General features: G+C 38.9%; 4 protein-coding genes and 2 pseudogenes across 8 annotated transcripts; 4 read left to right on the top strand and 2 right to left on the bottom strand.

Annotated features, from left to right (window-relative positions):
- Positions 1 to 14,543: 14,543 nt before the first annotated feature.
- MAPK1IP1L (mitogen-activated protein kinase 1 interacting protein 1 like) lies at positions 14,544 to 29,291 on the bottom strand. Of its 2 annotated transcripts, none has more exons than XM_084877577.1 (4): positions 29,270 to 29,291; positions 20,728 to 20,749; positions 19,379 to 20,074; positions 14,544 to 18,013 (listed from the first exon to the last, which is right to left on the bottom strand). In XM_084877577.1, exons 2-4 carry the CDS (start codon positions 20,743 to 20,745, stop codon positions 18,002 to 18,004), a joined length of 726 nt encoding a protein of 241 aa, XP_084733703.1. In that variant the 5' UTR covers positions 20,746 to 20,749; positions 29,270 to 29,291; the 3' UTR covers positions 14,544 to 18,001. The 2 variants fall into 2 exon arrangements, with proteins under 2 accessions (XP_084733703.1, XP_084733702.1); XM_084877576.1 differs by lacking the exon at positions 29,270 to 29,291 and adding an exon at positions 28,873 to 29,086.
- Positions 29,292 to 29,976: 685 nt separating this feature from the next.
- Positions 29,977 to 60,302, bottom strand: SOCS4 (suppressor of cytokine signaling 4). The gene is made up of 3 exons (XM_084877533.1): positions 60,020 to 60,302; positions 35,464 to 38,004; positions 29,977 to 35,263 (listed from the first exon to the last, which is right to left on the bottom strand). The coding sequence occupies exon 2, from the start codon at positions 37,910 to 37,912 to the stop codon at positions 36,590 to 36,592; it is 1,323 nt and encodes a 440-aa protein (XP_084733659.1). The 5' UTR covers positions 37,913 to 38,004; positions 60,020 to 60,302; the 3' UTR covers positions 29,977 to 35,263; positions 35,464 to 36,589.
- Positions 42,071 to 42,692, top strand: LOC311631493 (ubiquitin-conjugating enzyme E2 L3-like; the record flags this gene model as incomplete). The annotated part of the gene is made up of 1 exon (XM_084901660.1): positions 42,071 to 42,692. The coding sequence occupies one exon, from the start codon at positions 42,071 to 42,073 to the stop codon at positions 42,533 to 42,535; it is 465 nt and encodes a 154-aa protein (XP_084757786.1). The 3' UTR covers positions 42,536 to 42,692.
- A 50-nt stretch (positions 60,303 to 60,352) lies between the features above and the next one.
- On the top strand, positions 60,353 to 119,235 carry WDHD1 (WD repeat and HMG-box DNA binding protein 1). Of its 2 annotated transcripts, none has more exons than XM_084877443.1 (26): positions 60,353 to 60,467; positions 60,695 to 60,787; positions 73,224 to 73,335; positions 74,771 to 74,922; positions 75,804 to 75,915; positions 76,092 to 76,142; positions 77,538 to 77,633; positions 81,994 to 82,086; positions 82,843 to 82,949; positions 83,654 to 83,795; positions 85,449 to 85,656; positions 88,567 to 88,754; positions 90,058 to 90,242; positions 90,871 to 91,112; positions 93,655 to 93,792; positions 95,282 to 95,438; positions 98,921 to 99,035; positions 99,679 to 99,810; positions 103,369 to 103,595; positions 103,695 to 103,813; positions 105,160 to 105,216; positions 106,011 to 106,054; positions 106,453 to 106,620; positions 108,923 to 109,053; positions 113,882 to 114,020; positions 118,512 to 119,235. In XM_084877443.1, exons 2-26 carry the CDS (start codon positions 60,711 to 60,713, stop codon positions 118,710 to 118,712), a joined length of 3,393 nt encoding a protein of 1,130 aa, XP_084733569.1. In that variant the 5' UTR covers positions 60,353 to 60,467; positions 60,695 to 60,710; the 3' UTR covers positions 118,713 to 119,235. The 2 variants fall into 2 exon arrangements, with proteins under 2 accessions (XP_084733569.1, XP_084733570.1); XM_084877444.1 differs by having other exon boundaries at positions 93,661 to 93,792.
- Positions 96,805 to 98,887, top strand: LOC311611803 (large ribosomal subunit protein eL20-like; annotated as a pseudogene). Its single transcript has 2 exons — positions 96,805 to 96,864; positions 97,410 to 98,887. The product of its transcript is annotated as a large ribosomal subunit protein eL20-like (transcript).
- An 18,538-nt stretch (positions 119,236 to 137,773) lies between the features above and the next one.
- On the top strand, positions 137,774 to 138,619 carry LOC311620284 (keratin, type I cytoskeletal 18-like; annotated as a pseudogene). The gene has a single exon. The product of its transcript is annotated as a keratin, type I cytoskeletal 18-like (transcript).
- The last annotated feature ends 5,560 nt before the right edge of the window (positions 138,620 to 144,179 follow it).

The raw sequence follows: 144,179 nt of genomic DNA on the forward strand, positions 1-144,179 counted from the left end.
ACTCCCCCGGCCCTTGTCTCCCAAAGCCACACGGACAGGCAGCCTCTGCTTTTCACCGCCTGTTCCTGGGACTCTAATAAACAATTTCTTATTAAGTGCTGCATCTCCTCCCAAAGGAACCCAATCAAGATCGAAAGTCAGAGTCCACACTGAGGACTACATCATAGGAGAAACCATTATTATGGCACAAAAGCCAAGTTCAGTAAATCTTGGTAACCATTTAAAACAGTAAAATTATTCTTTTCAACACTTAACCTGGGGGCCTCTATAAAATTTAATATTTTCTCCACAATGCAACTTACGGATTTAATTAGAAGTTTTGTTTGCTTCTCCAAGTGAGAAGGATTTTTGCAAGATGATTTGGTTGGTCAAAACCTGTTACTCAAGCTAGCCAATGATCTCTAGGTGGAGGGATTTGGGTTAATTTATATTTTCTTCCTTTCCTTTTTTTACGTGTGTGTGTGTGTGTGTGTGTGTGTGTGTGTGTGTGTGGGTGGTTCATTAGGTGATTCACCAGAAGAACCCACGAGAGTCATCAGCAGGTTATACACTTACGGAGATTTATTACAGCAAAGGGTACATAGCAAAGACAGTAGGAAAAGATAAGCGTTTACGGGGACCAGACAGGTTCAGCACAGGCTTCCAATGCCATTCATTGTCTGAGGCTACAGTGGGTACTCCTCTCGCCCTTCACTACGGGGACATGTGTGGAATGTGTTTGCACGGGGAAGCCTGTTTGAGTCTCAGAGTCCAAGGCTTTTATGGGGAGCTGGTCACGTAGGGATATGTTGCTATGCAACGACTTATGACAAACAAACTCAGGACCCTCATAATGAAACCAGGTGCACATGGTCGATCTTGATGTTTGTGCAAAGCAACCTGCCAAGCAGGTAGAGCCATTGCTCCGTGTTTAGAACCAACCTATCCATCACTAACAGAAAGAACACTCTAGAGACCGCATTCCCAGCACTGGCCCAGGGTTAACCCTGGGTCCCTTGGAGACATGTAAGGAGTAAGCAACCAGATATGCTGTGTTAACTCTTTCCTCTCAGTCTGCGTTTTCTAAGATGCCCATAACGAACCTGTATTACTTTTATAATCAGAAAAGTGACCGTTAATAGAAAGTCACCCACCGTTAACGAGTTTCTTTTCTTTTATTTTTATTTTTTGGCAATTTGATGACTCTGCTTTGTGATCTCAGTACATTTCCCTGAAATCAGGAGAGCTGCTGAGAGAAGTCAAGTCATCCTCCTCCATGTGTCCGTGATGCCCACAGAGCCTTTTATGGAAAACCTTACAGGCCAGGACAGAGCAAGGGAGACGGAGGAAGGACCACAGCAACAACACCTGTCAACTTCCCTACTTAGAGATGAGGAAGTGGGAACACTGAGCAGCTAAAGGATTTAGCACTCACGGTTCTAAATCTCAAATGTTTTCTATTTAAAATTTCTCTCAGGCCAAAACCGGTTTGGCTCAGTGGATAGAGCGTCGGTCTGCGGACTGAGAGGTCCCAGGTTCAATCCCCGTCAAGGGCATGCACCTTGGTTGCGGGCACATCCCCGGTGGGGAGTGTGCAGGAGGCAGCTGATCGATGTTCTCTCTCATTGATGTTTCTGACTCTCTATCCCTCTCTCTTCCTCTCTGTAAAAAAATCAATAAAATATATTTTAAAAATAAATAAATAAAATTTATCTCAGAACTCCTGCAGTGGAATAAGACAGTGTCTGCTTTGTTGCTTCTGGTTGTCTTTGTGTGGGCAGAACAGGAAGAGCCGGGACTCGGGGAGCTGCCTGAACCAGCTGTGCATGGTCCCGTCTGCTTTGGTCTCGGCCATAGGCTGCCCGCCCTTCCCCAGGCTCTGTGTCCAGAGCACTGCCCAGGCCATTGGGGTCCATGGTCCAGTTTGAACCCAGAGATGAGTTTCATCTTCACTAACATTTCCTCTTCACGAACTCTCTTGTAAGTTGGGGGAAGGGGTGACAGTCCCCAAAGGAATGCAGTTTCCTCAGAAGCCTCCTGACATCAAGTTATACAGTGGTTATAATTGTGGGTAGTGAAATGAAATGACTCCAGGCTTGATTGGCTTGGCATCTCACTGGCTTGTGTGATTTGATTACCTAATGGAAATAATAGTACCTCTGTCATAAAGTTATTGAGGGTATGAAAGGATGTAATAATTATTTAATTTTGTTTATTGATTTGAAAGAGAGAAACATTGTTCTGTTGTTCCACTTGCATATGCATCCATTGGTTGATTCCTGTATGTGCCCTGATTGGGGATCAAACCGGCAACCTTGGTGTATCAGGATGATGCTTTAACAAACCGAGCTCCCTGGTCAGGGTGGTAGTAATAATTCTTAATTAGCATAGAGTTTGGCATATTAAAAGTGTTCAATAAATATTAGCTATTATTTTTTAAATAGGTACTCTATTCATTTCAGAAAACTATTTTCTGATCTTTCAAAAAAGTTTTATTGAGGTAATTGACATATAATATGCACTATATATGTTTAAATATACATTGTCATAAGTTTTGACATGTACATATCTGTAAAACCATCAACATGGTCAAGTTAATGAACATCTGCATAACCCCCAAGGTTTCCTTATATCCTTTTGTAATACTTTTCCCTGTCCTCAGACTATTTGTCTATACATATTAGCTTACACTTCCCAGAATATTGTAAATTGAATCATATTTTGACATTTACCCGTGTTGCTGGGTGTATCAATTGTTCAATAGACTTACTACAATTGGGTTATCCATTCACATACTAATGGACATTTTGGTTGTTTATGGTGTTGAAGTATTAGACATAAAAATTCTATGAAGATATGTGTACAAATATTTGTATAGACATATACTTACATTTGTCTTAAAGTACAATGGGTGGGTTATAAGTATGTATCTGTTTAAGTTTTTAAGAAACTGCCCATTTGTTTTCCAAGCATTCATACTATTTTGCATTCCCACCAATAGTGTGTAGGGGTCCAGATGTTCCACATCCTCGACAGTGGGAATACCCTCAGGTAGCCTTGCCGTGCAAATGGAGTTATTCAGACAAAGAGTTCCTGTAGTTAAACACACGAGGGACATATTGGGTTTCTTTACAGTAAGACTGGTGATTGCTTTGTACGCTGGTGGTACTGTCCCACCAGTAGGTTGTCATATGTAGTCTCCTCAAACTTACTGACCATGGGACTCTTTATGTGAAGTGCATCTCCAGCAATTAGTGTTCTACAGAATATGTCTTGGGAAATGCAGTCTTGGGGGTTGCTGTGCAAGGGCTGGGAAATGTAGATGTTACCATAGCAGCCATACACCAAGCAGTTGATCTGAAATCCCCTTGTGTTCCATTTAAGGGATAAACATTCTGCTTTTCTTCGTTAGAAAGAAAACTATGCCAAGAGGCCAGACAGGGAAATTGAAGATACTCAGGGTGTGAGCTGACCAAATTATTCAGTCAAGGGTTTCTCTAATTTCCCTTTTGGAGTAAATAGAGGAGTGAGACCCCAACCCCCAACCAGCACAGTGGGAACAATTTTCCACAAATGGCTCATAGATTGATTCATAATCAGGTGCTTTCAAAAAAATTAAGATTATAAAAAGGGGGCTTTCCTCTTCCACCAGGCTGGGAACATGAGACCTCAAGGAACCCAGATCTCCTTGCCAAGGATCGCCCTGATATGGTTACCTGGAGGGCCAAGTGATTCTATAGACTTGCAAGTGAGATTATTGGAGCCAGTGGGAGGGCAGCTAGCGTAATCTAGTAAACAAAGCAGAGTAGAGCTGATCATACGTTTTCTACCCTATTGCATTCCTTTAAAAACAACAACACGTGTTTATTGATTTCAGAGAGAAAAGAGAGAGGGAGAGAGAGAGATACATCAATGATGAGAGAGAATCACAAATTGGCTGCCTCCTGCATACCCTGTACTGGTGATCAAGCCTGCAAGCCAGACATATGCCCTGACCAGGAATTGAACCGTGACCTCCTAGTTCTTGGGTTGACGCTCAACCACTAAGCCACGTCAGCCGGGCCCCTATTGCATTCCTTTTCACATCTTCTGACTCGACGCCATCAGCAGGTAGGCACGTACCTGCCCGCATTCCTGGCCCATTCCTTCCTGAGCACAAGGGAAGCCTTTTTCTTGCTCCTCTGGCATCCTCTTCCTGGCACCCTACCCCAAGTTGTCCCCTGCCTAAATCCTGCTCGTCCCTCAGATAGCAGCACACATGTTTTCCTGGTGAACTTTATCCAACTCCGACACACTAGGTTAAACTTCCCCCCATCACTTCTCGTACGTGTAATTAAAACTATTTAATGATTGTCTCTTCCACTAGCACGTGAGCTGCATGAGGGCAGAAAAAGTTCCCTCCCGGACTACCAGCACAAGGCACAGAGTAAGTAGGTGGGCCCTAAGTAAATGTGGAATGGTTCAAAAATCTAGGTGCTGGCCATTTAATTCAGGGCTGTTCTGTCTCCCTTTGTCCTAAGTCAGAGTCTTCCCAGTTCCCTTTGTCCAAGGTTCAGATCCTCATTCCAAGACACGCCTCTATTATCTATCCCCTCCCCCCCACCCACCCCGCCCCGGATCAGAAGAGCTGACATCCTGTATACAGGCTAGTCTCTCAGGTAATCTGGAGCAAGGAGCCCGGGAAAAGCAGCACTCTCCTTCTAAATATGAGGTTTTGGGGGGGAAGAAGGGGTGGTGGAAGGCAACGTGGGTCAATGGGGTCAAATACATGGCAACAGAAGGACGCTAGGTTTCCAGTGGTGAGCACACCATAGGGTATACAGATGTCGGAATTAGGATGTTGTACACCTGAAAGGTATATAATGTTACTAGGGTACCTCAATACATATAATTACTTTCGGTGAGGTTTTCAAAGTGTGTAGCGGGTCTGAGACTCTGTAATGAATAGCTCGTGTGTACTCGCAAAGCCCAGCAAGAATGACGGCGGCGTCGCTGCGGGCAGCCACGAAGCGGGTCATGTTCACAGGTATGCGCTGCTGACGTCCTTGGGCACGGCTCGTGGAAAGCTGCTCCGGGTGCGGGCGTTCTCTGGAATGCTGGGAGCGGGGCTAGTCAGAGGCAGTGAAGTTACACTCAGCTGCTCCAGTCCGTTCCTTGCCTGCCTCTCATCTCTCCCCCAAACCCATGCACACTCCCAGGCCTGGAGCCTGTGATGTCCTTCTTAGCCCATCTCCAAAGGCAATTGCTTTCACACGGGGTGTGGATGTGATTAGGAAAATATGCTAGAGTCCGAAGAGCTGGCGGGGAGGGCAGCCTCCCTCTGGTACACTCTGGGGAGACGGGACTTTTTCTAGTGTGAGGTACTTCGAGGCCCTGATGCAGACCTGCGTCGTAAAGCGGGGAGAACAGGCTCTGCCTTTGACAAAGCACAGTTGTACCCTTGATTGAAGCTGTTGCGTGTGGGGCCCAGATGCGGCGGGGGCCAGATATGGCGGGGATCTCTCTTTTCTGCATCCAGCACAGAAAGAGAGACGAACGAACCGGTTCTAAGTGGAGGCAGTTAGGATTGAGAAATAGTAGAAAGAAAGAAGACTCAGAAATAGATTTAAAGCTGGGAGCTGGCTGGGCAGCCATTCTCTCTGATGGAGAGTCCATGCAGCACATTTATTTTATACCCCCAATACCAGGAAGTATCACCAAAACTTAGGATCAAAGGAGCTTATTTGCATTCTTGAGTAAGCCCTAGCATTCCTAGTGCATGACTGGATTTACATATCTAGACGCGCCCATGCAGACCTGGGCTGATATGAAGGCCAAGCTGACGTGTCCAGCCTCATTGGGAAGCATGCTCCCAGGGCGTGGCTCTGCCTATCGCCCTGAGTTCAGCTGACGATAATTAAAGAAGTGCCCATGTGCCTTCCCGGGCAGCCCTCTACAATTGTGAGAACCTAATGAGATAATGTAATTACATCCTTTAGGGCATTTTATGGCACGTCCTTAGTGCTCAGACTATGGTGTTTAGCTATTAGGTGCTCCTCGGTTGTTTTCAGAGTAACCTAGCCTCCTGCATCAGCAACCTCACACTGGGTGAAAATGACCTGCTCGTGGCCCTGGTCGGGTGCTCAGTTGGTTAGAGCATTGATTGTCCCATAGGCCAAGGTTGCAAGTTTGGTCCCCAGCCAGGGAACAGATGGGAGTCAACCGAGGAATGCAAGACAGTGGAGCAACAAATCAATGTTTCTCTCTCTCCCTTCTTCACCTCCCCCCCTTTAAATCAATCTATCTATCACCTATCTATCTATCTATCTATCTATATATAATTTTAAATGGCCTGCTCTCTTTTCTCTTTCCTCTGCTAGACTAATACCCTTGTAGTCCCAACACCTAGAAAAGTGCCTTCCAGGTCCCACCAGCTCTCATCTGTTGAGTGCTTATCAATCAATTAAGTGCTTTACATGGATTACTCCATTTAATTCTCAAAACCCTATGAAGCTGAGAATTATCCTTATCTCCATTTTATGGAAGAAGAAATGAGGGCACAAAAAGGTTAAGTTCATGAGAAAGTAGGGTTTCAGTTGTTTGTATGGAAAATAATACAATAATCAATCAATACAAGAATAAACCTTTTTGTGTACTCACAACTGAAAACCTACTTTTGCCCCACGCTCTACCTGGTGAGTGGTAGACCCAGTATTTACACAAAGCTGGTCAGCTCCAGAACCTGTGCTCTTCACCACTGCACCCCCCTAAGCTGCACTCCAATGCCTTTTCCTCCTACCTGGTATCACCGAGGAACATGCCATCCTGTGTCTGTGGGACTCAGTATTCTATGATTCTCCTTGTGCTGGCCCAACACAAAGCCTTACACAATGGAAGGTTTTACAATAGCCTCTGCACGTCTAGCGCTGGGGGTGGCTTGCTGGATTTATGTTGCAATTGCGCTTTTTCACAAAAAAATCTCTTGGAGCCGTTGTCAGGCTTCACACTGGACTCAGTGGCCCTCTGCGCAGACCCTGTATGCTTACCACTGTTTGTTTGCTGAAGCAACCAAGAGCTTCACTGTAGCATGAAGGAAATCACACAGACTCTAGGCACGACTGTTAGATGCCTCAGGATCTGTCACCACTAAGTTAGGCCTTTCTCAGAGAGCCTGGGTGAAACTGGGGTTTCCTTTCCATATTAGGTGCTCAGATGCCATTGGCTTTTAGAAAAACATGTGGCTTATACGTACAAGAGTATTACATGTTTTTGGAGTTAAATAAATACCATGAATACTCATGTATAGCCACCCCCCTCAACAGAATATTATCAAACTGTACCAAGTCCTCTAGGTCCCCCTCCCCCATTGCATCCCTCCTCCAGTCCCTGTTGAGCAATGCAATATGCTTTTATTATATGAGAGTTATGAATAGAGAGTGATGATTTTTGGATAAATAAGTCAGGTGTGATTCCTTAGTCCTTGTTATGAAAGGTGCTAAAAGCAAATGCATATTCAAATTTAGGGTATTTTGAGGTTTCACTGTCTATTCAAACTCATGTTTTCAGTGAGCTGTTTCGGATTCTAACTTCACAAACCCTGCAGCATAACGGAGTACCGAGAACAGCTGTGTCACAAAATGTGGTCCATGTGCAAAATGAATTTTTGCCATTTGGGGGACAGGCACTTGCATGGCAACGGCTGTTGGAATGTTAAGCTGACAGGGTGCTACAGATGGTGAGGAGCTGCAGGAGGGAAGAGGGAGTACCCCTTTAAGCCAGCAACAAAGAAGAAGTGTTTCCTAGGACGTGCGAGAAACGAGAAACGGGTGTAACTATGTAAAAGGACTTGGCTGTGGTAGTAGGCATCCTCCTACACAGCCTGGTGAGAACTCGTGTGCAAACTCAATCAGCCTCTAATCCTTAGAGGAGAGCTACAGGTCTTAGTGTTAAAAAACGTGCCCCAACCCAGCCGGCGTGGCTCAGTGATTAAGTGTAGACCAGGAGGTCACAGTCCGATTTCCGGTCAGGGCACAGGCCCGGGCTGCAGTCTCCATCCCCAGTGTGGGGTGTGCAGGCAGCTGATCCATGATTCTCTCTCATCATTGATATTTCTATCCCTCTCTCCCCTCTGAAATCAAATATATATATATATTAAAAGTGCCCCAAACTATTGAGAACTAGTACTTCAACCAATAGGTATTTCTGAAGCGGTTTAACACATTTCTGTCACTTACTCCTGCCACGAATGCACCCATGAAACAATTTCCCTGTCTCCTCCCCACCACCGTTACTGTGATTTAGAAAGTACTGTCTGGAGGAAATAAAACGCAATTCCACCATAGATGTGGTAATGTTTGTATGCAGCAGTTGAAAGAACCCCCCCTTCCTCAACAACAAAAAACCGCTGGAAATAATTTCAATGTTACTCAGTTCATGAGAGGATTAAGTTAGGGGAAAAATTGGAACCTTTAAGGGAAATTGCTTTCAGAACTGGGGGAGAAGAGACACAGGTCACGAGGCAGAAACTGCTGGCGAGATGCCCAGAAAAGTAGGAAACCTTATTCCCCTCTCTCCTTCTCTAAAGAGCTTCGCTATCCCCACAGAAAGCCGGGCTTCCTGTCGGACTGAAATGTGCTCCCTTCTAGCTTTGGGATTTGCTGAGGGCCATGCAGCTGCAATGAAGTGACTTGGATGCAGTGTAAATAATACCCAATAATATGCTGGTGTGTGAATCAAAGTTCAACTTCGAGGCGAAGACATGATTTTCAGGACAAGTTTCTTTTCTCAGGAATTAAGCACAAAAAGATCTTCCCTCGTATTTTTTATTATAGTTAGAACAACCATATAATTTACCCTTCAAACCAGGACACTTTTGAGAATGCATTGTGTGTGCTATTAATAACTACGCCTGAACAACATAAACCGAATCGTTCCAAGCAAACTGGAATATCTGACCACTTACAGTGCAAAGTTGGTGTTCAATAAATGCTCATGTATTATCATGTTGTGTAACTTTCAGCTCTCAAACTTGACAAACTGAAAGAAAAAAAAAGGAACATTTTTATAGATACTATTCAATGTGTGTTCTTTTTGTTATGCTAATACACTAAAGAGACCCATTTGTCTAGGGAAGGAAGAAGGTTCCATTTTCCTGTGGTACTTTGAGCAATATTATCTGTGTTACAGACAATAAATGAGCGCAGGAAGCTAGTCAGTTGTACCAAATCATTGCAGAGCTGTGCTCAGAGCTCACAACTCTGCCCCTCCCATCCCCAGCAATTGTGCTGCTCACAGAATCATGAAGCTTGCCATCTAGAACGTGATGGGATTTCTATTACAGATTCCCCCCAGGTGGAGAGGGGTTGCCAGCTTTCAAATAAGCTGTCTTGTGAAGGTCTTGGCTGGGTAGCTCAGTTGGTTAAGAGCATCATCCTGATACGCCAAGGTGATGGGTTCCATCCCCAGTCAGAGCACCTTTAAGAAGCAACCAGTGAATGTATGAACAAGTGGAACGACAGATCGATGTCTCTCACTCTCCCTTCCTCTCTCTCTCAAATCAATGAAAAAAATCTCGTTTGTAAAGAGGTTTTTCCTAGTTCACATTACTATACTCCTTTTCATACCACTTCTATAAAAAGCTCAACTACAAGTCCTGATCGTTAGTCACGTACTTTGGTCTTTTTTTTGGTAAAGCTTTCTTTGGGTATTCAAGGGATCCAGGTATTAAGCGTAGTACTTGGGATTTTTGTGTGTTACGGTAACTAAGCAACAGTGGAGATGTTTTAATTTAGCATGTCCTGTATTGGCAAGCTTAAAAAAGAAGTCAGGCCATACTTGGCAGAAACTCCCTTGGATTCCCCCACCCTCTATACAGTTTCTGTACATCTTGGCTGCTCATCCACTGCTCACAGAGACCTCTCTGTTTCAGCCACTGGGATAGGCTTGCCCGAGTCTCTCCCCTGCAGGGCAGCTGGACACCCAAGGTCTTCAGTAATTGGCAGGACTGGAACGAACTGGTGGCCTGATCATTCAGTAGCTTTTACTACTCTCACACCCATATCCTACATCTACTCGTAACTGCTACCCCTTGGACATTATTTGCTTTTGCTTAAGAAAATATAACTAAGCCCTTAGTTTAAGAACTCTGCCAAACTACTAAACTGGAAGGACATACATCTCAAAAATAAGCACTAGCTTTTTAAAGTGAATATCCATTAAAATCCATTCAGTGACAAAATGTGTGAGAACGTTTACTACAAAATGTCCAATAAGTGTTAGATGGACATGACCTTCCAGGTGTAATTTTGGAAACAGAACTACAGCACTAAGGCAGCCATGGCAGGAACATAGAATACCGAGAACCCGTTCTTAGGAAAGCAGCACTCTGCAGTGTAGTGGTTATAGCAAAAATTTTGATACCCAATTGCACACAAGGTTCTGTTCCATAACATATGACCTACGTGTTATCTATAGCTTAGCCTTAGTTTCATCATCTGCAAATTGGGGATTAGAATTATCCTTGTCTTAGAGGTTTGTTGGCTTAATCAAGATTGTTCTGGGGTTAGTAGTGTCAACTAGACTTATTTCCGTCTCCTCCTGGAGTGCATCTCAAAGGCAGGAATGTTAAAAATGGATGTAAAGTATACCTAAGGGCTCTCATTATTAGCCACCAGGACATGGAGCTGTAAGAACAAGGACAGTACCTGACGCTCAATTTAACCTGGCCTGAGTTTAACTGGTTTTATCTTAGCACTTTCCCAAAGCTTTGGAACCTCCTCTCTTCAGTGGTGTCTTAAGAGGACAAGTACAAGTCAGGATGTCTGATGGATGAGAGAAGGCAAGGATCTAGACTGGTAATCAAGGAACTGCATAAAAAGGGTATTAGAAGCTTGAGCAGCCGAAACTGGTTTGGCTCAGTGGATAGAGCGTCGGCCTGCGGACTGAGAGGTCCCGAGCCAAGGTTATGTACCTTGGTTGCGGGCACATTCCCAGTAGGGGGTGTGCAGGAGGCAGATGACCGATGATTCTCTCTCATCAATGTTTCTAACTCTCTATCCCTCTCTCTTCCTCTCTGTAAGAAATCAATAAAATATATTAAAAAAAAAAAAAAAAAAAAAAAGCTTGAGCAAAATATAATCTAGTGAAAAAGTCCTAAATATTTATGACTAAAGAGCTGGTGCCATCGTTTATGTAGTATGACCATGGGAATTTACTTAACCTCTATAATGGTTTCTTTTTATTTTAGGGAAAAGAATATTTTTAAAATCTAAGTAAGTTTTAAGGATTGCTAGTCAAAATAACCATTTTAAAATGTCTAACATAAAACATGACAATAGCAAAAAACATTAATTTTCCTCATTTCTTATGTGACATTAACATTTTAAGCATGGCTTAGAATTCTGGATGGCCTAAGATTCTATTATACTTGTGAATCTGTGATTAAGATTTTAGCAAATCTCAACTAGGAGACATCATTATCTATTTTTAAAATTTAAAAGCAGCAACCTTTTGTCTCTCCAAACAACTTATCTCTAAGTGCTATAGAGCAAATGTGTATCCCACCAAATTCATGTTGAAGCACTAACCCACAATGTGATGGGACTGGGAGATGGAGCCTTTGGGAGGTAGTTAGAACAGGTGACGAGAATGGGGCCCTTATGATGGGATTAGTGCCCTTTTGATAGACACCAGAGAGTTTAACAGAAGGCTCCCCCACTTCCCAGCCTCCAGAACTATGAGAAAGAAATTGCTCTTGATTAAGCCACCCAGTCTGATATTTTGTTATGGCAGCCCCAGTTGACTAATACAGTAGGTAAAATAAAGTGGAAGAACAGACCTGGCTAGGTAGCACAGCTGGTTAGAGGGTTGTGCTGATATGTTACGGTGTCGGGTTTGATCCTTGGTCTGTGCACATGAGTTAACCAATAAATGCATAAGTACGTAAGTGAAACAACAAATCAATGTTTCTCTCTAAAACCAATAAAAATAAAGTGGGAGAATGGGATTGCTCTAGAGAAAGCAGGGAGCAGAGAGGAAATGTTTTACCTGCTGGGTCCCCTCCTCAGCTGGAGCCCCAGGTTACCACAAAGCACAGTATAAAAACTAATTGTTTAATGCAACAGCATAAAAACCTGCCCAAATATGAATGATGTCCAAATGCTACAGACACAAACTAGGAGATGGCCCAAATTCTCTTCTGGTATTGAAATTCTATAGTACTGTCTTATTGAAAATAAACAAACATGCTAATAGTTAGGATTCTATATTGCTTTACAGATTTGTTGCAAAAGGGTGCTAAGTTTTAGTATGGCGGTAACAAAAGAAGCTTCTTGGGCCTTGGCTGCTGTGGCTCAGCTGGTTGAAGAGTTGTCCTTTATACCGAAAGGTTGTGGGTTCAATTCCTGATTAGGGCACATACCTAGGTTGTGGGGCACTTATGAAGGCAACCAATGCTCTCTCTCACATCCATGTTTCTTTCTCTCTCCCTCCCTCTCTCTCTAAACCAATAAGCATGTCCTTGGGTGAAGATTAAAAAACAAACACCAAACCTACTTGGGTCAGGTACCTAGGAAAAGCTTATTAAAGCAATGTCATTTCACTTTGGGGGGAAAAACTGTCTTTCCCAAGTGGTCTTATATCTCATAGCTTCTAGGGGATATGAAATAAGACATCAAATGCAATTTAAAAAATTATAGCTGCATTTTGTCCAATTATAAGGCAAAAAGCAAAACTCCCTTTCCAAAGTAGAACATACTACAAATTATTCATTCATTCACAGCCCATTCACACTGGGGTTAAAGAATGGCTAGTAACCCCACACTCCATCCGTGGAAAAGAAATGGCAAACTATACCAAGTTTAACAATGTGATCCTCACTAATGGCATAGCAGTTAGGGAAAGAGCAAAACTGTCTTTCATAAAAGAAAGTGGGGGTGGTGGCAGCCGGAGTAGATAGGGAAGGTCCCCTAACTTTGTATATAAATAACTTGGCTACAAAGAACAGCTGAGGAAATCCTCACAGTGGCACAAGTTGCTAAAAAGAGGGTTTGTGGAGGAAGGGTTGTTCCCAGAGAGCCTATATAAATGCCTCAGTGAATGCAGGTCACAAACACAGGGGTGTCAGGCCCTTTGTCTTTCTTTATGTCAACAAATTTGCAGTCAATTAGGCTCTGGACTTGTTCGGGGAAGCCCAGAATTGGGCCTAAGAATAAAATACATGGAAAAACTGTGAAGCCATGAAAATACTTTTTTTTTTTTTTTTTTTTTTTTTAAGTTTTCAGGTATAATACACAAAAGCAAAAAAGTTTATCTTTAAAAATATCAAATATCACATCCATTGTCTAGTCCTAATTATAATTACTTCTTAAAGCAACATTTGTCTTTGTTTACAAATACAGCAGCAGGTGATAAAACCTAACGTCTCAAACACATTGCTTACAGGTCATAATACAAATGTATATGTCTCAAATCACATTCTACGCAGTTTAACTTAAAATGCATAGACAATTATTGTACATACATTAAATTTGTCATTAAGTCAATGAAAAAAATAATATCAAGAAAAAAAATACAGAAACCCTTTAGAGAGCACAAAGAAACCAAGTTTACTTAATGGCAACAAATCAGTATCTGCTCATCAATGGCAGGCAGTGCAAGTGCCTTCATCCAGGGGAAAGTGAGGAGGAAAAACATCCCATTATTTTGCATGCTTGAAAAGTTATACTGACAAAACCATCATTTTGGAAAACATTAACTTCTTCAAAAGGAAAAAAAAAAAAAAAAGTAGAGCATACGTTGCTCTTTAAAATGCCCCAAGGCTGGTCTATAATTTCCACCAGCAGGAATACCAAAATAGGTTGATGTAGGTTAACTAACGGGCATACTAATGAATTCTGGAATGCCACCCCTAGACTGGGACCCTCAAGGACAGGCATTCGCTTTCATCTCTGTATCTCTGCATCTGGCAAAGCACCTGGATCACAGACATTGAAGTGTCTGTTGGATGAATGCAGTTCTCAGAAATAGTCTACTGCCAGAAGATTGCATTTCTTTAATACTGATCATTTTATTGGCATTTTTGTTTTACTTGGTAGAATTCTGAAAATAAAGTGTCTTCATACTAAATATTGCTTTATTAGGATTATAGTCTTCCCTGAAAGCCGCTCACCACTTTCTATGTATAGCGAAGTACGTCAGCATGATTCATCTGAATTTAGCCTTCTGCTTTTCAAAAACATTAACACTGGAAGGTCTGTGCTCAGGTTTAATTCCCAGGATTTATAGCTGTGGCACTTAAATAAAGCCAGCACTAGATTTTTCAGGGTAAGGAAGGAAGACATGGCACTAATCATTTACAAGTGTAGGCAACTGATTGATAGGCAAACTAGGCACAGTGTTTTATTGAAACTTTGAGAACTATGTTCACCTACACAAAACTTCAAAAGCTGTACATCTGAGTACAATAGGTAGCACTAATTATTTATGAGGTAAAATATGGGCCCAACTGACTTCTTTCCCAGAAAATATTCTAATATTCCATTGCAGTGGAATGACAGACCAAGGCCAAAAATACACCCCTTTTCTTCTCTGTTCTATTACTGTTATCTACTCAAAACAATAAGCAGGAAAGTGGGCTAAGAAGGGAGGAAGCCCTTGGGTAATTAATGTCTGGCTGCTTTTTCCAGCTGAGAGCCATGGACTGCAGTGATCTCACCAGGCACAAGCTCCTGCGAATATACTTTGAACACACCAAGACATGCAGACAGCATCACGGAGCTGAGCCCCCAGAGTGGGCCCAGTGAGCAGCCAACTCAGATGGAAACAGAAGAGACAGAAGTCAGCTCTCATGGGTCCCTGACTGCAGGCGATTTTTCTAAAGAGGAGGAACTGTCTTCCCAGATGTTCAGCTTTACTGGGGCCATGGCTCTGATCAGGGAGCTGGAGGAGAGGGACCATGGGAGAGCTCAAGGAGATTAAAGAGCAAGGGCCAAGGGCCAGGCTGGCTTGAGCTCTCCGAGATGACCGAGCAGCCAGACTATGATTGGGAAGCCTTTGTGAATAAGGCAGACCAAACACTTCTCACCCCTGAGGCAAGAAAGAGCCTCAGTGACTGCAAATATAGATTGCTTGGTTAAAAAAAGAAAAAGTTTTGTCTGTCCCTGCATAACCAATATATAGCTTTAAATAAAACAGGGCTGAGGAGTCAGAGCTGCAAGAAGCCATCCTCAAGCATGAACAGGTGTCAGGCCGAGTCCAGCAAAGACAAGTCAAGATATTAAACTTCTTTGAGGCTCCTTGATTCTTGAAAACTGAATGTGTAGCTATAAGGTCCAAAGTTTAATTTTTCATTGTCATTTTTTAGGTTCAACATTTCAAAGTCTAACATTTGAACTCCAGAAACACTATTCTTAAACACATCTCAGCTATCTCCATCAAATTTATTTTTAAAATTCTTTCTCTTCAAGTCCAAATGCCAGCATATTCTATAGTTCACATTCCCTTCAGACTAACAAGTAGTCTTCTATAAACTCATCTTAGCCTAGCATGACTTATTTTTGAAAGCAAATTATTCTTTTGTAAAAAGAAAGCTTCCTTAGATGCTTCCCCCACTGAAATGTCTGCTTTTCTTAACTACACCCTGAACCTAAAAATACTTTTTGCCCAGAGTACCTTTGAGAATTGAGAACCTCTCCCTCGATTTGAGAAATGATCCTCTGAAGAACTGCAAATATAGAAGCAAATTCTGTTCCCTTTGATTTCCATTAAAAAAATTTTTTTTTTTAAATTCCGTTGAAAAGTTTTGGAAAGCAAAGATTAAAATACAGTATTGTCTAGGGCACAGTGTGGGTCACTAGCAAAGTTAATAAACTTATTGGGAATAGTAATTCCAAAGCTTGTATTCATCATGGTCTTTCAAATCCTTTAACAAAAGATTTTCACCAAAAATAAACGGGCTCCTCAATTAGACTCCCGAACTTGCTACCTCTTCTTCATTTAGTCAAACATCATCCTTTCTAGTATGACATTAATTATCCCATCTTAAGCCAGAGCTGTCAACTTAATCCTAGTACAGGACAACCAAAATAAGCATAAGGAGTGATATATTTGCTGCCACCTCATTTTTCCTCACTTTATGCCTCCAGTTAGCTGACAGGACACTGACTGGATAATTTAAGACAGGGCACTCTAAGGCTACCTGCCTTGTGAATTGGAGGCTACCTTGACAACAGAGTCCCAAAGTGTTGTAAATAGCTGCTACTTGGCCTTGCAGTGAGGTGAAAGATAAAAAGACCATTTGTGCCACTATGTAAGAACTATCTAACAACATTCACCAGTCTGAAAATATCTAAACAAATTAGTTTCAATTCTGTAAGCTTGAATCTATCTTCTACTTTAAAGGGAGGTTTAAACACTGAAATTTTCCTCCCAAAGGTGACCATCTTGGTTTTGTAAAAGGAGGTAGCTATCAAATCATTAAATTGGCAGCATTTGACATTCTCCACATTTTAACTATCAGAAAAACAAACTACTAAGTATTTCTAAGCAAAAACAAGAGTTCTAGCATAAATCTGCTTATATTAATGAAGAAATCAACAATACATTTTCGAAACCCAATGGATATATTAAAAGTTTCAAAATGTTACTTCATGAAAAACATGATCAGTTCTATCCCAAAATTAAGAATCTGATTTAAAAGATAAGGTGCCAAGAAACTACTCAGACTGTTTTGGTGGTTACAAACAACACTTATTTAAGTAATACAATCACACTTCTTTAAACTCAATTGCAGAGATCTACACTTTATTATTTTCACTGTTAAGAGTAAATGGCACTTAATTCAACCTATTTACCTGTCAACAAATACAGAACTGAACTGTTTAGCTTTAAGCACTTTACAAACAGATCCAGGAAACTATGCAAGAGACAATGACATAGCTTAACCAGATTCTGACAGATCGTATTTTGATCAACTTGTACAAAGAGAACAGTCATGCCTGTGTGACTAAGGTTCTTTAAACATAATGGCTACATGTGTTTATAACAGCCCCGAGGGTGTGCCAGTTTTCAGTGTCAGGGAGGAATAAAGGATGTGCTCCTAAAAAACCGAGGAAGAAGGGGCTATAAGGGACTGGGTGGAAGAGTGATTTGTGGGAATACAATTACTTGTCCTTATGAAGCAACTCCTAAGATTGCTTCTACTGTGAGGTTCAAGACAAAGGAGAGAATTATTTCCTTCCTTGAGCTCTTCTCAAAGCAGTATGGACACCTCAAATCTATTCTAAAGCAATAGAGATCACCAATGCTTTAGGAGTATAATTTACATACATGCTTGCCTGCAATAAAAAGAAATTTCCATACAAATGGCAGATTTAAGAGCTGTCTGACCCATTTGGTTAAAAGTAAAACAAATCAGGTGAAATTCAAAACAAAAGCTTTCACTAAAATTTCAAGGATAAAAATTAATATTTCCTAATAAACTCAACATCTGATATTAATTACTGCCAGTTTAAAAATGTATATTGAAAGTATAACCTCAAGAGGACTATGTTTGTTTATTCTATGGATAGAGCAGCACAAGATGTTGAAAGGCATAATTTTTTAAACCATGACAACATTTTTCAAAGTGTGTTCATTTAAGGAAAAAGTGATTATAGAAAAATACTTGAAATAGTTTGCCAATGAGGTTGCAGGTTCTAACAATAATCCACACATCATCTTAGATTTTTAAATTTGTAGTTTCATAGTTTAAACAAATCCAAAATTTGTTTTAAACAAATTCTATCAAAGAGCTATTCAATAAACTTATTTTCACTTTCCATAAAAACTGAGTAAGAATCACATTTGAATGATTTACATTTTTATCTGATTGTATCCATCTGATATATTATACATCCAAGAACAAGAGGCAGATATCTTCTGAGAGGAGCAGTTGTTGTTCTTTCATGAATGCCCTCTAATAGTGAAACCAGCAATTTTTATATATGCATTCATGTGCATACATATGTACTTCAAAAAGCAAAGCGTCATCTCTTCATCCATTAACTTAATGGTAAGACTGCAATAGAAAAAAAAAAAAAAAAAAAAAAAAGTAAACCTCTAGATTTTGTAAATGGAGTTTAACTCCTGGCTATGGCTTAAACTTATTGCTTATTAAATCCAAATAGCAAGCTATCCCACTAATTTTGGCATACAATTTACAAAAATAAATTTTTACAGCGAATATTAGCAAATAGTTAAAATAATGAAAGGAGGCTTTGGAGTTACTTAACTAAGATTTTCTTCCTTTACAGTTGAGGTAGATGTTTAGTTAATCTAGTTGCATATTTGATTTTTTTGTTAAAATAGATTTCCCCCTCCTCAGGGAGCATCCTGACTGTGTTTGAATACTCACTTAGCTTACTTCATGGGAGAAGTGGGCTGTTTCTCTATTTGGTCATATGCCCAAGACAGGCTCCTCGACTAAGATGTCAACAATACTCCAGCTTGGCTGACAGTAGAGTATAAAGCATTACACATACTGACAATTTATAACAGTGGTAGGACCTTGAACTAAATGCTAAGAATCTAACAAAACTTTGGCTAAAAAACACTACAAAAAGTTGTACCAAAGTTTCAGCAATGTTACATATTCACTGCCCTGGATGATCTAAAAATATACCTCTAGTAACCAACCGTTTCTTCCGTCTGCTTGTAACAGAATAGTTTGTGCATAAATGTTATACAAAAATAAATATAATGAGCTCTGGCCAGGTAGCTCAGTTGGTTAGAGCATCATCCCAATGTACCAAGGTTGTGGGTTTGATCCCGGTTCAGGGCACATACAAGAATCAATCAATGAATGTATAAATAAGTGGAACAATAAATTGATGTTTCTCTCTCTCAAAAAAAAAGACTCAATTAAAAATATATGTAATAAAACTATATACCACTGATTCATCATCTAAAAAAAGAAGCTGGACTTATTTTGAAGCTTTTGTTAACAACTACACTACTAAAAGTGAGTACAGATAAAATATAGTATTGAGTGTCAACAACCGGAAAAAAAAGATCTACCTCTGTATCAAGCCAGCAAGGCTGAGATTGCTATTATTAAACTGTGCTTTGGTGAGATACTATATTATTGAGAAATGTTTTTTAAAAGTCTAATGTAATGCATCTCTCACTTTACCTCAAAAATGCCTTTGAGGACCTTTAGAAAATTTTTCTTTTCATTTTTAATACTGGGAATAACATAATTGTGTTTTTATCTTTTTAAATGCTTTACCTGAAATTTGAAATTTACTCTACACATACCTACCCACCATTTTTTAAGAAAGTTTAAAAAGCTTTCTAATCCTCCATCACAAACTGGAGACAAGTAATCTTTTAGTTGTGCGTATGTAACTATTAGTGCACATTGAATAACAAATTAAACACTCACATGGGGGCCACCAGGCATTGGTGGAGCACCAGAAGGTCCTGAAGGCACTTGAAAAGGATTGTTGGGTGTGGAATAGAGTCCTGGTGTGGGATACGATCCTCCAGGGGCAGGATATGGTGCTGGTGGTCCCCAGGCTCCTGGTGGAACAGTGCCCCATGGAACAGGTGGTGCTGCCCCGGGTGCCTGGGGAGGAGGTGGTGTGGGATATGGCCCTGGATATGGCATATTAGGGGTAGGATACTGCCCTCCCATTCCTGGTGCCCAAGGTCCAGAAGACATGGATCCCCATGGACCTAAAGGACCAGCTGGATCGGTGGGAGCACCATATGGTCGCGGAAGCTCTGGAAAGGGCATATTTGGTGTAGGATATGGCCCTGTGGGGCCAGGACCTGGCACAGTTGGGGCTGGATAAGGACCACCAGGAGGGGGGCATGATGGTCCGGAAGGAGGAAAGGGTCCTGGAGGTCCTGGAGGTGGTCCAGTGGGAGGCACAGAGGGATACATTCCTGTTGGCGCTGATCCGAAAGGCACAGTAGACGGTGTTGCACTCGGTGGGAGTCCAGATGGCACAGCAGGTGGAGCGCTTGGGTTATTCCAAGAGGTGGAACCTGGCCAGCTTTGAGGAGGTTGGCTAGGTTTTTTATTGCTCACAGCAGAAGTTTTGGCAGGGGAGTGGTCAGGTAGCGCATCTGCCAACTGCAATACAAAAAAGGCATGTCTTACCGATCTTATTTAGGAATAAGTCACGCCAAACATGATTGTAAGACTCTATAACATCTTCAAAAGCAAAGCTGTTCAGTTTAAAAACAATTCATTTAATACAAAACTTGAGGGGTTATCCTGAATATCAACTTTGCATTGCAAAATTCTCAAAGAAGCTCGTTTTCTAAATACAACTAATTAACACACTATAGATCTGAATTCCACTTTACCTCAAACAAGTTACATACTTTCTCTGAAAGTTAGCTTCCTCAAAAATAGTTTTAGGGTTAATTTGAGGCTTAAATGAGATAATTTATGTAATGCAGTTAACACAGTGCCTGGCATTTAATTTTTAATGAACGCTGGCTATTATTAATAATGAGGTTAAAAGAGAACAGAATAGAATATTTAGAAATTCTTTACTTAAGGATTCATATAGAATTCAAAATATATTTTCAAACGTTATATGTAAGTAAATTAAGGCAAATAACCTATCAAAATCACATACCACCACCATCCCTGATCCACCAAAACCCAAGAATCACAGAAAGCATCTCTTTTAAATGGAAAGAATTATGCCCCACTATTAGGACTATGTTGTTTTCTTAAGAGCTAAAAACTTGTAAAGAATAAGTGCATCAACTTACCGAAAATTCATCAGACATTTTCCTAAAATCAAAAAGAGAGGAAGAAAAAGAAAGGAAGAAGGAATATTTCAAAACCAGTGCTTACTATTTCTTATATATTCTTTAAGGAATTTTCTATGCATATATTACTTTTACTTAAATGGAATCTTATTCATTCATGTAAGGGGTTTTACTTTATATAGGAAACATTTCTGTAACAATTCATACAGCTCTATCAACTTCATCCGTTTTTACTGCCTGCACATCATATGAAAGTGATCCATAATTTAGCTGACACACTCATGTTGGTGATAGTTTAGGTTTGCTTGCATTTTGTGTTTGAGATATAGTGAACATGTCTAAATATATATATTTTTGCTCACTCGTGAGTGAGATCTATCACCAGGAAAAAGTACTTGAAGTAAAATTTCCAGTCAACGGGTAGTTATCTAAATTCCATCTCAAAAGTCTATGCCAATTTTAAAGTCCCTTGCCCATTTACACTGCCTACCTTTCCCTTCTAACTCTTCTTCTTCACTGGATATTAAATTTATAAAAATTGTTTCGATTATAGTAGACTAAAATTGGCATATTACTTTAACTTAGACTTAAGTAGAAAGTAGAGCATCTTTTAAATTTAATATTCATTTATACTTCTTTTTCTGTAAATCTGCTCATGTCCTTAGACCACTTTTATCAATTTATTTAATTTGAAATAAATGAACATTTAATAAAATGCAAGGATCTTTTAAATGTTAGGTCAACAGTGTCCAAGATACAGAACATTTCCCTTACTTGAGAAGGTTTACTCATGCTCCTTTCTAATTAACTCCCCTTCTACCCAGCAATCACTTTCTTAGTTTTTGCTTGTTCTTAGACTTCATATCCTATCTAATGAAGAGGTAATATGCAAACTGACAGTCATTCCAACACACAACATGGCCACTCCCATGTGGTCAAAGATAGCCACCCCCATGTGAACCACCACAAGATGGCTGACAGGAGAGGGCAGTTGGGGGCGATCAGACCTGAAGGGAAGGGGACTTAGGGGTGACCAGGCCGGCAGAGGAGGGCAGTTGGGGGCAACCAGGCCTGCAGGAGAGGGCAGTTAGGGGAGACCAGGCCTGCAGGGGAGGATAGTTGGGAGTGACCAGGCCTTCAAGGGAGGATACTTGGGGCGGGGAGGAGGATGGACCAGGTCGGCAGGGGAGGGCAGTTGGGGGTGACCAGACTGGCAGGGGAGGGCAGTTGAGGGCAACCAGACTGGCAGGGGAGGGCAGTTAGGGGTGACCAAGCTGGCAAGGGAGAGCAGTTAGGGGTGACTGGGCCAGCAGGGAAGGGCTGTTGGGGGGGGGGGGGGGGCCGGGGGAGAGGAAGACCAGGCATGCAGGGGAGGATAGTTAGGGGCAACCAGGCTGGCAGGGGAGGAAAGGGCCCCACTGGGATTGGGCCTAAATGGGCAGTAGGACATTCCTCAAGGGGTACCATATTGGGGAGGGTGCAGGCTAGGCTGAGGGACAGCTCCCTCTCCCCCCCATGCACAAATTTCATGCACCGGGCCTCTAGTAAATAGAGTAAGACTGTATGTAGTCTTTTGCCTTTGATAATTTTACTAAGTAGTATACATCTTTCTTTTAAAAAAAAAAAAAAAGCTTTGTAAGATAATAAGGAAATTAGCTAGCTCTGTCTGCCATACATGAGACAAAAAGAATTTATCCTGAGTTCCTTTTATCTGTAAATCCTTTAAATGGTATATTTAGGCTCTACAAATACTTTTAATTTTGTGTAGTCAAACTTATGAATTTTCAACTACATGCAGCTTCTGTCTTATAAAGGCCTTACCTACTCCAAGTTTAAAAAAAAATGTCACCAGCCCTGGCAGGTGTGGCTCAGTTGATTGGAGCACTGTCTTGTCACTGGAAAGTATTGGATTCAGTCCTAGTTAGGCACATACCTAAGTTGCAGGTTCCATCCCCAGTCAGGTGTGTATGGGAGGCAATGAATTGAGGTATCTCTCTCACATCATTGTTTCTCTCCCCCAACTATCCCCCTAAAATGTCACCTATGCTTTCTTACTGTATTTTTATAATTTAAGTTGTTTAAACTTTTTGTTCTTCCCAACAATAATTATGAAATAATCTATCTTTTCTCAACTTACTTGACAACCTTAACACATTCTACTGTTATTAACAACTAATTAGCCCTGGTCAGGTAGCTCAGTTGATTAGAACATCATCATCCTGGTATTCTAAGGTTGTGGGTTCAATCCCTTGTCAGGGCATATATAAGAATCAACCAATGAATGCATAAATAAGTGGAACAACAAATCAATGCCCTCCCTTCTCTCTCTCTAAAAGCAATCAATTAAAAAAAAACACCTCTAAACCAATATTTATTGGACATCCATGGAACAGGCACCATGCTAAGGGCATAATCTCATTTAACAGCCTCAGAGCCCCACAAATGCAAATTCTATTACCATCCTGTTTACAGCTGAGGAAAAAGAGGCTTAACAAGTTAACTTATTTAAGGTAACTTATTAAAGTAACCAGTAAGAGAAGGGGTTCAAACCCAGGTACAGTCTGATTCCAGAACCAAGCCTCTTTACCAACAGGCCGCCATCATTTCCCACAGGTATTGTGGACTCTATTCTTTTCTACTTATCTGCACCATAAAACCCTATCTTAATTATGGAATCTTTAATTTTTAATACATTTTCATGTCAGTTGCCCTACTATTACTGTCCCTTTTTCCAAAATTTCCTCAATATTTTCATATTTACCTTTCCCTGGTCATTTTGTAAAGAAAAAAATTCTGAAAAGTATGTTGGGTGTTCTGGTTGGAACTGCATTGAATTTACAGATTACTTCAGGGGACACTGATATATTTAAAATATCATATCTTCTCATTGAAGAACAAGGTATGTTTTCTTAGTTTCCATAACTGTCATTTATCATCACTCAGTAGTTTAAAAAAATGTCTCCTACACATTTCTTTATGAGATAAATATCTAACTGGTAAACTTTTTCTTGTGGTTATAAAACTGCCTCTTTTATTTCACTGTATTTTCTAATTGATTGTTCATACATTGGAAAGGCTTTTTAAAATCAGTGTATTACTTTTGTAAGCAGTGAATTATTGAATTATTTTATTCTTTAAAGTTTCTCAGTTAATTACCTGGATTTCCAGATAGAGAATTATGGCATTTGCAAAAAATAATTTTACGTTCTGTTTTCCATATTTATAGCTCTTTTCTTTTTTGCATCAACTAGGACTTAAAACAACAAAGAAATGTTAAATAGTGAGAGTAAGCAAGTAAGTTTTGTCCCCAAATCTCCTGGGACTGCATCTAATGTTTAAGTTAATTCTCATTTTTAGTTTGAGATTAAGTAAATTAATTAATTAATTTTGTTTGGAATTTAAAAGATCTTTTGGCATCTAATAAGTTATCTTATTGTTTCCCTCTGACCCAATCAACAGTTATTTATATATATGTGTGTGTGTATATAGACACACACACACACACACACACACACACACACACACACACGTATTTTGCTTAATACTGAGCCCATCCTTGAGTTCTTAAAGAGTTTTATTAAATATGATTTGGTTATCATAAGAATGATGAAGAAACAGAACATGAGGCCTACTGATTCACAACTGTGATAAATTTGCTTTTTGCTCAGGATACGAAAAAACACACCTTGAATGTATAGCAAATATAGTTATCCATTCATTCCTAAGTTACAGTTTGTTTTATACTAAAAGCCACTTGCACAATAGTAAATTCTTAGGACTAACACCTGAAGAAACTTATCAGCGAATGACAAGTTTAAAGTCCACATAAGACTAACATGCTTTTCAAACAGGTAAGTCTTGCTGAAACAGAAAATGGTTCTGTATCAAAGTTCACATTAATTTTGGAGCAAAGAACTAACAAAGCAACCAATTCCATTTCATATGGTCTTGCTGTTCAGATTTTTAGAATTATTTGTTTCCCTTAGATTTTGAAAAACTTTTATACATAATATAAAGTTAATTAGTCATAGAATTCTATCAAAATGTTATCCCATAAATAGACTCACAATTCTTTCAAAAAAATTTTTTTACTTTCTACTTCTGTATATATTTTTTAAATTAAATTATTATCTGTGTACATATCTTACCATTGCCCCCCCCCCCCCATGTCTTTCAAAATTTTAAATCAAAATCAAATCCTGGAAGGCAGAGGAAGCTCTAGAATCATATCATTAAAATAATGAAGCCCTGACAAAAGGAATTAGAAGTAGGTCACTTTCTGTTCTACATCACTGCACAGGAAAAAGTGACCTGCTCTCCATACATAGAATGAACAGTGTTCATGTTAATTGGAAACATTCCAATGTACATTCTGGAATAATTTCATCATAAAAAGGTAAAAAAACAAAATCAAGCAGGGCATCAGTGTCTCAATATGAGAAATGTTGCAGAAAGTTTAAAAAATTAAATTTTTCTAAACGATTCCAAAACATATGGATTACGCTAATTAAGATGAGGTAAATTCGACCTTAAAATGGCAAAAACAAAAAAGAAAGGCTTATAATCAAGATTTTCATTTTTTCTTCTTCTTGGAATAATCCTAAGCTATTTCCTCCAAAACTCTCACTACCACTATGGCAAGATATCTACATCAACTGAAAAATAATCATTTACATTTATGAGCCGTGAGAATAGTGATTTTAAAATAGAGTATGAAATGTCTTTTAACATACACTAGAAAAGTAAAGCATTTCTGTAATTTCTCTGGCCTTTAGGGTAAAAAAGGTAATTCAATCAAAGGAAGGCTTAAGGAAGTTGAACTCCATAAATTGCTATTGACTACTACACAAGAAATATTTCAAAAGGCCACCAAACTGTGATGGAGAAAACAGTTTGGGACTACTCAGTTATAAAAACTGGACATCAATCCTGGAATTTATTTTAAAGAAGTTGCTTATCTTTTTTTTTTTTTTTTTTAATTGATTTTAGAGAGGAAGGAAGGGGAAAGAGTGGGAGGGAGACAATGGGGGGGGGGGGGGGAGAGAGAGAGAGAGAGAGAGAGAGAGAGAGAGAGAGGGAGAGAGAGAGAGAAACAGACAGACAGACAGACACAGACATTAATCTGTTATCTCCAGCAGGCAAACAGACCATATGGAACCTGCAAACTAGGCATGTGCCCTAACCGGGAACTGAACCCACCACCCTCTGGTGCACCGGAGGATGCTCCAACTAACCAAGCCACACCCACCAGGACTGGACATCAACCCTTTTAACTGAATCTTTTGACAAAGGCAAGCTTAATCAGAGCCCATGTTTTCATCTGCGAAAGTTATAATTTCCACTGCTTCACAGACAATTATAAGTAACATTTAACAATCAATAGTGTTTATTAAAATGCTCTTCCTATCAAGATAAATCAGGACTTTTGGTATGATCTGTTTAGTTGGGGGGGGGGGGGGATGATAATAATATGTTAAATTAAATATATAAATTTTGACTTAAATATATGACAGTTTTTAGTATTAGTTTTTTAGCTATCCTACATTTGGGCAACTGAAGAAGTTGGGAATTTGTAAGTTTTTGATCATTTTAAACTTTTTAAAAACAATTTTAAAAAATCTGCCAAAACCAGTTTGGCTCAGTGGATGGAGTGTCGGCCTTCGGACTGAAAGGACCCAGGTTCGATTCCGGTCAAGGGCATGTACATTGGTTGTGGGCACATCCCTGGTGGGGGGTGTGCAGGAGGCAGCTGGTCAATGTTTCTCTCTCATCGATGTTTCTGGCGCTCTATCCCTCTCCCTTCCTCTCTGTAAAAAAATCAATATATCTTAAAATAATTTCCCCAACAACCTCCTGTTAGCCGTATTGTCTACTTTTATTCAGCTTCTTCTTGGAACACATGTGCTAGGCACTGTATTGTATGAAATGCTTCAGGAGTTCAGTCTGGTGCTTGAACATTACCTGGGGTGCTAAGCACAGGGCACTAAGAGGGTACTTCAAAGAACTGTAATGGAATGAAGGAAGGGAGGACCTGGGGAGGAACTCAGGCAAGCAGTGCCTCTGCAGTCTGAAGAACAATGAATAGGGGATGGTGGGATAGGCTTAGGGAAAGGAGAGCAGTTTGGGCAGAGGCTGAGGCATGTAAGAAAGGATCTGTGGGTAGTGTTAGCAGGTATGATGGGTTGGAATACAGAAAGGGGAGGGATATGAAAGTCTTAGCAGAGGGCCTTTAGACCAAGGTTTGACTGTCTCAGTCTGGGTCAGCTTACTTGAATGAATGAACCGCAGTTTCTTCCGCTGTAAAGAACTGGCTAGTAATGCCAGAGGCTAAATGGGACTCATAAATCAAGTGCCTATAATAGTGGTAGAAAAATACTGAGGGGCAACAGATATATTCTCTTGTCTTCCTTTACACACAGGCATATAGCATATAGGCATATGGCTAAGAGTAAAGGCTACAAGTATGCCTGACTAGAACACAGCTCTTCATTGGCTGGCTCTGAACTGGATGAACTCTCCAAATCTCAGATGTAAAAGGAGACGGGAATAGTATCCACCTTACAGATCTGCAAACAAATCTCTTGGGCACTGGCTGGCATAGAGCAAAAACTCAACAAGTGTTGTTCTCTTTTACAGTCACGACCATCGATCCATTAACGTTTATATCCAGTTCTCAACGCAGAAACCTCTGAAATGGAAAGAGGTGCCTCTCAAGTTTGGCATAAAACTTATTTGGTGGTAAAATCTGACCTGAGGCTATTTACAGTTTCCATTAACAAACACCTATGGCTGCACAAATATTAATTAATGCTGCATTAGGGGATGCTGCCTCAACCCCACTGGGGTGGTGGTGGTGGTGATGGTGTTATGTCTGTGCCCATTACCATGTTTCTAAAATCTACAGGTGAAAATTACAATATTTCTGAACTTCAAAACACACCGGGCCTCAGGATCTCGATGAAACCGGTTTGGCTCAGCGGATAGAGTTTCGGCCTGAGGACTCAAGGGTCCCAGGTTCGATTCTGGTCAAGGGCATGTACCTTGGTTGCAGGCACATCCCCAGTAGGGAGTGTGCAGGAGGCAGCTGATCGATGTTCCTCTCATCGACGTTTCTAACTCTCTATCCCTCTCCCTTTCTCTCTGTAAAAAAAAAAAAAATCAATAAAATTTATATATTTAAGAAAAAGGGTCTCTGTTCCTCCAGGAGAGAGGAAAAGCACGCGGCCAACATCCCAACACTCGCAGCTCAACCTCAAGTTCCTGAGACAAACTCCCTTTGAATGGGAGGGCCCGCGACGCCAGGAGCAAGGAAAAGTTGTTCCTCCTGCGCAACGAACCCTCCGGAACAAAGAACTTCGGGAAGGTTTTTGAAGACAACTCCGCCTCTAATAAGAGTTCAGGCCTTTAAAAACCACCAGGTGTGCGAGTCTTTCTTTAGTAGCAACGCCTTCAAAAAAAATTTCCCCCCCGGTCTGGTGCGTATGGTTTGATGCTCGACATTAGAATTCTTTATATAGTAAAAGCACTCACTACTCCTGGTTTTCAAAACGGAAAATGGTCAGCCATTTGTAAGCTACCATGCCTAGGAAGCGCTCCTAAATAGCAACACCTTACACAACTCCGGGGTTTCCGATGGGCATTTCACAGAACGTATCTGCCAGCAGCGCCTCCAGGGAGCAGGGCCGGGACAGCGTCACACGGCGGGGAGTCTTACACTAGGGTCAGAGATTGCCCCAAGAATTTGTTCGGACCCAGCTCTTCCCTTTTATTAGGAATTAAACGAAAGGGGTGTGGGGGCCCGGGGCGCGCGGTGGCGGCCCCGGGAACAAAGGGAGGGAGACCGGCCGGGGAACCGGAGCGAACCGGCCGCGGAGCGGGTCGCCCGGCCGGCCAGGCGCGGGGGGAAGGGCCGGCCGCTCCCGCCCACCCCGCCCCGTACCGGCCCGGCCTGAGTCAGGCGCGGAGACACCCGAGGGCGCGACCTCCCGTCTCCGACGCCTCCTCCGGGGCCCCGAGGAAGAGCCTGGAAAAACACGCTCAGCCCCGGAAGAGCGCCTCCAGCCGCTCCGCCACGGCGCCGGCCGCCCGCCCGGGCGCGCTCCCTCGCCGCCTCCCCGGCCCCTGTTAGCGCCGAAGCAGCCTCACCCGGCAGATCCGAGCCCGCGGCGAGGTCCGGGAGCAGCGATGGGCCCGAGGAGGCCGAGAGCTGAGGAACCAGGCGCAGCCCGACTGACGGCGGCGGCGACCACGGCACCAGCGGCGGAAGCACCAGCACCGGCGGCAGCGGCAGCACCAACAGCGCGCGGCTCCTCCTGGCGCCGGAACAGGAAGCGCCGGCGCCGCCGCGCGCCCCGCCCCCGCGGGCGCTCCTCCCTCCCCTCGGGCGGGCCCGCGCGCGCCCCCTGCAGGCCGTCGGCGGCGCTGCGGCCCGGCCGGCCCTCTGGCGCGGCTGCTTCTCCCGCGCTCGCTCCCGGGCGAGCGACTCTTCTCTCCCGGGAACGGCTGGAAAGTTCCTCCGGTTCCCGGAGTTCCGAGCACTCACTCAGAGGAAGCGACCGTGGCTGGTGACGTCGGGGCGGCCTGGCGGAAATGCCTAACTTGTTCCCGGAATGGCTCGTGGGCAGGTCTGGATTCCCTGCGCTGGGCGGGTTTTACAGCACCGGAAGCGCGCTCTGTGGCCCCAAGCCCGGGAGCACGAACCTTAATCTGGCCCTAACGGGAGACCTAAAGGAACACGGGAATCTGCCAGTCATGATGCCACAATTACATGTTGTGCAAACTATGTACATATACTTTACATGTAAAAACATGCTTTTTGCATCCTTGTGTAAGCTGTTAAGTGGGTCAACGGATGGACATTTTACTAAAAACTTTTTTTATTTTATTGATTTTAGAGAAACACCAATTTGTTGTCCCACTTATTTATGTATTCATTGGTTGATTTTTTTAAAAATATAATTCCTTGATTTTTTTTTACCGAGAGGAGGGGAGAGTTAGAAACATTGATGAGAGAAACACGGGGATGTGCTCGCAACCAAGGTACATGCCCTTGACCAGAATCGAACCTGGGACCCTTCAGTCCGCAGGCCAATGTTCTATCCACTGAGCCAAACCAGTCTTGGCCATTGGTTGATTTTGTATGTGCACTGAGCAGGGATCCAACCTAAACCTTGGCATAGCTGAAGGATGCTCACTACCTGGCCGGGCCTACTATAAACTTCTTAAATGAACACTTATCTCCAGATATGTGGCACCGCACACAGAATTCTCATACCGATTAACGAACTATAGAGGAACTTCAGATATCTAAGCCTGGGAAGGCAGATTTTTGGATAAGGGAGTGGTCTATAAGAAGAATGATACCATTAGTGTGAACGACCTAACCTGCCCTCATAGGAGGAGTAAAACAGCAGTCTTGTGGAGCCTAAGGAAGCCGGAGGCAATAACAAAGTCCATGAAACGTGTTATCTTTAATCTTTTTTTTTTTTTTTTTTTTTTTTTTTTAATTCATGGTAGGCTCCTACAGACAACTTCTGCTTGGAAACTAAATCGCCATCTAGTTATTTTAGAATTGAACTAACTGCTCACCCAATCCAATCCTTCCATTTCTTTCACAGATGTCAGTCCTACATTATGGTATGAAGATTTCATCTCCTCCAGTTTTGTCCTTCATATTTATTGCTCCACCCCAATAAATCTTACATATTTAATCACACCATGACATCCGATTTTGGAAGACCCAAACTGATACATTACAAACTGAAAGGAATGTATTATAAATTAGAAGATGTGTAAGAATAGATTTTAAAATTTCTTTTTCCGATTCTTAGTTTAATGTATGATGTAAGGACACACACTGTTTTAAAAGCAAAATACAGAGCCTTTGGATTTTATATATGAAGTTTTAATTAAGAAGAAACAAAAATTTATTCAGATCGACTTATTTGAAATTACATCTAAGAAGAAATCTAACTTTAGGATTTGAAATAAAAATGGCAACAGTCTTCTTTTTGGATAAGGGGTGAATCATACAAGCCTGATTGACAAGGGCACTAATAGCTTTGTAAAGTTACTACTTAAACTCTGTATATTCAAATATACATCAAGTTAATACTTGGTTTATACAGAATTTCTCCAATTCTAGCAAAGTTAGCATACTGTAAGTAACCTTGAGTTTTACACTCTCTCAAGTCTGAAAGCTCAGATTTTATTATAACCACTGCAAAATAATTACAGGCATACCTTGGACATATTGCAGGTTCAATTCCAGACTACTGCAATAAAATATCGAAATGAAACAAGGGGGTTCCCAGTCATATAAAAATTATGTTTACACTATATTGTATTAAGTGTACAATAGCATTAGGTCTAAAAAGTATATACCTTAATTTAAAAATACCCTATTGCCAAAAATGCTAACCATCAAACAGAGTTGACAAAGATCACTGGTCACAGATCATAACAAATACAATAATGAAAGTTTGAAATATTGAATTACCAAGTGTGACACAGAGACACGAAATAAGCAAATACTGCTAGAAAAAAGGTGCTGATAGACTTGCTTGATACAGGGCTGTCACCAATCTTCAATTAAAAGATCTCCAAATCTGCAAAATGTAATAAAGTGAAGCGCAATAAAATAAGGTATGCCTGTATCTTTACTTCCTGCAAGTGTAATTAACTTTTAAAATAACTTAGGCAAACATCAATTTTACATAAACCTTATTAATTGCAAGTCTTCATCTAATTGCAGACTCTACACCATCAATTCAAAATGTATTATCTCTATTGTTATATCAAGCCATGAAAACCTATTACAGACTATAAGTGAATGTGAATCTGCGGGGTCCACTAAGGAGATACTTTGAAAACCTACTAACACATTAGCACTTAACAGCTGTACAGAAATTATTTTCAAGTATGCTCCAAGGGTCACTTCTTAACTGAACAATTCAGAAGTCAAGTGACAAGTATTATCTACATTTTATATGCCAGGAAATGAAGACAAAGATTTAGGATTGGGTAACCTATTGAAAAGAAAAACACAACAAAACAAAACCAATTCTGGCTTCATTTGAAATAATATTAATGTGCACCAAATCCCTTTCAATTGGTTTATACCCATTAGAAACCAACGCATATCAAAAGAGTTACCTGCGTGTTGTGCCCAATATCTTAATTTGTTAGAAGAGTAGACAGATTCTTGTAGTGTTGCTCATTTCTAGTAGGTCATTAAAAAAGTAAACCCTTTGTTCTGGCTGGTTTTGCTCAGTGGATAAAGCATCAGCCTGAGAACTGAAGGGTCCCTGGTTCAATTTCCATCAAGAACATATGTCCAGGTTGTGGGCTGGGTCCCCAGTAAGAGATGGCCAATCAATGATCCCCTCATCACTGATGTTTCTATCTCTCTCCCTTTCTCTCTGAAGTCAATAAAAAATATATTTTAAAAAGTAAACCCTTTGTGCTTTCTGTTAATTCTTTAGAAATAAAAATGATTGTAAAACTCATATTAAAATCAAAATTACAAAGATGTTGTTTTTTCAAAGTAGAAACAATTTGTTTGACTTAAAATCTTTTATTCATTTGGGCACTAAATTACCTAACACACAGGATATTTTAAATTTCAGCACTGTTTTCTTTATGTTGTCTCATGGAATCTTTTAAGTACTTTCCTATGAAATTTGGTCTATCAAAAATCAATACATAGCTGACTTGACTAATTATAGCTTAAAATGACAAAATATTTTAAATGAAAACTAAGCATATTATTCATGAGTTAGGTCTCAAAGTTTTGGTTTCATAGGAAGGAAGCTATTATGTGGATCTATAAAATGATCCAAACTCCAGAGACAGGAAGCTGTTAACTGGATTTATTTTAATGGCTTTGGCTCTTGAATAAATGATAATGGTTTGTTCTTCTTATAAAAAGGAACGGAGCCCGGCTGGCGTGGCTCAGCAGTTGAGTGTACACCTGTAAACCGGGAGGTCACTGTTTGATTCCTAGTAGGGGCACATGCCCAGATCGACGGCTTGATCCTGTGTGGGGTGTACAGGAGGCAACTGACCAATGATTCTCTCACATTGATGTTTCTCTCTCTCCCTTCCACTCTAAAATCAATAAAAATATTTTTAAGACTTAAAAAAATGGAATTTATATAATGATGAATCTTAATTGCCACATTTGTTTTACTTTTTAAAGGATTTCTAATTTCTAAGGCATTTTCTATTATTATTTATAATAAGAAGTCAAAACTTTAACTGAAAGCCATTCTTGGACCACAATTTGCTATCAGCTGAAATTCAGGAAAGAACACAGGACTGATCACTAAATCAATAAATCTAGCCGTAGGCTGACTAAAAGCTTCCTTTAATCTTCCTATTAAGTCTTCCTTTAAATTAAACCATTCCCATTATGAATTATTTAAGTGAATGGTACAGGTATAGAAAGGTCACACGATTCTTCATACAAAAATACTCAAGAAACCTAAAAAAATCCATCACCATATTTTCGGAATTATAGTATGAATCAGCTTAAAGCTTAAAAAGGGGAGTGAATTAATGTCCTGAAAAGCTTTGGAGAGAAATAGAAGTCAAGTTTATTTCCTGATTTGTGCAGGATGATTCCCAAAGTGCAGTTAAGTGTGTGGTCCAGACTAGCTATTAGAGATTAAGTAGTTCCCTTTCACTGTCAAGGCTTTTCCCTGAGGTAATGCCTAAATTCTTAAGTTTAATATTTTATCGTTTCTTTTAGCCTCATTCTCTTTTAACAGTAAGCCTACATATTTCCACCATGATGGTTTTTCAATTCTAGAATTTACTTTTTCAATTGTCACAATATCTTAGAGTTACTGCTTAGGTTTGCGTGGGAGCACACTGACCACCAAGAGGCAATAACTCTAAAGACAAAATTTATATATATTGGTGTCTTTCCACATTGTCCCTCTCAGAACTTATTCATTTTACTTACATATTCCATAATTGCATTTTAAAATGAGTTTGTTTCTGAATACTGGATGCTCTTCCAAATATGTCCTCACAAAGTCACTGAGAAAGGGGTTTCCCTTTCTAAATTCAGACCTCTTAAATTAATTTAAAAATTAATTTATGATTACTCTTTTCATTTTCCTTTATGGTAAAGTTTCCTTCCCAAGTATTTATATTTCTACTAGAGGCCTGGTGTACAAATTCATGCACAGGTGGGGTTCCTTAGCCTGACCAATGGGGGAACCGGCGGTGGGGGGAGGGCATGGGAGGTTGGCTGTGGGAGCACACTCACCACCAAGGGGCAGCTTCTGTGTTGAGCATCTGGCCCCTGGTGGTCAGTGCATATCATAGCAACCGGTCAACCAGTCATTCGGCCACTTAGGCTTTTATATATAGGTTTTCCAGGTTTCTTTTTACTGTAGTAAATACCAAAGAAAAATGCAAACCATTTCAGAGTAAATGAGTCTGTTTCCTGCTCTCATTTATTAGATCATTTACTTTGAGGCTATATATATGGCAGTATTTTGAAAATGTTAATAGCTATTAATATCTTGAAATTGAGAAAGCCAAAGAAAATATATTACAACTATATGAAAAGCTACTTAGATTTTGATTTTTATATAAACACCAATTTTTACCATTATAAAAGACAACATAATTATGCTTCATTTTTCTTTATAAAATACCTTTTAACAGAATATTTGTTTTTGTCATTCCTTAGGTTTTTCTGTACTGATAAAAAATTATTTTTAAAGAAAAATATTTAAAATAATTGTTTCATAGAAACAGAAAGTGTCATTATCAAATTCTGATAAAAAATTATAATCATGGGTAGAGTCTTACCATACTATTAATTTTCTTTCACCAAAGATAAGTATTTAGGAAGTGTAATATCAGTAAATAAGATAAGCTTCTCAGTGAACTACAAAAGTGCCACAATAAAGATGAGGTAGTATGAGACTTTTCTTTTGTAAAAGGAAAATAGCATCTTTAGAAGAGATATTTATCCTGATATTGGTGTTGAAAGCCTGAGCCTCATCTGCTAAGAAAGGAGCTATTCTCATAGTTACCCTTCACTGGAACCAAGACAATCTTGAGATCACCGAGAAAAAAAAATGGTAGAAGATAATGGAAGCAGATGTTCTTGGTTTAATTTTGCGGTAATTGCTAAAAATTTATTTTAACACTATTATTGAAAAATGCTATATTAGCAGAACTTCAGGAAATAGAAATGTTACTTCAACATAAAAGCAATGATATTTAAGAAACATTATAACTTGGAAATTTGAGTCAAAATTTTTTCAATCTAGGCAGAAAGTTTCCTATTACAGCTAAACTAGCATCAAGAAATTACTATATGTAAACAGCTCATCAGAAGAAACAATTGTCTAGGAAATTTATTGTTCATTGATTCTTTAAAAAAGAGGGGATAGATAGGATATTACTTCATTTATCTTACATAGGGATAATGGTGTTTCTAAAAATGCTTTCCTGTTCTTGGAATAGTATATTTAAAATATTACACCTGTTGCCTAGTACTGTTCAGTATCGCCTAAGCCAGGGGTCTTCAAACTACGGCCCGCGGGCCACATGCAGCCCCCAGGGGAGTTTGATCCTGCCCGCCAGGTTTTTTGGGCAGTGAGCGCAGCCAAGGTGTTACAGTAGGAATTAGTAGTTCATATAGTCCGGCCCTCCAACTCTCTGAGGGACCGTGATCTGGCCCCCACTTTAAAAAGTTTGAGGACCGCTGGCCTAAGCCATGTAGCTCTCAAAATCTTTTCCTTTTATTGAAGCTACAATAAAGACATGTTAATTCTGAAGATAGGAATAATTATTTGAAACTTGGATTAAAAATAATATTAAGCTTTCTGAATACTAAGCTCTATGATCACTTCTTGAATCTTTATTCAAGTTCATTTAAAAATTATGAAAACTTATTTAGGGACCAATGAAAATGTGTGGCTGTTTATAAACTATAGTATCTCCCCAAGTAACAGACTGAGTTTTTATAAATGAGCTAAGTAGAAGCAACAGTTCATAAGTAAATAAGTAAAAAAACCCACAACTGTTTTAGTACTTTAGTAACTACTAGTTACTAACAGTGTTATCATTATTTTTAAAGCTCTCAGTGAGAAAGGAACAATATTTATGTTTCAGGTTTTAAGGGGGACCTATTAAAGGAATAACAAATGACCATTCCACATTGTAGAAGAATACATTCACCTCCAAAAATGTTATGCTCCATTTGATTCTTACTGATGAGATTAATCAAATTTAGTAATCCCGTTTTAGAGTTAATATTTAAAATACTGTAAAAACACACTGAGTTAGATTTTAAGCTATGTTTTTACCTTTAACATCCCTATTAGTAAATTACAAATCAATTACATTAGTATGGATTGTGAATCACAACACTCAGCTTTACTGAAGAATTTGAAAACAACTCTGGAAAGGGGGATGTGGAAACCATATTTTATGTATAGGAAAGCAAATGGCATAGGTTAACAAAGCATTTTACATGTAGGAAAGGACATAGGATTATTTTTAAAGGAAATAACAAAATACAAATTATTAACCGTGTTTACAAAGTCTACCAGTTTTCAAATATCTCCGGTTCTTAAGCAAATTACAATTAAGAAAAGAAAAAAAGAAATTAAGTAAATACCCTACAGAATAAAAACAAAAACCTTGGTCAAAAATATCCATTAACCCTTAGTGTGTAACCTTAAACAATTAGTGTATTATAAGAAAAATAAACAGATCTGGAAGCAAAATTTAGGGCAGAGGTTTATTTCGGACTCTTAACTGCCCTTATAGAAAAATTCAAAGTAGTATTAAGAAAAATAAGATATCAAATTCCCATGTTCCTACCCTTTACCTAGAATTGTTGTTTTGGTGCATCAATCCTGAGTACTCTAACTTTTGATTTATAGTGATATTCCTTCAGATATAATTTCATAGAAGAAGGAATTGGAAGGGCGTCAATGCCATCGTAAGTTGTACAGTTACAAATAACTGTTCTGCATATATGCTGTAGGGGAAAGGGGAAAGTCCGAATTAAGGGAGTGGATAAAAGTGGTTCAAAGAACATACAGGCACTTGGGTCCTTATAATGTTCTAGGAGCCCAGTAATATCAGGGGAATGGAAGACACAAGGATCATGTGCATCAAAGCTAAAGTTGTGATTCCACTGTTCAATCCTTGCATGAAGGGAACGACTATAGCGTCTGAAACTAACAGAGAATAAATAGTCTTCCTGTGCTGAGTCTCGAAGTAAAAAGGTACCCTCTGGTTTTCCTTCTAGGAGAGCTTCAGCTGCATATTTATCCATAACTCCCCAGTAACATGGATTGTTATTGATCTGAAGGAGGTCTGGTACAAGACAGTGGACATAGTCAATCTGGGTGTGGTACTTAGGAGTTGTTCCCAACTGAAGGATTTCTTCATCCATTTCCCATTTGGGTTTGTTTCTTTTCCTGGAACTTGTGCAAAGTGTTGTAATTTCATCATCTGAATCCATATCACTGTCTTCTATGCTATTATTTGAAACCAGGTTCATCAAAGAGCCAGCCACAGGACCACTACATGAAGCATCGTTGGTGGTTATAACACAGGGCTGAGCATCGGGATGTGAGAAACAGTTCATCTCTTCTTCCATGCTTCTTCTTTGTGTTAGCTGACCATCCCTCAATTCACTCGGAGACAAATCTGTGCTTATCAATTCATCTGGTTTGGGGTTTATAGGAGCAGTGTGTCGTTTAATAAAATGCCACCTAAAGGCTAAATCTGATCGAGGTGGGAAAGGACACTTATCTAACATGAGTTCGCTGATATGAATTTTCCTTTTAGATGGAAGCCCCGAAGAGTGCCGACTACTACAATTCTTTATTGGGAAGCACTGCCCCACGGCATCTTGCAGTTTCTGTTTAAGAGATCGGCCTAAAAACCTATGCCCACAAGAATGATCTAAATCCAACTCGATGGATGAACAGCTGTGCTTTCTTTCTTGGCTCTGTAAAGGAACTTCAGTTTTCTCTATAACATCTACTGTTTCAGCATCTGAAAAATTTTCACTCTTTTTTGACCAAGATAACTTCTTACCACTCCACACATAACCATCCTTTCTGTCAGCACTTCTACTCCGACTAGTTTTGGGCCTGACATCTAAATTTTTACTATTACTTTCACTATTTTCTGCCATTTTAAGAAATTATCCAAAAATTCCAGTGTTATAAATACTGCTTTTTCAATTTTTCTGGCAGGAAGTTTCTTCTGGGCACTTTCTGGATATACCTAAGGGGAGGAAAAAAAATTATTAATCATTGTCTTTCACATTATATAGTTTACATAGTAAGACCCAATTATACCCAAGATGAAAAAGCATAATTAGTACACGAAAAAGATGCCAAGTCTCCTCTATTAGCCAAAACATATGCTCAAAATGGATATAATTTCTAGTGTTGAGGTACATCTTATGCCAATCTCTTTTTAAAACCCTTATATTTTTTATTTCATAGAAAACCAGTCAATAGGTTGTAAGAGACACTGAGAAATCTGTGAGCTGGTGTTTGAAGTCCACTATCCTATATAGTTTTCTTCACTTCCCTCCCCTTGTTTTTATTCCTATTTATTGAAAATGTGAAGTTTTAAGTTATAAAGAACTTATAAAATTATCACCACTGAATAGTACAAATGCCACATAGCATTTTTCAATGCAGTTTTTGTTGTTGTTGTTGTTTTTTTGGGGAGGAGGAAAGTTTCCAATTTTTATTTACAAAAGACAGAAATAATAGCTATCATGTTTCAGATCACTCTGAGACAACCAGTGCTATCAAGTTCCAGCACGCCCCAAAATATTTTTTTTAGCTATTTTTTCTTCCAGGAAATGAAGAATATCCACTGAAGTTTTGAAATGCTAAAAAAACAAAATAAAAAAGAAACGGAGTTAGAAAGGAAAAGAGGGAGGGAAGAAAAGAAAGAGAAGGAAAAAGAAAAAGGAAGAAAGAGGGAGAAAGAAAGAGGAGGAGGAAGTCTGACACCCATTATGATATCCTAGTTTCCTTGGGAATCAGAGGCCCTGGTTTTGAGAAACACTTAAGTCAGAGGAGTCTAAGTATCTTCTTAGAGTAGGATAGTTATTTTCCTTTTCAAAGTTGGACAGGCATATGCCCTTCTATAGAGTTTCTTAATCTATCCTTCTGATGGGGAAGGATTAAATATGTGCTAAAGAAACCTTCTAGCTCAGGCAAGCTCCTAACCACCTTGGCTAAAGGTGAAGTTTTTTGGAGTTGGAGTGGTGGTATTTGGCATCAGCTGAATTTCAGCGTCTACCCACATTTTGGTGCCACAAGCTTTTGGGGAGGAGACATCAGGCCAACTTGAGGCAAAACGAAGTTAATCACCTTGTAATCTGCTTGAAGCCAGAGACTCTATATTCTATGTCAGTTTTTTCTCCAATATCACTACAGAAGCTGGCACACAGTATAAATAGATTGATGATAATGTATTAAAAACCACGAAGTACTATAAACCACCCAATGAAAAAAAAAATCAAAGTACCTGTGGAAATGGGCAATGTTCTATACACCCATTTAGATGATTCATGTTTAATGTTCAGGTAAAGACTTTAACAATGAACAAAACTCCAATAATTCCAATGTAGTTTTGTCAATTGATTTCAATAACTAGTCAACTTCACTATCAATCTAGGCAGTTTTTGGAAAATACAGAATTGGACAAAAATTTGTTATTTCTCTCTCCCTTCCCTCCCTCCCTCCCCCCCCCTCTCTCTTTCTCTCTCTCTCTCTCTCACACACACACACACACACACACACACACACACACACACTTGTATTCTTCTTGATAATTCTGACAAACAAGCAGATACATTTCTATGGGGCAATGCCTTTCCTATGAAATTGGCTAGATATACTAAAATTTACAATGTAAAATATTGAATTTTATTAAGACTAATGCTAATGATTAATCATAGATGAAATTTACTTAATTATTATTAGGTGGAATAAGATTTAAGTCCCGAATTGGGGGGAAGGGTTCTATAATTTCAAATGTTTTGAAATTAAAGTTGAGTTTTGTGACTAAGAAAATCAATCACATTCAACATTTTGATTATGATTAAGTTTCTGATTATGTCAGAGGAACATCAATAATCCCAGCAGTTAAGTAAATGTTTAGAGCCACTTGAATCCTTTTAAGGCAGTTGGGTTTGAAACAAGCATCTGCAGTGGCATATGATTGTTACACGCTTAAAGTGTGATCTGATGACACAGATTTGCTATATAAAGTACTGCATTTCTAAACTGAATAGCATCTAATAATTTACTTATTGTTTTGATTTAGTAAATTCACGGATATATAATCATTTAAAGTCCATAAGGGAAAATATTTAAAATAGAATTTTGAAAGAAACATCACCACTTAACATCACAAACACTAAAATTATACTCAACAGTATGCTTTGGCTAATCATAGACTAAATTCCACTAAACAGAAAAACAACAACAAGCAGAAGCAACAAAGTAATCTGAAGAAAATGAAGTCACTGATTAGAAGAGACACTTCTGTTACTGCCTAGGAGCTTACACTCTAATATATTTTTTAAGATAAATGATAATAAAGGAGAGCCAAAACCGGTTTGGCTCAGTGGATAGAGCGTTAGCTTGCAGACTGAAAGGTCCCAGATTCAATTCCGGTCAAGGGCATGTACCTTGGTTGTGGATACATCCCCGGTAGGGGGTGTGCAAGAGGCAGCTGATCGATGACTCTCTCATCGATGTTTCTAACTCTCTATCCCTCTCTCTTCCTCTCTGTAAAAAATCAATAAAAACAAAAAAAGATAATAAAGGAGGTCCATGAGCGGTAGAAATAAGAGACCAGCACCTGCACAGCCATTAAATTATGATTCAGGGCAAACATACAAACAAAGGAATGATGAGTGATATTTTTTGTTACTATTACATAATTTCAAATTTTAACTCAGCACAAGAATATGGAAATCATATCATTTAAGGTTTGAAATGCTTTTATTTTACTTATTTAAAAAGTACTAAAATAGCAGTTAATTAAATATATGACCATCTCTATTCCACTGGGTGTGAGCTCTATCTTGCCTCCTTGCTACCTCAAAATTGTGTCAGTTCTACATCACAGCTAAGCTCTCTAACCTCTATTCTTTATTTTATTTTATTTTTATTTTAGGAAGGGGGGGGGGGGAACATTAGCCAGTTGCCACCTACATGGGCTCCATCAGGAATATGAACTGCCACTTTTTGGTGTATGGGACCATGCTCCAACCAACTGAGCCACACCAGCCAGGGCTAACCTCTATTCGTAATAACATTTCCCACCTTTACCTACTTAAATTTTTCTGTGCCTTCAAACACAACCAAGTTTTCTATAAAATCTTTTAGTGATTATAATGCTTCTTCTAGTTATAACTGCTGCTTTCCATTACTACATTTCTTAATGAGTAGTATAACTTGATTTACCCTCGAAATGAAAGCAGCTGCCCCGCCCCCTATAAATGAGAAATAAAAACACAAATTCTGTCTTCAATTAAATTGAAAGATATCTACTACAGAACGTGTGAGTAGAGAACAGAGTGGAAAATGGGGAATTAGGTTGAAAATCTGCATGACAGCAATTAGATCTCTATGGTTCTTACTCTGTCACTTAGAGTAGATGAGATATTCGGAGAAACTGAACCAGAGAGGCGGATATCAGGATTTTGGATATCAGACAGTAAGGGCAGAGGGGAGGTTTCGGACTGAAATTAGAATGAAAATTCCTCTTTCCCTTAACAGGGAGAAACAATGGCCACAGAGAAAAGACCTATAGTGCTGCTATCTGGGAATACTCGAATAAAAAGCTAGAAGGCCAGCCAAACCTGCAGTGAACCTCACCAGTTCACAAGCCCCGCCCACTCAGGCGCAGCTTTTCAGGCATTGCTGTGCTTCATTCACTCTAGAATATGAATGCTCACAGGTTATCAGTTTTGAAGAAAGCCTGTAATATAAACAACGGGGACTAAAACATAAGGAACCTGGAGAAGGCAGTAACCATAAAAGGAGCAGAAAATTAAGTTGACTATTTCCAAATGAAAAGAAGGTATTACACCTAAGAATGAATAAGAGAAGGTGCAGGACAATCAGAGAATAAAGGTTTGCAAATTAAAATCACAAATGCAGAAATAAAACACTCAATAGGAAAGTTAGAGGATGAGTTGAGAAAATAAGAAAATAGTGATTAAGACAAGGAAGCTAAGATTAGACGATCAGAAAGTGCAGGGGCCTCAGCTGCCCGCAGTGCACCCTGGGAAAGCAACAGCACCAGACCCAACATGGCAGCCAGCAGGAGGCTGATGAAGGAGCTTGAAGAAATCCGCAAATGTGGGATGAAAAACTTCTGTAACATTCAGGTTGATGAATCTAATTTACTGACTTGGCAAGGGCTTATTGTTCCTGACAACCCTCCGTATGATAAGGGGGCCTTCAAAATCGAAATCAGCTTTCCAGCGGAGTACCCATTCAAACCACCGATGATCACATTTAAAACAAAGATCTATCACCCCAACATCGATGAAAAGGGGCAGGTCTGCCTGCCAGTAATTAGTGCTGAAAACTGGAAGCCAGCAACCAAAACCGACCAAGTAATCCAGTCCCTCATCGCACTGGTAAACGACCCCCAGACCGAACACCCGCTTCGGGCTGACCTAGCTGAAGAATACTCTAAGGACCGAAAAAAATTCTGTAAGAACGCCGAAGAGTTTACAAAGAAATACGGAGAAAAGCGACCTGTGGACTAATATCTGCTGTGACTGGTTGCAGGGAGTGTGAGCAGAGACCCTGAGCGGCGCATTCAGACCCTCTGCCAAGCAGGCCTCTGCGGAACATGGACACGGGCCACCACCTGGCGTTCGCTTGCGGCAGTTACTAACTTCCTACAGTTTTCTCAACCCAAAGTGGTCTAGGTAACCTGTAAAGAAAGGATTAAAACTTATTTAAGATGTTCTAGTTCTGCTTTCTTTGTTTAAAAATCACTTTTAATGTAAAAAAAATTTAGAGGATCAATAGACATTTCATAGAAAATAACAAAATGTAGGGGGGAAATTATCAAAGAAACTGTATTAGAACATAAGCCTCTATAATGAAAGAGCCCATTGAGCACTCAGTAATGCTGGGGGGAAATACACATAAAGTTACATTATTCTAAAATGTTAGAATCCTTAAGGTAAAGAGATAACTAAAGTCTTCCTACCTTATAGCTAACAATACTGTTCTGTATACCTACTTAAAAATTTCGTTGAAGCCAAGGCCGGTTTGGCTCAATGGATAGAGCGTCGGCTTGGGGACTGAAAGGTCCCGGGTTCGATTCCGGTCAAGGGCATGTACCTTGGTTGCGGGCATATCCCCAGTAGGGAGTGTGCAAGAGGCAGCTGATCGATGATGACTCTCTCATCGATGTTTCTAACTCTCTATCTCTCTCCCTTCCTCTCTGTACAAAATCAATAAAATATATTAAAAAAAAAATTCGTTGAAGAGGATAAACCTCAAGATAAGTGTTCTTACCACAGTAAAAGAAAATAATAAGTAAATGACTAAATAAAAGTAGCTTCCACCCCAGTAAAGTCTTCATGAAGGAGAAAAGTCATAGTCAAAGAACTAAATAAAATGGCCTTTGGTTTCTCAAGAGTAACCCTGGCAGCTAGAGACTAGTTTCCAACCTTGAAGAGATAACCAGCCAAACAATCACATATGAGGATAAAATAAAAACATTTCCAGATGTGCAAAGTATCAACAATTTTACCTCATCTTGGATAAAGTGCTCTTCTAAAATTAGGTTGTAAAGTCAAAACAAAGGAAGCAACACAGGACATAAGATATTTAACATAGGAGAGGAAGGTATTCAGAGCTTCTAGAGAGCAAGTCATTCATATATACACACAAGGACAATAAGGCTCCAAGGTGGAAAATCTTAAGTGAAAAAAATAGAATTGACTTCTGGAAAATTCAATTGATAAGCAACAGAAAAAGAATTGGGAAATTACTGATTACAAAAAAATTAAAACATACAAGAAATAAAATAGAATTATCAAACATATGGCTCAACAGTGAATGATATTTATAGTCACCAAAATTGTGATATAACTATAATAAAAGAATGGTAAGAAGAGACTAAAATAGAGGTAAATCCTCATGTATCACAGGAACTCATATAAGATAATGTCTAATGATGAATCAAGAAAGCATAGTATAAACATTTAGAAGCATGAAAGAAATAATCAGAAAAACAGTTAAATAATTTGAAAGTAGATGCCTTTGGGATGGGCAGGATAGAAGTGCAGTGTTTGCAAGCTTATCTAAGCCTTTCAGCTTAATTTAATTTTTAAGCTAGGTGCATATGTCATTTTGATAAAATAAATTTAAAGTAATTTATACTCACTGTGAAAAATCCAAGGTAGACAAAATTGTAAAGAAAAATGTAAAAACTATTCATAATCCTACCATCCAGTAACAATTTTTAACATTTTCAGTATCTGTATCCATGTATATGACAAAAAGTTCTTTTATATTTTATTGATTTTTTACAGAGAGGAAGAGAGAGGGATAGTTAGAAACATCGATGAGAGAGAATCATCGATCAGCTGCCTCTTGCACACCCCCTACTGGGGATGTGCCTGCAACCAAGGTACATGCCCTTGACCGGAATCGAATCTGGGACCTTTCAGTCCGCAGGTGGACGCTCTATCCATTGAGCCAAACCGGTTTCGGCGACAAGGAAGAAGTTCTACAACACGGTGACAGCAGGCATTAAAAATATGGTTTGAGTCCAATTTATTTTATACCTAGCCTTATGACCCTGAAACCTTAGTTTCTTTGTAAAGAAGACGTACTGATGCTATCTATTTCATTGGGCTGCTGGAGAAATAATGTATATAAAGTACTAAGCTCAGATTCTAAATGTGTTATGTATTCAATAAATGTTAACATTTAAAGCATCAAAGCCAATTTTAGACTCATAATGAAGAAATCACAGAATATGTCTCTAGCCCAATGCAAACCATAGTTTATGAGCAAATATAATTTTTAGAAGGACAACTGTTCTTCAAAGTAAAAAAGTCAATATGCCAGATACTGAAACTCAACAGACCATAAAGATACAAAGCAATCTGACTTTTCCTCCCAGATAACTATACATATTTACATGCTAACATTACAGGTTTACTTTGGCAAGGCTTACCAACTTGTATACAATAGGTACCAATCAATCAAGTATCTCTGAATTTTAGGTTAACCATTCTTACTTGTGCTTAGGGCTGCAGGTGTCCATAAAATAAAGTGAAAAATATCATTTCCTTAAATTTTCCACACATTTACCTGAACTTAAAGTTAATGCACAGAAAATCTTTTATCTTTTGCATCTTTTACAGGGTTATTCTTTTGCTGGAAAACTAAGTTCATGTTTCAGAAGTCCTAGTTTTTAAAACTGTTATGGCAAAAAGTGATTTGACAAGACATACATAGCATATCAATATATGGGCCAAAATGTCACTTAATGTTGTAGTTTTCAAAGTATGAATAAAATTTATTTTCAATTTGTATTTCTCTAAAAGTTAGAAACATTAAAATTTATAAATACTGGATATATGGTTTAGAATGTCCCAATCACTCATTGTCAGATGGTGCGCTGTTTCTGAGGTAAGATTTGGAGTTTCAAAAAGCTGAGAACTTGATTTCATCCTCTCCATTTCTTTATTCACTTTTCAGTGTATCACAACTGCTTGCATGTTGCTGAATAGATTTATAGAATATGTAATCTTAAATAAGAGAATCTTTATAATACTTTGTAAATAAACATGATTATGGAATTTTATAACACACAAGGTTTGCTAATTATCTCAGGGCAAAATACGTAAGTTTTGAATTTTTAAGACGAGTTATACAATTTTCTTTTACAAAATGACAAGTGTTCTAAATGTGATGAATTTTACTGGGATAACAGCTTTTAGAAGTTACTTAGCAGATCTATTAAGAAAGAAAGGCTAGCACAAGACTTCGAAGAGGACTCGCTCTAGTGATTGAGGAAGTCCCAGAAACTTCCTGGCCACCTGAACCACACGGCTGTATTGAAAGCACCCGCACCCGAGAGGCTGAGGTAATGCTGGTGGCTTACATCATCATAGGATAAACTTGGACAAGTATCACCCAGGTTACTTTGGGAAAGTTGGTATTCGCCTTAGTTAAAAAGGGACCAGAGCTTCCACCCAACTGTCAACCGTGATACTGGTCAGTGAGCAGAGACAGGTAAATGCTGGCTGTAGCTGCTCCTAACATCGATGGGATGAGATGAGACTTCAAGTTCTGGGGAAGGGAAAGCTCCCAAAGCAGCCTGTCATCCTACAGGCCAAGTTCTCCAGCAGAGGAGCTGAGGAGACGATTAAAGGTGTTGGGGGTGAGGCGGTGGGGAGGTGTATTCTACAATAGTAGCTTGAAGCCACACTGAAGGAAATTCACTAAGTGCTCTTAAAAAAATAAAAAAATAAAAAAGACAGAACAAAACAAAACTGATCACTTCATGGTACAGGAAACATCTTAAAATTACTGAGACAGTAACTGTTTTAAAAAACTTATGCTAAAAAGTTCATTTTAGAAAAACTTTACATGAAGTACCATTTTTATATGGTACAGGAATAATAAATACTTTGAAAGGTACAGATAAATCAAAGATCTTTGTTGGTATCTGCAAAGAGCTTTTTTTTTTTTTAAATTTACATTGGCCTGTGGGTCCTGGATTTGATTCCGTTCAAGGGCACATATCTTGGTTGCAGGCTTGATCCCCAGCCCTGATCAGGGTGTGCAGAAGGCAACCAATCAATGTGTCTCTCACATCAGTATTTCTCTCTCTGTATATCTCTCCCTCTCTCTCTAAAAATCAATGGTGAGGATTAATAAAAAATAAATAAATATGAAAAAAATCACTTGGGAGAAGATTGCTTTGGCTCCTGATTCAATAATTAATTCTTTATGAAGGCAGCTAAGTCACATTTCTCTACAGAGTACACAGTGACATTTTTAAAAAAACATTATTTCTTAATGAGCCAGAGACAAATGTCTAAAATGCAAGTTTATAGAAAAGCCTTTTTTGAAAAAGCAAATTCCCAGATTTAGTAGCCATTTGATCTGTGATTCTAGCACCAACTGTAATGACAGTGATAATAAAATGAACACCTGACATGACCACTGTACTCTAATAAAAAATTTAAACAACATCTAGTAAGTCATATTGAGGCCTGGAAGTAATTTAAATTCAAGATTTCTTTTCTTTTTTAAAAAAATATATTTTATTGATTTTACACAGAGAGGAAATGAGAGGGATAGAGTTAGAAACATCGATGAGAGAGAAACATCGACCAGCTGCCTCTTGCACCGTCCCCCCACTGGGGATGTGCCCGCAACCAAGGTATGTGCCCTTGACCGGATTCGAACCCGGGACCTTTCAGTCCACAAGCCAATGCTCTATCCACTGAGCCAAACCAGTTTTGGCAAAATTCAAAATTTCTATAGAAACCATTTAAAAATCCCATAATTAAAGGTTAAACTTTAGAAAATTCATTTATATTCTCTATGATGTTGGATAAAGGATCATTATTATACATATTAATTCTTCATAGAACTATTAGATTTACAATGGTAATGTACATCTAAGACCAACATTCATGTTAATACTGAGTTAAGCGGAAACTGGTTTGGCTCAGTGAATAGAGCGTCGGCCTGCGGACTGAAAGGTCCCAGGTTTGATTCCGGTCAAGGGCATGTACCTTGGTTGCAGGCACATCCCCAGTAGGGACTGTGCAAGAGGCAGCTGATCAATGATTCTCTCATCAATGTTTCTAACTCTCTATCCCTCTCACTTCCTCTCTGTAAAAAAATCAATAAAATATATATATTAAATAAAAATACTGAGTTAAAATAAATTCAATCCTATAGAGAATCCTATATTACATAAAGAATTCATGATTCTAATAGTAATGCAATCTGGAAACTTTCTTACCAAAACCATGACTGCAAAGTTTACCTGCCATTATGTGCCTCAAATCTCCTTGAAAGCATTCTGATCAGTCTGTGATATTAAATTCTGTGGGTCATAGTTGTTGATAATTGATTATAGTCTGACTAAAGACCTGGTGCACAAAATTCATGCACTCAGAGGGATGGGGGATGGAGGATGGGGGATGGGGGATGGGGAAGGGTGGCCTTCAGCCCAGCCTGTGCCCTCCTGCAGTCTGGGTGACTTTGGGGGATGTCCAACTGATGGCTTAGGCCTGCTCCCAACGAGCCATCAGTCGGACACCCTTAGCACTGCTGTGGAGGCAGGAGAGGCTCCCACCACTGCCACTGTGCTCACCAGCCATGAGTCTGGCTTCCATCTTAGTGGTACTCCCCCCTGTGAGAGTGCACTGACCACCAGGGGGCAGCTCCTGTATTGAGCATCTGTTCCCTGGTCATCAGTGCATGTCAGAACCGGTCATTCTGCTCTTCGGTCAATTTGCATATTAGGCTTTTATATATATATATATATATATATATATATACACACACACACACACACACACACACACACACGCACACATATACACATACACACACACACCAATGGCGTGGTGCATGAAATTCGTGCACATTAAAAGGGGGTTAATTAGAATAAATATTTTAATATTGCTATTTGCCTTTTCTCTATAATAGAAGTGTCAGAGATGAAAGAAAATTAGTAAAATGTACATGAAAATCTTCTTCCTGTCAGAGTCTGGGACATGGCATGGGACCCAGAGTCAAGTACCAGCCCACCTGCGGGGACCTCAAAATTGCACAATACCCATACCCAGCCAGTCCCACCCTCATTGGGTGAGATCCAGACCTGGCTGACCCCAAACCCATCAAACCCAGGTGGGTAGGAGTGCAGCCTCAGTTGCCCTGTCAAGCCCTGCTGCTGCACAGGGGGCATGGCTTAAGTGCATCGGCTTGGCGCCAGGGTGTGGCCTGAGGTCCTCCGTCAAGCCCTGCCAGGCTGGGAGTGCAGTCTGAGATCCTCTGTCAAGCCCCATCAAGTGTGTGTGTGTGTGTGTGTGTGTGTGTGTGTGTGTGTGTTGGGGGGGGGACGGGACGACAGGTTACAGCCTCAGGTCCCCTGATGCTGGGGCAGTGGGTGCACCGTGAGGTCCCCCTTTAAACAACCTGCCAGGCGGGGGATGCAGCCTCAGGTCCCCTAGCCTGGCACCATGGCAGGGGTTGTGGCCTGAAGTCCCCAGCCTGATGCCAGGGTGAGGGACGTGGCCTGAGGTCCCCTGTCAAGCCCCACAGAGTGGATTCTATGGAAACATTTAGATACCACAAGTGGAATAAAGTGGATAGTAAAAAACAAATGAATTTCTTGGAATGATAAAGAAAAAAATATGAAAAATGGGTTTATTTATATGAGAAGATGTCTGAACTAAAAAATTTTTCTAATTACAAAAACACTAAGGTTCATTTTTCAGTATATATTTTAAAGTATAGTTGACCTTTGAACATTGTGGGGATTAGGGGAACTGACCTCCCACAGAGCTGAAAACTTGTGTATAACTTTTGATTTCCCAATAACTTAACTCCTAACAACCTACTGTTGACCAGCAGCCTTATAGATAACATAAATAGTCAACACATTTTGTATGTTATATGTATTACATAATATATATTACTAGTGGCTTGGTACACAAAATTCATGCATAGGGGTGGGGGTGGGGGGTTGTCCCTCAGCCTGGCCTGCACCCACTCCAATCTGGGACCCTTCGTGACTGCTGGTCACCTGCCTCGACCAGCCACTTCGTGCCTGGAGCAGCTGGGTGGCTGCCATCTTTGACCTTCTAATTTGCATATTCCCTCCTGATTGGCTGGTGGGCATAGTGGAATAATGGTTAATTTGCACGTTTCTCTTTTATTAGTGTAGATAATACAAACAAACTCATAGATATTACATAGTATTACTAACACAGAACAAAAAATTAAAAGATGTTAAAAAATGCCTCTTTATTTACATATATAATGATTCATAAAGAAGCAGCAATATGATCGCTTTATGGTAGTCTTGTGTAATTGATACCATTACTTCATGTACCCTAGCCTATACACTAATGAATGAACTGTTATAAAATTTTTATGGCATACAGAATTACAGTCATATTCATAATACAGTATTGGAAACATTGTTATGTATATTTTAAAACCACTTACTTGTGATGATAGGCTGACAAACAGTTTCTCCAATTGTAAGAGTCATGCTGAATAGTAATGTAATTATTGGAAAGCAAGTTATAAAGCAGTTGGAAAACTAACATATTATTAATGTTAAGTATCATTCATCTATGCCTATTTAAGGACAGGCTACCCCCTTCACAATACAAGTTTTGCACATGATGTTCTACACAATGAATATTTAGGTAATGATGATGCACAAAAACGCCTCAAACAATTCTAGCCATACAGTAGAGTTTCATATGCATACACAACAGATCAATTTATTAACTATACAACATGATTATTTATTATTCATTAAGTGGAAGTGGAACATCTTAAAGATCTTCATCCTTGTCTTTAGGTTAAGTAGGTTGAGGACGAGGAAGAGGAGGGGTTGGTCTTGCTATCTCAGGGGTGGCAGACGCAGAAAAAGTGGAGGAGGTGGAAGAGGAGACAAGAGAGGCAGGCACATCAAGTATAAGTTTATGAAAATACATTGTAATTTCTGTCAGATATTTTTGCTTTTTCATTTCTCTGAACATATTTCTATAAGGGACTAAACCTTCTTCCACCATTTGCTTTAGTTTCAATGTCTGTATCACAGAAGTGTCCATCTCATAAAAGAAGTCAAAAGCCACTTTGAATAATCGAAACCCTTTTCTAGATTGTCTAATGTCATTTTGTTTTCTTGTGCTGTTTCTTTTTACGTCTCCTTCCTCATCATCTGGTTCTGGTTTGGAAACACTCATCTCCATCAAGTCATCTTCTATTAATTTCTTTGCTGTGGTGTCTATTAGCTCGGCATTAAAAATATGTTCAGGCAGATATTCTTTCTCCTCAATTATTTTCTTAATGGCCTCTGGGAACTTGTCTGTCTCTTGGTTGGCAGAAGCTGCTTTTCCTGTTATCTTGACATTTATTAAGCCAAATCTCTTTCTAAAACCATCAAACTATTCTTTGCAGGCATGAAGTTCTCTAGCTTTAGATCCTTCATTTTCCTTTTGCTTTAAGATATATGACTTCCCTTTTTCTTGAATCATATTAGAATCTGTAAGTATGTCTTTCTTATTGCAATACTACATAAAATATGCATTTTTCAATACAAGATAAAAAGGTATCTCTCAAAAAGTGCAAGATTTTCATGCTTACTGGTGTAAGCAGCAGCTACAGCTTCACAATTTCATTTCCTTTTTTTTACAATGGTCCTTACATTGGATTCATTTCGTTTGAAATGGTAGGTAACCACAGTTGCAGACCTCAACCTATGACACATATCAAGCAATTCAACTTTTTCTTTTAATGTCATGACTTTTCTCTGCTTCTTTGGAGCACTTCCAAGATCGATAGTGTCATTTCATATGGGTCCATGTTAAGGTTTATGGTATTCAACTAAATATGAAAAAATACCAAGAACCATGAGAGATCAGTTTTTACTGTGATACAGAATTTACTGGAGAGACAAACTTATCACAGTGAGATGATTAGCATCACACAGCCTTTTAAGCAGTTATTCACAACAATTGAGCTTACCACAATAGCAACAGAAAGTGGCTACGAAATTATTACAGTATGTACTGCAGTTAGTTTTATGCAATTATGACTTAATACTGCATCTTTATGTTTCTATTTCTCTCCTTTGTGAATGGCATCATGTATAATCTGTAAATGTTTGTGAATATTTTAATTAATTTTAGCTTTTTATAATACATGTGTATATTTTATGGTAGTATATGTTAAAACAGACTAGTATCTATATATATTTTATGCACTTATGACATCCCTTTTTCTTAATTTTTCGATTTTTGTAGGCTGCGTGGTTCATCTGTGAGTTCTTCCAAATTGTTACAAATCTCCAAAAAATTATCCAATACATTTATATAAAAAAATCCACATGTAAGTAGACCTGTGCAGTTCAAACCTGTGTTGTTCAAGGGTCAACTGTGTCTCCTTTTTTCATGCTACCAGGGCTCATGGGTATTAACTTGAGTTATTTTTGCTTATAAAAATTTTAAGAGGAAGGAGTAAGGGGGAGAGAGAGATAGAAATAGTTATTTGTTGTTCCATGGATTCACTAGTTGCTTCTTGTATGTGCCCTGACAAGGAATCAAACTCACAACTTTGATGTATTGAGATGATACTCTAACAAACTGAACTATCCAGCCAAGGCAGAACTTAATGGGATTTTTTTTTATTTGAAAAGGACTCATTGATTAGTATTACTATGCCCTCCTTCTCCCATTTTCTCACTTACTTTCCTAAAAACAGTTTGCTTTTGTGCAAGGTTCCAAGAGGTCCTTCAGTTAAGAAACCTGCTTAAGAGGACAACCAAAATGGTGGTGGAGTAAGTCGATGCTACATTAACACGTCTCTAGGACAAAACTGGAAGAACAACTATAATACAGAAAAACAATGCTGAATACCAGTTGGAGATAACCCTGATAACCAAGAATGGAAAGAGGAGATCACATAGAGACTGGTGGAAAGTGTGGAGGCACAAATGGGTTGAAGTTCTGGAGGGATATCTCAGCTGTGGGGACTTCCCATTGAGAACTCTGGGGTCTAAACCTTAAGATGGGCTCCCTAGCCCTGAGCACCAGAACTGAGAAAGGTACCCATGTAACATCTGGCTGTGTAAAGCAGCAGGGTTGCTGTCTACCAGTCAGAGTTAGCTTCTTAAAGGGCCAACACACAAAGTTTCATGTGCAGCCACTCACCTTGGACTCCAGCAGAGGGAGAGAAGAATGGACTGGAGCTATGTGAACAGAAGCCAAGGATGGGGGGGTCTAGGGTTAGACACCAGAAGGCAGATACCATGATTTTCTGGGCTGAGTCATTCCTTCATGCTACAGAGGACCTCTTTCTCCAGTGGACCTTTGTTATCTAGGTGGTTTTTGACTGGGAGTAAGGCAGTTGCCCCACCCTATTGGAAAACTCCTTACCCCATCTGTGGAGTTTCTGAGACCCATTGTGAAACTAAGAATAACAATCAGCCAGCAGAAGGAAGCAATTACCCCACACTGTTGGAAAACCTCTCACTCCAACCAGTGGCCAATAGCCTGAGGCTAATCAAAACTGAATACAATCAGACTGCAGGCAGAGGAGGATCTCTGGAGGCTTTGAGTCTTTGCCTGATCTCCTTCTGGGCCCAGGGCTAGGAAAAGCAGACCATAGTGTACATCTTGGTCCCAAAGGCAGCCAGGCCCAGCAGAGGGAGCCACAGATGTGGATTGCCCAGTAGATAAGTGGATAAAACAGCTGTGATACTTCACACCATGGAATACTATGCAGTAAAAAAAAAAAAAAAAAAAAAAAAAAAAAAAATCAGGACCTCTTACCCTTTTGAGACAGCATGGAGAGACCTGGCAAGTATTATGCTAAACAAAACAAGCCAGTCAGAAAAAGACAAGTATCACATGATCTCACTTGTATGTGGAATCTAATGAACAAAATAAACTGTTGAACAAAATAGATCCAGAAACACAGAAGCATGGATCAGACTGTAGAATCTCAGTGGAAAGGCGGAAGTGGGTGGGTAGGTAGAAACCAACCAAAGAACTTGTGTGAATGCATAACCCATGAACACAGATATTAGGATGGTGAAGGCTAAGGCAGGGGACTGGGGAGCAGGCTTATAAGGGGTCAATGGGAGAAAAAAGGGGCCATATGTAATATTTTCAGCAATAAAGATTTTAAAAAACATGAACATTAAAATAATAAAAGGAAACCTGCATAAGCAATGATTTCTGATATTTGACTTACATAATTTTTTTGGGGGGAATAAATTTTGAGGAAATACTTAAATATATTTTATTGATTTTGTACAGAGAGGAAGGGAGAGAGAGTTAGAACATCGATGAGAGAGAGTCATCGATCAGCTGCCTCTTGCACACCCCCTACTGGGGATATGCCCGCAACCAAGGTACATGCCCTTGACCAGAATCGAACCCGGGACCTTTCAGTCCCCAAGCCGACGCTCTATCCATTGAGCCAAACTGGTTTCGGCTTGAGGAAATATTTAACTTGGGCTATTAAAATTAGTGTACATTTCCTGAACATGGGAGCTAAAGATAATGAGAAAAGTATAGTAACCTGTAACTGAAAGAAGTTAATCTAGAGCAGCAATTTTCAACCAGTGTGCCACAAGAATATTTAAAACATGCAATACCTGACTATTTAGTCAGGGGCACTGACCTTTTTAACTTAAGATTGTTAAATTAAAAAAAAAAAGAACAGCCAACACAAGAATAGTATTCAGCGTGAATGAATCAAAATTATGCCTGCCCTGGCAAGGTAGCTCAGTTGGTTAGAGCATCGTCCTGATAAGCCCAAGTTTCAGGTTTGATCCCCAGTCAGGGCACATACAAATATCAATCAATGAATACATAAATGGGTAGAACAAAAAATCGATGTCTCTTTTTCTCTCTAAGAAACAATCAATCAATCAATCAATCAATGCATCAGTAAAAGAGGAAAAACACTATACAGTTGACACTTTAGCAACACATGTTTGAACCGTATGGGTATACTGGTATGTGGGTTTTCCCCCAATACATACATACACTACTGTAAGTGTATTTCTCTTCCTCATGATTTTCTTTATATATTTTTTAATTGATTTTTTTTTTTTTTACAGAGAGGAAGGGAGAGGGATAGAGAGTTAGAAACATGGATAAGAAACATTGACCAGCTGCCTCCTGCACACTCCCTACTAGGGATGTACCTGCAACATTGACCAGAATTGAACTTGGGACCCTTCAGTCCGCAGACTGATGCTCTATCTACTGAGCCAAACCAGTTTTGGCAGCCTCATTATTTTCTTAATATTATTTTCTTTTCTCTAGATTACTTTATTGTAAAAATATATACATACATATAAAATACAAAATACGTGTTAATAGACAGCTTACGGTCAATAGTAGGTTAAGTTTTGGGTGAGTCAAAATATTCATATTCAGATTTTTGACTGACCATGAGGGCAGGGGATTGTGGCTTCTAACTCCCGAATTGTTCAAGGGTCAACTGTAATTCAATTGCACAGTCAACTTAGACATTTTGGCTGGTTTCCTTGCAGTCTATTTTCCCTCTAAGAGCAATTTAGACTAAAGACAAAATTTTAAAGTTTTTAAGCTCCATAAAAAATAATAACCTATAGTTTTTCACTATACTCTATTCAAATGAAGCATGGTACAGGTGAAATAGCATGAGCTACTAAATCATCAAACACAAGCTAAAATTAAGATTTTGTCACCAGTCAATTGATTTTAAAAATCTCATTTAGCTTCAGTATTTCCCTTATAAAGTCTGGATAATGCCAGCTGCCTCATGTTTTTACTGCCAGGATTAAAATGTACAAAAGCAGAATACATTGAGCTTAATGAAAATATTAGCTGCTTTCTATTATTACTCATAACTTTTCAGGTAGAAGCTAATTTCTAAAAATGAAAGGTGGAAAGTAGCAAAATTAAGATTAAAAAAAGAGATGAAACAAAGGTTACTTATATATAAGGCTAGAAAATCTGCACAAAAACATATATAAAGAGGAACAAATAGGACCTTGACTCACCCAGGTCTCGATATGCTAAATCTTGTACCAAAAAATAAGGAGCTTACCCTGATTTTGATGAATAGGATCTGGGCACACCCGAAACTCCTTTTGACCTTAAACTCCCCTTTGGAAGCCAATAATAAATAAATAAATAAATAAACAAACAAGCAAACAAAATAAAAACCAAGGGAATTAAAAAAACAGATGAACAATATTAACTGTTGAATATAATAGAATCAGAGGTATGGAAGGGGAATGGGCTGATGATTCTCAGGGAAAAGAGGAGTGGGGGGTGCGGGAAGAGACTGAACATAAACTGTGCACCTATGGATGAGGACAATGGGGGGTGGGGAAAGGGCAGAGGGTAGGGTAGGAGGGGGGAAAAAATGAGGAACTTTTGTAATATGAACAATAAAGGTTTATTAAAAAAATAAATAAAGAGACATTGTGTCAAAAAAAACCCCAAAAACATAAATAAACAGAGGCAGCCAAATCTAGTTTGGCTCAGTGGATAGAGCTTTGGTCTGCGGACTGAAAGGTCCCAGGTTCGATTCTGAGCATGTTCAATTAAGGGCATGTTCATTGGTTGCGGGCACATCCCTGCTGGGAGGTGTGCAGGAGACAGCTGGTCAATGTTTCTCTCTCATTGATGTTTCTAGCTCTCTATCCCTCTCCCTTCCTCTCTGTAAAAAAATCAATAAAATATATTTTAAAAATAAATAAAAAAGAAAAAGAAAGAAACTGAGGCAAAAGAGACTTCAGCATTTCTGAAATATCACAAGCACTTTATGGTATATTACTTCTGATAATAAACAAGCTTAATAATTTAAAAATTCTAAAAATATTATGGATGTATGTAAGTTCTATAGTTTCTGCAAGCTAACTTAGTAATAGATTTCAACAGAAATAGAAGGAAAACTTCTTTTAAATTATAGATTACTAGAGGTCCAGCCAGCTGATAGAGCCAGGATGGCCCGGGGAGGAGACGTGGGAGGTTGGCAGGGCTGCCCTGCCCCTGATTGGGGTGAGGGGGTAATGGGGGCAGGGCCAGCTGCGGGGGATGGGCCACGGGCCCCCTGGTGGAACTCCAGGTAGCAGGGACAATTTGCATATAAGCCTTTTATTATAAAACGATTCTTTTCGTTGCTTTATAATAATTACATATGCTTATATTTAAGCTTGGGAACAAGTTTTACCTACAACCTAGTGAAAGGTGTCTCTAGACTTAAACAAATTGCTTTAATGTCCTGGTATGCTTTACTAAATTCTAAGTTTTATGGCAATAGATATGATTTGGATAGCAGTGGGGTAAGACTACCTTGGATTAGAAGGTAAAAGACCTGGTTTATATCTGTAGCTCTGACATCTGATTGGAATGTGACCTTGGACAAATTATAAACTTTCTGAGTCTCAGTTTTTTTCATCACTAAAATAGGGATTATGTCTGTCTTGCTGTCATAAGGATCCAGTGTCAATGTAACACAAGACTCAAATACTGGCTGTTTTTAGACAGGAGAGCTAGGTAGCTAGGAGCAGGACTTCTACTGTATTCCCTTTTATATCCTAGAAGGTTTGTAAACGTGCAAGTATTATTTACCCCCAAAATAAATTTACAAGGCTGGTGAGCCCGGGCGGTCTGACTCCATGGTTGAGTGTCGACCTACGACTGATCAGGGCCCATATCCAAGTTGTGGGCTCGATTCCCAGTGGGGAGCATACAGGAGGCAGCCCATGGATCAATGATTCTCTCTCATCATTGATGTTTCTCTCTCTCTGAAATCAATAAAAAAATGTTAAAAATAAATAAAAAAGACTGGTGAGTTTTAGCATACATTCAGATATATAAAAATCTTCAGATTTCTAAACTCCCTTCAATGTCTTTTTCCCCTCCCCTTAAATGTATTTCTATTGATTTCAGAGAGGAAGGGAGAGGGAGAGAGATAGAAACAGCAATGATAAGAGAGAACCACCGACTGGCTGCCTCCTGCAAACCCCCTAAGGGGTATTGAGCCCACAATCCAGGCATGTGCCCCTGACTGGAATCAAACCTGGGACCCTTCGGTCTACAGGCCCACACCCTATCCAGAGCCAAACCAGCCAGGGCCCTTCAATGTTATTTTTCCAATTATTATTATACTCTCTTTCACAGGATCAATGACTTTTATATAAAGTACATATTTTGTTGAAAAGGTATATTTAAAATCCCTTCCATAAGGCAATACTAATATTCCTCTTGGATAAACTGACTCTAACACTGTAATATTGTTATTTATGTAGGTAATACCACCATTAGTCGAATGGTAATATATTCATGTTTTCTTTTCCTATTGCCCTTGAGACCAAAAATTTTTGTGAGCCTAAGGGTACTATGAATGGTCACAACAGAACAAATCTAAATAACTTCACTGCAATAGAATCTGACCTTGGCATCATTTTCAATGAGTTCATTCAGCTACTCACTTCTGTGAGACATGCACTATTAAAGATAAACACATTTATTTGGAAAATTTTGATAGCTACATCAGTGACAGACAACTACATTGATTTCTTTTTTAAAAGCCATGTGACCTTAAATAACCAAAAATCTTGCTAACATTTCATTATTGTACTATAATCTTGTACATATTTGAATGTCTGCTTTCCTCAGGAAGACCATGAACCCACTGAAGACATTAAAATTTGCAGGCATTTGACTGAAACAGAAATGTAAAAACACACTAGTATAAACAAGATTACATCCTTTAATATTTGAAAAATTTTAGAGGATAATGACTTTAACTTCATTTTATTTTTTTTAAAATTTTTTAATTGATTTTTTTTACAGAGAGGAAGGGAGAGGAATAGAGAGTTAGAAATATCGATAAGAGAGAAGCATCGACCAGCTTCCTCCTGCACACCCCCTTCCTGGGATGTGCCCGCAACCAATGTACATGCCCTTGACCGGAATCGAACTCGGGACCTTCAGTCCCCAGACCGAAGAAACCGGTTTTGGCCCAACTCCATTTTAAATGAAACCATCAAATGCCCACTCAATACACATTAATAATAATTAGTTTTATACATCCATGAATGTCTCCTATATACTTTAGCAGTTTGGTGGAGAGAGGTATCATTTACATTTTGGGGATGAGAAACCTGACAATGGAGAAGTAAGGAGCGTATTCAGGGTTTAATCAAAATTAAAGCCTAGGGCTGTTTGACTGTAAAGCATAAGCTCTTTTCATACATGTGAAATTTGTAAGGGAAAATTTTTTTTTATCTTATGAATCAAAATTCTTGATTGCTAAGCAAAGCGAAATGACGGAATGTAGACAGCATTCATATTTTTAAAGTCAAATGGTATTATAGACATCATAGGGCATTTCATAGCTATAATTCTCTTTCCAATTTCCAAATTCTTCTTATGCTGAGCTCTGAATTGTACTACACTGAAATCTCATCATGATTTATTCAGTACTGAGATGAACAATGTCGGAGTTCAGCTTGACCCTTACTTTGATAATGATAATTACTTTGATTAAAAAAAAACACACAACTTTATGTCAGTCTATCTAAAAAACTCAGATGAATTGTCTCAGGTACCTTTCACTTGGGAATTCAACAATAGGTTGGTTCATTTCCCACAAATCCCAAGTTCTTTTTCAGCCAATCACTCTTCCTCTTCATTCACACACCAAACCTCAGTACCTAGCAAGCCTATTTGGGGCCTCAGTACTCAAAACAGCCCTTCACACAATGGCACCACAGTCAGAACAATACCACGGTGTCTTAACTCTGTATGCAGAAGGAACGAGATGGAAGACAATAGGGAGATCTCTACAACAGAAAAACAGTCTCCCTTAAGCCATCAAGAATGTAGACCTGAGGCTGTGTTGGGGAACACACACACACACACACACACACACACACACACACACTTTGTGAAGGTTTTCCTCAGAGACCGGTCTACTAATATGGAGAATTGTGAAGACACAAGCAAAACATAAACTTAACGACCAAGACCTTAGCAAAGAGGAAAAGGACCGCAGTACTCAACAATATACTTTAGTTCTAGCTCTTCCTTTAGATCCAAACGCGCACCTCAGTGAACTTTAAGTGGGGTCTGAACAGGGACATCCAACTTTCTTCTTCAGGGACATACGGGGAGTCAGTCCCCAAGATTACGCCTTAATGTACTTGCCAATACCTTCAGGGACCGAAAACTGAGATTAAAATTTCCCTCCTTCCTATCTCTATAAAAATGACAAGGTGAGGCGAGGGTGCGAAGGATGCCAAGACGAAAGGCTTGCGAAAGGTCTCTCCTTCCTCTTTTCTAGAGAAGATGCCTCAAAGGTGCCATTGCTCCAGCCGGGCGCCCAGGGCTGGACCCGGTCAGGGTCGCGCATGTGGTAGCACGTGGAGAAGAGCCTGAAAGGTAGGAGCGGACGGACCCCAATCCCAGAGGCCAGGCAGCAACCACCCTGCCCCCACTCACCGCTCCGAGCGCAGTTTCATTGGCGCTGTCCGAGGAATAGCCGCCATCACCATCGCCATCAGTCTGGGTGCTCGCTGAGGTGGAGAAGGGAGGCCCAGCCGCTCCTGCACCTCATGCAGGTCTCCCGAGGCGGCTGCCTTTCCTGCGGGCTCCCACCTCTCGGCGCCCGGTTCCCGTCTCTTACGTCGCGGTCGCCGCCTCCGTCGGCTCCCCAGCGGCCACCCCCACTTCCGCGTTGGGCTCCCACCCGGTCTTCCTTCCTCACGCCCCCGGCGGCCGGCTTTTTCCTAGCAGTGACGTCACCAGCCCGCGACCTCCAGTCGGGCTGAGCGCCCGGCGAGGGCGGGCCGGCGCAGGCGCAGTGCGGCGCGCGCGCCTGAGCGCGGGAAGCGTCCGGGCGCCGGTGGTTGCCTCTGGTTTCTCCAGTCCCTGAGGCTCAGGCGCCTTGGTGAGTCCTTCCTCTCGCTAGTCGCGCCAGAGAGGAGAGTGTCCTCTTCCAGGATTACTGTCTGGCAGACCCTCCATTTTATTTTATTTTTTCTGTTGGTGCCACTCGGGTTGGGGGAAAGGGGCTGCCGAGAGCACGCCCGTGGGGAGGCTAACCAACTCCCTTCTTCCCCAGCTCCCCGCTTTTTCTCCTTTAAAATAACACTAGATTTTATGAAACATTTCTAGGGAAGGGAAGGACAAGATGCCTGCCACACAGAAGCCGATGAGATACGGGCATACGGAGGGACACACGGATGTCTGTTTTGACGATTCTGGGAGGTAAAGTACTTTGGGAAGCAAAAAATCCGTTTCAGGTGTAAATGTTAGAACGTTTATCCTTAGGTGTCCTATAAGCAGTCAGCCTAACACGACTCGTATAAATAGAGAGAAATAAGGTTGAAATATAGAATGGCACTCATATTTTCCTTAGATTTATTATTCTATATGGACTGTCTTGATAGTTTAAGAAAAAGTCAATGAGTGTAAAATCTTGCTTCTAGGGGAGTTGGAAAGAAGTGAGCTTTCCTCTGTATTTTAGCTTTGTTCAATTCCTCACAGCATCTCACATCACTGGTTATTTTGTCAGATTGGTAGGTGCCCAGTTGTCACATTCAGTGGCCCTTTCTATCTTTTTTGTATTCTATCCTCCCTTGGCTTTGGTGATGCTATTTCCTTTTTTTGTTGTTTTAAACTTTCTGATGACACTCCCCCCCCCCCCCCCTAATTTATTTCCTCTGCTCAGTCCCTACGGTGATATTTTCCCAGGGTTATTCTGGTCCCACCCCCACCTTCTTGTTTTAAATCTTCACACCCTTGGTTTTCATTGATTTTTAAAGAGAGAGGAAGGGAGGTAGGGACTGAGGGCGGGAAGAAGAGAGTGACGGGGAAAGGGGGTGGGGTGGGACTCGAACCCACAGCCTAGGTATGTGCTCTGATCGGAAATCTAACCTGCAACCTTTTGGTGTAAGGAGGACCCCTCAACGAACTGAGCCACCTGTCCAGGGCTACTGTCCCTTTTATCTTTCTAAATCCCATTCCTATGCAGCACTGTCTAATTCTGTGGCTTCCTCGGTCACGTCTATGTTGATTTTTTTTTCATTGAAAAAATGTTTATATGGCTATTCCACTGAGAGCTAGAGATACAATAATGTTAACAAAGTACAATTGTTTCTTTTTTAAATTTTTTAAAATATATTTTATTGATTTTTTCACAGAGAGGAAGGGAAAGGAATAGAGAGCTAGAAACATCGATGAGAGAGATACATCAACCAGCTGCATCCTGCACACAGCCCCTGCAACCAATGTACATGCCCTTGACCGGAATCGAACCCGGGATCTTTTAGTCCACAGACAGAAGCTCTACCACTGAGCCAAACCGGTTTCAGCAATCGTTTCCTTCATTGACTTTAAGGTCTTTTCAGATTGACACTGAGCACAAATTAATCACATAAAATAAATGTACATTGAAGAATTACACTTAGAAGTATTAAAATTTAATACTTCTAAATGTAATTCTTCAATGTACATTTATCATTTAATAATTAAATGATATGTGCAATGATAAACCTAAATGAAGGGGAATTGATCTAGTTTGAAGAGGCAGGGAAGGCTTCTCTGAGGAAGTATTTCTTTTTGTTTATTTAAATTGATATTTGAGAGAGAGATAGGGAGAAACGTTGATTTGTTGTTACACTTATGATTTCCTTGCTTGATAATTACTAGTATATGTGCCCTGACTGGGGATTGAAACTGCAACCTTGGTCTATTTGGGTGATGCTCTAACATGAGGAAGTGTTTTTTTTAAAAAATATATATTTTATTGATTTTTTACAGAGAGGAAGAGAGAGGGATAGAGAGCTAGAAACATTGATGAGAGAAACATCGATCAGCTGCCTCTTGCACACCCCCCACTGGGGATGTGCCCACAACCAAGGTACATTCCCTTGACCGGAATCGAACCTGGGTCCTTTCAGTCCACAGGCCGACGCTCTATCCACTGAGCCAAACCGGTTTCAGCAAGGAAGTGTTTGTTAAGATGAGATCTGAAGACAGCAGTAATTAAGAAGTATAAAGAGATAGGTGGTGGCAGGGGGGTGGTGGTGTTGACCAAGGAAGGGGGAACACCATGTGTAAAAGCCCGGTGGGAATAGGGACTGTGGCGTGCTCAAAGAACTGAAGGAAAGCTAGTGATGCTAAAAGTGGATAGTGTTGCAGAGATTGACATGAGATGAATGTGTGAAGGTAGGCATCCTATCCAACGCCTTTTTTGGGCTTTATTAAGGAATCCTGACTTCCTATGGTAGGAAGGTACTAAAGATTTGAAGCAGAGAGGAGATATGATCAGACTCTTGTTTTGTTGTTGTTGTTAATCCTCATCAGTGGATGGGGATATATAGACGTATATACCCTGTTTCCCCGAAAATAAGACAGTGTCATATTAATTTTTGCTCCCAAAGATGTGCTAGGTCTTATTTTCGGGGGATGTCTTATTTTTCCATGAGGAAGAATACGGTACACATTTATTGTTAAATGAAAATAAAGGAAATTTATTACCTGTATACAGTACGGTAGTACGGTAGTTGTCAACACAAACCAGACAAACTGAATCCTACAGTATCAAGAATTTACTCATTTATTCAATGACAATCATGTCATCATCTTCTGGAACATCATCATCACAATCCAATTCCTGAATTTCCTGGTGAATTTCTTGTGACTCCATTTCTTTCAGAATCAGTGGACCAAATCTCTCATGTTTAGCAATAGTACTGTCTTTAAATGAGAAACGTCACTGGTTGCTAGAAGCCAATCGGGGCGGCCCTAGCGACCAGTTTACGATAAATTAATTTTCATTCTGAGACAGAGCCTAGGGGGGGGCCTTATTTTCGGGGGGATGCCTTATATTTCATTCAGAAGGAAACCTGTAAGTAGGTCTTATTTTCGGGGAAACACGGTACATATATGTTATGTTTTATTGATGTTTTTACAGAGAGGAAGGGAGAGGGATAGAGTTAGAAACATTGATGAGAGAGAAACACTGATCAGCTGCCTCCTGCACACCCCCTACTGGGAATGTGCCCCAACCAAGGTACATGCCCTTGACCGGAATCGAAGACATCCTACACTGGACCCTTCAGTCCACAGGCCGATGCTCTATCCACTGAGCCAAACCGATTAGGGCAAAGGATATTTTTTCCATTGATTTTTAGAGAGAGAGGAGCAGTGGGGGAAGGACAGAGAGAAACATCAGTGTTAGAGGAACACATAGATTGGTTGCCTCCCTCATGAGTCCTGACCAGGGCCAGGGATCAAGCCTGCAACCAAGGTACAGGCCTTTGACCAGAATTGAATCTGGAACCCTTCAGTCTGTGGGTTGACGCTTTATCCACTGAGCCAAACCGGGTAGGGCCAGACTCTTGTTTTTCAGAGGATGCATGGAAGAAAATGAGTAGGAGTGGATGCAGAGAGACTATTGGAAAGTATCTGTCTTAGTCTGGTTCATGTAATGGAAGCTCATGTCTATGGGTATGTAGAAAACAGGATACATTTAGGAACTCTTTAAAAAGGGAAAGCAGCCCCAGTTGGTTTGGTTCTGTGGATAGAGAGCGTTGGCCTGGGGACTGAAGAGTCCCGGGTTCAATTTCGGTCAAGGGCACATGTCTGGGTTGTGGACTCAATCTCCAGTAAGGAGCCTGCAGCTGATTGATGATTCTCTCTCATCATTGTTGTTTCTATCTCTCCCTCTCCCTTCCTCTCTGAAATCAATAAAAATATTTTTTTTAAAAGGGTGAAATCAACAGGATGGATTGGATATTAAGGATAAAGAAAAGGGAGGTGTCTAGAATAACATCTGTGATTCTAGATGGGGAAGTAATGGCGCTATTCAGATGTTTAAAAAGCTTGGAGAGGAGCATAGTTCAGAGGTAGAATGGGGGTGGAGATTAAGTTTGCTTTTGAACATGATTTAGTGTAGGATGTCTTTGAGATATTCAAGGAGAGCAGTAGACAGCTGAATAAATGTGTCTAAATCTCAGAGAAGAAATGTGAACTAGAGATAGAAATCTACATCGTTAGCTGATGCCTTCTGGAATTCAGGATTGAGGTCTTGACTGCAAATCTAAATGCGGGAGTTGTCAATATAGAGATTGTATTTAATGGTATGAACTTGGATGACATCACCTAGGGAAGGGATTAATGTAATTAAGAAAAAAGATTCAAGAGCTAAGCCCTGGAACAATTAAAAATATTTAGAGATCCAGAAGGGCTGGCAAGGAAAATAGAAAACCAAGATATAAGAATGATGTCTAGAAGCCAATTAAAGTATTTGTGGAGGAAATAAAGTATGTTAAATATTGCTGGTGGGTCAAATTCAGGACTATGAATTCACCATTAGCTTTAGTGACATGGAGGACATGGATGATCTTGAGCTTTTTTATGGAATGGTAAGAATGAAAACCTTGCCCTGGCCAGCTAGCTCAGTTGATTAGAGTGTCATCCTGATACTTCAAGGTTGTGGGTTTGATCTCCAGTTAGGGCACATACAAGAAGCAATTAGTGAATGCATAAATAAGTGAAACAACAAAATTGGTGTCTCTTTCTCTCTCCCTCTCTCCTTACCTCCATTCTTCTTTCTCTCTCTTAAATCAATAAAATAAAATAAAAAGAAAATCTTGTTGCAGTATAATCAAGAGAATGGAAAGGGAGGATTTGCATTTAGTGAGTGTGACATTCAAAGAATGAGGGTAATTGGGTAGGAAGGTGGGGTCAGGAAAGATTTTTGTTCTGTTAAAAGGTGAGAAAGATTACAGCATACATATGAGTGGAGATGATCCAAGAGAGAGGGGTAACTTAATTTCATAGCAGAAAGGGGAAGAATTGCTGGAGTGATGTTCTGATTAGGTGTGGGGCATTATATCAGGTACTAGAGGGAGATATTGGCCAAATGTAGGTCAAATCTATATGTGGAGGGAAGGGGCTTCTATAAGGGATGGGGAGAACATGTGGACAATTTCTATAGATTGCTTCTGTTTTCTCAGTGAATAGGACGTGAAGTCATCAGTTGAAGGTGGAGGTTTAAAACAAGAGAAATAGATATGAGAGACATAGAAGAGATGGAAAATTGAATGAACCAGGGAATATAGTTGGATTGCTGTGCAGCACTAAAGGCCTACTTCAGGTTAATGATCATAAATTTAAATCGAGACATATACTCGGTTGTTTATTTCAGCCTTATTTAGCTTTGCAAGTGCAAATTTATTTTAATAGGCAGAGAATTGGATATAACCAAAGTTGGGATTTTAGCCTGGTTAGTATGACAAAGTCAAAAAGGGCCAAGGGGTTTCAGGGTGATGCAGAGTGATTTTAGTAACAGACTATGGAATCTAAGCCAGTTTAGGAGGGATGTAGAACTCGAAAGGAAAGACAGTGAAAAGGTAGTTTCATTAGATTGTAGATCCTAATTAGAATTTTAAAAATTGTTGGAGTTGGGATATTAAAGGTGCCAGGTGAAAAGATAAGTTATGAGGATGATTGTAGTTGAGATTGTGGAGCATTTGCTATATCGATAAAGACAAAATCTAGTCCATCACTATGGGAGTCAGATGGGGCAGAGGGCAAGATTGAGTATCAGAAAGTTTCACCTATATGGATGTTGAAAACACTAAGAATAATGAAAGGAATAGTATTAGAAAATAACAATGAGCCTTGTGCTACAAATTCTTAGGAAACTAGGGGGATTTCTCTTTAAGAATCTATAGGTGGTCTGATGGCAGTTTCACACTTCAAAAAAAATTATTTTTAAAGAGAGAGTGTGGCAGAATGCAAGTGGAAATGCATGAAATGCATGGAAAGCCTACCTCTAGGCCCCAGAGGAATGTAGAAGAGAAATCAGCCACCACTTAAGAGGCTTAAGAGGAAGCAGTGTCCTTAGAGGAATGTTCAGAAAAAGAGCTAATGACATAGAAATTTTGCTGGTGCCTGATCATGAATCTCATGAGGCCCAATGGAAAAGTTAGGGAGGGCTGGTCTGATAGGGAACAACATTGCTCTGTGAGGATAGAGAATCCAGATGGTGAGAAATGCCTTTGAAATCATTGCCTTTTTGTAGTTAAACATGTGCTAAGGAAGATAAAGGCATTAATAGAATTTGTCCTGGTTCTCAGAAACTTACAGGGGATTTCTTAATTTATCGTATAAACTAGAACAGTGTTTTTCAACCTTTTTTGGGCAAAGGCACACTTGTTTCATGAAAAAAATCACGAGGCACACCACCATTAGAAAATGTTAAAAAATTTAACTCTGTGCCTACATTGACTATATATAAAGTAATTCTCTTGAATAGGAATCAAATAAACACAAAGAAAGTATTTTATAATTACTTTATTATGAAATATTAAGTAAACTAAATAGTGAAAAATTATAAAATTCTTGTCTTGTCTGCAGGAACAGCGGTTGAAAAACGCTGAACTAGAAGACCTTTGAGAATGAGGATAAGGATTTCAAGAGAATTGCAATTACAATAGTAGTATTTTGAATTATTTATTGATTAGCAAATTACTCTGTTTTGGTTTATGACGTTTCTATTCAAAAACTATTTCAAAACAAAATTTCCTAAAAAACATTTGTGACATTTAACACTAAAAAAGTCTTTTTACATTGATAATCTAACATTAAACATATAATCTAGCCCAGCCAGCATGGCTCAGTGGTTGAGAATCGATCGACCTATGAAGCAGGAAGTCATGATTTGATTCCCGGTCAGGGTATATACCCAGTTTGTAGGTTGATCCCCAGTGTGGGGCATGCAAGAGGCAGCTGCTCAATGATTCTCTCTCATCATTGATGTTTCTCTCTCTTTCTTTCTCTCTATCCTCTCTGAAATCAATAAAGATATATATTTTTTAAATTATCTAAAAATTTGACAAGTATGGCTTCTGTTTTGATTGGTATATTATCACAGCTTAATTGGGCATAATTATGAATTATAATTCAAGTTCCAAGTACATTTGTGTTTTATAGATTAGTAAGAACATTGTTTTTACAGTATTGTGCTCTGTGAGAATTTATATTGTTATTATAAAAAGTAAGAATTTTATCTGTAGCATTAAACTTTTCAAATGAAGTTTGATAGAATTCCTTATAATGTTAGATGTTTCACTTTCAACGTAATGAACTTACAGAAGCTGTATTTTGTTTTCGTAAACTGAATGGAAAACTAAACCATTATTGGAATTAATCTGACTCACTTTCTATTTCAAAACTCTGATGACATTGATGTAAAACCAGTATCATTTAACTGTTTGAAAACTCTTTTACTAATGGAAACAATACATTAACAGCTATCATTTCACTTTTCATACTTGCACTAGAAAACTTAGAATGAAAAATGAATAAAATTGGTTTAGAACGTGGTGTGTGTGTGTGTGTGTGTGTGTGTGTGTGTGTGTGTGTGTGTTTTAAATCCTCACTGGCAAATATTTTTTCACTGATTTTCAGACAGAGTGGAAGGGAGGCTGGGGAGAGAAATATAAAAGTGAAAGAGAGACATGGGTTAGTTGCCTTCCGCACTTGTTCCTATTAGGGCTAGGGATTGGACCTGCAACTGGGTATGTGCCCTTGACCAGGAATAGAACCTGTGACCCTTCAGTCCACTGGCCAACACTAACCAAACCAGCTGGGGCTGGTCATTTGTTTTAATACTGCATTGTCCAGTACTGTAGTTACTAGCTACTTGTAGCTATTTAGATTTAAATTAATTAAAAGTAACTAAATTAAAAATTCAGTTCCTAAGTTCCACTTCAATTGCTCAGTAGCCAGATGTAGACCATTTCCATCATCAGAAAGTTCTGAACAGCAGAGTCATGATTGACAAGACCGTCCATCATGATCAAACTCACTGGCAGCTACAGGCAGTCTGTGGACTTATGAAATAGATGCTGATGCTTCTTTAGGAGTTGTTTATCTTCTGACTTTCCTGTGGTTGGTGTTGTCACTATAGGCTCCATGGTAAATGTCAATTAAGATTTTGTTCAGCCGAAACCGGTTTGGCTCAATGGATAGAGCATCGGCTTGGGGACTGAAAGGTCCCGGGTTCGATTCCGGTCAAGGGCATGTACCTTGGTTGCGGGCATATCCCCAGTAGGGGGTGTGCAAGAGGTGGCTGATCGATGACTCTCTCTCATCGATGTTTCTAACTCTCTATCACTCTCCCTTCCTCTCTGTAGAAAATCAATAAAATATATTAAAAAAAAAGAAAAAGATTTTGTTCAAGTTACCCTTTTATTGTCAAATGCTTGAGGAGCAGACAAATTTAATATTTAATTTTTTATTAAACATGTACTTGAAGTATTTTTCTTCAGTTCATTGGTACTGAGAGTTTTTTTGTTTTTGCAAAATTTAAAAAGTATAGCCAATAATAAAATTAGTATTTTTATTTCTACAGTAAACGACAAAAATACTGTAGGAAGAATGTTCAAACTACTCTAAAAGATCTTCAAAAGACTACTTAACTGTTTCTTGCACATATTTCTTGTTAATTCCATAGTACTTTACTATTGTTTCCCACTGGCCCCACCCCCTAGCAACTTTGTATATATCCTGTGGCTGGTAGACCAAATATTTGTTAGGGACAGCAATATGAAATATTTTTCCCATCACCACTGGATACTGAAAAAAATCACTTTCCCTAAGGACTAATATTTGGCCTTACTTTGGTTTTTATCAGTTAATACTTCTTGTCCTTGAAAGGAGGTGTTAACTTGCATCAAGAAAGGAAAGGGGGAGATGAGTTATCTTCAGTTGTCTTTCAGATTTACCTATGTGTTAAAGTGAGAACTCTATTCATTGTATTTGTTACATTACTAAACAGGATCATGACAAAAGCTGGAAATGCAAAGAAGAGAGCTGTCAAATTCACCCCAACCAATTTTGATGCAACTAATACTGATCAAGGATAAACACTAAATGAGCTGGATGCATAAAATGGGGATATCCTGGGGAAACTGATACTTATGGTCCTCTTATTTATTTCCTTAAGAATGGAGTCCAAGCTCCTCACTATGGCATTAAGGTTATCCTAAATAGAATGATCCCAATCTACATTTTCTGTCTATTAATATTTCCTGGACTGTCTAGGGAAATTCCCACAAGCTTTACTAACTTCCTATTTCATGTGTTTTATCTATTTGAAACTGCTCTTTTTACCAATGTCAGCGTATCCTACTTGTCCTTTGACTTCCCAGAGTTAAATACCACCCTTCTGATTTTCCAAGTGGAAATTAATCTTTTTCTTCTGAATATTCACAGTTCTTTTATGGCTCCTCTTTGCCATTTTTCATGTTATTTTTATATTTCATTGGCTTTTGTTTGTGTAGATAGGACATATACTGGATGAATAAAAGCACTTGCAAGACAATATGTAAAACTAAAGGCCCGGTGCATGAAATTCATGCACTTGGAGGGGGTTGTCCTCAGTCTTGCAGTCTGGGAGCCCTTGGGAATCTGACTACCACAGAGGTGGGAGAAGCTCCCGCCACCACCGTTGCACTCACCAGCCATGAGCCCAGCTTCTGGTGCACTGAACACCAGGAGGCAGCTCCTGCATTGAGCATCTGCCCCCTCGTGGTCACTACGCATCATAGTGACCAGTGGTTCTGCTCTTCGGTCAATTTGCATATTAGCCTTTTATTTTATAGGATAAGATTTGAGAGCTGTAGGTAGTCATTTGCATAATCAGGTTGGGATAATTTAACTCTTTCATCCATTTATTCATTCCACAAACATTCATCAAAGTTCCTATATAATAGACTGCTTTGTGCTAAAGACGCAATGGTTAGGACGGGAGACTTGGTCTCTGCTGTTATAGAGATTATACCATCTTTCTTACATTATTACAAATAAAGACTTATGCTAAGGAGGAACTAAAGAGAACATTAAACTCACCTTTTTCTTTACAGAATAGGAGATTAATGGTCTTTGTTATTGAGGCTTATGAATGTAAAATGAGAAAACCTACCGTGTTTCCCCAAAAATAAAACATCCTCCGAAAATAAGACCTATTTACAGGTTTCCTTCTGAGTGAAATATAAGGTATCCACCGAAAATAAGGCCCCCCTAGGCTAAACATGAGAGATTTGGTCCACTGATTCTGAAAGAAATGGAGTCATAAGAAATTCACCAGGAAATTTAGGAATTGGATTGTTATGATGATATTCCAGAAGATGATGACATGATTGTCATTGAATAAATGAGTAAATTTTTGATACTGTAGGATTCACAGTTTGTCTGGTTTGTGTTGACAACGACCGTACTAGCATACCGTATACAGGTAATAAATTTCCTTTATTTTCATTTAACAATAAATGTGTACTGTATTCTTCTTCATGGAAAAATAAGACATCCCCTGAAAATAAGACCTAGCACATCTTTGGGAGCAAAAATTAATATAAGACACTGTCTTATTTTCGGGGAAACAGGGTATTATCTAATATCTTGATTTTATTTAAAAAAAAAAAAAATTCCCACCTAAGTAGCATTCTAAAAAAATCGGCCTGAAAACAGGGTGACTTTTTTTTTTTTTTTTTTAATCTAATAAATAAAATTTATTGTAGAAAACAGCACAGTTTACAAAAATGAATGTCTTTGAATGAATTCCACACATTTCAAATGCTAATTTACAATATGTTAAAATCAAAAGGTTCCTTTAAATTAGTATTACTGGTCAAAAATATATTTTTGTGAATTTAGTACATGTAAACACAGTAGATATTAAAATATAATTATTTTTTTATTTTTTTTAAATAAATTTTTATTGTTCATATTATTACAAGTGTTCCTTTCCCCCCACTTCCCACCCCACCCTCTGCCCAATCCCCACTCCCCATTGTCCTCATCCATAGGTGCACAGTTTGTGTTCAGTCTCTTCCCACATTCCCCTCTCCCCTTTTCCCCAAGAATCATTAGTTCACTCCCCTTCCATACCTCTGATTCTATTATATTCAACAGTTAATATTGTTCATCAGATTTTTTTTTAATTTCCTTGGTTTTTAGATTCACTTGTTGATAGTTACGTATTTGTTGTTCATAATTTTTATCTTTATTTACTTTCTCTTCTGAAAGAACCCCCTTCAGCAATTCATATAATTCTGGTTTGGTGGTGATGAACTCCTTTAGCTTTTTTTTATTAGTGAAGCTCTTTATCTGACCTTCGATTCTGAGTGATAGCTTTGCTGGGTAGAGTATTTTTGGCTGTAGGTTCTTGCTGTTCATCACCTTGAATATTTCTTGCCATTCCCGTCTGGCCTGCATGGTTTCTGTTGAGAAATCAGCTGACAATCGTATAGGTGCTCCTTTATAGGTAACCACCTGCTTAGCTCTTGCTGCTTTTAATATTCTCTCTTTGTCCTTTGCTCTTGGAATCTTAATTATGATTTGTCTTGGTGTGGTCCTCTTTGGATTCCTCTTATTTGGAGTTCTGTGTGCTTCCTGGACTTGTAAATCCAATTCTTTCCCTAGGTGGGGGAAGTTTTCTGTCACTATTTCTTTCAGTATGTTTTCGATATCTTGCTCTCTCTCATCTTCTGGGACCCCCATGATTCTGATGTTGGATCGTTTGAAGTTGTCCCAGAGGTTTCTTACATTATCTTCAATTTTCTGGATTCTCTTGCCTTCTAGCTTCTGCAGAGGAGTGTCTTCTGGCTCTTTATGTTCCAAATCTTTGACTTGATTCTTGCAATCTTCTATTCTGTTTTTAGGACTCTGTATAATATTTTTTATTTCAGACAATGTATTCTTTATTTCTTGTTGATCCCTTTTCATAACCTCATAGGTCTCATTTATTTTATCGGCCTTTTCTAGGAAACTCTTGAAAAACCTTATAAGTGTGGTTTTGAACTCTATATCCAGTCGCTTTTTGTCCTCCCTTTCTTTCATTTGTGATCTATTTGGTTTAGGCATTTTCGCAGGCAGCTTTTCTGATGGGGCGGAGTTTCAGGGTGGAGCCTACAGCCTTGGCTTCAGTCAGCCCCGCCCTATGCGACTCCTGAGACTCAAGGTCCTTCAGTACTTGTTGCAAGCACCTCTGAGAGAAAGGTGCCCTCGATTTTCGCCTGCTACCAAACAGTGTAGGCTCTCCCGCAATGGGCCCGAAACTGGGGTTCAGTTCAGTTGGAAGTGGAGTTGGGGGTGGCGTTCAGAGCAGTCTGGAGCCCCTGTCTCCTTCCCGCCAGGGCAGTAGGCCGTCCCTTCTCTGCGCGCAGTGTGCGTGCCTCTGGGACCTCCTTTCGCAGCTTCCCCGGGTTCTGCCTTACAGCCCAGCTCCCTCTGGATGAGCCTGGGTCCCCGGGGTCTGGCCTAGAACGGGAGTTCAGAGCAGTTGGGGTCCCAGCACAGTCGGAGTGCTTATCTCCTTCCTGCTAGGGAACACCAGCCAGGCACTCGGCCTCCCTCCTCTCCGGCTCCGTCCTCTCCTGGCGCACCACGTGTCTCCGTACCTTGGGCTTTTACAGCTCCTCCGCGCTTCCTTCTGGTTTTCTCCTTGCTTCTCGTTGTAGAATTTCCAGTCAGTCGACTTTCCTGTAGTTCTGGGTAATGTCCATTTTATATTTTAGTTGTATTTTATTGAAATTGTTGCTTGCGGCTGCGGCTAGGTGCCTACCCGAGCAGCCATCTTGGATTCTCCTCTGGGTGACTTTTTTTAATGAGTGTGTTTCCTTCACAGTTGTATTGTGACTTGTGGAAGTGATGGTGATGTGAGGATTTGGGAAGACTTGGATGATGATGATCCTAAGTCCATTAATGTTGGAGAAAAGGCATATTCATGTGCTTTGAAGGTATTAAAAACAATTGCAGCAACTATTTTTAATTACTTGGATTAGTTATAATGTAGGCATTATATTCAACTTATAATTCAACCAGTAATTCAACTTGATAAATGTATAATTATAGTTCAAATTTGGAATATCTGTACTGTTATTCAAACAGATATATGCATTCTCCCAAATTTTGCTTTTTGGTAACATCTCATTGTTATCATCAAGTTCAATTTCCACTGGAGTGGAAGCAGGTGCTGTAGGTAGGCTAAGGGTCCTAAATGTGCAAATGTGGCTGAGATTTATTGCTATATGATAGAGTATATTTGTTAACAAACTTGAGTAGTTTGTTTCTCTTAGTGGTTATTATTTAATGGAAATTAATAAATTGACCAGATAATTAATAAAAACTTCTATTGGGTTGGTAAGCTATGATTTAGTATGTTGAGACTTAATCTCTCTTTTTGAAAAGTACCGTAATCAAACTATAGTACTAAGGCAGATCCTTAACCTTTTATGACTCTTAGTTAAAAACTCTGCAAAACAGTGGTATCTGTTGATCATATAGGAGCCTGAAATTTTCTGTGTACTTAGTTGTTTTCTTTTTTGTTAATCCTCACTTGAGGATATTTTTAGAGAGTGTGAAAGGGAAGGGGAGAGACACAGAGAGAAAAACATCAATGTGAGAGAGACACATTGATTAGTTGCCTCCCGAACATGCCCAGTAGGGATTGAGCCTGCAACTGAGGTATGTTCCCTTGACCGGAATCGAACCCATGACCCTTTGGTTCATAGGCTGACACTCTAACCATTGGGCATACCGACCAGGGCTAAAATTTGTGGGGTTTTTTTGCTTTCAGAGAGGGCGAGGGAAGCGGGGAGAGAGATAGAAAGAGAAATACTGGTTGGCTGCCTCCTGTGCTAGCTGCCTGGGTATGTGCCCTGACCAGGAATTGAACTGGTGACCTTTCAGTACACAGGATGATGCTCAATCAACTGAGCCACATCAGCTAGGACTATTCACTGTTTTTGCAAAGGTGCTGTGGATTCTGCATTTAGATTTTATCCTATTCCAGAAAGACATGTAATGTAAATATTTTAGTGTGAAAACTATAGTGTAACCTTTGTGTCTATATCTTCTAATATGCTCATCCCTCACTCAGACTAGTTGTGTTTTTTTAAATGACACTCAGAAATCCATAAAAATACTAATTAAATATGTTTCTTAACCAGAAAAATCAGGGGCTAAATTTTTGGCTGGTGAAGTTTTCTAAAAGGAGCAAATAAGTTTGTCTTGCTAATATACATTTCAGGAAAATTGTACATTGATAATTTTTTTGACATGTGCTATATTTATAAGGTTTTTTTTGTTTTTGTTTTTAAGATTTTTAACTATGGAGAGATTCCCAATCAATTTGGATTTGTCTTGTCAATATTTCTTTTATTTTTCTTTTAGAGTGGAAAATTGGTCACTGCAGTATCTAACAATACTATTCAAGTCCATACATTTCCTGAAGGAGTTCCAGATGGTATATTGACTCGCTTCACCACAAATGCAAATCATGTGGTCTTTAATAGTGGTGGTACAAAAATCGCCGCTGGATCTGGGTAAGGCTCTTTGATATCAGAAAAGGAAATAATTCTGTTAGAACAGAATGGCCTCATTCATTGCTTTCAGATGAACATTTTCATGACTCTTTGTTTGTTCACTTAATTTATATATTAAAGTCTTTAACTAGTAAAGGTTTTTGAAGGGAAAACTTGTGCTTGTGAATTGTGATATGTATATTGCTTTGCAGACAGTCTATTTAGAAAAAGATTGGTAAAGGATGATAATATGATACAAAATTTTAAAAATTATTTCAGGTAGAATTGGGCCTGTACAGTCAGGATTTTTGTGTTTTTTCTTGAGGTTTATTTGTCATAGGAAAAATATGTAATTGGTGAGTTGCCATGGTGGAGTAAAAGGTACAGATCTTTTAAAAATGGTTGTGACAGTAATTATATTAGCAAATAATAGAAGTCTAAAATGTAATTATGGAAACCACTTATGGAATATTTGTATTTTAACATAATGGGAAATCTGGACTTGTGTTTTTAGCATCTTTATAGAGCAAAACTAAAATGTTGGTCATTAAATCTGGCTGTCAGACTTCACAAGTTGCTTTAAAGAATTAAGTTTCTTGTGATTTTGAAATATTTGGGTCATAGCTTTTAGGAGACTCCTTTATTTTAAAATATATTTTTATTGATTTCAGAGGGAATGGAGAGGGGGAGAGAGAGAGATAGAAATATCAATGATGAGAGAGAATCACTGATTGGCTGCCTCCTGCATGTCCCCTACTGGGGATCAAGCCCTTGCTCGGAATCGAACCCGGAACCTTTCAGTTTGCAGGCCAACGCTCTATCCATTGAACCAAACCGGCTAGGGCTTAGGAGAGTCTTTTGTATTGGCATTTATTCATGTACATTACTCTTATTGTTCATAGTGACTTTCTAGTCAAAGTTGTAGATGTGATGGATTGCAGCCAACAGAAAACATTTCGAGGACATGAAGCCCCTGTTTTAAGTCTTTCCTTTGATCCTAAGGACATCTTTCTGGTAATAATTTTCCTCTTCTCTTTTTGCATTTTTCTTTATTATGTTTGAAATTGTAAGAGAATTAGAAAATTTCATCCAGTTGATAAAAGTCGTTTTGATATATTAATCCAACCAGTTTCCATATAGTATTATATATGGCTGTAACTGCAGAAAAATCTATTGTTTTATTCCTGCAGGCATCATCTAGTTGTGATGGATCTGTCAAAGTGTGGCAAATTTCAGATCAGGTAAACTCATCAATTTGAATTTAAAACTTCTGCCCATTTCTGTAATATATTGAGTGTTATATATTACTAGAGGCCTGGTGCACGAAATCCGTGTACTTGGGGGGAGGTCCCTCAGCCTGGCCTGTACCCTCTCGAAGTCTGAGAGCCCTGGGAGGGATGTCTGACTGACCGCTTACTGGGCCTAAGATGTCAGTCAGACATCCTTAGCATTGCCACAGAGGCGGGAGAGGCTCCCACCACTGCCCCTGTGCTCACCAGTCATGAGCCTGGCTTCTGGCTGAGCAGAGCTCTCCCTGTGGGGGCACACTGACCACCAGGGGCAGCCTCTGCATTGAGTGTCTGCCCCCTGGTGGTCAGTGCACATCATAGTGACCAGTCGTTCCACCATTTGGTTATTTGCATATTAGCCTTTTATTATATAGGATATTCTGTAGATGAGGCCCCCTAGAACCATAAGAAATGCAAAAAATTCATTGTTAACTCATTCTTGAATTGCCCCCACTTAAAATCAAATTGTCTCCCCCTTTCCCTCCCCCCTTCCTGTGGGTGTGTGCTGTACCTTGGGAACCACTGGACTTGACACTTTTCCTCTCTGAGCTTCATTTCTGAATACATATGCATATACCATGGGAATTGTAATCTTCTCCGCCTACCTCACCGGGTTGTCATGAGGAGGCTCTGAGCTAATAAACATAGATATGTTTTATCTTTTTAATTACACAAGCAAAAAATAAAGATAAATAAATAAAAAATCTTTTATCTGTTTGGGTTAGAATAGTTGTTATATGAATCCACATTAAGTGTGGCCCATGCTTTATTTTATTTTTGTATCCCAATATTTAGATCCCAACAGATGGCAGTTTGTAAATAATTTATAAGACTGAATTTCCCTTATTGATTTATAAAACCTAAAAATGAAATTTTCCTGTAATTAAGTAAGAAAACAACTAGTCTTCAACATACTTTTGCATTAGATTATTATGGAAATCGACCATAAAAACAGTTACTAATGTTACTCAAAAGAAACTGTAAAGAAAAAGAATTATTAATTTGACCAAATTTATTTCTGTAGACACTTAAAAATTTTAATGTAATAGTTTGGGAGTTTTTTGCATGTGTGTATATGTATGTTTATTCAATGAGTATAGTTTACTTATTTTACATAGGAAATGTTTCTTTTAATCCAATTACTTAAAACTTGAGCACTTCATACCTCTGAAATATTTAAAGTAATTTCGATAAATCAAACATTGTCATAATTAGATGAAAGTGATTAATTTGACTTTTTTTCTGAGCTACATATCAATTTGAAGAATCCACCTATTAAATATTCAGTTCTGCATATCTTTTGGGGAGAATTTTTATAAAGGGAAGTAATTTTTTTTTTTTTATTAGACATGTGCTATCAGTTGGCCACTGCTACAAAAGGTCAATGATGAGATAAATGCAAAATCAATCTGCAGACTTGCTTGGCAGCCAAAAAGTGGGAAGGTAAGTGACTCTAATTTTCAACTTTTAAAAAAATTATTTGTTTTAGTTATTAACAAGTTTGAATGTGAGAACAGGTTTGTATTTTTTAGAAAAAAATTTAAAACTTTTTTTAGAAAACATTTTATTGGTGTTTTTTTTTTAAGAGAGGAAGGAAGAGGAATAGAGTCAGAAACATCGATGGGAAGAGAAACATCGATCAGCTGCCTCATGTACAACTCCTACTAGGGATGTGCCCGCAACCAAGATATATGCCCTTGACCGGAATCGAACCTGGGACCCTTGAGCCCACAGTCCTACGCTCTATCCACTGAGCCAAACCAGTTAGGGTGTGAAAATAGTTTTTAAATTGTAACTATTTTATTTGGATTATAAATTTTTGAGCTCCAGGCCTAATTAATATTGAAATGCTTTGAGAAACAGTTCAGCTTTTTTTAAATTTATTTTTTATTTTTTATTTTTATTGATTTTTTGGAGAGAGGAAGGGAGAGAGATAGAAAGCTAGAAACGTTGATGAGAGAGAAACATCGACCAGCTGCCTCCTGCACACCCCCTACCGGGGATGTGCCTGTAACCAATGTACATGCCCTTGACCGGAATCGAACCCGGGACCTTTCAGTCCACAGACCGACGCTCTACCACTGAGCCAAACCGGTTTCGGTGAAATAGTTCAGCTTTTTAAAGAATCTTTAAATAGTACATTCTGCATGAATGAATTACTTTTATATTCTTACCATCCATGGTTAATGGAGACAGTCTTATTATGTCCACTTTTACCACCATTACTTAACATTTTGAAGATGTACTGTACTAGCAGATACAGTTAGACACTAGAAAGCTATGAGAGGGTTTGAATGGAAGAAGGAGAATGCTCATCTGCAAATAAAATGCTTGCATATAAGGAAATTCCAAGAAAGTGAGCTGGGAAAATTGAGTAAAGGAGCTGTAAGCAAAATTAATATTCAAAAACAATAACAGCTTGGCCAGTGTGGCTCATTGGTTGAGCACTGACTCATGAACCAAAAGGTCACTAGTTCGATTACTGGTCAGGGCACATCCCCAGATTGTGGGCTTGATCCCTAGTCGGGTCATGCAGGAGACAGCTATTGATGTCTCTCATTGATTTTTTCTCTCTCCCTCTTCCTTCCTCTCCCTGTAAAATCAATAAAAACATAAAAAAAAAAAATACAGATCAATAACAATCCTATATATAAACAATAGCCATTTAGAATATACAGTGGGCAAAAATAAAACTATCATTTTCAAAAAGAATTGTATCAAAAAAGATAACTAGGTATAATTTTGTAAGAAATATGATCATCTATATAAAGACAACTTTAACATACTAGCAAGAGGACTCAAAGAAGACTTGCTAAATAGAAAAATATATCCTAGTCTTAGAAAGGAAATGAAAAAAAATATATATATATTATTGATTTTTTTCATATTTATTTTTAATATATTTTATTGATATTTTACAGAGAGGAAGGGAGAGAGATAGAGAGCTAGAAACGTCGATGAGAGAGAAACTTCATCCAGCTGCCTCTTGCACACCCCCTACAGGGGATGTGCCCGCAACCAAGGTACATGCCCTTGACCGGAATTGAACCTGGGACCCTTCAGTCCGCAGACCGACGCTCTACCACTGAGCCAAACCGGAAATTTTTTATAGAAATAAAGATTTAATTCTTCCCTAAATTATTCTATAGTTTGGACAACATTAAAATATAAAATATCAGCTGGGACCGGTTTGGCTCAGTGGATAGAGCGTCGGCCTGCGGACTGAAAGGTCCCGGGTTCGATTCTGGGCAAGGGCATGTACCTTGGTTGCGGGCACATCCCCAGTGGGGGGTGTGCAAGAGGCAGCTGATCGATAATTCTCTCTCATCGATGTTTCTAACTCTCTATCCCTCTCTCTTCCTCTCTGTGAAAAATCAATAAAAAATATTTTAAAAAAAATATATATATAAAATATCAGTAAGATTTTTTGGGAAATCAGGCTGCTGATTCTAAAATCCATATGGAAAACTAAAGTCTTAAAAAAGAAAAATGATGGAGGCTAACCCAGTCAAATATAACATTATGATGCTATACGAGTTAAAAGTTTGCTACTGAATGACTGGACAGATATCTATTAAACAGAGAAATGGATCCAATATATATGGAAATTTAGTGTATAATAAAGGCGGAGAAAAGGAGATTTAGTAACTGAATTGGCAAAGGGCATAAATACCAGGAGGTGAAAGCCATTGAGGATGACCATCTTGGAGACTTCCCATCACATGGTGAATCTGCTTTATTCTTTCAACTTTTCTGTATGTGTGAAATTTTTCAGAAAAGATGATTAATATAAAAAGCAAATATTTTTGTATGATAAAAAATATTTCAGAGCCAAAGGACAAATGACAAACTGTGAAGTTTGAAACAATATGACAAAGAGCTAACTTCATCTATATAAAAAGCCAGGGACCAGAACGCCTTAACAATCAGAACAACCAGTCACTATGATGCCCACTGTGGCCATCGAACCATCCTGATCAGGGAGGGCATGGGGCCCCCCACCCCCATCGGCCTCTCCCACCCCCATGGGTCCACAGCCCCTCCACCTGCTCTGCCCCTGATTGCCCCCTCCCCCTTACTCCAATGGATGGTGAGGCTGGCTGGCCAACCTCCTGCAGCCCCTTCCCCTGACTCCCTCCCCCAAGCCCACACCCAGTGGGCCTCCACCACCCTGATTGGCCTGCAGCCCCTCCCCCCTGCCGGCTCTACCCCCTGATCACCCCTCTGCCTCTCCCAATAGGGGGCGGGGACAGCTGGCCAACCTCCTGCAGCCCCTCCCCCCACCTGGCCCCACCCAGATCAGCCCGCCACCCCAGATCAGCCTGCCACCCCAGATCAGCCCCCCACCCCAGAGCAGCCCCCCACCCTAATTGGGCAGGGTTAATACTTCCCAGGCAAGATCTTTTAACATGTCTTTAACTGGTTTTGAAGTGTGTGATGGTACATTATCATGAAGCAAAATTACTTTGCTGTGTCTTCTGGCCCATTCTCGTCCTTTTATGATCAAAGTGTGATTCAAATTGATTATTTGTTATCGGTAGCAATCAGTATTAATGGTTTCATCTGGTTTTAGAAGCTCATAATACACCAAACTTTCCTGATCCCACCAAACACAGAGCATTGTCTTTTTTCCGAAGCAATTTGGCCTTGCAGTCAATGTTGATGGTTGACCTGGATCAACCCATGATTTTATGCATTTGGGATTCTAAAGTACATCCACTTTCATCACCAGTCATAATTCGATGCAAAAAAGACTTTCTTTCATGCCATTGAAGCAACATTTTACTGATAACTTTTCTGCTTTCCATTTTTCTTTCATTCAGTTGTTGTGGCACCCATTTTTCTTTTAAAATCTTTCCCATTGTTTGTAAATGAACGGAAATTGTTTGCTGAGCAGTGTTTAATTTTTCTGCAAGTTGTTTTTGAGTTTGACACGCATCTTCATCCAATAGTGCTGCTAATTGTTAGTCTTCAAATTTTTTCGGTTGATCTGGATGTTCTTTGTCTTTCACATCGAAATTATCACTTTTAAAGCATTTAAACCAGTGTTCACAAGTATCTTGAGATGGAGCATGTTCACCATAAGCTTCCCGAAGAATAAGATAACTTTCAGCAGCAATTTTCTTCAAAATAAAGCAGTGAATTAAAACTTCTTGCAAATGCTCTTTTTTTGGCATGAAATTTGATATTTAACACCTTCAGCAAATTTGACATATGAAGTTTTGAAGCTTGCTGTCATTACAACAAAATAGCATACATATCAAATTGCATATATATCAACATATGTGTAATTCCATCTATTGGGAAAAAAATCTGCATTATTACCTCGTACATCTGGTATATATAACCTTTCATACTAAAGAATACAAAATGAAATTATAGTGATAGTCTGGTTTTCACATACAATATACCGTAGTCAAAGTTCAAAAGTAACATGAAAAGAGTATACCATTTTAAATTTTTTCGAGTCTATTTCTTTGGAAGAATATATAGTAAGATAAATTTCCTTTTCTTAAGATTTTCAGGTAAATAAGATGAATTTTTGGATTCAAAGGGCTTAGATACCTTAAAAAGTAGTATTAAAAACATAGTAGCAAGCATTCTGATTTTCAGTGGAGTGGAGTGAACATCACTCATTCTTTGCTTATCAAAATTTTAAGTAATTTTCTGAGTTTTGTTAGTTGCCAATTAAAATACAAATTTGCCCTTATGTTTTGTAAGCTTGGATAAATTTTTTGCCTTTTTTTCTCTTTCAATTAATTTAATGTAAACTTTTGTTTAATCAATTTATCTTTTCTAATAGTTGCTTGCAGTTCCTGTGGAAAAATCTGTTAAGTTATATAGAAGAGAAACTTGGAATAATCTATTTGATCTTTCAGATAATTTTATCTCTCAGGTAAGTTTTGAAAGGGACATTTTCAGTAGGCTAAAGGGAATATTTAATACATACTTTGCCTAAACACAGTTGTAGTTAAATATTGTTAGAAATGGAGAATTTCAGTCTGTTGTTTTTGTGTCCTTTTCTTCCCCTCAGCCTTTCTTCACTTAGCGAATAACCTGACAGTTTTTCTTTGAGAAACTTGATAAGAAAAACTTAATTTATAAGAAGTCAAATTTAACCCTAACATAGTATTAGAAGTTATTCTCATGTTAGCAGTATTTGACCTTTATTTCTAAATGAGTTTTACTGAGACTTATGATCATAGACTCTATAATTTTAGAACAGGAAAAGTTTTTGGTCTATATTCTCTCTCTCACTTTCACTCTCACATACCCATTTTGCAGTTAAAGAAACACAAGCCCAGTAATTGAGCAATGGCTTACCAAGGTTCACTTCACTGACTGCTTCTCTTTATCTTGATAGTGACTGCTAACAGGATACCTTGTGTTATCTCTCTTTCCAGGATAATAACATTTTTTTTAGATTTTGCTTTTAAAACTGTGCCAGAATAATTTTCTCATGATAAACTAATAGCTACTGATAGTAGTTGAAAATTACTGAAAAAGAAAGAAGTAAGCAAGATTTGTTTTCAGACCTAATTAGAAGTTACCTGGAATATATTGAATAAGGGTTATACAAATTTGAATTTGGTAAAGTACGTGTGTAGTTTCAAATTATACAAAATTGTCATTTATTGTTTTTTCTTTATAGACCCTCAATATAGTAACCTGGTCTCCTTGTGGGCATTATTTAGCTGCAGGGAGTATTAATGGTTCAATTATAGTTTGGAATGTGGAAACCAAAGATTGCATGGAAAGGTATGATTCAATGTATCTTTTTTCTCTTAATTGCTTATTTTATTTTATTTTATTATTATTTTTAATATATATTTTATTGATTTTTTACAGAGAGAAAGGGAGAGAGATAGAGAGCCAGAAACGTCGATGAGAGTGAAACATTGACCAGCTGCCTCCTGCACACCCCCTACTGGAGATGTGCCCGCAACCAACATACATGCCGTTGACCGGAATCGAACCCCGGGACCTTTCAGTCCACAGACCGACGCTCTACTGCTGAGCCAAACCGGTTTTGGCTTAATTGCTTATTTTAATTAGGCCTTTGTTTGTCTTATGAAGCATTTCAAATTTGTAATTATTAGATTGTCAAAATGCAAACAAAAACCTACTAGTAGTGTGTCAAAAGTCATTTAACCTTTTTGTTTATTGACTAGAGGCTCGGTGCATGAAATTTATGCACTCGAGGCAGGGGGAGGAGGGTCCCTCAGCTCAGCCTGAGCCCTCTCACGGTCTGGGAGTCCCGAGATAGATCGCAAAGAGGTAGGCCCTGCCCACCCAGCCAGGGCTCCGTGATGGATTGTCCCCACAGAGGGAGGCCCTGCCCACTCAGGGCAATCGTGTATAATTATTACCATTTAACCTTTTCTAACTAAAATTTACCTAAAGAAATGTATAGCTTACATTTTTCTTGACAGTGCCTTAAGAACTTACTTTTTAATTTTTAGAGTGAAACATGAGAAAGGTTATGCAATTTGTGGCCTGGCCTGGCATCCTACTTGTGGTCGAATAGCTTATACTGATGCAGAAGGAAATCTAGGGCTACTGGAGAATGTTTGTAACCCCAATGGAAAGATATCAAGCAGTAAGGTAATAAGTAATATGGTAGAACAATTTCTTGAACATATATCTGTGGTTATATGGATTTGGAAAACATCACAAACTGCATTACTTCTTGGAAAATTACAATTCATGTAACTCTATATTAGATACTCAGTAATGATTCTGTAATAAAAACTGTTTAAACTTGTTTAATTTAATATATCCCAAATATATTTTATTAAGAAGCTGTTTTTTCCCCCCCATATAGTGCCTGTTAATATCCCTTAACTTTCTAAGAAACATCTTTGTAAAATACTGTTTTCCTATCTAGGTATTTTCAGGATTGTTAGTTAAATACTTTCTTGCTAGAAATTGTTAATCATCTTTTGAGCCTCAGTGTGTTGTAATGTTTTTGCTAATGGAGGGTATTTGTCTTCAATTTGTAAAAAATGCATTATCTGTGAAGCATAATAAAATGAGGTATGCTTGTAAATGTTTCATAGATAACAATTAGGTTAATAATTATAACTTAGTTTTAGGCTATAAACTTTTTCTGCTCTGAATTAGCCTTAATTTTTAGAGTTCCCCATATACCTCTTATGCTTAGCCATGCAGCCCTATTGAAGGCTTGATCTAAACATTCCACCCTGAAAAATAAATAAAATAAAAAAAGAGAGAGAAAGGAAAAAGCAAATCAGTACAGCTTGTTTTATACATCTCCTTGCTTTTGTTCATTATTCTTCCATTCATATTTCAAGTCTTGGTCTTCCAGTTGAAGATTATAGACTTTATATATAGTCATTCCTGCTCAGATACCTGATACCTTAGAACTGAGAAAGGGAAGATTTGATTGATTAGAAGTAGGATAGTTGCCTTTAAAAAAAATTGTTGGGGTTTTTACTTCAATTGCTACTGTGGACAACATTTTTCAGACTAATTTTAAAAGATGGCAAAAAAAATTTAGAAAAGTCTCTAGCACAGTACTTTATAAGTATTGTTATGAATAGCATTGTCGTAAAAATTAAATACTATCGATCTGACCAAAATGAGAATATGTCTATATTGGGAAGATTAGGGTAGGAGAATAGTATAGACGTGTACATGGGGACAGAGGTGGTTGGAAAAAGGCACCAAATCCTTCCCTTCCCTAATAGAAGGCAGTTAAAGTGATCTCAAAAACTGTTTACATTTAATACATGGTCTGTTCGTATTCCTAGGGATCAATGATGAACTCTGTTGAATTTCTTTGTTTTCCTATTGGTTCTATTCTGTTTACTTCTAAAGCATCAAAAAACAAACAAAACAAAACTAGCCTTAACTGAGATAATTTAGAGCAAATATATCTTACCTAAGTAGTATTTTGTTCAAAATAAAAGTAAATGAGAGAATGTCATAATTAGGGACTTGTAGGTGACTTCTTCTCTGGGGAATGACTATTGGGGAATAAAACTTGCCTGGTATTTGGGTATATGCACACTCTTATTTCATACTCCTGGCCCATTCATAGACTACAAGGCATTTAAGATAAGGACTAAGCCTTATATAAATGTAATCCTCATAAATACACTTATTAATTAAGTAATCTTATCAGATCATTGCTTAATAGAGTTTATAGGTGCATGTTAAAAGATTGCCTTTTGAGTAATTGAGCTTATCAAAATAGTTCACTAATATTTTCTAATCTGTATTCATTTGTTCAAGGTATCTAGCAGAGTGGAAGAGGATTACAATGATCTTTTTGATGGGGATGATACAAGTAATGCTGGTGATTTTCTAAATGACAATACAGTCGAGACCCCCTCTTTTTCAAAAGGGATTATAAATGATGATGAGGATGATGACATCATGCTGGCTTCAGGTCGTCCTAGACAGCGAAGTCACTTCCTAGAAGATGATGAAAACTCAGTTGGTATGAATTGACTTGTGGATGTGATGATCCATCCTGCTGATTAATCTCAATTTTTATTAAAACTTTTATTTAAAGTCAATGACCTAAGTTTTTGCTTTAGCAAATTAAAAAGAGAAGAGGAAATTAACCCCAAGCAAGCAAAAGAAAGGAAATAATAAAACGCAGAATTCAATGGAATTTTGAGGGTTTTTGGACCTTCCTAATAAAACTATTTAAAAAGTCAATTAAATGAAAAGCTATTTCTTTGAAAAGATCAATAAAATTGATAATCTCTATCCTGACCAAGAAAAGAAAGAGAAAATACAAATTACTGATATAAGTGTTGAAAAGGGTTCGTTACCATAGATCCTATAGATCCTCACTATCCAAAATGGTAACCACTAGCCACATGTGGTTATTGAGCACTTGAAATGTGGCTAGTTTAAATTAAGAAATGATGTTAAGTGTGTAATGCAACCAAATTTTCAAGGACAGTATGAAAAAAAGAACATAAAATATTGTAATCATTTTTTACATTAAGTACATGCTAAAATTATACTTTAAATGCAATATATTATTAAATTTAATTACCCATGTTTTTAATTTTTAAAATATGTATACTAGAAAATTTAAAATTACATATATAGTTCACATTATGTTTAGGTAAGTCAACACTATTATTAATATAATAAAGATAATAGAATATTACAACTTTGTGCCCATAAATTCAACAAGTTAGATGAAGTGGACAAATTCTTTGAAAGATACAAACTCCCAAGTTAACTCAAGAAGAAATAGATAATCTGAATAGTACTATATCTGTTAAAGAAATTGAGATTATAATTAAAAACTTTCAAATAAAGTGCCTATTGTAACAACGCACATACTATAGTAACAAGTAAAATGCCAATGCACAGTGGTAAATTGTGCTGCATTTGAATCATATTGAGTTTATAGAATAGAATCGTTTGAGAATTATTTGGTCTCAAGAGCTCATTGTACTGCTATATATTGTTTTTGCTGGAAGTTTATGAAGAAAAATCAGTCCCACACAAAAATGTAGTTTGAAAAGGAAAAAGTATTTTTTTTATTTATTTATTTTTTAAATTAGAATGTAGTTGATTTTTAAAAAAATATATTTTTATTGATTTTTTACAGAGAGGAAGAGAGAGTCAGAAACATCGATGAGAGAGAATCATCCATCAGCTGCCTCTTGCACACCCCCTACTGGGGATATGCCTGCAACCAAGGTACATGCCCTTGACCAGAATCAAACCTTGGACCAGGCCAACACTCTATCCACTGAGCCAAACTGGTTTTGGCAGAAAAAGTATTTTAATAGCCTTTTTAAATAAGTGTGGATATTCTTCTTTGCCACTGTACCAAAAATCTCAACACATGATGAAAGCTTCTTAAGTATTATTTGCAATGTGAAATCTGAAAACTTTTATTTTAAATTTATTTATTTTTGAGAAAGAGGAATAGAGAGAAATATCTATTTGTTGTTCCACCTATTTATGTATTCATTGGTTGATTTTTGTATATGCCCTCACCCGAACTCAAACCCACAACCTTGGTGTAGCAGGGCCATGCTCTAACCAACTGAGCTACTCAGCCAGGGCTTGAAAACTTTTCAATGAACTTTTCAACCCTTTTACATTAAAATCCATTGGTCTGCCCTAGCTGATTTGGCTCAGTGGATAGAGAGTTGTCCTGCAGACTGAAGAGGCTTGGTTTTGATTCTGGTCAGGGACACATGCCTGGGTTGCAGATTCAATCCCAAGTAGGGAACATGTAGGAGTCAGCAAATTAGTTATTCTCTCTCATTATTGATGTTTCTCTCTCTCCCTCTCCCTTCCTCTCTGAAATCAATAAAAAAAAAAAAAAAAATATTGCCGAGACCGGTTTGGCTCAATGGATAGAGCGTCAGCTTGGGGACTGAAGGGTCCCGGGTTCGATTCCGGTCAAGGGCATATACCTTGGTTGTGGGCATATCCCCAGTAGGGGGTGTGCAAGAGGCAGCTGATCGATGACTCTCTCTCATCGATGTTTCTACAATAGCTTTCTATCTCTCTCCCTTCCTCTCTGTACAAAATCAATAACATATATTTAAAAAAATAAAAAAAAAAAAATAAAAATAAAAATATTTTTAAAAATCCATTGGTCTAACTTGAACTTTGAATTGATCTTTTACCATGTTTGATTTTGTAGTATATGCATTGGTAATTTGATAAATACTGATTCTCTGAGGTTTTTGGACCTTCCTAATATGAATGCATTGTCTAAAATATATTTGTTAGTATCATCACCAATCTCATCAGAAGTTTTTAAATATTGGGAAGCAATCAAGCTCATGGTGCAACCGATACAAGTTTTCCAATATTTTGATTTTTGTTCGTAAGGTCAAATTTTAGTGGCAACAAATTCTGTCAGTTAATCATTTTCAAGAAAATGTTTGCCAAAGACCCAGATCTGCATAACTATAGTTTATCTGGCATTCTTTTAAGTAAAAATGGTGGTTCATGAAAAAAATCAATTCAGCTTACAACTCAATTGCTCAAATGCTTTATTGTTGAGACAACCATCATATCTATGTACACTTCCCATCTTAACACAGAAAACATTTTTAAAAAATTTATGCAGTGACCAAGATTTAATAAAATTATATTTTTGCTGTAATTGAGTGGTGATTAACAATGCATTGACCACTAATAGATTGGTGTCCCTGCCTTGATTAATGCTAAAGCACCAGTAGTTTTACCCTCCATTGCTTTTGCACCATCACTGCAAATGTTAGCAAAGTGAAAGAGGTAAATATAGCCTGTTGGTGTTACTAAGTTTGACTGAAAAGGTTATTAGATTTCATTGTGCTTTTCTTTTTCCAGGTCATTGGTATTTATGGTTCTCTAATTATAATCCTTTGTGTTTTAGATATTACATTGCTAAAAACTGGTTCTAGTCTTCTGAAAGAGAAGGAGGAAGATGATCAAGCAGAGAGCATTTACAACCTACCACTTGTAACATCCCAAAGGCCATTGTATGATGGGCCAATGCCAACTCCCCGGCAAAAGCCATTTCAGTCAGGTTCAACACCCTCGCATCTCACTCACAGATTCATGGTAAGCCTTGGGTCTACGCTTAACTTTTAAATAGTTTTTCTCACTTTGAAGCATTTTATCTCACTATAGCTAATTAGTTTGGTAAAAAGTATTTTTAAAACACTTGATTTTTAAAAAACTTAAAAAAACTAGCCTGGAGCACTCTGGTTGATTTTAATTTTGTGGTTGATTTGTTTTACGGTTAAGTCACAGCCTTAGTCTTATTTCAACTTTATTTTTGAAAATTGTGTTAAAGTTTTCTCTGCAAAATGATATATAATGAACCTAAGTAAATTTGACTGTAAATCTTGTGATACCTCTTGACTATACTTCTAAATCTTATTTCACATATTATGTTTGTTTTTATATAGGAGATTATACTGACTACAAAACGCTAGTTAGAAAATTTTTTTAGAAGGCAGCTTTTATAGTATATTATGTGATACATCTATGAAAAAGTACTCTCTGTCCCCTTCCCTCCCCTCCCCCCACCCCACTGGAATGTAAGCTCCCCCAGATAAATATTTTTCTATTTTGTTTACTGATAGTACTTAGAACCGTGTATGGCACAGCAGGCATTAAATATATATTTCTTGAATGGATGAATGAATATTAGTTTTTTTGTCTTAAGTTTGAGAGCTAAAAATGTTTAATATTTCACTTTGTTCATTATTTGAGGTTTTCCACTGAGAACTTTGCTTGTTTTTTTTTTTCTTCTAAAGATATAGGCCTGGCAGAAGTTTATATGTAAATATTAAAGGTGACATTTTATTTTAATAACACTTTGCATCAATAATCATCACGAAATAAATCTTAATTTTTGGTTGTCAACTGTTATTTATATAAAGTTATATTTGTGGTAGAGGAAAGAAAACACTATAGAGCCTCTTAAGTTTATAGTGTACATCAGTGGAAGGCAAATTTCCAAAATAAAATTGATTTTTGTTGCTTTAAAATATACATATTTATTACTATAATATAAACCAGTTATTTGAAACAAAAAAAATTGCTGTCATTTATAAAAAGTGTTTTTTAAATGACAGTAATGTAATTTAAAATATTAAATGAGAAATATTCTATTTCCTAGTAAATTTGTGTTATATGTACTCTCTTCTCTTGAAGATAGGAATAATTAGTTATTGTAGCTCTGATGTTTACTATTGTTACCTGAAACTATTTAGAGGTAGATGAGCTGTGGTTGTTCCTATAGCTTAAACCCTGATGTAAACTGAATTATAATATTTGTTAATTGTACCACTTTAGCCTACTGATTCTCAGAGTGTTGGTTTTTCTCAGACTTGTATTTAACCTTACATGTTTGTAGATGTGGAACTCCATTGGAATCATTCGCTGCTATAATGATGAGCAAGACAATGCCATAGATGTGGAGTTCCATGATACCTCTATACACCATGCAACACACTTATCCAACACTTTGAATTATACAATAGCAGATCTTTCCCATGAAGCTATTTTGTTGGCATGTGAAAGCACTGATGAACTAGCAAGGTAACTTTGAGATTATTAGGAAACATTGTCACTATTGAACTGTTAGATACAGTTGTTGAAATTCAGTACAAAAAGTTAATAAAATTATACCTTTATAGCGTAAAATTTATTTTAGTATAATTATCAGCACACCCATAATACCCCAGAACATATCTGTTTTTGCCTAATTACCCCCATGTTACATTCTCTAACTACCTGTCATAGTGACATGACCTGATTTGTAATGCAAGACATATGGAGCTGTATTTTTTTTTTTTTTTAACAAATGTAAGCTCTCCTTTTTTTTAAAATTTGGTTGTGATTTTTGTATATATTAACAACCTAGGATCATACTCTGCAGATTTTAGCCTTTTGTTTGTTTGTTTGTTTGTTTTGTTTTTCATTCAACATTATGTTGTGAGCATTTTCCTGTACATTTAAATATTCTTCAGTAACTTGATCGTTAATTGTTTAGTACAGTTTATTTTAATCATATCTCATAGTTACTTTCTTAAAGACATTTCTTGTACTATGTGTATATATCAGAAAAATAAACTACATATTTGGTTTTGTTACTAGATGTCATGATTATATATATAAAATATCTAATATGAAAGTTTGATTGTTTCTATCTTGTTTTCATTTTCAGCAAACTTCACTGCCTACACTTTAGTTCTTGGGATTCAAGCAAAGAGTGGATAGTAGACATGCCCCAGAATGAGGATATTGAGGCCATATGCCTTGGCCAGGGATGGGCTGCTGCTGCCACTAGTGCCTTGCTCCTTCGATTGTTTTCTATTGGAGGTGTTCAGAAAGAGATCTTCAGTCTTCCCGGGCCTGTGGTGTCAATAGCAGGACATGGAGAACAGCTTTTCATTGTTTATCATAGAGGTAGATTTTTTTCAGTCTTTCATAATTTTACCGTAACCTAAAATAAATGGAAATCACTTGAGCTTTTTTCTTCTTCTTTTTGTTTTGTTTGTTTTGTATTATATACCTCCTTTTGCAGTTATTTTAGTTATAGAAGAACTATATTAAGGAGAGAATTTCATGGAAGAGTTTGGTTAATTACTTCTATATCTTAAAAGATTTTCAGAGTTTAAATGCCTCAAAAACTAAACTAACTCTAGTATGATTAACCAAAACAGCTTTGAATGTGATTTTTTTTTTTTTTTTTAAGTTACTGCTTTCTTTTCCTCACTGCATATTCTCCAGTCCCCACCACTATGCTCAGCCTGGATTATCAAGGTTACCAATGATTTCCTTATGCTTGTTTTTTAAGAATAATTCTATCAGAAATACTTTTTTATCTTGACTTCTGTGCCATTCCTCTCTTGATTTCTTTTTCCTCACTGATAGCTCTTTCAGCTCTTTTACTGGCTCTTCTTCTTATACTGACCCCTGGAATGCGCTAGGACTTAGTCACAGCTCCTCTTCTCTAGTACTCTTTTTTTCTTCCTAGTACTTAAAAATAAAAAATGTTTCTGTATTGATTTCAGAGGGGAAAGGAGAGGGAGAGAGAGGTAGAAACATCAATGATGAGAGAGAATCATTGATAGGCTGCTTCCTGCATGCCCCCTACTGGGGATTGAGCCCACCACTTGGGCATGAGCCCTTGACCAGAATCAAACCTGGGACCCTTCAGTCTGCAGGCCGACGCTCTATCCACTGAGCCAAACTGGCTAGGGCCCTAGTACTTTTTATGTCAGAAACTTTCAGTCTTTGACTGCTTAGCCATGATAAGTACTATATTCTACGTATATTGCTATTCTGAACATACCAAATATAACGGAAGTAAAAGTCTCGTGGACTTTTGATTTTTTTTAATGGCGGTTGCAACTCTAAAATAAATTTTATCACTCATAGGTTTAAAAAAATGCAGTTTGAGAAACTATCCTGGGGAATCTCATTATGACCCATGTTTTTAAATATATCCATGTGTCTATAACGTCTAAATTAGTATCACCAGCCTTCATCTCTTTTATTTTCACACTTACCCACTTGAAATCTATGTAGGTTTGATACACACCTCAAACTTAACCTGGTCATGATAAAACCTTTGATATATTTTTCCCCCTCCAAACTTGCTTCTTACTTAGTTAACCCATCTTGGTAAACAGCATACTATCAATTCAGCTGTTCAAGCCAGGAATATAAGCATTATCCTTGATTCTCTTTCCCTCATCCCCCAGATCAACTGTCAGTAAGATCATATCATCATGTCAGCTCTTTGGAATAACACATCCCAAATCTGTCTCTTTATCTCCACTAAAATCCCAGTCCAACCCAGATGTCATCTCTCAGGCTATTGCAGTAGCCTTCTAACCAGTCTTTCAGCTTCAAATCCTGCATTCCATAATTCATTTTCCACTTAGCAGCCTGGGTAAACTATTAAAAACATGAATCTTTTGCTATAGCTGGTTTTGCTCAATCTATAGAGCATCGGCCTACAGACTGAAGGGTCCCAGGTTTGATTCCAGTTAAGGGCATGTACCTTGGTTGCGGGCACAATCCCAGGTGTGTGTGGTGGGGGGTGGGGTTGGGGGGGGGGAGGCGTGCAGGAGGCAGCTGATTGATGTTTCTCTCTCATCGGTGTTTTTAACTATCTATCCCTCTCCCCTGTAAAAAATCAGTAAAATATGTTTGAAAAAAAAAAAAGAAAGAAAACAAAAAGCCCTACAAATCTCTTCACTTAAATTCCTCTGATGACTTGCCTGACTTGCCTGTGCTTTTAGAATAAAAATCAAACTACTTATCACAGTTGACAGGGTCCTACATGATCTGATCTTTGCCTGCCTCTTCAACCTCACCTCTTGCCACTTTTACTGTTGCTACTCTTCTGGCCATACTGGCTTCTTTGTGGTCTTCAAACTCACCAAGCTTATTCCCACCTTAGGACCTTTTCATTAGGTGTTCTCTGTGTCCACTATGGAGCTCCTCTTCCTAACATTTGGATGGCCGGCTCCAACTTACAATTCATATCTCAGCTTAAATTTTACTTTCTCAGAGGCCACCTCTGACTAGCCAATCTAAAATAACCACTCGGTCTGGCACTCTGTATCACCATATTACTTTAAATCTTTGATAGCACTTAGCATTTTCTGATCTTTTGTTTGTTTTTAAAGTTCATTTGCTTGTATTCTCCTACCTGAAATATGAATTTCATGAGAACAGTAACTTTGTCTTGTTTATCCTTGCAGCCCCAGTGCCTGGCACATAATAAGCTCTCTGTAAATATTTCTTGAGTGAATGACTTACTACTTATATCCAACCACTTTATGTAGATAGTCCATATAACATAGTATTTTGCCTCTAATACCTGAATGGTGCCCCCTTTAGTTGGGTTAGAATATAATTTAAAGTGTATTATGGCTAAGTAACCTTTGATACCTGATTTATATTTATTTATTTATTATTATTATTTTTTTACAAGGAACAGGATTTGATGGGGATCAGTGTCTTGGAGTTCATTTGTTACAGATGGGGAAAAGGAAACAACAAATTTTGCATGGCGATCCTCTTCCTCTCACAAAGAAATCCTACCTTGTATGGGTTGGATTTTCAGCTGAAGGCAAGACAAATTCATTTATTTATATTAAAGAGATTTTTTAAGAAGAAAGTTGTTTCATGGTTTTTTCCTAATTAATTTCTTTATAAATAAATTGTTTAAATTTCTTTATTTCATTATGTTGGCAAAACTGGAAACATTGTTTGGCAAGGTAGCCATTGTTTAGTTACAAGATCTCTTTTTCGTGAGTATTCTGATTAGTAAACTTATAAAGGGGAAATATATTTTTCAGAAAGTTTATTAACAGAACAAGGAGATACAAATCAATGGTAAAGTTGTGGCTATTCCAGCAGGTCCCACACAAAAATCAGGAATTTTCTATTGCTGTACTGTCTAATATAATAACTCCTAGCCACATGTGGCTACCGAACACTTGAAATGTGGCTAATCTGAATTAAGATGTGCTGTAAGTATAAAATACTCTACGAATTTTGAAGACTTAGTTAAAAAGAGAACATAAATTGTCTCAATAATTATTTTATATTGATTATATATTAAAATGATTATATTTTTGGTATCTAGGGCTTAATAAAACATAAATTAGAATTAACTTCACTTTCCCCCCTTTTCTCATGTGACACTAGGAAATTAAAAGTTATACTTGTGCCTCACATATTTCTGTTGGACAGTGCTATTGTAAACTCATTTAGTAGTGGCTATGACAGATGATTTGAAGAATACGGATGATTAATCTTATTTTAAGGAGCCTTTTAATCCTATTTCCTGGCTTAAGTATTTCTATTAGTGGAGATTCTTGCCCTTCAGTTACATCATTTGAAATTCCAGTTTTATCTTTATCAATCATTTCTAGATACATTTTCTATTAGGATATTACTAGTCATTTATGTTTTAATAATGTGACTTTGAATAATTTCCATTCATGTATCTTTTTTTCCAGTTACCAATCAAATCTAGACTCTGAAGAAACTGCTGTTTGCGTAGTGGGAGGGCTGTAAAGTCAGAAAAGAAAAGGGGTAATTAGGGAACTTGCTGCGTACTTCCTGAGATGGGAGCAGAGTAGGTGAGAAACAAGGGTTGGAGTTGAGGGACAGAACGGTAATAAAGCCCAAGAAAGAAAGAAGTAAAGAAGAGTACTAAACATAGATTCTGTGTATCCTTACCTTGTCTCAAATTTGGTATTTTTCCAAATCGCTCTTAACCAGGGAACTTCAGATACAAGTTTTATTTTATTTTTTTTACTGAAATTGGGGCTTTTGAAAATATTGCTATGTTCCAGCAGATGGCATAGTTTTCACTGAAACTGTTTTTTCTCTTTATCTGGGTAAATTTCAGTCATATCTTACGTTTTTTTCCACCTTCTATTAGGTTTCACTCTGTGTGATTAATGAAATTTTGTGAGAAAATAAACTTGGATTTTTTGCCTTTTTTTTCTGTTTACTTTTGAGTTAAAAGTTGAATCATTGGTGTGAGTATTTAAAATAGCATTTACTTAAGAAATATGTAGCAATGATTGGTTTTTCTATTGGTATAGGTACCCCCTGTTTTGTGGATTCAGAAGGCATTGTTCGAATGCTTAACAGAGGGCTTGGGAATACGTGGACTCCTGTGTGCAATACAAGAGAACACTGCAAAGGAAAATCTGATCACTACTGGGTGGTTGGTATCCATGAAAATCCCCAGCAACTGAGGTAGGCTATTAGAAAATGCTTTTTAAAGTGTATTTTTATTTGTCTTTCCCCTTAGTTCATTTATTTGCTTTCTGTATTCACTAAATTATGGATTTGTTTATATTCCCTGTGAAGTTTTCAACTACTTGCTTGACTTGGAACTTATTGGAAAAAAAAAATAGAAATTAAGTTTATTAGTGTGGCTATAACATAGAGAGGGGAGTTCTGGTTAGACATCTTACTTTATCTTTTATCACCTCTAATTTTTAAATATGATTTAGAATTGGATGCATATAATGTAGCTGTTTTTTGAGATTTTTTAGCTTAATAATTGCAATGGATGAGAGATTTAATAGTTTACTGCAGGTGTGAAATTTTCAGTCCAAATAGTTCCCATTCAATATTGTGTTGAAGATTTCCCTCTTTTTTGACACCTGATATCTTCTTAGTGTAAAATTGTCAAGGATATGTAAGTACTTGGTGAACAAAGAGGTTTCTGCTTTCATAGAGCTTATAGTTTGGGGAGACAGATAACAGAAACAACTAAATATTAATTACTAATTGGGATAAATGACATTAATTAATCTGAGCCTGACCCATGATAGAGAATAATCGAAGGGCATGTTTTAAGTGGAGTGATCACAAAAGACTTGTTTTTTAGGTTCTATTTATTTATTCTTCATTGATTAAAGTATTACATATGTCTTCTTTTTCCCCCATTGACCTCTCCCCGGCTACTCCCACACCCCGTCCCCCAACTTCCCCAGTGGAGGTAGTATTTAATATGGGACCTGGAAGGCAAAGGAGTCTGTTATGAAAGAACGGGGTGAAAAGCAATTCATTTAGAGCAAACAGTGTATGCAAAGGCCCTGAGGTCAGAAAGAACTTCATATATTTAAGGAATTGAAAGGATCTAAAGTGGATAGCATATAAGAATCAAGGGGTGATGGGGGCATAAGTCCAAGATGATAACAAATATTTAGACACATGTTGCATTATAGTCCATGGTAGAGAAGTTTGGATTTTATTTGAAATAAATTAGGAAGCCATTCAAGGATTTTATCCCGGGGAATGGTGTAATCTGATTTATGCTATAAAAAGGAATATATGATGGTAAATGTATTGGCATGAGTAAGACTAGAAATAGGAAGACCAGTTTTCAGTATGGGGACTCATCCCTTCTGGGGCTGTTTGGAAATGTGGGGAATTGTTTTTAGCTGCTATAATGATAGGGGTTGCTCTGGCATTTAGAGAGCTGGGGCCAGGGTTGTTAAACATCTCCTAGTGTGCAGGATGGTCCTCAACTACAGATTATCCCAAATGCTTTCAGTGCCTTCTTTGAGAAACACTGAGGAAGGTGTTGTCATCATCCAGCTGAGCTGAAACAATGGCTGGAACTAGTGTGGGAGTAGTGGAAATGATGAGAAGCAGGTGCAAGAAAGAAACAGTAGAATTTGCTTCTATTAGATTGGGGATTGGAAGTGAAAGAGAAAAATCAATGACATCTATATTTCTAGTTAAAAGCAACTAGATGGATAAGGGATATGAAAGTGAATTCTCTCTTGGGTGTGTTAAGTTTGAAATGCAAAGTATCCAAAGATGCTATCGAGAAGGTGTTGGATATATAACTCAAAGTCAGAGGAGAAATTTTGGCTGGAGATAGAAATTTGGGAGTCACCAGAATACAGAAGGTATTTAAAGTCATAGGAATAAATTAGATGACTGAAAGGGGGGGTGGGAAGACTCTCAAAACCCAGTCCTAAGAAATCCCAACATTTAGAGGTTAGTATTAGAATAGGCACTTTTGCATGGGGGGGAAAAAAGATTAAGCAAGTAAGAGAAAAATCATCTGAAGAGAGTCATGTAATAGACACTCTCAAGTGGGGACTATTTCAAGAAAAAGGCAATAGTGTGGAGACACTTCCTTTTGTGTGTGGTGGCGAAGCAGAGTGAACCCCATTGAAGGCCTCTAGCAAACTTCTATATTACAAGGTGGTGGGGCGCTGCCTGCCCACCCCAAGTGCCACACACCACCCCTCTACTGCATGTGCATCTTTGCACGTAGTCATGTTGTTGCCAAGTCCCGCTTCTGGTACTTTGTGTCTCAACTGAATAAGATGAAGGAGTCTTCAGGGGAAATCGTTTGCTGTGGGCAGGTGTTCAAAAAATTCCCCCTTCGGGTGAAGAACTTTGGCATCTGGCTGCACTACAACTCCCGCAGTGGCACCCACAACATGTACCGGGAGTACCGGAACCTCACCACCACAGGCACTGTCACCCAGTGCTACCAACATATGGGGGCCTGGCACGGTGCCCATGCCCACTCAATCCAGATCATGAAGGTGGAGGAGATTGCAGCCAGCAAGTGCCGCTATCCAGCAGTCAAGTAATTCCATGACTCCAAGATCAAGTTCGTGTTGCCGTACCCGGTCCTTGATCGCCAGCACAAGTCACACTTCACCACAGATGCAGGGTCTCTCTGTCCCTTGATTTTTGCGAGGGGGGGGGGGGTGTCAGTAGTAAGAATGGGAAATAAAAATGGCTCTCAAATATATATAAAAAGATAAATACCAATCAAAGCCATATTTTTACTTACCAAATTGGAAAAATAAAAAAAATTTGATAACGTTTTCAGTGTTGGTGAGGCTATGGTGAAATAATCACACTGAGTACCCATTGGTTATAATCCCCATGGAAGGCAAATTGTTAAGAACTACCAGAATTAGAAATGCATATGCCTTTTGACCCAATAATTCTGCTGGTAGGATTTGTCCTACAGATGTACTAGTGCTTGATATTTAACGTGTGATCCATGGACAGCATCAGCATTGTTAGAATTGCTGAATCTCCCATCAGACCTACCGAATGAGAACCTGCATTTTAACAAGATCTTTAGGTGATTTGTATGCACATTCAAGTTTAAGGAATACTGTTTCAAGCAAATGTGGGAAATGAAACATGTAGAAGATATCCTACAGGGAAGGATACTTACTATTAGCAAAAGATTGCAGATACATTTGGCAGTTGAAGGGTGACAGGAATTCCTTTCTGATGGCTTCTGTGGTGGTAGCAGATTATGAAGCAATGTCCAGGGTATTTTTTAGGGCAGTGATTAGCAGTGTGGGAAGTTTGAGAGAACATGGTCTTAGGAAATGCAAATCAAACCTAGTAGAGAGCCATAGAGGAATTGTTGACTAATATTTCTGTCTTACCTTTTCTGAACCTCCAAATATTCCATTATGGATATTTTTATTACCAAATGGAGTATGTTTGTTATTTTTTGCATGTAATTCCCAGGAATCAAGTTATTTAGTAATTTGGATGACAGAATTCACATTTTTATCTTAAGAGGTTAAGTTTTGAACCTATAAGGATTTTTACGTTCCCTCTAAAGTTTATTCAAGCAAGAGGGTTCATTTTGTTAATGAATGCCATTATCTTAAAGAGGTATATTTAACTTAATATTACAAGTTTTTATGGTGAGACCTTTTCTTTACTCACAGGTGCATTCCTTGTAAAGGCTCTCGGTTTCCTCCCACCCTTCCACGCCCTGCTGTAGCCATATTATCCTTTCAACTTCCTTACTGTCAGGTTGCAACAGAGAAGGGACAAATGGAGGTATGTGGAAATTGCGCCTTGACACTCTAAATTGGATATTGTACAGCCATTTAAAAATGATCTTGATGACCAGTGTTGACTATTCATTACTTTATAATTAAGTAGATAGAGGTAGCAGGGAGGGAGGGGACTGCTTATGATCGCCAGGGCACCTGATTGCCATCACTGCTGCCAAGGACTTTATGAGGTAAGTGGGTGGTATTCTCACTGCCTCCCTAGTGTCAGGCACTCACTGTCAGGGTCTGGCAAGTCCTGAGGGGCTGTGCCTCCATACATTTTTGTGCCATGGGCACCTGGCTTGATTCACCCTAGTCCTAGCCCTGCATCATCAAAAGTTGTTAGAAATCTTGCAATTAGTTATTCTAACAAGAAGCAAAGTGGCTTCTAAAAAACTAGTTTACCAAGTCTCTGAGCATTAACTATAGTAGCTAGGAAATGGTTTAAAACATTCTATTTTCTCTGCCCCCCTTTTAAGGGTAGGATATAAAGTCAAGCCATAATATCACATTAATTAGAATTTGATGCTATAGAGATGAGTCAGAAAATATTTTATTCAGAAGCTGATGTTAAGATAAATATTTAAACTTATCTAGTATTAAGTGGTAGTTGACTCTAAGCAATTTTTATTTTTTCACTTTTATAGGAACAGTTTTGGCGTTCGGTTATGTTTCACAACCACCTTGATTATTTAGCTAAAAATGGTTATGAATATGAAGAGAACACTAAAAATCAAGCAATTAAAGAACAACAGGAACTTTTACTGAAAATGCTTGCAGTAAGTAGAATAAATATACTTATAAAATGGAAGTTAAATATTTTTCTAAATTTGAATCTCTTTAAGGTATGTGAATTAGCACTGAGTTTCACAACCTAGAATTTTTAAGTTGTATCCAGTGGTGTTTTTCTCCCTTAAAAAGTTCAATTTTCCAGTTGACATTGCATTTAAAATATTTAAAACATTACCATGTATCTAAGATTATAGGTGGTAATAAACTGCTCTGGTGCAACCTCCCTTTTTGCTGTTTTAATGGGTTCTGCAGTGATTTTGATGCTTAATAATATTTGAGAATCAGGACCTCTACCTCTTGCTCTTATCCTGTGCAACAGTGTTTCTAGACTTTTAAACCTCCAAGGGTGGGCAGTTTTCAGAACTTTCATAAGGCTTTTAGATATATCTATTTTTTTTTTTTTTTGGTCATCCTCTTACTTTGTATATCTATTGCCAGTGACCATATTTGGTGCCTGGGATATTTAAGTGCTTTTACTTTTGGAGGTAAATTTGGTTTATGAAGAGGAGTATAGTATAATTTCTTCTCTGCTCAACTGGTACTAGGCTATAAGCCCCTTCAGGGCAGGGGCCATGCCAGGTACTCAATGGAATAGAATACACAGTAGACTTCAGTATTTCTTGAGAGAGTAAATGGTCCAGACTTTTCATTTTATTATTTATTTATTTATTTATTTATTTATTTATTTTTAAATATATTTTATTGATTTTTTACAGAGAGGAAGGGAGAGGGATAGAGAGCTAGAAACATCGATGAGAGAGAAACATCGACCAGCTGCCTCTTGCACACCCCCTACCGGGGATGTGCCCTCAACCAATGTACATGCCCTTGACTGGAATCAAACCTGGGACCTTTCAGTCCGCAGACTGACGCTCTACCACTGAGCCAAACCGGTTTCGGCCAGACTTTTCATTTTAAAGTTGAGGGAAAAGTGATATCTAAGACTTCAGAGCTAATTGTAACTACAGTCTCCAAAACATGGTATTCACTATTGTCACCACTATGCAACACAGCCTTGAATCTAGTACTAAAGAAATTTAATTCATTTATTGTAGAGTAAGTTTTGCTCCTTTTGTGAAGGAACAAAAGTGTCATTTGTGATTTAGGCACTAGTAACCTTTTTACTGTCTCTAACACTTTCAAGGAAACGTTTGATTTGTTTACCATTTAGTTTTATAGGAGTGTTTCCTCTGGAACAGTATTTCTCAGGAGGATACTAGTAGCTTTGGGGACTGGTCTTTAACGTTCTGGTCCCTGGCAAATGCCTCTTCAACCTAGTTACTGTGAGAATCTTACTACAACAGGTTCTTAAATAACATTATTCGATTCAATGTCAATAAGTTATAACTGAAGAGAAAAAAAAATCAACTCCTGGCAGGAGTCGCTGATTATGCGGAGTTTGCATGTTTTCCCCATGTCTGTGGGTGGTATTCTCCAGTTACTTCAGTTTCCTCCCTCCCACATCCCAAAGATGTGCACGTGAGGTGAATAACATGTCCACATTGTCCCATAGTGAGTGTGGGTGTGTGGGTGAGTGCATCCTGTGATGGGGGGCATTTTTCAAGAGGGGATTCCCTGAGCTACAGGGATAGGCTCTGGCCACCTGTGACCCTGAACTGGAATGGTGGGTTGGCAAATAATTATCTTACTCATTTTTATTCATCGTTCTTAAATATATGTATAATATATTTATTTCAATATTTAATATTGAAACTGTTTTTGGGAAGTTTGGTAAAATGTTTGTGACCAGAAATATGCAGTAAGAACTCAACTCCTGTTTATATCAATTAGCCTATAGTAAAATTGGGTTGTTATATGTTCTTTTTAAAATAAACATACTTTAATTGATTTCAGAGAGAAAAGAAGAGGGAGAGAGAGAAACATCAATGATTAGAATCATTAATAGTCTGCCTCCTGCATGCCCCCTACTGGGGATTGAGCCTGAAACCTGGGCATGTGCCCTGACCTCAAATTGAACTGTGACCTCCTGGTTCATAGGTTGATGCTCAACCACTGAACCACACTGGCTTGGCAGTTTGTTATAATTATTTAGTTTAAAATTGCAGTTTCTAGGAACCTATCAGCCATGTTAAATGAGATTTGCTGTACTCCCTTTTATTTCTAAATACCCCCCTGAGACAGTGTACCACCCTGAGAAATACTGCTTATAGGTAAGTGATACTAGAAAACTTGAGAAGGACTTGCAAGTGAATAATATCTAAATTTTCTGTTTAATGAGTCAGACATGTGACGTCTACGTAGCAAAATAGTCTTTCTACCTTATGAATTATGAGACCCTTGGTAGTCTTCGAAATATTAATTTTTCTCACATTGTACTTGAGTTGCCTTACTTTGAGTTGTCAAAATTAATGCCAAAAAAAAGGTCAGTGTTTCTTAAGAGATGTTAAATGAATGCCCTTTGTTTTATATTGTTAAACCAGAGGCCCAGTGCATAAAAATTCATGCACTGGAGAAGGGGGTCCTTCAGCCCCACCTGCCCCCTCTCACAGACCAGGAGCCCTCAGGGACAGGAGGCAACCGGTGATCAGGGAAAGGTGATGCCCCCATCAAACCTCTGCTGCTGCCACTGCCAGAAGTGCAAGCCTCGGCTGGCCCTGGTTACCTGACCCTCGGGCGGCCCTGGGCAGCTGGGCAGCCACCATCCAAGGCTTGTTTGCTCCTCGGGCCGGCCCTGGGCAGCTGCGGGGCTGAAGGGACTGGTTGACTCTGGAGGCAGGCATGTGGAATGGCCAGATCTGCCTGAGGATGAGCCCAGCTGTGCCATGCGCCTGCCACCCGACAGGGCTGAGGGGACTGGGCAGGGCTGAGGGGACTGGGTGCCGCCATCTTGTGGCTGTGGGTGCCACCATCTTTGAAGGCATGGCAGTCAGTTAGCATATTCCCCTCTTATTGGCTGTGGGTGCCACCATCTTTTTGAGGGCATGATGGTCAATTAGCATATTTGATTAGATAGGATAGAGCAAGGTGTAAAGGAAGTTATTTGCTAATTTGGAGGTTGTATAATTGTTTCTGGTAGTTTGAAATCATAGACAATCACACTTTAAAACTACTGGTTAAATTTGCTTGCCCCCACAAATTCATTTAGTAGTTTTTGTGTGCCAATTCTAGGCAAAATAGTAACAATTTACTCCTTCTTTAAATTTGCTATCCTATTTGGCAAGAGTGGGAAAACAAATTTAGAACCACATTTGAATTTTAAATGGATCTCTTACTTTCCTTGCAATGAATAGCTTAAAATGATATGCCAATCTAAGCTATTGATTATAAAACACACTATTGTTTTATTTATTTAAACCTCTGAGACAGAAAAAAATGGCTGCCAATTAAACTGACCTACCATGAATTGTAACACACTTCCCAATTTCAGAGATGTTAAAATATGTAAAAATGTGCATTTCAGATATGGTATCTAGAAAACTCTTTTCTCGGTTTTACTAGTAGTTTCATTCCTTTATTTTTAATAGTAAAAAGTTTAACAACATGATTTGATTTTTTTGTTTTGTTTTGTTTTCCTTTGGGGCTAGCTTTCCTGTAAACTGGAGCGAGAATTTCGTTGTGTGGAACTTGCTGAACTGATGACTCAAAATGCTGTGAATTTAGCCATTAAATATGCTTCTCGTTCTCGGAGATTAATATTGGCCCAAAAACTTAGTGAATTAGCTGTAGAGAAGGCAGCAGAATTGGCAGCAACCCAGGTGGAAGAGGAGGAAGAGGAGGAAGAAGGAGATTTCAGAAAAAAACTGAGTGCTGGGTAAGAAATATTCAGTTGTTTGAATTTTTTTTTTTAACCAATCTGAATATTAGCTTGGTCTTTGCATGTTGCTCTTTATTGAATAATATTGTCTTTTAGTTACAGTAATACTCCTACAGAGTGGAGCCAGCCAAGGTTCAGAAATCAAGTTGAAGAAGAAGCAGAAGACACTGGGGAAGCTGATGATACAGAAGAAACATCAGAAGAACCTAAGCATGGTAAGATACATTTTCAAAGCAATTTAAAGAGGAGAAATACGTGTGGGGTTTTCTCTACTTTACTTAGCTAGGAAAATTGAATACAGTAGATCCCCTTATCCATGGTTTTGCTTTTTGTGGTTTCAATTACCCACAGTCAGTTGCTCAAATATTAAATGGAATATTCCAGAAATATATAGTTCATAAGCTTTAAATTGTGTCATTCTGAGTAGCATGATGAAATCTTGCACTGTGTGATCTATCCCATCTGGGGTGTGAATTATCCCTTTGTCCATTGTATTTACATGGTGTATACTACCCACCCATTAGTCAGTCACTCATTTATTAAATCTACTGTGGTATTGAAGTGCTGGTGTTCATGTAACCCTCGTTTGACTTAATAATGGCCCCAAAGCACATGAGTGATGCTGGCAATTAAGATATGCTAAAGAGAAGCTATAAAGTTCTTCCTTTAAGTGAAAAGATAAAAGTTCTCAACTTCATAAGGAAAGAAAAAATTGTATAATGCTGAGCTTGGTAAGATCTCTGGTAAGAAAGAAAAAGAGCCCTGGCTGGTTTGGCTCAGTGGATAGAGCGTCAGCCTGCGGACTGAGGGGTCCCGGGTTTGATTCTGGTCAAAGGCATGTACCTTAGCTACGGACACATCCCCCGTGCGGGTTGGGCATGAGACAGCTGATTGATGTTTCTCTCTCATCGATGTTTCTAACTCTCTCGCTTTCCCTTCCTCTCTGTAAAAAGTCAATAAAATATATTTAAAAAGAAAGAAAAAGAAATTGTGCTAGTTTTGCTGTCACACCTCAAAAGTGCAAAAGTTATGGCCATGGTGTGTGTTAAGTGCTTAGTTAAGATGTAGTGGAAGACGTGAACAGAAAATGTTCTGGCTAATGGCAGCGTGTTGTACTAGAAAGCATTGAGCCTCTGGAAGCCTTTAGCATGGATCCCAAGATGAGTGACTACATTCACATAACATATTACAGCATAGTGTTATAATTATTTTATTATTAGTTATTGTTGCTAATCTCTTACTGTGCCTAACTTATAAATTAAACTTTATCATAGGTATGTACAGGATAAGGCAAAAGTAACTTTATAGTTGTGAATATCCAAAACAGTTTATTTTATTATTTGTTAATAATTATATTATTTTCCATACAAACAACTATACACCTACTTTTGCCCACCCTGTATGTGTTAGTATTGATTTCAGGCATCTACTAAGGATCTTGGAATGTATCTCTCATGGATAAGGGGAGACTGCTGTACCCATACTTTTTCAAGACATCGTGTTGATTGTAGAGGGTGACTTTATATTCCCATTTATATTGTATTATCTAATTATTTCATAGGGCAGAACCCGTTTTCCAAAAGTGCAAATTCCTCTCATGTGCCAGCTGATAAGTCAGGTAGGAAATATTTGTAATTTTGTAATATCACAAAAACTTTGTAAATAGTCTAAAGTGATACATCTACTCAAATAGACTTTACCCTTTAGGGCCTTGTTTTTAATGTTTTGTTAGGGTTTTTTTTTGTTTTGTTTTGTTTGTTTTATTATTGTTGTTGTTGAAAAGTATCTACCAGATTTGGCTACATAGAGTTTTATTGATTTCTTAGCAAGAACAGATTCTGTAAGGTGGTTAGGAGGGCTGGAAGCCATATTATATTGGATGTTGGAACATATGAGCAGTAAAGAAATGGGAATAGCCATGTAGATAGCTCTTTAGAAATTGGGCTGGTGTGAGGAGGTAAGACAAAGTGGTGGCTGGAGGGCATGTGGGGTAGAGAGAGTTTGTATTTTGTTTGTTTAAGTTGGGAAACTTGAACAGCCAATAAAGAGGGAAAAGAAGTCTAAGACAGTGTAGCCATGATAGGACAAGTTTCTTGACAAAGCAGGAGGGCATGAGATTGAAAGCACAAGGAGAAGAATTAATAACCTTCATTAAAATAAGACACCATTCTTCCATGATAACAGGAGAAAATGATAGATCTACATGTATTGGGTTGGTATAGTTCCCATCTAAAAGCTTTTATTTTGTCTTGGGAATAGGAAGGAAGTCATATATAATTGTTAATAGTTTTAAAGTTACAAAGTACATTTGCTTTTATATAATACATATTAAAATATTTCTTTTATTACTATAGAAGTCAGATGTCTTCTGTGTTTTATCACTATTAAATAAAGGTTTCTTTCCTATGAAAGGTGCAGTTACCTCCAGTAACCCAGGACGAGTAAACCCCTTCAAGGTAAACTCTTTCCAGTAATACTTCCTATTTAAGTACATTTCCATACAGAGAAATATTTCAGACCACCTGATGATCCTCCCCAGATTGGAGGCATCAAAGTCTACAACAGATATTTGTGATAACAAAGACAAAAGCAGTACAGGTTCACACTTGGGCTATAAGGTATATTTTCTACCTATCTACTAAGTATCTATTGTTTTGAAAGATACTCCCTTCTTTTCTTGGGGATGTGGTATTTGGGAATATGTGGATCAATCTTAATTTGGGTTGTACCAAAGGTACTCAGTTCAAAAAATGAAACCACAATATAAACTTAACTGAAATTTTAAGGAAGAATAAATTTACTGGGGTTCTTTTACTTCTTTAAACATAAAATGCTTATACAAGTTTGCTCTTAGGTATCGGCCAATTCCAAAGAGCCAGCCATTTCAGTGAACTCAGGACGTTCTAATATTTTAGATAATATGAACAAGTCATATAAGAAATCTACTGCACTTAATCGAGCTACAAACGATGAAAAGTCTCCAGTAATAAAGCCTCTAGTGCCAAAGCCAAAATCTAAGCAGGTACTGTTTCAACTACCCACATCTGCAGAAAGCACAAAATCTGTTTGTCTGTTTGTTCACTGTTTCAGGAGGTTCCAGCTGTTTATAACTGTTTTTCTTGCCATTTAATTATTTTTTATTTTTCAATTGTGGTTGACATACAATATTATATTTCAAGTGTACACCCCAGTGATTAGACATTATATAATTTACTAAGTAAGCATCCCAATAAATCTCGCATCCATCTGACACCATACATAGTTAATAGAATATTATTGACTATATTCCCTATGCTACACTTTACATCCCCATGACGATTCTGTAACTACCAATTTGTATTTCTTAATCCCTTCACCTTTTCACCCATCCCCCTAATCCTTCTCTTATCTGGCAATTGCCAAAATGTTCTTTGTATCAGAGAGTATGTTTCTTTTCTGCTTCCTTGTTGATTTTGTTTTTTATTCAATTGTTGATAGCTATGTATTCATTGCCATTTTATTGTCCATATTTTTTATTTCTTTTTATTGTTGTTAATCCTCATCCAAGGACATTTTTTCATTGATTTTTAGGGAGTGGAAGAGAGGGGTAGGGACAGAGAGAGAGAGAAACATTGGTGTGAGAGAAACATTGATTGGTTGCCTCCCACACGGGCCCCTACCAGGGTCGGGGAATTGAGCCTGCAATAGAGGTACATGCCCTTGATTGAAGTAGAACCCCCAAACCCATCAGTCCACAGGCTGATGTTATATCCACTGAGCCAAACTGTGTAGGGCTATCTTTTTTTTTTTCCTTAAAGACTCTAATATTTCATACTAGTTTGGTGGTGATGAACTCCTTTATCTTTTTGTTGTCTGGGAAGCTCTTTATCTGACTTTCAATTCTAAATGATAGCTTTGCTGGGTAGAGTAATTTTGGTTGTAGGTAGGTTCTTGGTTTTCATCACTGTGAATATACCTTGACACTTCCTTTTGGCTTATAAAGTTTCTGTTGAAAAATCAGCTGACAGGTAACTCATGAGGGCTCCCTTGTAGGTAACACTCTCTTGCTGCTTTTAAGATTCTCTATTTGTCTTTAACCCTTGGCATTGTAATTATGATGTTTCTTGGTGTGGTCCTTTTTGGGTTCATCTTATTTGGGACTCTGCACTTCCTGGACTTCTATATGTCTGTTTCTTTCGCCAAGTTAGGAAAGTTTTCTGCCATTATTTTTTCAAAAAGTTTTTTTAGTTTCTTGCAGCCTTCTCATTCCAGCAACTCCATGACACAGTTTTGGTATGTTTGAAATTGTCTCAGAGGTTTCTTACCCTGTCTTCATTTTTGTTTTGTTTTTTTTAATTCCTTTTTTTTTTTTTTTCTATTCTGATTGGGTGGTTTTTGCTTCCTTATATTCCTATTCTCTACTTTGATTCTTAGCTTCATCTACTCTACTATTGATTCCCTATAAATTATTCTTCATTTCAGTTAGTGTGTCCTTCATTTCTGTGTTTTTTTTATTTATTTTTTTATGGTGTCTATGTCCTTTTTCATATTGTTGAAGTTCTCACTAAGTTCCTTGAGCATTCTTATAACCATTCATTTGAACTCCAGTTTGCTTGCCTCTATTTCATTTAGTTTTTTTTCCTGGAAATTTTTGCTCTGTTGTTTAAAATTGATTGCCTAGCAAGTGCAGAGGTTCTCAATTCTGGTTTTGCTTCAGAATAATTTAAAAAAATATATATATCTATAATAATAAAAGCATAATATGCTAATTAGACTGGATGACTTTTCTAGTCCATCGCCTTAATCACTCGGCCACGACTACCTCTTAGACTGGATGACTTTTCTGATGAAGCTGGGGCTGCAAGGGAAGCCCGGGTCCCGGGTGCCTGCCAGTGGCCAGAGAAAAGGAAAGCCTACTCTTGCATGAATTTCATGCATTGGGCTCAAGTATATATATCCAGACGTTGGGGATTCAGGCATCTATCTTTTTTTTAATTTCCCACATTTTAATGACAACTGGTGTAATACCTGGCTCTACTCCTTCCTTGTTCTGTATTCTTATTTTACCTCCCAGATTTCATTCTATATTTGTTGTCAATATAATAGATCTCTTATGTATCTTTTCCATCTCATATAATTTTATTCATTTAGAAAACATGGAATTTGAAAATGTGTGTGTGTGTGTGTGTGTGTGTGTGTATACTTACTTTCAGTTGAGAACTTCAGGACTTACCATGTTGGTATAAGAATTCTAAATAATTATAATAAATACTTTTCTTCATTTTCCACAACTTGTTTGTAACATATAAAACCATACTAGGTTTTGTTATGTTTATTTTTTACAGGTATCTGCAGTATCCTATTTCCAGAAAAGGACTTCTCAAGTTGATAAGACTGAGGAAGTGAAAGCAGAAAATCCTAAAAATTCGTCATCTGAAACCCCAGCTATGAGTCCTCAAAACAATGAAAACCAAAGGTCAGTACATAGAGAAATTTAGTATTCTCAAGTTAAAGTCTCCCAATAAAAGGCATACAGAAGCAGCAATACAAAATTATACAGCTGTTACTCGGTATTATAAATCACACATTGACACTGGTAGTGGACATTCTGAATACTTACTAACTTTAAGAAAGTCACAAATACTGATTTATGTATATTTACATTGCTTACTTAAAGTGTGCTTTTATAAGTTGGATGTGTTTTAAATTGTAGAAACATTTTATTAGGACAATACTTTATAGTTAGTTATTTTTATTTTTAATTTTATTGATTTTAGAGAGGGAGGGAGAGAAAAAAACACATTGATTTGTTGTTCCACTTATTTATACATTCACTGGTTGATTGTTTTTTTTTTTTTTTTTTTTTAATAAATCTTTATTGTTCATATTATTACAAAAGTTCCTCATTTTTTTCCCCTCCACCAGGTTCCCACCCCACGCTCTGCCCTTTCCCCACCCCCCACTGTCCTCATCCATAGGTGCACAGTTTATGTTCAGTCTCTTCCCGCACCCCCCACTCCTCTTTTCCCTGAGAATTATCAGTCCACTCTCCTTCCGTACCTCTGATTCTATTATATTCAACAGTTAATATTGTTCATCAGATTTTTTAATTCCCTTGGTTTTTAGATTCACTTGTTGATAGTTACATATTTGTTGTTCATAATTTTTATCTTTATTTTCTCCCTCTTCCCAGAGAACCCCCTTTAGCAATTTATATAATTCTGGTTTGGCAGTGATGAACTCCTTTAGCTTTTTTTAATTTGTGAAGCTCTTTATCTGGCCTTGATTCTGAGTGATAGCTTTGCTGGGTAGAGTATTTTTGGCTGTAGGTTCTTGTTATTCATCACCTTGAATATTTCTTGCCATTCCCGTCTGGCCTGCATGGTTTCTGTTGAGAAATCAGCTGACAATCGTATGGGTGTTCCTTTATAGGTAACTACCTGTTTTTCTCTTGCTGCTTTTAATATTCTCTCTTTGTCTTTTGTTCTTGGAATTTTAATTATGATGTGTCTTGGTGTGGTCCTCCTTGGATTCCTTTTGTTTGGGGTTCTGTGCACTTCCTGGACTTGTAAGTTTTTTTCTTTCCCCGGGTGGGGGAAGTTTTCTGTCACTATTTCTTTCCATATGTTTTCGGTATCTTGCTCTCTGTCATCTTCTGGAACGCCCATAATTCTGATATTGGTTCGCTTGAAGTTGTCCCAGAGGTTTCTTACACTGTCAACTTTCTGGATTCTCTTGTCTTCTTGCTTCTGTGGAGGAGTGTCTTCTGGCTCTTTGTGTTCCAAATCTTTGACTTGATTCTTGCAATCTTCCATTCTGTTTTTTAGGACTCTGTATAATATTTTTTATTTCAGACAATGTATTCTTATTTCTAGTTGATCCTTTATTATTTCTAGTTGATCCCTTTTCATACTTCATAGGTCTTGTTTATTTTATCGGCCTTTTCTAGGAAATTCTTGAAAAACCTTATAAGCGTGGTTTTGAACTCTATATCCAGTTGCCTTTTGTCCTCCATTTCTTTCGTTTGTGATGTTTCCTTGTCTCGACATTTTCGCTGCTTCCCTGAGTTGGTAGGGTGGGAAGATCAGCTGTATCTATGCTAAGAGACAGCCTTATTCGACTAGACTTGGAAAACTGCAAGAGCTTCTGTGCTCATCTTGGATGGGGTGGAGTTTCAGGGTGGAGCCTACAGCCTTGGCTTCCGGTTAGCCCTGCCCTATGAGGTTCCTGAGTCTCAGTGTTCCTCAGTGTTCTTTGGTACTCGCTGCAAGCACCTCTGAGAGAAAGGTGCCCTAGAGTTTCTCCCACTACCAGTCTAGTCTCTCCCCTAACGAGTCCGCAACTAGGGTTCAGTGCAGTTGGAAGTGGCATTAAGAGCATTCTGGAGCTTATGTCTCCTTCCCGCTAGGGCAATCCAGCAGCTCAATGAACAGTCTGTCCTCTGTGTGAAATGTGTATGACTCGAGGGCTCTGCCTTTCGCCGCTCCCCTGAGCTTCTGCCTTATAGCCCAGATTCCCTCTGTATCTGTCTGGGTCCCCAGGGTCTTGCTCAGAACTGGGGTTCAGTGCTTTTGGAACTGGGGTTCAACACAGTCCGGAGCTTTCATCTCCTTCCCGCTAGGGAACGCCAGACAGGCACTCAGCTGCCCCTCTTCTCCGGCTCTGTCCTCTCTGCGCACGCAACGTGTCTCCGTACCTTAGGCTTTTACAGCTCCTCTGGTTTTCTCTTTCCTTCTCGTTGTAGAATTTCCAGTCAGTCAACTTTTCTGTATTTCTGGATAATGTCCACTTTATATTTTAGTTGTATTTTTTGAAATTGTTGTGTGAGGCTGCAGTTAGGCAGTTACCTATGCCACCATCTTGGTTTCTCCCCCACTGGTTGATTCTTGTATGTTATCTGACTGGGGATCAAAATTACAACCTTGGCATATCAGGATGATGTTCTAACCCATTGAGCTATGTGGTCACTGCCTATAATTAGTTCTTTAAAAAAAAAAAAAGATTTTTATTGATTTCAGAGAAGGAAGAGGGAGAGAGAAATTTCAATGATGAGAGAATAATTGATCAGATGTCTCCTGCACACCCCCTATTGGGGATCAAGCCTGCACCCCTGGCATGTGCCCTGACTGGGAATTGAACCCTGACTTCTTAGTTCAAGGGTTGGCGCTCAGCCAATGAATCACACTGTTGAGGCAGTTCTTTTTTTTTTTTTTTAATAGATAATATAGTTACTACATGGAGAAACATGGTTAAAAGAAGTGTAACAAAGAATAAATCTTTGCCGGGACCTGTTTGGCTCAATGGATAGAGCGTCGGCTTGGGGACTGAAGGGTCCCGGGTTCGATTCTGGTCAAGGGCATGTACCCTGGTTGCGGGCATATCCCCAGTAGGGGGTGTGCAAGAGGCAGCTGATTGATGACTCTCTCTCATTGATGTTTCTAACTCTCTATCTCTCTCCCTTCCTTCTGTACAAAATCAATAAAATATATTAAAAAAAAAAAAAAAGAATAAATCTTTTTCCTATCTACCATTTCCTCTCTCCACAAATAGTGACTGCAACAAGTTTATTATATTTTATTATTTAGCTTTCCAGAATATTGGTCTATTTTTTTTTTATTTTTACATTTTACAGAAATGGTAGCATACACATTGTTCTGTACATTACTGGTTTTCACTTAGCAGCTTTTTTTTTTTTTTTTTTTAATATATTTTATTGATTTTTTTTACAGAGAGGAAGGGAGAAGGATAGAGAGCTAGAAACATCAATGAGAGAGAAACATCCATCAGCTGCCTCCTGCACAGACCGGAATCAAACCTGGGACCTTTCAGTCTGCAGGCCAACGCTCTTTCCACTGAACCAAACCGGTTTCAGCCACTTAACAGCTTTTGCAAATCATTTCAGATTACTACACAATGTTTCTTTTACCTTTTTATACTAATTGAATGGATATATCATAATTTACTTAGTTCTCTGTTGGTAAAAAAAAAAAAAAAAGGTCTTTTGCTAGTATAAATAGTACTGCAACGAACAACTATATGAATGTCATTTGTCACAGACATGTAGTTAAGGATTTCTGTATGGTTCAAGTTAATGTGCACTTGTAATTCTCATAGATATTGCCAAATTGTTCTGCATTGATGTTTTATCATTTTACACATCCCAACAATATGGGAGTTCTTATTTGTACACATCTTGTTTCTCCACCTTTGCAATACATTACCAAATTTCTTGATCTCTGTTATGCTAGAATTATTTAAGATGGATTGGTTAAAATGAAGAAATCGTCATTTTATTTTTACTAGTAAGTGTCCCATTTAATCATTATCTTATGTTAACCAGTTTAATTCGAGGGGGAAACTATGATTTTTATTTTTCCTATATTGCTCTGAATTCAGCTTAGATATTAAACTGAATATTTTAAGATTCAGGTTTTTTATACTAATAACTGGATATACAGAAAAAGTACTCAGTGAATATTAAATGTTTGCATTAAACCCTTGTGGACTAAAGGCAATTGTGTGGGATGAAATCTAATAAAATTGACAAGTGTGCTGTGTCCATGTTTTACATGATGATACAAGAAAGGACCCACACTCCCAGATCAGACGAGAGGGCCAGGATAAGAAAATGGCTGAGGAGGTTGAGGGAAATCCTACAGATTGCAAATAGCTGGTTTGGGAAATGAAGAAAGAACCTACCAAGACCACATGGAGTAATTTTGCTGGGCCAGAGAGGCCAGAGATTGGAGACCTTAAGCCTGATAACATTAAAAAAGGGTTGAAAGTACAGAATTCATAGTTGCTGCATGAATTACTCAACTTGGAAAGTACAATTACAAGGGCACATTAACTTTAAATGACCTTACAAAGAAGTTTTCAGTTCATTATCCCTGCAGTCTCAAGGCAGTTTTAAGTAATATGTATTAAGAATATTGCCGAAACTGGTTTGGCTCAATGGATAGAGCGTCGGCTTGGGGACTGAAGGGACCTGGGTTCGATTCCAGTCGGGGGCATGTACCTTGGATGCAGGCATATCCCCAGTAGGGGGTGTGCAAGGGGCAGCTGATCGATGACTCTCTCTCATTGATGTTTCTAACTCTCTATCTCTCTCCTTTCCTCTCTGTACAAAATCAATAAAATATATATTTAAAAAAAAAAAAAAGAATATTAACAAGTGTAATTGTGTCTCTTACTTTATATGGTGATGTAAAGAGTAGTGTTTGATTACTAACCTGAAAAATCATAAAGCACTTTAAATCGTGTCTCAAATATAACATTTTTTTTACATGATTATGATCTTGTAGGCCAAAGACTGGGTTCCAGATGTGGCTGGAAGAAAACAGAAGTAATATTTTGTCTGATAACCCTGACTTTTCAGATGAAGCAGACATAATAAAAGAAGGAATGCTTCGATTTAGGGTATTATCAACTGAAGAAAGGAAGGTAAGGATATTTTGCTGTGATTGAGATCTTAGTGAATTCACAAGTTTTAAAGATTCTTATAGAAAACACTTCTGTTTTTGAAAATTGAATATATTTCAACAAACTTTGAATAGAGGAATTTAATAACTAAAATTCAGCATGGAACTGACATTTGCATATATAGTAGTTATTACTTACTGCTAATGATTAATTTGGGGGCAGGTATATTGTTTACATCTGAATAAGTTCCTGCATATTATAAGTTAGGGGAATATCTCAAGAAAAAGTGCCTTAGTTATAAATTAAAAGCAAATAAAATTGGTAAGTAAAAATGAAATTAATTCACATTTTTAGATTAGTACTTTAGGGCAAGCATGTCAAATTCAAAGGCTAACAAAGGCCAAATAAACAAGGTTTAAAGCTTATATAGGCTGCAAAAAAAACAAGCTTCAATTTTCATAGAAATGTAGGTTTATTTCGATAGATACATGCTGAATACAAAGGGCTGAAATAAATGAGTAATTGTTAACATAAAATAATAGAATACTTTAATAAAAATTAATATTTTTTCTTGAACATTAACTTATCAGAAACTGAATAACTGCACAAATTAATAAGTGTAGCACAAATAAACCTATTTTTCTTGTTCTCCAAAAGCGAAATATTTTCTGTTTCCCATAACAAACAAGTCGATCCAAGACTAACGACATGGCAATCAGCTGCTAAATTTTTGCTGCTAGTATTAGTGGAGAGAAATGGTGCGCCTGCGTGTAAGGCATGTAAGGGAAATGAATGCAACATGATTATAGTAATTAGTCATTAGCAAATGTTGTAGTTTGTTAATAATTATGTATAACAGGATATTGTAAAAATTAAATTATGAAAGTTTTATTAAAACATTTCTTACAGTAAGATATGCACACATATAATACCTTAATAAAAAAATGAAGAAGAAAAAACATTTCTTACATACTGTTATGTTGGCTGGGCCGCAAAAATATTCGTTGTGAGTCGCATGCGGCCTATGGCCTTGAGTTTGACATGCTTGCTTTAGGGTCTTGTTTGCAGAATTTTTATAAATGTTATTTACTTACACTAAGAATACTGCTTTCAGTGTTCTTTTCGAGTCTTTCACATGGAAATTAGAACTGGTTGCTTGTACCTAATTGCTCCTCACATGAATTTCTGCATCTGAAGGAAGACTGGGACCAGCTTTCTGTTGCAATGGGAAGGAATGTGTGTGGTGTATCCATTAAATCCTGGGACTTCACTTTCCCAGGGATGGCAGTGTGCAGCATGGGCACCTAGGGACATAGATTCTTGCCTTACTAAACTTGGTTTTATAAATAAAGGTATTGCAAAATGAGGAAGCTAGAAACTGGTCTGACCAACTCCGGCCTCATTTAGAATCTTGACAGCAACTTTGTGTTTCTTATTTTTTTTTTAGGCATTTATAATAGGATAAACATTCTAAAGAATTAGGTAAAATGGCTTCTAAAAGCAACTTGGCAAAAGTTGTAATTGTTTTTGAATACTTAGAATTGTAATAAATATTTTTAAGATAAACCTTAAACATTTACATACATCTAGAAGATGGCTGCTCGGGTAGGCACCTAGCCGCTGCCGCACGCAACAATTTCAATAAAATACAACTAAAATATAAAATGGACATTACCCAGAACTACAGGAAAGTCGACTGACTGGAAATTCTACAACGAGAAGCAAGGAGAAAACCAGAAGGAAGCGCGGAGGAGCTGTAAAAGCCCAAGGTACGGAGACACGCGGCGCATGCGGAGGGGACGGAGCCGGAGAGGAGAGAGGCTGAGTGCCTGGCTGGCGTTCCCTAGCGGGAAGGAGATAAACACTCCGACTGTGCTGGGCCCCCGACTGCTCTGAACCCCCGTTCTAGGCCAGACTCCGGGGACCCAGGCTCATCCAGAGGGAGCTGGGTTGTAAGGCGGAACCCGGGGAAGCGGCGAAAGGAGGTCCTAGAGGCGCGCACACTGCGCGCAGAGAAGGGCCAGCCAGCTGTGCCGTAGGACTGCCCTGGCGGGAAGGAGACAGGAGCTCCAGACTGCTCTGAACGCCATCTCCAACTCCACTTCCAACTGAACTGAACCCCAGTTTCGGGCCCATTGCGGGAGAGCCAGGGGTCTTCAAACTACGGCCCGTGGGCCACATGCGGCCCGCAGAGGAGTCTGATCCGGCCCGCCAGGTTTTTTGGGCAGTGAGCGCAGCCGAGGTGTTACAGTAGGAATTAGTAGTTCATATAGTCCGGCCCTCCAGCTCTCTGAGGGACCGTCATCTGGCCCCCACTTTAAAAAGTTTGAGGACCCCTGGACTGTGACACTGTTTGGTAGCAGGTGAAAATCGAGGGCACCTTTCTCTCAGAGGCGCTTGCAACAAGTACTGAAGGACCCTGAGACTCAGGAGTCGCATAGGGCGGGGCTGACGGAAGCCAAGGCTGTAGGCTCCACCCTGAAACTCCGCCCCATCAGGAAAGCTGCCTGTGGAAATGCCTAAACCAAATACAATAGATCACAAACGAAAGAAATGGAGGACAAAAAGCGACTGGATATAGAGTTCAAAACCACACTTATAAGGTTTTTCAAGAGTATCCTAGAAAAGGCCGATAAAATAAATGAGACCTATGAGGATATGAAAAGGGATAAACAAGAAATAAAGAATACATTGTCTGAAATAAAAAATATTATACAGAGTCCTAAAAACAGAATAGAAGATCGCAAGAATCAAGTCAAAGATTTGGAACATAAAGAGCCGGAAGACACTCCTCTGCAGAAGCTAGAAGGCAAGAGAATCCAGAAAATTGAAGATAATGTAAGAAACCTCTGGGACAACTTCAAACGATCCAACATCAGAATCATGGGGGTCCCAGAAGATGAGAGAGAGCAAGATATCGAAAACATACTAAAAGAAATAGTGACAGAAAACTTTCCCCACCTGGGGAAAGAATTGGACTTACAAGTCCAGGAAGCACACAGAACTCCAAATAAGAGGAATCCAAAGAGGACCACACCAAGACACATCATAATTAAGATTCCAAGAGCAAAGGACAAAGAGAGAATATTAAAAGCAGCAAGAGCTAAGCAGGTGGTTACCTATAAAGGAGCTCCTATACGATTGTCAGCTGATTTCTCAACAGAAACTATGCAGGCCAGACGGGAATGGCAAGAAATATTCAAGGTGATGAATAGCAAGAACCTACAGCCAAAAATACTCTACCCAGCAAAGCTATCACTCAGAATCGAAGGTCAGATAAAGAGCTTCACTAATAAAAAAAAAAGCTAAAGGAGTTCATCACCACCAAACCAGAATTATATGAATTGCTGAAGGGGGTTCTTTCAGAAGAGAAAGTAAATAAAGATAAAATTTATGAACAACAAATACGTAACTATCAACAAGTGAATCTAAAAACCAAGGAAATTAAAAAAAAAAATTCTGATGAACAATATTAACTGTTGAATATAATAGAATCAGAGGTATGGAAGGGGAGTGAACTAATGATTCTTGGGGAAAAGGGGACAGGGGAATGTGGGAAGAGACTGAACATAAACTGTGCACCTATGGATGAGGACAATGGGGAGTGGGGAAAGGGCAGAGGGTGGGGTGGGAAGGGGGGGGAAAGGAACACTTGTAATAATATGAACAATAAAAATTTATTTAAAAAAAATAAAGATACTAACAAAACACACAAAAAAATAAAAAAAATAAAAAAAATCTAAATTCACCAAAAAAAACCACAAAACATTTACATACATCTAGTTTGCTCATGTGAGAAATTCTACAGCTCAAAGGGTCCCTTTTCTACAATAAATAAGAGGGGAAGAATATAGAGGAGTAGTAATAGGAGAAACTATTACAAATTAAGAGAGATTTAAGAGGCAGATGAAATGAGTCATAGGGATAAAGACCAGAGTACTGATTGCCAGGAGGTGGGGCCTTGGTGAGGAGTGGGCAACATGATGGACCCTTGTGGTGACAGAAGTTCTGTACCTTGAGTGTGGTAGTAAATACATGAACCTACAAGAGAATTAAAAACATATACACACCCAAGTAGAAGTAAAAGGGGGTTGCTCATGTCCATATCCTGGTTGTGATATAGCACTACAGTTTTTCAAGATTCTGCCATTAGAGGAACCTGGGAAAAGGGTACATGGGATCTTTCTGTACTGTTTCTTATAACAGCATGTGGATCTACAATCTCAAAATGAAAAGTTTCATTTTTAAAAGTATTTTGCAATTAATGTGATTAAATACAAGCTGAGTTTAGATTGAAACGTTATCGAGGTAGGATGTAAAATTTTTTAATGTGTTCTGCAATTAAGTAATAAGAAATTTCTTAATAAGAATGCTTAACGATTAGCTTAACAATTCAAGTGCTAGTTATGCTACTTTATAAACAGGAATGTTACTTGGGAAAAATAAAAGTATGTTCTTCCTACTTCTTTGTTACTAAGTAAAAATCTTTTCTCCTCCCATGTTTTTACAAAGGCATGGACTACCAAGGCCAAACATGGAACTGCAAGTGATGGAGCTGAAGCAAAGAAGCGAAAACATGTGGCCGACGAAAGTGAAGAAACTGAATACCAGAAAGAAAAAGCAAAGGAGAATATGAATTTGCCTAAAAAGCAAAAACCTTTAGATCTTTCTACGAATCAGAAACTGTCAGCTTTTGCATTTAAGCAGGAATAGAGTAAGAAAGTGGCCTTTGGAAAGTAATGGATTTTTAAAAATTTAACTTTGATGAATCTGGACTTTTAAAAGTCTTTAGGAAACTCTCTATATTTTTTTAAAGAGTTTAAAGAAAATTGTTTGCCTTTATAAGATCATGGTAACTAAACGATTACCTTATCCTATGGTATTTGTCTTTCTGATTGGCTTATTTCACTGTCATTTGGTTTGATGGTGGAGGTAGCAGGGATGTGTAAAAACTATCATTTCTACAGATTGCTCTGTCCCCCAAATAGAGGGCCATTTGCAAGGTCTGAAAACCTGAGCATTGAAATACCTTGTAGGGATTTCCTCTTTTGGTTATCAGGGACTGCTCCCTGTCTATACTGGACTGAGGGGGCCATGGTTTTTAATATGGGCCCTAAACATGTAAATACTTCTGTAGATGAGATGTTTTGTTTTGGAAATTTCTTCATATGTGGCTTTTAATTATCCTCATAGCCTAGTTTTTTTTTAAATAAAACTTTTACATTTTCATATTTAACTTGTTATGGCCTTAACATTGTATTTCCATGGGATAAAAATGTTTTTTAAAAATATATTTTCTATTTATTGCCATCATTTACTCCATCAGCCCCATCCTGCTATACATCATACACATGAAAGTGAAGAATTGAAGGTAGTGTTTTGATAGTCTGCCACCAGCATGATGTGCTCCTGGTAAGGTACTCTGGTTATGAGCATCAGTGGTACTTTTCTGAGCAAGTCTGAAGCCTTGATAAGAGAGTAGTTAAAAAATTAGAGAAAATGTTTGTTTTATTTTGAGAAACAAGACTTAATTATTTCATAGTTTTTTTGTTATTCTAAGTAGAGCTTAATATAAATACAGCCAGTTAATGAGGGCAAGGTACAGGGGTGGGGATGGGTGAATAGTAGTAAAATAAAATCATGTAGTTCAAAATTGAGGATAGTTTTATATGTTGAAAGGAACAAAATATGATGAACAAAAACAGATTCAGAGACAGAAGCATCGATCAGACTGTCAAACTTCAGAGGGAAGGTAGGGGAGGGTGGGGGTAAGGGGGAGAGATCAACCAAAGGACTTATATGCATGCATCTAAGCCTAACCAATGGACATAGACAACAGGGGGGTGAGGGCAAGGGGGGGGGGGGGCAATGACCTTAATCAATAAAGAAATTTTTTTAAAAAATTTGATATATAGGAGCCAAAGGATATTCTTTATCTCGTGATGATTGAGGTTTGGAAGGAATACAATTCTGATATTTTAATTAGTATCTAGTATTGGGAAACATAACACCAGGTTTGAAAAACCACTGCAATACCTACCAGCTAAATAACCTTGGGTAAGTTTGCCCTTGTCCATTGACCTATAAAATCTCATAATCTATCTATCTAGGTAGGTAGGTAGGTAGGTAGGTAGGTAGATAGATAGATAGATAGATAGATAGATATAGATAGATATAGATATATAAAGCTAATATGCAAAGTGTCCCCTCTGAAGTTCAACCTGGAGACCAGTTCAACTGTTTGCTATAACGTGCACTGACCACCAGGGGGCAACATGGAACAAAGGAAGGCCTTGACTGGCAGCTGGGGAAGGAAGGCTCCAGTTGGCCCTTGTCACTGGCCAGGCCTAGGGATCCTACCCATGCACAAATTTTGGGCACTGGGCATCTAGGGGTATAATAATAGTATCTACTTCATAGGATTGTTGTAAGAATTAAATGAGATAAAAGCACTTGGTTCTTGGCACATAGTAATATTGAATATAAATGTCAGCTGTTATCATCATAGTGCCTATTTCATCTTGCTTTGTCATTTGGTTTGATGGTGAGTACGATTTGATTTCAAGATCCTGAAGTAAAGGTTTATTTATAATACTTTGGAAAGCATGTTTCTAGACATACATTTTTTGTTTTTATTGCCTCAACTTGCTTATTGTGCACAGTGTATAATACTTAAGGATATAATCCTTAAGTATTCTATTTCAGATCCATAGGAACCTGATAATACCGAGGATTTGCAAAAGGTTTTTTTCATCCTCTACTTTTATTTGACTGAAGGGAGGTTTTTTTGTTGGTTTGGTTTAACTTACAAATCAGAACATTGAAACCAAGAAACCATTATCCTGATGCCTTTGCTGTATAAGATTAAACCTCTTAAAAAAAAAAAAAAAAAAAAAGTTTCAGCTGAAACCGGTTTGGCTCAGTGGATAGAGAAACCGGTTTGGCTCAGTGGATAGAGTGTTGGTCTGCGGATTGAAAGGTCCCATGTTCGATTCGGGTCAAGGGCATGTACATCCCCAGTAGGGGTTGTGCAGGAGGCAGCTGATCGATGTTTCTCTCTCATGGACGTTTCTAGCTCTCTATCCCTCTCCCTTCCTCTCTGTGGAAAATCAATAAAATATATTTTTAAAAAATAAAAAAGTTTCAGGGAATTGGTGCTTAATGTAGAAAATGGAAATAATTTATTACCCACCATCTTGATTTCAGTAATTCTGCCTATTCTGAGCTTATTATGTGCTGTAGAAATTTGTCATGGCTTAATTTTATTTGCCAGTAGCAAAAGCTTATCAAAGATGAGATCATTTTATAGCTTCACACTCATGAAAAGGGCATTATCTAATTATTCCAGAGAGCACGTGAGTGAGCGTTGGGTTATATCTGCCAGCTCTGGTAATCTACAGCCTCTCCTATCGGTGCAGCAGCCTGTGGTGAGCCACTGCCACGAACATGGACTAGGGGTGTCGAACTCAATCAGAGAAGGGGCCAAAATCTAAAATCCAGCCTAAATCGCGGGCCGAATGGTTTACTGAACAGTCATAAACTGACAATGTCATAAACTGACAGCGGAGTGCAGTGATGACAGCGCGGTGCGGGCCACATTGCAAGGCCTGGCGGGCTGGATTTGGCCCGCGGGCCTTGTGTTTGACACACGTGCTTTAGACAAAAGGATGAGACCCATCCATGTAGAAAGCATCTTAATCAGTGGCTGGTTGTCTTGTGGACTTCTTTGTTTTCCAGCTGCTTTATTATAGAAGGACTAGGGGTGCATGAAATTCATGCATGGGGGTCTCTCAGCCCGACCTGCACCCTCTCCAATCTGGGAGCCCTCAGGGGATGTCTACTGAGGGCTTAGGCCTGCTCCCCGTGGTTCTCTCTCTCTGTGGACCTGCCTGCTTGATGCCACTGCAGGCCCTGGTGTCTGCTCTCTGTGGCGGCCTGCTTGCTCTTAGCCGCCAGGGCCAGAGGCAAGCAGGGCCCTGCTTTCTGCTCGCGTGCTCACTGCAGGAGACGTTCCCACCCTGCCCCTGGCCGCTTGCGTGTGCTGGCTCAGAACACCTGGGTCCTAGGAATGTTCCTGCCCCCAACTGCTCCACACCTGCGCGCATAAGTCTGTCTGGGGGCCATTCCAGGACCCCAACCGCTCTGGCCTATGCACAGGCCTACAGGCTCAGAGCAGTCTGGCTTCCGAGGATTCCTGTCCCCGGGATGCAGGCTGCTTGGTGCTGGTGCACATGTAAGTGGCTGCAGGGTGGGAACAGCTGTTCCTTCCCCTTCCCCGAATGCTCCACACCTGTGTGCGTAGGCCTGGAGTGGCTGGGAGTTGTTCCGGGACCCCAGCTGCTCCGGGCCTACGTGTGGACCTACAGGCTCAGAGTGGCCTGGCTCCTGAGGACACCTGTCCCTGGGATGCAGGCTGCTTAGTGTCGATGTGCACGCAAGTGGCCACCCCACCCCCAGCCACTCTGCGTCTGTGTATGCAAATTAACCCGCCATCTTTGTTGGGTTAATTTGCATACTCCTGATTGGCTGGTGGACATTGCAGAGGTATGGTCAATTTGCATATTTCTCATTACTTTAGATGTAATCCCCCCCCCCCTTTTAAATTTCTAAACTAGTGGCCCAGTGCACAAATTCATGCACATTGAAAAGAAATTAATTAGAAGAAATATTTTAATATTGCTATTCACCCTTTCTCTATAATAGAAGTGTCAACCAAATTCATGATCAACAATGACAGATGGAAACATGCATGCAATTGGCGCCAGCGAGAGCTTTATATATATAGCTAAACTTGCTTAATTAGACCTGCTTTCTGATTTAGCTAAACTTTTTCCAGCCCAGTGAAGCACCCCAACTTCTCTTTCAGGTAATTGTCAGTAACACAGCAGTAAATATCAACACAAAGCAGATTGTTATTGTAGATCACACAGGGAGAACAAAGGGTGAAATATTTAACTAGCAGTGTTTGACTATATTCTGCGCAGTGAGAAAATCTGAAGTCATTTTCAAGTTCCACCATTTCTTCTTTTCAGTTGGTCAAATTCTAAACTTTCTAAGTCTCTATTTTCTGGCTAATGAAGAGAAAATAGGATTCCATTGAATCTCCTATCTGTCCACTCCAGGACTTCTGTGAGGATCAAATGAGATGAGGCACATGAAAACACTTCACAGATATTTGGTTAAAGTGTAAAATGTTTGCACCTGACTATAAAGCAAGTCATGTTCCTGGGCTGAAGACACTCCAAGGATGCTAGTTGCTAGGAGAGGAAGCCGGGCGTTGCTACCTGATGTCATTACCCGGCACCCACAGCTACCGTTTCAGGGCTGGGCTGGGTTGTGGGCCACATTTTGCTCCATGGGGTCTCGGCAGTGTTGGCTGCAATTTGGTGGGATGTTGCTCCAGGGTGGTGGTGGGGCATGTGTCCCACTTGGAGGAAGACTAGTGTTGGACTGTTGGCACCTGGTCTGCGGTGTCATTTCTTTGTAAATGGCCAGTGCATGTTATAGCAGCTCCTGCGTTGAGCATCTGCCCTCTGATGGTGGTGTGCATCATAGTGACCGGTTGAATGGCCGGAGGGACACTTAACATTAGCCTTTTATATATATAGACTAGTGCCCCAGTGCACGGATTTGTGCACATTGAAAGGAAATTAATTAGAAGGTGGTTGGCGGGGTGGGACTGAGTGAGACAGGCCAGACACACCCTGGAACCAACCTCTTGTGGCCACTCCCCGGCCAGCTACACTGGGGTATCGCTGCAGCTCGAAAGGCGTCTGTGGAGTGAGTGGGATCCCCTGGAAGATGGGGTCCCTTGGCCTGGCCTGTGGGGATCGGGCTGAAACTAGCTCTCTGTCACCCTCCGAGGAGTCCCGGATTGCAAGAGGGTGGTTCGCAGGTGATGAATGCTGGAATGGGTTCCCTCCTCTCTGGTTCCAGAATGCATCACCTGAGAAGCACTGCTGCCAAGGCACCACAGCTCGGCAGCTCCTGCGTTGAGTATCTGCCTCCTGGTAGTCCGTGTGAGTCATAGCTACCGGTCGGACGGTCGCTTAACCTTTCATATATAAAAGATCTACAGCAAATTTCAGATAGTACAATGAATACAGGTATTCCCTTTATCTAGATTGACTTATTGTTGACATATTCCCATGTATGCTTTATAAACAATGTCTTTCTTGAACCATTTGAAATATGTGTGATGATACTTCACCCCTCAGGTATCCCCTAGGAACATAGTCTTTTATGGGGATACTGTATGTTTATGTTCAAGAAATTTAACACAATATTGTTGCCTAACATGTTTCATATTAAAAATTTTCCCCAAAGTGCTCTTTAGCTCCCCCATACCCTCAATGTAAAATCAGTGAAGTAGTACCTACTTTTTAATACAGGAAAGAATGAGGAAAAACATCATCCCCAATTCTAATACACAGAGATAACCACTGTTAACATTTGGTGCATGTCATTATTGCTTTTTTCTGTGCATTCCACCCCCACCCTACTTAGTATTCCATAGAGATGTTTAAAAAGAACAGCTCACTCTGGCTCGGTTGGGTATTATGCCATGCACCGAGGGGTTGCTGGTTCGATCTGGGTTGTGTGCTCAATCCCTAGTAGTGAGCATACAGGAGGCAGCCGATGATCGATGTTTTTCTCTCACATTGATGTCTCTCTCTTTCTGTGCTTTAAAAATCAATTTAAAAATATTAAATAACAAAAAATAACTCAAGCCTACAGTTTAAAGTGTGGCCTTTTTCCCCCTGGAGGTTTGCTTGTGGTTAGTGCCAAGTTCTACGCTCTGGGACTGAATGGTAAAGGGCAAAAACTGATACAATAGAAAATAAACATGGCTCAAACGGCATGGCTCAGTGGTTAAATGTTGACACACGAGTCAATAGGTCATGGTTTCATTCCCAGTCAGGGCACATGCCCAGTTTGCAGGCTCAATCCCCAGTGTGAGGTGTGCAGGAGCAGCCAATCAATACTCTCTCAGCATTGATGTTTCTATCTCTCTTGCTTGCTCTCTGAAATCAATAAAAATATTTTTTTTTTAAAAAAAAGAAACATAATGGAATCACAAAGTCAAAAGTTTTTTTTTGACACATTAATAAATTAGGAAAATATCTGGCAAGATTAATCGTGATAAAAACACACAAATAGTGATATTAAGGATGCCAAGGAATTTATTAACTACAAATGGTACAGATTTTAAAAAGGTAAAAAGCTGATGATGGTCAGGTTTATGTGTCAACAGATGAGGCTTCCATTGGCAATTATTTAGTCAATCTCTAACCTGTGGATTGCTATGAAGGGATTTTATAGATTGTGTTAAAATCCATAATCAATTGGCTTTAAGTGAGGTTATCCTAGGTCAGTGGTCGGCAAACTCGTTAGTCAACAGAGCCAAATATCAACAGTACAACGATTGAAATTTCTTTTGAGAGCCAAAATTTAAAAAAAATATATATTTTATTGATTTTTTACAGAGAGGAAGGGAGAGAGAGAGAGAGCTAGAAACGTCTATGAGAGAGAAACATCGACCAGCTGCCTCTTGCACACCCCCTACCGGGGATGTGCCCACAAGCAACGTACATGCCCCTGACTGGAATCGAACCCGGGACCTTTCAGTCCGCAGACCGACGCTCTACCACTGAGCCAAACCAGTTTAGGTGAGAGCCAAATTTTTTAAACTTAAACTTCTTCTAACGCCACTTCTTCAAAATAGACTCGCCCAGGCTGTGGTATTTTGTGGAAGAGCCACACTCAAGGGGCCAAAGAGCTGCATGTGGCTTGTGAGCCGTAGTTTGCTGACCACGGTCCTAGGTAATATGTGTGGGCCTGATTCAATCAACTTAAGCCCTTAAGAGCAGAACTGAGGCTTCCCTGAGGGAGAAGACATTATATGTGTGAACAGCAGTTTCAGCTCATGCCTGAGATACCCAGCCTGCCCTTCCTGAATGTCACTGGTTTAGAATTTTAGACTCATCATCCAGCCTCCACCATTGTGTGTCAATTCCTTCTAATAAATCTCTTAATATCTACACTAATAAAAGAGTAACATGCTAATTGAACGCACCTTCGCAATACCCATCAGCCAATCAGGAATGAGTATGCAAATTAACCTTAACAAAGATGGTGTGTTAATTTGCATACGCAGGGGCCCATTGGTCAGGGCGGGCAGGATGCAGGCATTCCAAACTACCCCAGCTGCTCCAGGCCTCTGGGCAGTGTGGGAAGGTGGAAAGGCAGCTCTGGCCAGAGCGAAGGTGGTGCCTGCAGCCACGGGAAGGAAGGCCCATTCTTGCACGAATCTTTGTGCATCGAGCTTCTAAGATATCTTATACTAGTTCTGTTTCTTTGGTTGAACACTGACTAATTCAAGACTTTTAAATAATTTCATGACAGATTGAAAAATTTTCATGAAATGAACAAGTACTTACAAAAGCAGAGCTTATTAAAACACTCAGAACAACAAAAAGACTAAAATACTTAGGAATAAATTTAATGAATAAGTATAAAACTTACACTTTGAACTACTAAGCATGTTGAAAGACATAAAAGAAGACCTACATAAATGCAAAGACATCTCATGTATATGGGTCAGAAAACTTAATATTGTGAAGATGGAAATACTCCCCAATTAACCTACAGCTTCAATGCAGTCCCTATCAAAACTCCAGCAGCCTTCTTAGCAGAAAATGACAAGCTGATCCTAAAATTCATATAGAAATTCAAGGGACCCAGAATAGGCAAAACAATTTTGAAAAAGCACAAGTTGGAGGATTCACACTTCCCAGTTTCAAAACTTACTATGAAATTATAATAATCAAGATAGTGAAATGCTGGCATGAGAAGTGAGAGTCCAGAAGTAAACTCACATTTAGTCACCTGATTTTTGACAAGGTGGCCAGGATATTTCAATGGAGAAAGAATCCATAATGATAAATGGCTCTGGGATAACTGGATACATGCAAAAAAGAAAAAAAGAAAAGAAATAGGACCCCTATATCATAACATATCAATCCCAAATGAATTAAGACCTAAATATAGGAACTAAAACTATAAAAGTCTTAGAAGAAAACATAGGCATAAATCTTTGACCTTGGATTAAGAAATGGTTTCTTATATATAATCAAAAGCACAGTCCAAAACACACACACACACACACACACACACACACACACACACACACACTAGATGAAGCCAACATCAAAATTAATAAAAGTTTCTGCTTCAGGGAACACTAACAAGGAAAAAAGACAACCCACACAATGGGAAAAATTATTTGCAAGTCATATCAGATAAGGCACTTGTATTTAGAATATGAAAATAACTCTTGCATCTCAATAGTAAAAGGACATATCGCCCAATTAAAAAATGTGCCAAGGACTTGAATAGGCGTTTCTCCAAAGAGGAGATAGCACAAATGGCCAAAAAGCACCTACAAAGCAGTAATCACTTTGTGCCCACTAGGATGGCTATAATGGAAAAGATAGACAATAATAAATGTTGACAAGGATGTGGAGAAACCAGAACCCTTAGACATTGCTGGTCAGAATATAAACTGTTGGTTTGGTAGTTCCTCAAAATGTTGAACAGTTATATGACCCAATATTTCCATAAAATATTCTGTACATGACTCTTCAGAGCACCATCCTATATAATAAAAGGATAATATGCAAATAGAACGAATAGCAGAACTGAATAACCAATCAAGCGTAATATGCTAATGATATGTTAAGTATGATATGTGAATTATGTCTCTATAAAGTTGACCCAATTAAAAGAAATAGAAAATCTAATTTAAGTTAGTCTATATTTAGAATTCTTCTCAAAAAGAAAACACCAGGCTAAATGAATTTAGAGTCAAGTAAAAATCCCAATTTTATACACATTATTGAAGATGGCAGCTGTCATAATCTCAATATCAGAACCTGACAGGGTTGGTTCAAGAAGGAATATTATAAGCCAGTCTCACTCATAAATATAGACAGAAACTCATAAGTAAAAATTTTAGCAGATAAGATCCAAGATTGCATTTAAGAAGGTACTATTAGTTACCCCATTCACTCAATCCTAAAATGCCATGTCTTAACATTAGAAAGTTAGTTCATTCTGATTAAAGGACAAAATGAGAGTGTTCTTGCATAACACTCTCAAAGGGATTTGGGCCATTCTGTTTTTTCCTATCACTTTATGGAGTTAACTTTGTATGTCACTAAGCCATGCCAACCAAGGGCTCATAAACACACTAAAGTATTTTTTTTTTTTTTACAGTTCAGTATTTTTTTAAGGAGGATAATATAAGCATAAATTTAAACTACTGCCAAACTTGTTAAAAGATAGTAACGCTGTTGTTCTTTTAATTATAAATAGTATTTCACTTAATAGATTTATGTCTTCTGTTTTCTCCTGGTATGGTTTTCTATTGGAATTTATGTGTCTCTCTTTTGTAATCATGGATACTTAATTCCTCACCAAGAAATCCAGGTTTTTGGTGAGGTGAATGCCATAGTCAACACAGTGTGAGCTTTGGAGCTGGTTTATTTCCTGCCTCTCCCACTGGAGCTGTGGCTCTGAGGACCCCTTCATCTCTCCTGGCTTTCTGTTCCCTGGGGTCCTTCTAATACAGGTGACAGTAATTTCATGTTCATGCCTTCTCTTCAGAGAACCGCATAGGCCACATCCCCAGGAGAGCCACATGCTCCCTGCCATCACTTTCCCAGGTGCACTCGAAGTCCAGGCTCTCTCCCAGCTTTGGAAATGGACAACAGAAGCAGAATCAGTTAATCTGAGGGACTGAGCTGTGCAGGCATGTAGAAGTGAGTGCTGTGGCCATAGAAGGGGAAGCAGAGAAATGAATGAGCAAGAAAACCCGTCCAGTGAAAATGGGGAAAATTAAAAACAGAAAAGTTGTCAACATCAGCCACGTTCAAGACTCTGATGACACGACCTCTTCTCAGAGGACGAAGAGCTGGACTCTAATCCTTAAAGAATAGTGCGGAGCAGATTAAAGGCAAATAAACTGCTTTGCAAAAATAAAATGTTTTGCCCAGGCTTGGAACTGGCCCTCACAGAGTTCCTCTTCGAAGACAGCTGGATGGGAGTTGATATAGCTGGTTTTGCTCAAGAGGGAGGAGTATTAATATGGTTCAATGAGATAGAGACTTTTCATGACATCATTTGACCCTTAAATTAAATGTTATAGCAGCTGATTAAAAATAGCTGGGTATGCCAACTATAATTTAAAAAAAAATAGTAACTGGGTATATTTAGAATAAAGAACTCTTAAACTCAGTATTAAACAATAAAACGGATAGTCTAATTAGAAAATGTGCACAACCCAGACATTTTACTAAAGATATACAGATGGCAAATTAACACATGAAAAGATGTTCTGAAGTTTTTTTCCCATTAAAGAAATGCAAATTACACTGCAGTGAGATATCACTATATACCTATCATAGCAGCTAAAATGAAAAATAGTGATACCACCAAGTGCAAGTGAGGATGCAGAGAAACCAGATCACTCTTATTGCTGGGAATGTAAGATGGTACGGTCACTCTAGAAAATAGTTTGGCAGCTTTTTAAAAAAACCTGTAATGAACTTACCATATAACCAGCAGTTGCCCTCTTAGGCACTTATCCCAGATGAATAAAAATTTATTTTCACACAGGAACTTGTTGTACACGACTGTTCATGGTAGCCTTACTCTTATTAGCTCCAAACTGGAAAACTACCCAAATGTCCCTCAAGAGCTAGATGGTGAAACAGGCCGTGGCACATTTACACCATAGTGTACGACTGAGCAATAAAAAGGAACAAACTCGATACACCCAACAAGTTGGATTAACTTCAAGGAAGTTACACTGAGTGCCAAAATCCAATCAAAAGGATGTTTTGATTCCATTCCACTGCATGATTCCATTCATGTAATGTTCATGAAATAATACAGAGTTGGGGAAAAGATTAGTGGTTACCAGAGTTAAAGATGGGGAGGGGAATCAATATGACTATAAAGGCGAGAAGAGCAAGTCTTGTGATAGTACAGTTGAGTATCTTGATTATGGTGGTGGTTTCATAAGGCTTTACAAGGGATAACATTGTATAGAACTATACACAAACACATACGCACACACAGAAGTTTGTCTGTACTAGTAAAATCTGAGTATGTTGTATAGATTGTTCCAATGTCCATTTCTTGGTTTTGACATCCCACTATAGTTGTGTAAGATGTTAACACTGGGGAAAGCTGGGGGTAAATGGACAACAGACACAGAATCAGTTAGGGGGATCCTGCAACTGGCAATGAAAAACTCTAATGTGGCATTTATAGCTGATGGGAGAAAAGTGATATTCCTGAATCACAACTGGGTTATAAGCTCTCCAAGAGCAGGCCTGTTTTTTTTTTGTTTGTTTTGTTTTTCTTCTTCTTCTTCTTCTTCTTCTTCTTCTTCTTCTTCTTCTTCTTCTTCTTCTTCTTCTTCTTCTTCTTCTTTTTTTATCTTCAGAGCATGGCATAGTGCCTCTCCTAAACAAGGTAAGCGATGTACTTCTCTTGTTGACACTGATAAAGGATCCTGAGCCCACAGCTGGGTAATCTGAGTGACCTTTGTCAATATAAAGAGAAATACTCATCACCAGTTTGAAATTTATTTCGTGATTAATTTCTAAAAGAATATAGGGATGGTAAGAAAAACGTTTTATTAGAAGTGTTAAGAAGAATTTAAACACAACAAACCTTCAAATCAATACTGGTGCACAAACAATAAAAGAAAGATTAAAGAATACCATTATGCTTTTTTTTTTTTCTTAACAAAACAAGATGGTCCAGGTTCTTGCCAAAAATATTGGGTGATGATGTGCTTCCTGTTGAATGAGTAAAAGGATAAAAAGTACCACATTTTCTTTTTTCCATAGAAATACATGGACCACTCATTGATTCGTGGGTCTGAGAAAATTCATCTACAATAGCATCTGAAAACTTACAATCAGGTTTCATTTATATGAGTAATTCCATCCTCCATCCTCATTATTAGAGTCTAGAGTGTTGGTATCTGTCTCTTTGCATTTATCATCTGATTCATCTAATAATTCTGAAATATCATCCTGTCAGTTTGGATGGATGGAAAATGAAAAATTCTAAATTCTTAGCTTGTCCTATGAAACCTTAAAGCAAACTATGAAAATAGTTTCTCAAGTCTTTTATTCCCTCTTGAAAAAGGATGCAATACTTTGGGCGGTGCAATAAGAAAACTGAAGGATAACAATGTGGTTGGTGTGTGTGTGTGTGTGTGTGTGTGTGTGTGTGTTTACCATTGCATCACCCTTTTAGGTGATTCAGTTATTTTTAATGTTCTCATTATTTAATTATTCCTCTTTAAAATGAAGCTGGGGGGAAATGGAAGAATATGATAAGTGATGAAATGGCAATGAAAGCATGAAAAAGGAAAAATAAGATCAGTAAGCTCCCATAATGTATCTTAGATGGATTTATAAAAGTGTCAATAGAGCCACATGTTAATCATCAAGATAGAATGATTTTTATCCTATTTTTAAATTAAATTTCTGCCAAAACTGGTTTGGCTTAGTGGGTAGAGCTGTTTCTCTGTTTTCCGTCTCCATCTCCATCATGGAAAAGGAAACAGTCAGGTTCCTGAGTGGAGGAGCTGGGGATTAAGAAATTACAGAAAGAAAGAAGAGACCAAGAGGCAGAAATAGATTCATCAAGCTGGATGCTAGGTGGGCGCCATACTCTCTAATGGAGAGGCAGCAAGCACTGAACCACGCAGCAGGTTTATTTTATAGGGTCAAAGGAGTTTATTTGCATTCTTAACTAGTCCCTAGCATTACTGGATTTACATATCTAAACCTGTCCCTGCTGACACGTGGACAAAGGTACTCTACCAGTGCCTCGGGCTAAGCTAACAATTTAAAGAATGTCCATGTGCCTTCTCAGGTGGCCCTCTACAGAGCCCTTCGGACTGAAAGGTCCCAGGTTCGATTCTGGTCAAGGGCATGTACCTTGGTTACGGGCACATCCCCAGTAGGGGGTGTGCAGGAGGCAGCTGATCAATGTTTCTAGTTTTCTATGTCTCTCCTTCCTCTCTGTAAAAAATCAATAATATATATATTTTTTAAATTAAATTTTCTCTTTGTTCTTAGGAAGACCTCTAAGGGGAAAAAAAATTAAAGTCACAAAATCAGCCGAAACCGGTTTGGCTCAATGGATAGAGCGTCAGCTTGGGGACTGAAAGGTCCTGGTTTCGATTCCGGTCAAGGGCATGTACCTTGGTTGCGGGCATATCCCCGGTAGGGGGTGTGCAAGAGGCAGCTGATCGATGACTCTCTCTCATCGATGTTTCTAACTCTCTATCTCTCTCCCTTCCTTTCTGTACAAAATCAATAAAAATATATTTAAAAAAAATAAAAAAAAATAAAGTCACAAAATCATACTCTTATAAATAGTTAGAACTGCTCCAAAAAGAATAAATGTTTTCAGGTCCAGTGGAGCCTGGAGGTATCCCACAAGTTAATGATGAGTTTATTACTAATTTATTTTGGATAACAAGATTACAGAGACAGATGCTATTGGTTGCCCACTGAACAGCCATTCCCCTCTATTTACTTATTCATTCATTCATTCATTCATTCATTCAATATATTTTTATTGATTTCAGAGAGGAAGGGGGAGTGAGAGAGAGAGAGAGAAAAACACCAAGGATGAAAGAGAATCATTGATTGGCTGCTTCCAACAGGGGATTGAGCCTGCAACCTGAACATGTGCCCTTGATTAGACTCAGTCCATAAGCTGACACTCTAGCCACTGAGCCAAACCAGCTAGGGCTCCTCTTATTATTTAATTTAATGGAACCTTTATTTTGTTTTATAAAAGCAACATGCTAATTGTAATTAGCCATGCTTCTTTGCCAGCAGCTGGTCCATGGGTGGCTGTGTTCTAGCCAATGAAATAAAGGAGACATTTCCAGCATGAGGTAGGGGTGTGGATTTCTAGAAAGTGTTTTTCACTGACAAAGAGAAGTGAGAGGAGACGGTTTTTATCCCACTTCCCCTGTTGTGTTTAACACTTCATGCTTGGAGCTAAACAGCCATCTGTGTCTGAGAGTGGAGACACTGACATGTTGAGAATAAGGAGAAAGTTGAAGAGCCTGTGTCCTTGATGACATTACTGAGTCCCGAGCCATGCCTACAATATCGCCACCCCATCGCCAGCAGACCTCTGGTTGAGCGGAACAGTCAGCGTCTGCATCGTGTAAGCTGTGGTTCTCAACCTCGGTTGCACCTGAGAATCCCTCTCAACGCCTCGGCCACATCCCAGACCAACAAAATCAGATCTCACCAGGTGGAAGCCAGGTTTCCCACGCAATGCCAAAGTGCAGGAAATTTGGAGAGCCATCGTTCAAACCACTTTCGGTTGGGTATTCAGTTTCTAGCAGAAAAAAAAACAAAACAAAACAAAAACCCAAACATGTTTTTTCTATGTATATAGTAGTTTCTGATGGAAAATACTTATTTTCAGCCAGATAAAACTCCTCTCCAAAAATGGTGACAAGATCAGAACCAGTTTGTTTTCTCATCAGCTTTGATTCACCCATCTGTGAAGCATTCATAACACTGCAGTTAATTTCCACAAATACTTGGATGACTGGCTGGGACAACTGTGCAGTAGCAGTTGTGATGCTAAAAATAAGAACACATCCAGAATAACAAAGAAACTTGGTTTTGTGCGGCTCTGCTACACTGTTCCACTCCTGTGGTCTTCGTTGTATAGGGAGACATTCAGGAAGAGCCACCCCAGGATGTACCTTGGTGATATGCAGATTATTTTGAGCTACAGGCAACTGGACCCTGCGGACTCAAGAGAAATTTAACTATCTAGACGCAGGGGTCTTCAAACTACGGCCCGAGGGCCACATGCAGCCCCCAGAGGAGTCTGATCCTGCCCGCCAGGTTTTTTGGGCAGTGAGCGCAGCCGAGGTGTTACAGTAGGAATTAGTAGTTCATATAGTCCGGCCCTCCAGCTCTCTGAGGGACCGTGATCTGGCCCCCACTTTAAAAAGTTTGAGGACCCCTGATAGAGCAGTGTTTCCCAAACTTCTCTCATGATGGGAATCACCTGGTGGAGTTGTTCAACTATAGATTCCTGAATCCCAACTAAGAAGTGCTGAACTAGAATTTTTGGGAACATACAGGTAAAATTGTATACTTAACTAGTGCTCTAAGCTAAGACAGATTTTACCTGTATGTTTCCAAAAATTCTAGTTCAGCACTTCTTAGTTGGGATTCAGGAATCTGTAGTTGAACAACTCCACCAGGTGATTCTCATCAAGAGAGAAGTTTGGGAAACACTGATCGAGGAATGTGAGTTAGAGGCCTTGCTCATAATAGGGTATTAATGGATCCCAGGTTCAAGTCTGATAATGATTCTCTCTCAGAGATAATCTATCTATAGGGCAGGGCAAACTACTAATTACCAAACGTGTGCTCTCCTTGCAATGACCTTCTAAAGCAGTGTTTCCCAAACTTCTCTCATGATGAGAATCACCTGGTGGAGTTGTTAAAACACAGATTCTTGAATCCCAACTAAGAAGTGCTAAACTAGAATTTTTGGGAACATATAGGTAAAATTGTATACTTAACTAGTGCTCTAAGACAGATTTTATATACAGAGCACTAAGTTAGGTATGCAATTTTACCTATATGTTCTCAAAAATTCTAGTTTAGCACTTCTTAGTTGGGATTCAGGAATCTGTGTTTTAACAACTCCACCAGGTGATTCTCATCATGAGAGAAGTTTGGGAAACACTGTTCTAAAGCCTCCAGGTGCCTTACCTCAGCCCTAGCTCAGAAAGTCACAGCTTTCTGCTGAAACCGGTTTGGCTCAGTGGATAGAGCGTTGGCCTACGGACTGAAGGGTCCCAGGTTCAATTCCGGTCAAGGGCATGTACCTTGGTTGCGGGCACATCCCCAGTCAGGGGTGTGCAGAAGGCAGATGATCGATGATTCTCTCTCATCAATGTCTCTAACTCTCTATCCCTCTCTCTTCCTCTCTGTAAAAAATTAATAAAATATATTAAAAAAAAAAAAAAAGAAAGTCACAGCTTCCTCATTTCCCCTTTCTGTCTCTCAACTTCTCACGCATGTGGAATCTCTGACTCCCTGGTGTAAGGGCAGGTTCCCATACATGCGTAGATATTAAATGTGGTTATTTTCTCTCTCTAACCCGTGTCATGTGTGTTTGATTACCAGTCCAGCAAAAAGAACCTTTCGAGTAGAGAAAACTTTCTTCCTCCCCACAGTTGCAATTTCCAATTGGATTCTTTGCTGCTGTTGTTTCTGGCAGAATGGTGGCCGCCAGTCTTCCAGGCAGCAGTGTCTCTGCTGTTTTCCGGGTGTAAAGTAATCAACCCCTGGGCACCAGGTGACTCCCACATGAAGAATTGTCCCATCAAGATCATAAACATCTGTTAAATCCCTCACACCCGTGCGCTTGTTGAGAGGATAGCTGTAAAATACAAACAAACAAAACAAACACAGGGCATGGCAAACATTTTTATTGCTCTACTGTTCTAACACTTGTGTCTGAAACTTGTCAAGTTGCTGAATTATTGACCACAAAGAACCGTTTGCCTCTAGAGATCCCATCAAGTAATAGGAAAAGAAATGGAAATAGAAAGCAAACACATTCACAAAATTGATAATGAAGTGAAAAGGGTGAGGGACATCCATGCATGAGAGAATTATTACATTTAGGGTTGGAGGAAAGATGCCCAATGAAGCAAGGCAGGAAAACTGTTCTCTAGACCAGTTTGTGTCTTAATTGGCCTAGAATCACCAAGAAATCTCATTAAGCTGCAGAATATATGATTCAGGAGGTTCAGGGTAGGCAAGAGGTTCTGCATCTACAAGCTCCCGGGTGATGCCACGGAGGCTGTTCTGGTCTAGGCCACACACTGAGTAAGTAGCAAGGGAGAAAACACCAGGAGGGGCTGCAGACCAGAGGAGGCAGTCTGCCTTGTGGAACCTGGCAGAGGCTTCGGGTCAGGGGCGAGAGGTGTGGTTGGAGCCAAGAAAATTAAGTGCAAGTCTCTTTCAAGTGCTGGGAACTCCTTCCCACGGAATCCAGACAGGCGAGAGGAAGAGAGCTAGAACTGTGGCTCTACAGCATATGCATTGCTGCAGCATTCCAGTCCAATCTTGTAATTTTTCAGTAGAAGACAAATCTAGAATTTATATAAAATCTCCTGAACTTGTTTTATTCTTGGTAACTAATTAAAATAGGAGGCTGCTCTCAAGAAAGGGAGCAGCCGAAACCGGTTTGGCTCAGTGGTAGTCGGTCTGTGGACTGAAAGGTCCCAGGTTCGATTCCGGTACATGGGTTGCAGGCACATCCCCGGTAGGGGGTGTAAAGAGGCAGCTGTTCGATGTTTCTCTCTCATCGACATTTCTAGCTCTCTATCCTTCTCTCCTCTTCTCTGTAAAAAATCAATAAAATATATTTTAAAAAATATAAAATAAAATAAAGAAAGGGAGCAGCACGTTTTCTAGGGAGAAGCAGAGCAGCACATTCTGAAACTTGAAGGGTTTCTGGATGCCCTCAAGGCCTGAGGAGGAAGGAGAAAGCCAGACACAAAAACAGGTGATGCCAGGACAATGGCTGACCAGGAAGTAGCAAGAAATGGGGAAAACATGCAGATTGGTTAAGGGATTTGGTGGAGAGAAAAGATAGAATCCCCATTTCCATTTGACACGAAGAAGGTTCTCCACTAAGTGACAGGTGGTTGTGATCCTGGCCCTGGTGAAGACTCCTAGCATGCTGCTTGCCCTGGCACATAGTCATGGAAATTTAGTTCTTACTAGTTCTCCATCATGTAGGATGAACTCATGGACAAATGATGGACATTAGAAGGGTGGTTATAGAACAGAATGAAAATATTATTATATAAATGGATTGTGTGAAAGTAAGGGAACAGCCTTTAGGTGAGGGGAAGGAATTCGAGTGCTAATCCCCTCTGCTTACAGTGGGGAGATCAGTTCACTTTCTATGGAGGCTGGAATGAAAATTGAGACTTAGTATGATTGAATATGCAGAGGGGATCAGTAGAAGAACTAATAGTGATGTCACTATGGCAAAGAGGGAGTACATGGGCTACATTCGTGTCTGTCATAGTAGAAGGTTAAAGCTAAATGTCCAAAGTTGATTAGTAAAAAGCAGAAGTAGAAGCAGATCCATAAGGGATGTGCAGGTTTGAGAAGAACCCAAAGCAACAAAGACTGTTTAGAAGCTGTTGCCTCTGAAAAGCAGAGCTGAGGGTGGAACTGTGGCTTTCCATCGAAAGAACATCTTTTCTATTTTGTCTTTTGACCATTTGTGTGTATCCCTTGGATGAATTATAAGTGTGTATGTGTGTTTAATGCTGAGCTGTAAATTGTAGGAAATAAGTACCATAGAGAACATCCTGGTTCACATGAAGAAAGCGCTTGTAAAGAAAACATGTGAACTCATACACAGGATTGAGTGACTTAAAACAGTGAGAGGGAGAATGACAAAGCAAGCGTGGGGAAATGTTAACATTTACAAGATCTCTTAGAAGGGTATATGGGAATTCTTTATGCTATTTTTGCAAATTTTTCTTAAAACTAAAATTATTTCACAATATAATTTTTTTTAAAAAGCACTGAAAAGTCTAATAGCCTTTTCACTGTGGCTCAAACCTGAGTCTTAGCCCCTTGCCTTCCTCCCTGAACAACATGAACTTCAGCACTTGTTCCAGTGTCTCCACAGACTGCTGGACCCTGGGATCCTTGCAGTCATCCACGCTCCAGGCCCCACAGGATAGCAGCAAGGCCAGCATGTGTGCAGGTGCTGGGGGCTCAGGCTTTCTGATCTCCACCAGTGTACGGGCTGGCGGGAGGTCAAGGAGCTTGGCTGCAGGGAGGGCTGGGTATCCGGCAGGCATAGGGGACATCCAGTGAGAAGGAGACAATGTAATGCCTGAATGACCTCTTACTTGGAGAGGCCAAGGAGCCTGGAGGCTGATAATTGGAGACTGGAGAGTGACATATGGGAATACCTGGAGAAGAAGGGACCCCATGTCACAGGCTGGGGGCATTATTTTAAGATCATTGAGGACTGGAGGGCTTAGGACTTTGTAAGTTCTGTGGGCAATGCCCATATCGTTCTGTACATTGACAAAGCCCGTCTTGCTGCTGATGACTTCAGAGTCAAATATGACACGGAGCTGGCCATTGCCAGTCCATGGAGAGTGACTAACGGGCTCTGAAAGGTCATTGATGACACCAATATCATTCAGCTGTGGCTAGAGACAGACATCAAGGCTCTCAAGGAGGAGCAGCTCTTCATGCAGAAGAACCACAGGGAGGGAGTAAATAAATGGTCTACAAAACCAGATTGCCGATTTTGGGTTGACTGTGGAGTTGGATGCCCCCAAATATCAGGACCTCAGCAAGATCATGACAGACATCTGGGCCCAGTGTGATGTGCTGGCTCAGAAGAACCCAGAAGAGTTAGACAAGTACTGGTCCCAGCAGACTGAGGAGAGCACCACAGTGGTCACCTCACAGATGAGCCGCTGAGATGATGAAATATGGTAGCAACCATACTTTGGTAAAAACTGCTGTTTGAATTTTAACCTTACTATTCTGACTTTGACCTTTGCTTCTCTGCTTAAACAATAGGGTAGTTACAGGAGATTGATTCCCACTGACTCAGTAGCTCCGGGGGTAAAAACTATAGATAACCTTTAGAGATTAACCTCTGAGTTCTGCTTCTGTATTAGGGCCACATTCCAATGTTCCCAGCCATGAGAATTTAGAACAAAGGAAAATTCCTGTGATTTGAACCATTAAAAAGACTTGCCTACACCTGGAACAGTGCAGCCCACCTGCTTGTGGTGCTCTCATGGCCATCCTGGCCAGTTTTTCAATAAATCCTTGCCTGCTTTTTTTTTTTTTTTTTTTTTTTTTTTTTTTTTATATATACTTTATTGATTTTTTTACAGAGTGGAAGAGAGAGGGATAGAGAGTTAGAAACATCAAAGTGAGAGAATCATCGATCAGCTGCCTCCTACACACCCCCCACTGGGGATGTGCCCGCAACCACAGTACATGCCCTTGACCAGAATCGAACCTGGGACTCCTCAGTCCACAGGCCGACACTCTATCCATTGAGCCAAACCAGTTTCAGCCTTGCCTGCTTTTTTTAATCAATCATCAACTTCTGGTGGTCTTATTTTGAAGCCAGGGTTTGACCCCACAACAATGACATTCAAAGAGCTGAGATGTACAGACCAGGCCTTCGAGGCTGACCTGGACTGGATGAGGAATCTGAAGGCCAGAGTGGAGGAGAACATCCTGGTGGAGGTGGAGATGTGCTATGCCATCAGATGGAACAGCTCAATGGGGTCCTGCTGGTCCTGGAGACAGACCTGGCCCAGGCCAGGGCCGAGGGGCAGCGCCAGGCCCAGGAGTAGGAGGCCCTGCAGAGCATCAAGGCCAAGCTGGAGGCTGAGAACACCACCAACCTCCTCCTTCTGGAAGGAGAAGACTTCAGTCTTGGTGATGCTCTGGTCACAGAATTGCATGCAATCCATCTAAAAGAACACCACTGCAGGCTTGTGGGTGGCAAAGTAGTGTGTGAGGTCAACAACACCAAAGTTCTGAGGTGTTAAGGCAGCAGAGGTGGCGCACCCGTTGGGGAGGCCAATAAGTTCAGAGATCATTGAATATTCAAAAAATAAAAAGGAAGTCCAGGGGAGAATCCAAGATGGCTGCTCGGGTAGGCACCTAGCCGCAGCCGCACGCAACAATTTCAATAAAATACAACTAAAATATAAAATGGACATTACCCAGAACTACAAGAAAGTCGACTGACTGGAAATTCTACAACGAGAAGCAAGGAGAAAACCAGAAGGAAGCGCGGAGGAGCTGTAAAAGCCTAAGGTACGGAGACACGCGGCGCGTGGAGAGGGCGGAGCCGGAGAGGAGGGAGGCCGAGTGCCTGGCTGGCGTTCCCTAGCGGGAAGGAGATAAACACTCCGACTGTGCTGGGCCCCCAACTGCTCTGAACCCCCGTTCTAGGCCAGACCCCAGGGACCCAGGCTCACACAGAGGGAGCTGGGCTGTAAGGCGGAACCCGGAGATCCGGTGAAAGGAGGTCCCAGAGGCGCGCACACTGCGCGCAGAGAAGGGCCGGCCGGCCAGCTGTGCCGTAGGACTGCCCTGGCGGGAAGGAGACAGGGGCTCCAGACTGCTCTGAACGCCACCTCCAATTCCACTTCCAACTGAACTGAACCCCAGTTTCGGGCCCATTGTGGGAGAGCCTACACTGTTTGGTAGCAGGCGAAAATCGAGGGCACCTTTCTCTCAGAGGCGCTTGCAACAAGTACTGAAGGACCCTGAGTCTCAGGAGTCGCATAGGGTGGGGCTGACGGAAGCCAAGGCTGTAGGCTCCACCCTGAAACCCCGCCCCATCAGGAAAACTGCCTGCGAAAATGCCTAAACCAAATAGATCACAAACGAAAGAAATGGAGGACAAAAAGCGACTGGATATAGAGTTCAAAACCACACTTATAAGGTTTTTCAAGAGTATCCTAGAAAAGGCCGATAAAATAAATGAGACCTATGAGGATATGAAAAGGGATCAACAAGAAATAAAGAATACATTGTCTGAAATAAAAAATATTATACAGAGTCCTAAAAACAGAATAGAAGATCGCAAGAATCAAGTCAAAGATTTGGAACATAAAGAGCCAGAAGACACTTCTCTGCAGAAGCTAGAAGGCAAGAGAATCCAGAAAATTGAAGATAATGTAAGAAACCTCAGGGACAACTTCAAACGATCCAACATCAGAATCATGGGGGTCCCAGAAGATGAGAGAGAGCAAGATATCGAAAACATACTGAAAGAAATAGTGACAGAAAACTTCCCCCACCTGGGGAAAGAATTGGACTTACAAGTCCAGGAAGCACACAGAACTCCAAATAAGAGGAATCCAAAGAGGACCACACCAAGACAAATCATAATTAAGATTCCAAGAGCAAAGGACAAAGAGAGAATATTAAAAGCAGCAAGAGCTAAGCAGGTGGTTACCTATAAAGGAGCTCCTATACGATTGTCAGCTGATTTCTCAACAGAAACCATGCAGGCCAGACGGGAATGGCAAGAAATATTCAAGGTGATGAATAGCAAGAACCTACAGCCAAAAATACTCTACCCAGCAAAGCTATCACTCAGAATCGAAGGTCAGATAAAGAGCTTCACTAATAAAAGAAAGCTAAAGGAGTTCATCACCACCAAACCAGAATTATATGAATTGCTGAAGGGGGTTCTTTCAGAAGAGAAAGTAAATAAAGATAAAATTTATGAACAACAAATACGTAACTATCAACAAGTGAATCTAAAAACCAAGGAAATTAAAAAAAAAAATCTGATGAACAATATTAACTGTTGAATATAATAGAATCAGAGGTATGGAAGGGGAGTGAACTAATGATTCTTGGGGAAAAGGGGACAGGGGAATCTGGGAAGAGACTGAACATAAACTGTGCACCTATGGATGAGGACAATGGGGAGTGGGGAAAGGGCAGAGGGTGGGGTGAGAAGTGGGGGGGAAAGGAACACTTGTAATAATATGAACAATAAAAATTTATTTAAAAAAAAAAAAAAAGCAAGTCCAGTAGTTTGTTTTTTTTTCCCTTTTCCCCATACAAGGCATTTTATAATAAAAAAAAAAAATAAGCTTACAGTTGTTAAAATTCAACCTAGTAAATTTAAATATTGAATTGGCTTTACTTAAGCAATCCATGAATCTGGAGCATCCCACAGGACAACTAGAAGGGCTCCAATGAATTATATAAAATGAAGGACGTTATAGCCAGAAAGAGGGTGGGATTAAAAAATTAAAGAATGGATTGTTTCAGGCAAGGGCATCTTCCCACAGGGGAAGGCAGAGGGTCTTATCAGGCAGATGACCTCAGGGTGTTGGTCAGGAAATTCCAGGCTGATTATGTTTCTCGGGGAGAGGTTGAACTACAATTAGATCAGGTATTTAGGTTTGGCTTCAAGGGCTTTCAGCTTGGGTGACACTATTGTGGGCCTGTGGTTTTCTGTTTAATACAGCAAAATCTGTGCAAGCAAAAGGGGTGCTGTAATAAATCATAAAGTCCTAACTGGGCAGGTCATGGTGGGTAGTCACGCCCCAGGCCTATAACTTCTTTGGCTAAAGATTTGTAAGCCAGACCCGTCCATTGTTCTTGTGCATCTTGGTGAGCAAACCTTTGAAATCCCAGAAGTAACCCTCTTTCCCAGACCTATCAAGCAAGCACATAATCCTGTCAACAACCCTCTACCTTACTTTCTCCCACTTTCATGTGATCTTCCTTACTTTCCCTCCTGGAGTATTTGAGCTCTTATTTCCCAGCAAGTGTCATCAGTTTTGTCTCAGATAAACTCATAAACAGGTTGGGATGTTTCTTTTGTCAACAGTACACAGGAAAACTTTAAAAAAGAGATATAGTAAATTGATAACAAGGTGGTGAGATTATGGGAGACTTTAATCTCATAAAAAACTATCATTTCTTTGATGAAGAACTGTATCGTTATTACAAATATATGTTTGCTTAGTAATGAATGTTATAGTAAATGTCTTGCCTTTAGGGATTCAAATAAGAATTATTGTTATTTTTAAAATCAGACTTTGAATGGTAAAGGGAATTTAAAGAGAAGAATATTTACACTTAAAACATAGATAAATTCATATACTATTTGCTAAATGGTTTGGCAATAACTCCTGACTGTTGATTTGCCTTAAAGGTCCTTGCCAGCCTACTCCCAGTGGAAAGAAAAGAAAATGTCAGGGCAAACCCATGTGCAGGAAAAATCAGGTATTTCCTGTGCTTTTCCTGAACGTCAACAATAGTTGTTGAGGATTCATTGAGGAATTATTCCCTTTTTTTTCCAGGTTAGATAACCCTGGGAATAAATCTTTTCTGCTCTGTTTGCATAGCGCAAAAATACCCACCCAGTTGCATTCAAAGAGACTGTGGTGACCTCAGTGGATGGCTCTTTGCTCAGCCTTGTAAAATCCCAAGAGAAAAACGATGTATAAACATAACATTTGCTCATTTCCCTTAAGCAAGCATAATCCTAATATTTATGAAAGGTTGCAAGGAGCCACTTGATACAGGAGCCAAGTGACCATAAATGACAGAGGAAATTCACCTGAATTAGTTCAAGATGTGTGTTGCCAGGAAACTATGTCCAGGGGCAAACAATCATATTGATCCCTGGGAAATGGTGACACTAAGTGAACAGACAGGTGCAGCCACATAAACACCATTTAGGCTTTTTTTTTTTTTCTTCCCTTAGAAAGATGAAAGGCTTGCTCATATTTTGTATTAAAACTGATAGAAAGGTTTTGAGGAAAAGAAAGAATAGGAATGATTGTTTTCCCTAATCATCATATTTATTATGACACATTTACAAGGTCCTTTGCATATATTCTTTTCAATTCTCATAACAACTTTTCCCTGTTTACAAATGAGGAAATTACAGCCCAGAGAGGTTAAGCATTTCCCCAAGGTCACACAGTGAAGTGTAGAGTTGAGATTTAGAACCCACCTCTGTCTGAATTCAGCAGCCTGGACTCTTTTCACCATAACAGCCAAATGATCATTGTGTGTGTGTGTGTGTGTGTGTGTGTGTATGTGTGTGTTTGTGTGTGTGTGTTTTCAGAGAAAAATATTCAAATAAAATGATTAATAAAAAGAAACTTTTTTGTGGGTGGGTTCCAAAGGATGTTGGACATGGCTTTAGATCTGTTTTTGTTCAAGTACCTCCAAAAGAATTTTAGAAAAATATGTGGCCCTCAACCTTCCTGTGCCTCACACATGCATTGTTAGGTGGTAACTACAGGTTTTCTAAGATTACATAGTTGTAAAGATTTAAATTGCAGTGTATTTTAAACACTCACTTTAAAACAAGGTCGTGACAGCATTCTAAGAATAGTCAATGGAATGTAAATACTATAGTTCTTTGTTCCCTACCACCGTCTGCATATACAAATTATTGAATAAGCTCTTTCTTTTCTTCATTTTTCTTCTAAAACTTGTATGTCCATTTCTCTTTCCTCTACAG

The sequence above is a fragment of the Pipistrellus hanaki genome, assembly GCF_964339955.1.
Source record: "Pipistrellus hanaki genome assembly, chromosome: 1".
NCBI lineage: Eukaryota > Metazoa > Chordata > Mammalia > Chiroptera > Vespertilionidae > Pipistrellus > Pipistrellus hanaki.

What these genes read in the sequence shown, in the direction of transcription:
- SOCS4 (XM_084877533.1), bottom strand. Translation starts at nt 37,912, where the DNA reads ATGGCAGAAAATAGTGAAAGTAATAGTAAAAATTTAGATGTCAGGCCC.
- WDHD1 (XM_084877443.1), top strand. Translation starts at nt 60,711, where the DNA reads ATGCCTGCCACACAGAAGCCGATGAGATACGGGCATACGGAGGGACAC. An exon ending in CATATTCATGTGCTTTGAAG is followed by an intron (nt 73,336 to 74,770) that starts GTATTAAAAACA and finishes TTTTTCTTTTAG; the next exon opens with AGTGGAAAATTGGTCACTGC. An exon ending in CAAAGCCAAAATCTAAGCAG is followed by an intron (nt 106,621 to 108,922) that starts GTACTGTTTCAA and finishes TATTTTTTACAG; the next exon opens with GTATCTGCAGTATCCTATTT.